Source organism: Telmatherina bonti, assembly GCF_933228915.1.
Source record: "Telmatherina bonti genome assembly, chromosome: 23".
NCBI lineage: Eukaryota > Metazoa > Chordata > Actinopteri > Atheriniformes > Telmatherinidae > Telmatherina > Telmatherina bonti.
The window spans coordinates 21,678,934-21,812,247 of NC_136632.1; the positions used below are offsets into that span (position 1 = coordinate 21,678,934).

General features: G+C 39.1%; 5 protein-coding genes across 6 annotated transcripts; 3 read left to right on the forward strand and 2 right to left on the reverse strand.

Annotated features, from left to right (window-relative positions):
* Nucleotides 1–8,535: 8,535 nt before the first annotated feature.
* On the forward strand, nucleotides 8,536–18,149 carry usp44 (ubiquitin specific peptidase 44). The gene is made up of 6 exons (XM_079263580.1): nucleotides 8,536–8,600; nucleotides 11,492–13,210; nucleotides 14,115–14,313; nucleotides 17,273–17,381; nucleotides 17,520–17,770; nucleotides 17,874–18,149. Exons 2-6 carry the CDS (start codon nucleotides 11,651–11,653, stop codon nucleotides 17,996–17,998), a joined length of 2,244 nt encoding a protein of 747 aa, XP_079119706.1. The 5' UTR covers nucleotides 8,536–8,600; nucleotides 11,492–11,650; the 3' UTR covers nucleotides 17,999–18,149.
* A 4,246-nt stretch (nucleotides 18,150–22,395) lies between these two features.
* On the reverse strand, nucleotides 22,396–36,982 carry metap2a (methionyl aminopeptidase 2a). Its single transcript, XM_079263298.1, has 11 exons — nucleotides 36,817–36,982; nucleotides 31,287–31,376; nucleotides 31,121–31,183; nucleotides 30,884–30,986; nucleotides 30,107–30,268; nucleotides 26,390–26,571; nucleotides 26,032–26,126; nucleotides 25,850–25,946; nucleotides 24,819–24,922; nucleotides 24,350–24,465; nucleotides 22,396–23,434 (listed from the first exon to the last, which is right to left on the reverse strand). The coding sequence occupies exons 1-11, from the start codon at nucleotides 36,971–36,973 to the stop codon at nucleotides 23,182–23,184; spliced, it is 1,422 nt and encodes a 473-aa protein (XP_079119424.1). The 5' UTR covers nucleotides 36,974–36,982; the 3' UTR covers nucleotides 22,396–23,181.
* Nucleotides 36,983–38,360: 1,378 nt separating this feature from the next.
* On the reverse strand, nucleotides 38,361–57,886 carry vezt (vezatin, adherens junctions transmembrane protein). Of its 2 annotated transcripts, none has more exons than XM_079263385.1 (12): nucleotides 57,762–57,886; nucleotides 56,252–56,389; nucleotides 51,023–51,112; nucleotides 50,734–50,918; nucleotides 49,763–50,047; nucleotides 48,991–49,137; nucleotides 48,299–48,446; nucleotides 47,616–47,974; nucleotides 47,293–47,486; nucleotides 45,066–45,172; nucleotides 44,693–44,900; nucleotides 38,361–40,448 (listed from the first exon to the last, which is right to left on the reverse strand). In XM_079263385.1, exons 1-12 carry the CDS (start codon nucleotides 57,795–57,797, stop codon nucleotides 39,931–39,933), a joined length of 2,415 nt encoding a protein of 804 aa, XP_079119511.1. In that variant the 5' UTR covers nucleotides 57,798–57,886; the 3' UTR covers nucleotides 38,361–39,930. The 2 variants fall into 2 exon arrangements, with proteins under 2 accessions (XP_079119511.1, XP_079119510.1); XM_079263384.1 differs by having other exon boundaries at nucleotides 48,991–49,149.
* Nucleotides 57,887–59,346: 1,460 nt separating this feature from the next.
* fgd6 (FYVE, RhoGEF and PH domain containing 6) lies at nucleotides 59,347–87,635 on the forward strand. Its single transcript, XM_079262903.1, has 21 exons — nucleotides 59,347–59,439; nucleotides 61,226–63,230; nucleotides 67,604–67,715; nucleotides 69,556–69,623; nucleotides 69,702–69,732; nucleotides 73,714–73,865; nucleotides 74,855–75,011; nucleotides 76,205–76,292; nucleotides 78,273–78,323; nucleotides 78,414–78,472; nucleotides 78,556–78,627; nucleotides 78,818–78,886; nucleotides 80,365–80,448; nucleotides 80,615–80,694; nucleotides 80,802–80,904; nucleotides 80,982–81,125; nucleotides 81,204–81,306; nucleotides 83,605–83,699; nucleotides 83,791–83,919; nucleotides 84,004–84,152; nucleotides 87,112–87,635. The coding sequence occupies exons 1-21, from the start codon at nucleotides 59,430–59,432 to the stop codon at nucleotides 87,152–87,154; spliced, it is 3,804 nt and encodes a 1,267-aa protein (XP_079119029.1). The 5' UTR covers nucleotides 59,347–59,429; the 3' UTR covers nucleotides 87,155–87,635.
* A 2,217-nt stretch (nucleotides 87,636–89,852) lies between these two features.
* Nucleotides 89,853–91,742, forward strand: ndufa12 (NADH:ubiquinone oxidoreductase subunit A12). The gene is made up of 4 exons (XM_079262927.1): nucleotides 89,853–89,976; nucleotides 90,467–90,552; nucleotides 90,745–90,832; nucleotides 91,472–91,742. Exons 1-4 carry the CDS (start codon nucleotides 89,888–89,890, stop codon nucleotides 91,647–91,649), a joined length of 441 nt encoding a protein of 146 aa, XP_079119053.1. The 5' UTR covers nucleotides 89,853–89,887; the 3' UTR covers nucleotides 91,650–91,742.
* Nucleotides 91,743–133,314: the final 41,572 nt, after the last annotated feature.

The following is a 133,314-nucleotide window of genomic DNA, read 5'->3' on the forward strand; positions in this document are numbered from 1 at the left end:
CCAGGAGTGACCAACAGAGACGCAGCTACAGGGAACACCCAGGCCGGAGCAGGCCGGGGTCCACACCACAGCCATATGGCTGCAGTGCAGAACCCCTACCAACACCCCCCGCCACAACGGCTCCGCTGGTCAAACAGGTGCAGCCCCCGACACGGAGGATCCCCATGAGGAATCCCACATGATTTGGAGCTGTAGGAGGAAAATCCATGAAGTCTCAGGGGTTGAAAAAAGATAAGTTTCAGACAATAAGGAGAGATTTGAACCAGAAATCTCTTGCTGCAAGAGAACAGTGCTAACCACCACGTCACCATGCTACTCGTTTTGTGTTCAAATGGAAGAAACTAAACGAAGCCGCTGTTAATGCTCAACATATCTGCCTGAGAAAAGTGGCATCAGCATGAACAAAACTGTTTACACCTGTGCTTGAGATGCACCAGTCTCACAGCTTTCATCCCAAACAACACCCCTTTCCAAGTGACACCATACAGCAGGAATAGCTGCGGTATGGTAAATGCTAACATTTTATACTGCTATATGGTGCAGTTGGTTTTTTGTTTTTTTTAGTATTTTTAATTAACTTTTCAGTGGTATTTTAAATTTATTAACATTTGCCATTATATTATGATTTGGATTTTTATAGGTTGTGCAGAAAATCTCTCTAGACTGTTTTTCAATCACAACTTTTATAAAAATTACCAAAGAACCAGTTCTTGTCCTGTCACTGTTTACAAGCATGAAGAATGTTCACCATATAAATAGTTTACTAGTGAGGTCTCAAAAGCTACAAAATGTAACTTAGAAACAATGAAAAGGCATCACTTATATCAGGTGATGTTCGTTTTATGAGTCCATCATCTGGAGAACAGTGGTATGCATGGAAGGGCTGCAAGAAGACAAGCTGGAGGAAACATACTGATCTTCAAACAGAAAATGTCCTTATTTGCCAAAGATTATGTGGGCATACCATGGTGGACCAATGAGACCAAAAAAATAAAAACAAAAACAAGAAGTTAATTATCCAAACTTTAAAACATGGTGGTTGTAGTGCCATAGCTGGTTACCATGTCTGAGTCTGGACAACTTCTCATTACTTTTGGAACAATGAATTACAAATTACAGAAACTAATTGCACTCAAAAATGACAGGATACCTGTCAGTCAGAATCTCAAAAGAAAGGAGCTCCAGTTGTTCAACCAAACAATGATTAACAAAGAATAAAGTGAACATTTTGCTATTGCCGACACAAAATTTTAAGCATCTGAAGTTGAAGGACTGGGAGCTTACATGAAGAAACTTGACAACATCCCAGAGCTGAAGTCGTTTTAGAGGCAAATGGACTAAAATGCCTCCAAGCTGACACCACAAATGTTTAATTGCAGACTTGCTGCACAAAAGGTTCATTTTATCCACAAACATGCACTTAAATATAGATCAATAAATCAGTAGTGGAGCTAAATATTTCTGCTTCATTTACTTTAAGGGCTTGTGTTAAAACAACATTTCAGAAAAAACTAAATCGTAAAGTGCTCCACAAGCTGTCATACACTATCAAGTCTGTATGATCAAATTCGCTTTAATATTGTGACAGTCCTTTTCAAGTTCAAACGTACAACCAGCTTGTGAAATTGGCATTTGTCAAAGAACACAAGAAGGAGAAAATATGTTAAGAATGGATTTCCTCTCAGCTCTATAGTCAAAGGAAATGTGTGCTGGATAAGGGAGTCATGTGCTCAGTATTATCCCATCAGTTGTGATTCTGGCATCAGAAACCAGACCGAAAACTAAATCAGTGAGTCAGTTCAAATAAAAATATTCCGCATTTCCTTCACAAACCATCCAACCTCTCTGGTTTTACTTCATTGCACGTGAAAACACTGAGATGCATGCAGACACGGATCAGGAATGCTTCTCCTCATGATGAGCAAGCCAGAACAAGGAGGATGATGTTGACATAGCAGAGTGATCAAGACGCTACTGCTGATTATTTTACAGCCACGCAAACAAGAACCTGATGTCATCAAGTCATTATGGACCAACCCACAGATCAACGTGACAACACACAGACAGTTCGAAAGCAAAAACAGACACTCATGACAAGCTGGAACTCTATGAAAAAAAAAAACCTGATTATACATCAGAAGCTGTCAAGCAGCCAGTGCTAACACCCGACCTTACCAGGCAGAGCAGGCAGGAGGAAAATCTTAGGAGCAGCAATTACAGGAGGCGTGTTTGTTTACAGGCTGCAAAGCATTTCCTCCGGCTTCACCTGCACCTGTGTTTTCACCCACCACAAATCCAACAGCGTATCCAGCTGCGTTAACACCACCATGAAACCACCGGAATGGCTGCCTTTCACTGAAATTATCAACCAGGGAAAACTGTGAAAACATGTTGTAAAGCTGCAGGTTTTTTTTTATAATATGCATGTGTGTGTGTGTCCATTTCTATCTTTATGAGCTCCAGGTGTCAGAAAGAAATGCATACCATAAGGATTCTCTGTCTTTTACTGCAGATCATTGTTGAAACAGCAGATTCTGCTGTTAATAAATGTCTTGATTACTGTGGAAGTATATTAGTTATTTTTTTATCCTTTGCTTCCATTGTACAAGACGGGTCTTGAGCAATACATCTTCGGGCTTTGTGTAGGTCTTCTAAAGTATTTTCTTTGACTGATTTACAATTCAAGTCCAACCATTTTCAGAGGCAAAAAATTGTTTAGCCACTTTATACTGTTTTATTAATAATTCATGTACCACAACAAGGCACACAGCCCTAGGGATGAGCCAGTTATCTGTCTATGATGAAAAGTAAAGAACCATTTTAAAATGGTGTCTTTTTGTAGCCCTGAGGAAACTATAATCTTTAGCAGCATATTGTTCTGAAAATCTTAATTGTGCATTTGCAGATGTGCACATTGTGCATATGTTTTTGCACTAATTCAGCCCCATTGAATAATAGATTCTTGTTGTTTATTTCAAGCCAGATGGTAACCTCCCCACATCATAAAACAGTATAATACTTGACCTTAGTCCGCCTGTAATAGGCTCAAAACAAAACTTAAATAAAAATAAATGCTGCTGCATTTCTGGATTGTGTGTACTTTTTTTTCAGAGTAAAATCCTTGTAGATGCAACAATAAACTGTGCTAAGAACAGGTTTTTACTGTCCCTGAAATCAGTTTTCACTACAGAATGAGTGCCATTATGATTTTTCCTAAATATTTTCCAGCAAGTTATGACTTCCATAAATAGTTTGCCATTGAAATATTAATTTGCATGAAATTATTAGTTTTTTTTAAAGGGGTGCTATTATGGTATTTGGAGTTTTCTGAGCTTTCTACAGTGTTGCAGTGTTGAATCCTCATCAGACATGTGAACGGCACTGTTTTTTTATCACCTAAACGCATGTTTGAGTTTGAGTTTGAGTTCCAGCACTCTCTCCATTCGGTTTCCATGGCGACGAAAAACGCGTCGTTTTAGAGAGTTTTTTCTACTTGGAAATCCTTGTGACGTCCCGGGGGATAAGGTTCGGTGATTGGTTACCTTCTACTGGTTAACAAGGGCATGTACAAATACATCAGGCGGGTGGAAAACGTGGGATAAAGTTATTTCCAACGATGGCTGGTGAGTTTACCAAAGAGAGACATCCTGCTGCATTCGTTGCTGTGGGTTGCTGTTTTCCACTTCGTTTTCAGGCTCTGATTCAGGTTCCAACATGTAGGGCTGTATGCTATGTGTTGACATTGTATTTTGTTTTTTTATTGAGTTCATATTAGCCTAATCCTTCTGTTTATGAGATGTTAGAATGACGGCGAAAGCAGGTGCGGTGCGCACTCCCGATGTAGTGCGGTGGCGGGAGGCGGGGCTTAATGCGGAAGAGTCTCAATCCACTCGTTTTGCCCGCAGGCTGATCTGACAGCCTACGGAGAGGGTCGGTCTGAAGTAAATAAAGCGATTTGTGACAATAACTCGATCAATCCCAGCCCTTCTGGTCTCAGAAATAAAAATAAATTAGCCTGAAATGCACATTTAAAATATGTATATATTAATATATTAATATATTAATAAGGGTGCTTTACTGGTTTGCACCATTGCCTCTCCAGGTACTACGACTCCCTCCCACAGTCCAAAAACATAATATTAGCTGAATTGGTATTTAGTTAGTATTTTTAGTTAGTGTAAATAGTTATTTATCTCCCTAAGTTGAATCTGTAATGACATGGGAACCTATCCAGGTTGTACGCAGCTTCTCACCATGAGCAGCTGGTATAGCCAGCAGTCCCACACAACCCTGCAGGTAAATAGGGAGGTAAAGATCACAAGGTGAAGAATAATGACTAACATAAAAGTACAGTTAAAGAGGGAATTTACAAAAAAAAAAGGTTTTAAGTCTTCTACAAATGTGAAGAACTAACACAGAAAATGTGTAAGGTTTAGATGCACAATTTTCTCAGTCTTTTGTTGTATTTATACTTTTCAGAAACTGAAGATCTTGACATTCATTAAACATGTTGCTCATTCATTATCAGACAGGTATTGAATTAAAATTCTCCTTTCAGCATTTGAAATGTTAAATCTTTGTATAACTGTGTTTAAAATATATATTTTCTCAATCCTGCATTGTGTTTTCTTTTACAGCTTACACTTGGTTCCCTATAAAATTAAATGAAAAATATTCCATCTGTTTATTTTAAAATTTAATAACACATCTGATCAAGATTAAAATTTAAGACCAACAACATCAGCCTTCCTTTTGCAAATCACTTTATGGCTGGAAACAATCAACAAGACTCTCCTGGAGTACTTTGTCAGCCACATCTACTAGAAACAGACAATTACCAGGCAGTAAATAACATTATACGAGTCATAAAATGACAAATCTAAGTCCAATATTTAGTATCTATCAGCCCCTGGGAAAAAATCTGGCGATTCAGCTCAACAGCTTCATCTGTCCACACCAGCTAGTCACTGATGTTGTCTTTCTGTTTGGCACTGAAGATGTGGTGTACAGTACGTTTTATCAGCCTGTTTGCTGAAAACAAGAGTTCATGAGAACACTGGGATACTCAACCATACTGTAAATATTGCCAAAAGCCAAAACCGAGAGCTTAAAGAAGCAGCAAAGATGGATGAAGTTCAAGTTCAAGCCATAACGGTCAGGGATAATCGGTGACATTTTAGTTACTTCATCATTTTATTTAATGAAGCGAAGGTACTGATTAGGTGACAGAACAAGCAAACTTCAGTGGTTAAATAACAGTGAGAGGTGTGTTTATGAGAAAGGCAGATGAAAAAAGGACAGGGAGGGAGGAAGGGAGAGTTTGCATGTGCGGACATGAAGAGGAGTAAAGGCCCGGGGACATTCAGAGAGAAAAACATTAGAGATGATTCACAGGCATCGCATGGCAAATCAACACATACCTTTTTCTCTAAGTCACTCACAAACGCTCCTTAATCTCTCACAAAAACCTCTGGCCCAATGACACACGCACACACACACACACACTGGTACAGCAACACGCACTCGGCCGGTTCAGAGGGGGTTTAACAAGGCTTGTATGGATCAGCTCCCCACTAATCAGTACATGAGAGGGATTCTTCACATACAATCAGGGAGCATGTGTTGAGATTAAAAGTTTTCCCTTCAGCCACAATTTCCTGAATGGAACTCTATGACTGCCTTTGAGCTCTGGCCTGATGAAAAATGACGAATATTTATAGAGGAATTTAGAAAGTGTTGCATTAACCTGACTTCACATCCCTCCTCTCCTTTATGTACACTTGCAAAACGTTTGCTTTTGTATGTTTCCTGCAGAGATCACAAATGAGACTTAAATCTGTGATACAAACAGCAGAAAGTTGGTTTCTTAAGGAAAAAAATTTGGCAAAATACTGATATGATCTACATAGTGACTGTACCACCATGCAACCCTCATTAACCAGCATGAAGTGCTGCACCTGCATCCTATACCAGCATTTAGGAAAGACCCTCACAGAGAAAAGGTGCACAATAAACACAACTTGATCCATAAAAGTGGCAGAGAAAAGGCTTAAATTAGGATGATTAAGTTACCTGAGACTGAGAGTTGCAGACACTGGCAGGAAAAGGTCAAATGCAATTAATCTGAAGGAATAGCAAACATAGTACGCTCTCTGGTTTTATTTATGCATACAGAGCTGTGCAGAAGTCTGCAGACACACCTCAATTCTTCATAGTTTGCTTCAAAGAAAGCAGATTTTCTTGCAGTGGTTTAAAGTCAAACAATTAGTTTGGACATTGGATGTTTTTCCCTTTTTTTTCCATTTTAATTTGATTTATTTCATGTTAAGCCATTTAACACAGATTTCTGAGTCATGCATAAAAAAGGTTCCTGACTCAAAGGATGAACCAGAGTTGTGTTTACACAGAAGGGACAAGAACCAAGCATTTTTCACAGCATGTCACAAGGACGCATCATATATTCCTATTTTGTTGTATAGATGAAAAAACACAGACAGGACAGTTTAACAGGTGTTGAAAAACCTACATGTACAAGGTGATTCCCGAAGATCTATTTGCTGAAAACTTGGCATATCTCAGCATGATGTGTAGAATGTCATTAGAAAGGTAAAATGAAAGATGTTATTTATTGAATGTCTGACATTATTTTCCTTTTTTCTGCATATAAAACGTGTTTTAAATTTTAGAGGAAACTGGATAAGTGAAGAACATAAGAAAAACACTGCCTGCAGTAGTTTAAAAGTATCTGAAAGTGATGTCCTTGAGAGGAAAAAAAAAAAAGTGAAACAACACCTGTGGAATGTTGAGATGCTTCTGGACCTTCAGCTGATCCATTTGTTGTTGGTCTTCATGAAGGGTGGTTGGTAAGAAGCCCTTCTTAAGGAAGAGAAAAGGGATAAATGGTGGAGAAATGCTGCAGGACACAAAGAACTGCACTGACAGTTAGTGGAGAGAGGTCTCACTCGGTGATAAGTCATCCCCAGAGCTTGGGCCTCAGCGTTTTAAACCACTGTGAGATCATCTTGAAAGAGAACATAATAAAAAGCAGCCAATATCCAAATACGACCTTTAAATTACTATTCCCAAAAACTGCATAAAGAAATAACAAGAAAGGTATTCCAATGTTAAATTCCGGCTCAATTAAAAGTTTTACTATCTCTGTATTTGCCTGATATATTACACTTAAATTTATGTATGCATGTTTCAATAAAAAGCATTCATTTCCTATTTTTCTGGAAATTAATTAATAAATAAAGCATCTCAAGAATTCCACACAGTCTTGTTATATTTGTGTTAAAATGCTACATAAGGAAAGCTTGAAAAAAAACAAAATGTTGTTTTAGATTTCTCAGTAAAAGAACATTTGAAATGTATGGTTTGTGAGCCAAATGTTAATAGAAGAACACAAAGGAAAAAATCTTCTGAAGAGACTATAAGATTGTGTCAAAGTGAAACAAGTTCACACAGATAAAATTCAGCATTATCAGACTTTGCTTTCATCCTCACGGTCCTGCGAATGAATAACAAGTGATATGCAATAAATGGTATAATTTGCAGATATATTAAAAATGTTGATAAGATACACACATATCTCATTTCATCCCATTTTATAAAACAACATATAATCTAACACTGCAGTATTGGCTCACATTTGTTTTGTGAAAAGAATGCTAAAATTTATCAGTGCTGCAACATTTTTATGCTTCATAATAAAAGATCATTTTTGTTTTTTCTTTAGAAAATTACATTGTCATCACATACAAACAACCTGGAGCATCTGGGAACTGTGACAGGGACAAAAGTGCAATCTTCCCATTAGAAATATAATACAGTAGAAGTAAAAAACTTAAATAGTAAGTAAAAACTTACACTTAAGTAAGTGTACTTTTCCTTAAAAGACCAATGACAGGATAATTAAAAGTTATTACAGTTTGCAGTGGTCATTGTGGTAATTATAAGGGATGAAGGATGGTGCAACTCTTCCCTCTAGTGGCCAAAAGCGACCCTGTCTCAGATTTAGTCTTCAGTGCAGTGCAGTGATTTTATCTTCCCGTCATTATTATTTTCAGTTCGTTACTATGTAAGCAAGAAGAATAGTTCAGATTACTTGAACTACTCGTATATAGTGTTCTCTCTCTCCTTTCTTATTTTCTTTGTAAAATTACACACCAAAACTGTTAATATCTTGTTGTATTTTCAGATTTTGCAACTTATGCCTTAGTTCCTTTGTTCATTAATTATAAATTATATCCAGTCGAATAAACCATGTCTAACGCAGTGATGAAGTACTAAAGAATTAAAAGTAGATTATTCTAAAAATAAGTCATTTTAATATCTATTTAACTGTTAGTGGTACTTTTCTCCGAAAACGACATAAAATACGCAGAGAGAAGTGGAAACGGTACAATATTAAATTATTATGATTCTTTATATTTGCTAAATTTTTAAACGAAAGATAAACACACTAAACATTATGGTAAACAATAACAACAACGTCACGTATCGTGAGGACGCGCTCAAGCCAACACCACGCGACAAGGACTGACAAGATGGCGATCATTTTAGAAACAGAGGAGTTACTGCCTTGAAGGAGAGGCTCGGTATGCTGCTTTCTTTAACAATTAATTTTCCATCGCACGTTTATTAAAGTATAATGGAATAGACATGTATTCTCGCTGAAACACACCCCGGATGTTGGTGCCTGAAGCTTGAAGCCGTCCTCCAGGCTAATGCATGAACTTGTTGGGATTATCGGCGTTAGCATCGTGTACTAATGCTAGTTAGCCTTCCAGGCTAATGTTAGCAGCAAGGACGGCTCATTAATCTCTTGAATAAACACTTTAAAACAGTAGAAATGGCATAAAATGCAAAGGCTTTTAGGTGCTCTACTTGTAGTTTAATTTGTTTTTAACGATTGCCCCGTGAAATGTACAGGAAGTTTTGTTTGATTTGTTGTTTTGTTTCTTAATAATTCAGTATTTGGTAATCCTCATAGCTATTTGTAACAGGTTAGCTTGCTGCTAGCTCACATTTAGCCGTGAAGAGAAAATCCTTTCGAGTTTTTCTTTGGACAAAAACAGCGTATACTGTTCAGCTGTTGTGTCGTGATGTCTGTTGGCTCACTTTCCGTACTTGTTGTGGCTCATTTACTCAAAGTTAAGGCAAGGATGAGTAGTTTCCAGCCACTTTGAACCATGCAGCCACAAGGACAAACCAGGCAAAGCGCTTTGCCTGGTTTGACTTGTCTGACACACAAAACTCGGGATAAACTCTCAAGAATAATAACTCTATTTAATATAATTATTTTCTAAATGATTTCAGTCTTGTTGTCGATTAAGTTAGTTATTCATGAATAGTGTTGTTTAATTCTTAAGGTTTTGATGTGTAAATGTGCCACGTTTTTATGAATGTCCCAACATGACAGCATTGAAGGTTTCCTGCAGAGTGATTTAAAGATTAAACCATGTAAGAGCTTAACACCTCCACATGATCAGTCCTGGATGCTTGACAGACACGGTATCCTCTTCATATCACAGCTGCTGCAAGATCTGATTATTACTAGTGAATAAACACGCCCACTCCTTTACTAGAACTGATAAACTTGAAACTTAGTTAGATTTGTTGATAAACCGGTGATGAAAAAAGTGAACAGTAGAGTAATAAAATAGTTAGAAACTTTAGTTTTATCCCTTCATAGATATATAGAACCTATTAATGGTGTGGTTTCTCAGATGATTATACATGACATCAATAATAATAATAATTGCTCATCAATGCAAAATACATCAATACCAGACAAATCCATGGTTTAAGATAAAATGCAATATTAGCATTAAAAGCGAAGTTTAGCCATGCATTATCCATTTTCTGTATGTCTTGTCTTTACTTAAATCTGATTTTAAAAATCAGAAATTTATACTAAATGTTAAATTTATTTGCATGATTTGCTTAAAGGTGGAGTATGTAAGATTTTCAATATTTTCTAAATAAATTAACTAAAAAAATAACTACAATCATAATTAGATATTTTTAAAAGATGTAGGTTCCAGTCTGTCCACATTTGATGTTTTATTAAATTACAAGTTTAATTAATGACAAAGACCCTTCTTAAATGTTTGCCTACCAGTAAAAGAAAAAGTGATTTTTGTCATTTGTCATTAATTAAACTTGTGATTTAATAAACGCATCAAATATGGACAGACTGGAACCTACATGTTCAAAAAAACTATCTAAATATAATTGTAGTTATTTTCTTTGTTAATTTATTTTGAAAATATTGAAAATCTTACATACTCTACCTTTAAACAGTTTAACATGGCTATCTCACATTACCTGAAAAAAAGCTAATTTTTGTCAGAGTTCAACGACTACAAATGCCGGTTTAATTTGTTGCTTTGTTGTACTTTAAAGCTCATTATTTAGTCCATTTTGTAAAATCTTAACCATCACCAATGATCATAAACAAAAGTAGTAAAGTAGTAAATTTCTTAGGAAATTACGTGGAGTAAATAAATTAGCAGAAAATGGACATTTTTAAGTATGTCTGCATAGCTGTATTGACAGGGGTATTTTCTAGCAGTATTTTCCCTTGAGTTTGGTAAAGGCAGTCCTGTACCCGGACAGCGAGTGTACACTTTGGAGGTTCAGAGTCCCCTTTTGTTGGTAATCTTGCTACTTTGAATTTAATAGCTGTGGTTTAACAAGCAACTCAAGGATCCCCTCTTTCATATTTTTTTTCTCCGAAGGACACTGGCCCTTTGAGGTGTGAAAGTAAAGCATTAGAGAATGTGTCCAGACTGGTTGTTGGATTTAGAGAAGAGTTTCTTGATTTGATCTAAATTACAAGCTGTTTGACAGTAGTCAAATAGGTTATCCTGCACATTTTCAAAGTCTCTGAACTTTTATTTGTTGTGGTTAAAATTTGTACATAATGTTTGAGAGTTTTTATGAGGAAGCTAAAATGATGCTTTTTGAAGTTATCAATCCCAAGACCATTTCTTAAAGCTTTACTGTTTAGGAAAAGGGGTTTGTTGGGTTGAAGTTTACGCATCTAGGTTTCATAAACACGCTGACTTTAACAGCAGATGACTTTAACAGGAAATATGCCTCGTAGAATCATGTTTATTAACTAGTTATTTACTTACAAACCATGTTGCTGTATGTTAATGTTTAAGTTTTCCAGCCAGCTGTCAGTTCGCCTTAGTTAACCATGTCTAGCTGTAGCCTCGTAAAACAGTCAGTGCAGGTCAGCAGCTTTGAGTTAAGAGTTTTTTGGCCTGGTTTGATGCATTTGCAGCATAAAAAGCTCACTGGCATGAAGCAAAAATGCATTGGATCTGCTTTTTTTCATTTTAAACTACACATTTTACTTGTTAAGTAATAAATATGCCACTTTTGAAGAACAGATGGTAATGTTTCTTATCCTGCTTTTTTTGTTTATTTGCTTTCGTCTCATCTTCTCCCATCCGATTTGTTTTGTTTTCCTTTCCAGAAAACACCACCATGCCCTGGTAGGGTCCCATTTCTCGCCTCACCATGGTGATATGAAGCCAGCGTTTAACCTTGACAGACACACTCGGCCTTACACGCACACGCGGTCAGCTGTTGACTGACACAAACAGCCAGCCAACTCGGCCGGCAGGTGTGTGTAATGGACAGGTGTAAGCATGTGGGGCGGCTGCGGCTGGCCCCAGATCATTCCATCCTCAATCCCCAGAAGTGGCACTGTGTTGACTGCAACACCACAGAGTCTGTATGGGCCTGTCTGGGCTGTGCACATGTGGCATGTGGCCGCTACATCGAGGAACATGCCCTGCAGCACTTCCAGCAGCAGCGCCACCCACTGGCTATGGAAGTTAATGAACTTTATGTTTTTTGTTACTTGTGTGATGACTATGTTCTGAATGATAACACCACCGGAGACCTCAAGCTGCTTCGGAGCACACTCAGTGCTATTCAAAGTCAGAACTATGAGGTTACCACCCGCAGTGGGCGCACCCTCCGCTCTTCTAGCGCCTCATCGGATAACCTCATTCCATGCGGCGCCAGCGAGTTGCAGCTTCGGGATGAGGACAGAATGTTTACTGCCTTGTGGCACCGCCGCAGGGCACTTATGGGACGTATCTTCCGCCTTTGGTTTGGCCTGACTGAATGTGGAAAGAAGAGAGAGGAAGAAGAGAGAAAGAGGGAAGTGGAAGAGGAACAGAAAAGGGAGGCCAGGGAACGGAGACGTGCTCTAAAGAGGCAGCTACAGGAGGAGCTGGAGAATGCTCCTCTCAGGAAGAGTTGTCGGTTGCGTCGGAAAAGCCAGAAAGTTGCGGATACGGCAATCACCACACCAACCTCTAAACAGGCACGCAGAAAGACCAAAACTTGTGCGCCTCCTCCTCGAACCCGCAGGCCACGGACTCGTAGCTGTGTCAGTGCAACCTCGAAAAAAGCCAAACAAACAAAAAAAGCCCAACCAGCTTCCAAACCCCGGACCCGTTCCTTTACTTCCAAATCGAGGCCCAAAACACCCTCAGCAACTCCCCGCACTACCCAGATCCCCGCACGTCGCAAGCAGATTACCAAACAAGGTGGCTCACCCTTCAAACGACGTCCCACAGTCACTCCAGGAGTGACGGGTTTACGTAATTTAGGAAACACCTGTTATATGAACTCCATCCTGCAGGTGCTGAGTCACCTGCATGTTTTCAGAGAGTGCTTTCTGCGTCTGGACCTGACCCAAGCACTGGAACTACTGGCATCTGCCGTCCACGGCCAGCTGGCAGGAAAGGTCTCCTCACAATCCCCCCTGTCTCAAAGGAAGGGACTACAGACCAACTCAGGCTCTGGTGCAGGGCTGAGCGGTGGAGCTTCACGTACCCGCAGCATGGAGCTGATACAACCCAAAGAGCCCAGCTCCAAGCACATATCTCTCTGCCACGAGCTACACACCTTGTTCCAAGTTATGTGGTCTGGCAAATGGGCGCTGGTATCGCCTTTTGCTATGCTCCACTCGGTGTGGCAGCTGATCCCTGCCTTCAGAGGATACGCCCAGCAGGACGCTCAGGAGTTCCTGTGTGAGCTGTTGGATAAGGTGCAGCATGAGCTGGAGAGCACCGGCAAGCACACAACCACTGCAGGGGTCCCACAGACACAGAAACGACTCATCAAGCAGGTGCTCAGCGTGGTCAACACCATCTTTCACGGTCAGCTCCTCAGTCAGGTACGAGACAAACTCACCTTTAATTACCTTCGCCCAACAAACCTTGAATAAATCTCTGTTCATAATCTGACTCATCAACATGTGCTTTACAGCAAGCATTAATTCCAACAAGACACTTATTCATTAAATAGTCCTGAAAGATTTATTACTAAACATTAGGGGTGGGAAAATCGAATCGAAAATCTGGATTTTTTTTTTTTTTTGCTTCACAATTTTAAAATCGATTTATTTATTTTTTTCTTCAAATAAAAATGATCCATTACAAATTTTTTGTCATTTTTATTATTTTTATTGATATTTTTACTTGTCTTCTTGGGCATTATAGCAGTAGAATGATGATCTGGCTACTGTGTTTTTATCCCAATTGAAATCAAGAAAAATGACGGGCAAAAAAAAGCTTTATACATTTTTTTTGTTTTTAATCTACAAAATTTAGCATTATCAAAGAATTATGAGAATCGCAATTTAAATCGAATCGGCACCCAAAAAATAGCAATCGAATCGGGCAAAAGCATATCGTCACAACCCTACTAAACATACATCTTTAAAATGAGATCAGACGTGTTACTGCTTCACTTTATTTTATAAATGGTAAGCAGGTTTAAGCAGCCAGTGAGGAGAGCGAGAATGAGGACAAGAGATTAATTCTTACTTGTGGAGGCATAGCACACACTGCAGCACCTGCTCTTGTTGAATAGAAGGCTGTCTGCAGTGATTCTGGCAGTCTTCAGCTCTGCAACCATTCACTTCAGCAATGATTCAGATGGCTTTTGCTCCTTTTGATAAATAAATTTATGTCAATCCAAAGTGAAGTTTGTATTTGTTCACTGTACTTCAAGCTTATTATGAGTATTCCCAAAGTATAGCTTTCCTTTCACTGGGACTTTCTCATCCTCACACACAGGTGACATGCCTGGCATGCGACCATCGTTCCAACACTGTGGAGCCTTTCTGGGATTTGTCTCTGGAGTTTCCTGAGCGATATCACAGTAACAGCAGGGAGTCAGCTGCTCAGGCTTCGTGCCACTTGACCGAGATGCTGGCGAAGTTCACAGAGACTGAAGCGCTGGAGGGAAACATCTATGCCTGTGACCAGTGTAACTGTGAGTGAAGCGGTTAAACAATTTTGTTTTATTTCAGAAACAACTACTATAGATGTGGTGCTTATTTTAAGACTCATTTTACATGGGATTAACTTGATTTTTTTTCTCTTTACACATTTAAGCTACTTTGCTTTGCTATTATGTGTTATGCTGTGCAGCTGCAACATCAATGCATATAAATGAAAGATTTAACTAATATAGAATTACTTAACAGATATTTATACAGAAAAGTATTTGTCATAAACTAACTTTTTATGCTTGATGCAGTTACATTAATTAATTAGTTAAATTAAAAAATAGAAAAAAGAAAAATAGCTAAAATAAGATTAAGTAGAACTTTATAAAACTCTCAACAGCGGTTTTGCAATAATTATTTATGTACTTTTCCTGCAGCTCTTTTGTATTTAGCAACTAGTTACAAATCTAGCAACGATTTCTGCAGTTATTGGAGATTTTAGGAGACGCATGTGAAAACATTGTGTATCGTCTTCCCTTTTGGGCTCAGTTTAGTTTCATAGAGATGATTTAGTTGTAAATTAATATTACAAATAATTGAAGCGTTTGTATTTGTAAATTTAACTTAATCAGAAAAATCTGCCTGTGAACGTGTTGAGAGGAAGTGGCATGATAACTCCCGGTAACCGCCAGGTTAAGGTGACGGAAGGCGGTTTTCAGAAAGAGTTGCAGCATCTGCTGATCCAGATTCAGACTGGTAAAACTGGTTTATCTCATGAGTCTGTACATCTTATCTATTCATATTGAAGAGCCTGCAGTGGTGCGGGGTCACCAAAAGGCAGCCTCTGGCAGGCAAAAGTGGAGCCTACGGGGAAGTTTCTCCCTCAGCTCTTAATGTCCATCATCCACCCTTCATGCTAACAACCCCAGTCTCAGCCCCACCCCTTTGTCCATTTTTGTATTTTCTGGGAGTGACGGCACACACGATCCCAAGATGCCGACAGTGGAAACCGTCCAATTAGCTTCGATTCAGGGTTTCAGAAACCTATGTGTGACGTCACGGGGGCTCTATCCATCTTTTATACAGTCTATGAGGGTGACAGAAAGCTTTTTGCTCTATGTTTGGGTTGTTTGATTTGTCATCACCTAATAAGATAGAGGTATAAGGGGACAAAAATCTGCATCGACAACTTCAGAGTCTTGCATGTCATTTTGCACTTTGCATTGGTAAACAGATGTTTGCAAAATAACTTTTGTTTTTCTTTACAAATACACATTTTTTATGACCATGCAGATCCTTTCTACGTATTCACGAACATGAATATAAGGCTATTTTTCCCCTCGGTTGACTAAACTTGATTTACATACAGTTGTGCTCATATTTCATTAAAGAAGGGAAAAAAAACAGCTGCCTGTAAAACAAGCTGAAATTGACTAAACTAATAATAAATAAAAATTTTATGAAAATCATTACATTATTTTCTAATTCTGGTTCAATAGAAATATTTTTATTTAAAAAGCAAACAAATAAGATAATTTATTGCATATCACTCATAAAGTAATATTTTGTTGAACAATCCTTTAATGTTTCCGCTACAGTGAGGTGTTTTCTGTTCCTCTCAGTCAGACTTCTGCACCTGTTGACAGGTATTTTGTCCCACTGTTCAACAGAAAAGTGCTCTAATTTGTCCAGGACCAATTTGTTGTTTTTTTTTTTTCTTTCTTAAACTTAAATGTAAAAACAGTGTCTTATATTAATAAACTATATTTTTTGCAAATTTTTAGTTATTCCTTTTTTAAGTCTCCAGTTATTTGAGTGACTGTTGTAAATTCAGCCTTTTCTTTAATGAAACGGTATGAATACATATGAGCACAACTGTATACAAACTCTGAAAATATTTGCAAACATTTATTTACAGCTGCAAAATCATTGACCTTATTTTGAGCCCATATGCCGAAGGTTCCTTCATCCAAAAGCACTCACAAAAGGCTCGATCTTCGTGCAGCTGCAGTCAGAGCAGGAAATGTTAATCTGATCCGTGTCCAGACTGAGTATGAATCATGTGCTGCTGGCTGACCCTGCCTTGACTTACAGTCAGATGTTAAACTAAACTTTAAAAAAAACACGATACAGAGACACAGAATAAGTTGACAGCTTTTTCTATTTCAACTGTCTTTGTTTGGATGAGACCCATGTCTCACAGCTCCTCTAGTTCCCGTTGAGTCTGCTGGGTAAAGTGAAGGAAGCTTACGCCAAGTTAGCTGCAGCTTTAGCCAGGAGTTATCACTTCACCTCCGCCAAAGTCAGGAGGCTAAATCAGGAAACGTCAACAGCTTAGTGTTGGAGTTTTTACCATTAAAAGTAATTAGAGACCAGAGCAGCATGATTACTAAACGTTGACAGAAATATTACTTCAGGAGCAAAGTGAGACAGAACGATGGGAAAATAATTGTTTTTTTGGAGCCTTACACTCCTGCGTGTGCAATCTTTAGTTCACATGGTGTAGCTAGACCAGGATCAATCCTGGTGTCTCCCTCACCCACTTTCTCATCTGCCTGTTAAGAAATAAAGAACTATAGAGTCTACAGAATTGTAAATATAAAGTTAAGTAATTACTAAAGTAAATAGTTTCATGACTATAATTTTGTCACAACTTATTGACAAATTGATTCCCCTACAAAAAACAAACCCAACAACAAAAAGCATAGACAGAATGATGCTTCTTTGAAGTAAAATATATATATATATATATATATATATATATATATATATATATATATTCAGGGTGTGTTTTTTCAGTTTTCACCTCTGCATCATTACAATTATAGGCTGATTATGCAAATTACATGGTGACATGTTTTACTTACAGAAAAGTCAATAATTACTTTTGCTAGTGAGGAGTTGACAACAGTGTTTACCTGCATGACTACTGCAGTAAATAACTTCCTTTTTTTTTTTTTTTTTTTTGTATATTTTAATTCTCCTCTGACCTCATGTTTGCAGCTGCCAGACGTCGGACCTCCTCCAAACCCCTCATTCTGACCGAAGCACAGAAACAGCTGATGGTCCACAAACTGCCTCAGGTCCTCAGGCTCCACCTTAAACGCTTCAGGTGAGGCGACATTTCAACCGAAGTCTGTAAAGATGATGAAAGACAGGCTAATAGTAGAAAGGACGGACAGTTTTATTTGAGTGTAACGAAGTTTAGTTGTCTGACTTTACATTTTTTTGGCTTGTGATTGGTTGTCAGGTGGTCTGGGCGAAACCACCGGGAGAAAATCGGAGTCCATGTCTGCTTCGATCAACTTCTCAACATGGAGCCGTACTGCTGCAGAGAGCCCTCACCCAAAGGCGTTCCTTGTTCCAGTCCCAGCAGCCCTAGCTCTCCAGGCTCGCCACGCCCCAAGCACTTCCTGTACGAACTCTCCGCTGTGGTGATGCATCATGGGAAGGGTTTCGGCTCTGGCCACTACACAGCTTACTGCTATAACACAGAAGGAGGTAAATCAATACTTTTAAATTCTGTTTGCATTGCAAGTAAAATTAATGAAAGCAACTTTGTTTCTTAAACGTTAAATTTCTCTTTTTCCTTCATCTACTTCAGGCTTCTGGGTTCACTGTAATGACTCTAAGCTGAATGTGTGTTCAGTAGATGAGGTCTGCCGAGCTCAGGCCTACATCCTCTTTTACACACAGCGAGTAACTCAGGACAAAGACCGGCCGCTATAGGATCACACACCCTGAACCTCCACCTCTGCTGCATCCTGACCACTCAGTGAGAGAACATCAGCACAGTCCCCATCTTATCGCTCTTTATCTCTTCCCATCCTTGTTTTTTGGCATTTTTTTAACCTGGGAAAATGGGACTTTTTAGTATATTTTTTCTAAGTAAGGTAAAAGGAAAAAAAGTGGAAAGACTCCTTTGTAAAATCTGCTTCTGCTTTGTGAACTTCTTGTATATGATGTTTATATGTAGGTATTTTAAAAGCAAAGAATTGTGAAGTGATTTATGTACATTTGTATTTTATTATTAAAAGAGTATCAGCCAAGATGTGTCTCAGTAGCAGCCAGCAGACCAGCCAGGCACAACTACATGCATGTGGTCCTGTACAGGTGTGCCCACCTGCATCTGCTGGCTAGTTGATTGTAAATGCTGTTTGTTCGTTGAAATCAGCTGAAATGTCTCTCAGTCACTTTAGATAGTTGACACAGAACTGGATGTAGGGTTGTAATGTGACTTTCAGTCAGTAGGTATGGCCTCCCTGTGCTCCGGACAGCTAAAAGTTGATCAATTTTATTGCCGTGGCCAAACTTTGGCCCTTTTCCTGCCAGAAATGCACTAATTTCTACAGAATAGGTTGTGATTATTCTTGTATTTTCTGTTGTTTAGAAAACTAAACAAACAAGACAAGAAGTTTTATTTTTTCACTCTGAAGCAGATATCAAGCCAAAGGAGACAAGTTTGGAAACACCTCAGCATTTCCAAAAACTGTTAAAAAATTGCTGAGTTGTTCTTATGTTTTCTTATCCAAAGGGATCATTTCCAGCTCAATTCTGCCATCTTTCTTTTCCAGAATGTAACTGTCTTCAGAGTGTGAACCAACCCCAACCTAACAATAACAAAAATCCCAGAAAAAGTGCCCTTTTCTTGACAGAGCCAATCTATTTTTATAGTACATATCAATTCATTAGAAGTGGAACGTGCAAAATACAATTCACACAAACCAGCATTTACATTATGAATGTATTTTTCTTTTTAAATCCTCAGAGGTTTTCTTTTTTCTTTTTCTTCAGACAAGGCCACAGAGTTTGGAAAAAAAAAAGTTTTATACAACCACTTGTTCTGATTGTTCAACACCACCAGCAGTTATTACTGTTTTTACTGTTCATTTTTCTTTTGATTTGTCCAGTAGAGGAGAATCAAAGCACACTTCATCATGTTTTTCCTTCATTGTCAGAGGTTATTTGTTAGTATTTTTGTTTCCATGGATGTGAGTAAATGTGTATGTGTGTTTGTGTAAATTTTATGGAAGTTATACTATGCAAATTGTTACCTCAATTTTTTTTTCTAGGAAAATTACCTCAATAAATGAGAATATTTTTTCATTTTTCTACGAAAGATGTCAGTGTATTTTATGTTTGACTGGACATAATTATATCTTGTAACACAAAAATCTGACCTATCATAATTACCCCTGTAAATGAATGTTACACAATATGTGATCAGACACAATTTGGCTTAAGACGCTCACATAGCCAGAATCACAAGTCACTGATAGAAATCAGAGTATTTTACTTATTACTGTATCTACTTTCATTATGAGGAAGTCAGACTTTAATATCCCTACTGAGGTACTAATAAATGTGTTTTTGTTATTTTTAATATAAGTGTTGGAAGACCTCGCTCGTTCCCATAAATGTTCACGGTCGCGCCCTGCGGTCAGAGATTGTCATGGGTCACAGATTTTGTTGCAACACCTGTTAATTATGGGCTAACAGTAGCAAACAGCCTAGCTAAAAGGACGAAAAAACAGCAACTACTAAGTAGTTGGAAAGCTATCAATTTCAGAGATTAGCGAGATTTATTTATTTTCATTAGAGTGAACAAGGACCTTGCTTACTAATAAAATTGTGTTTACTTACGTTTACAGCAAGACATATTAAGCTAACAGGTGTGATTTCCAAAACGAGAAACTTTCTGAATAAATGGTAGAAAATATATTTTGCTTCATCTTTTCTAAAAGATAAAAAAGTAACTAATCTAAAAAAATCTGTTTATATGTATTCACTAGCTTGACTGTACTTGAAGAAAGAAACAATGACTTTATTAACTATGACCACTTCTAGGCACCATCTTCTTAATTAGCTCCACCTGTTTAGCTGCTCGCTAACAGAGACAGCTAATATGTAAATCTGGCTGATTGTTTTTAGGCATGTAGTCATGATTCAAGATGGCTTACTGAAGTTGAAATTAAGGGATAAAAAAAGATTTAAGCCGGACCTGTTTGGGGAAACTAGTTGGGGATGACAGAAAGGCAACTATCACATTAAAAGTGCTCAGGACCCTGGGCCCACAGTGCTCCAGGGACCCCAATCCACAACAAAACATTGTGAAAATTGTGAATGATACACAGTGAAATGACATTTTTAACATCTCTCAGCCAGTGGTACCAGTAGCAATACACTAGACACTGTGGTGTGACTATCTGGCTTTTATATACATTTTGTTTCATGTCCAAACTGCTGGTGTATGCCCTACATGGGCCCCCAATGGATGTGGGCCCCTGGGTCTGTGCCCATAATGCCCATTGGATAATCTGGCCTTGAATAACATAAATAAACACTTATAACAAACAAACAGGGGATCAAACTCCAGTCCTCAAGGGCCAGTCTTCAGTAAGTATTTGTTGTTTCCCTGCTCAAACACACTTGATTCAAATCAAATGGATCCATCAGCTTCTTGTCAACCTATTCATTCATTTCAGTCAGGTGTGTTTGAGCATGTAGACAACAAAAACCTTGAGGACTAGAGTTTTAAGTTGATCTGATGCTACTCAAGTCACAATTCCCACAGACTCACCAAAATTTGACAAGAAAGAAAATCATTTCCTGGTGTAATGGTGTGGGTTAGTACAAATTAAAGATGGTTGAAATGCCACAGCTTACTTGAATGTAATTTCTGACCATGTTAAAAAAAAAGATCAAATCATCTCCAGCTGCTTTCTTGAACGTGGCAATGAGTTAACAGTAACTAATTCAATGGCTCCCAGTCACCAGATCTCAATCCAACAGAGAACCTTTGAGGTTATTAGGAGATGATCATCTTGGATGTGCAGCAACTGTGTGATGCTATCAAGTTATTATGGAACAAAATCTGAAATCTGGACTTAACAAAATGAGAAAATATTAAATGAGAAGTGCATTAGTGTTTAAGTAACAGCAGTAGACCAGTAAAATTCCAGTATAATAACCTATAATTAATGAAAACCTCAGATTTTCCTCTTTGGTTTAGAGCAAAAAGTAAACTAATATCATAATGTGTACAATTAATGAACAATCCTTTTAGAAATGAAATTATGGACAATGATATTTCTTGAGAAAAGAGCAGTTTCAAAATTTTGTGCAATTATAATTTAGTTTATGTACAAATAGTTACTGTCACATGTATTACAATGTACAAAATACAATAAAAAATATATTGAAAAAGCATTTAAACCCAGGTATCTGGAACTGTAACATATTTTAGAATAACTAGAATTTTCTTTTGTGGCATGTACCTACCAATTTCCACATTAGTGTAATAATCCTGACGCCCAAACTGAACCAACTAAAAATAAAAAAAAAAGAGGTATTAATGAAGTATTAAAGAAAAGATAAAAGTTCATGTTTTGTGTCATTTTCACATTGACCAGCTACTTGTACTTTACAATAACCAGTGCAAATTCTCTATGGAATAATAAAGTACAGTTGTGCTCATATGTATTCATTATCTTTCATTAAAGAAAAGGATGAATTTACAACAGTCACTCAAATAACTGGAGACTGAAAAAAGGAACAATAACTAAAATTGCAAAAATATAATTTTGTAAAATAAAAGTTTTTTCATTTAATTGAGTTGAAGAAAGGAAAAAAACAAACAAATCTGTCCTGGACAAATTAGAGCACTTTTCTGTTGAACAGTGGGACAAAATACCTGTCAACAGGTGCAGAAGTCTGACTGAGAGGAACAGAAAACACCTGACTGGAGCGGAAACATTAACGGATTGTTCAACTAAATATTACTTTATGAGTGATGTAATATGTAATAAATTGTCTTGTTTGCTTATTAAATAAAATGTTTTCGATTGAACCAGAATTAGAAAATTGTGTAATGATTTTCATAAAATTTTTATTATTACTTTAGTCAATTTAAGTTTAATTTACAGACAGCTGCTTTTTTCCTTCTTTAACGAAAGCGTATGAATAAATATGAGCACAACTGTATATTTAATTTAATTTATATTCCCTCTGCTGGCCTGGTTTGATCTTCCGGGGTGCTGGTTTTGGCTCCCAGACCATACGTCTGACACTCGGGATATAGTGTCAAGATACTTTCTTCAATTATAGATATCAGAAGAGACAGCACGCAGTGAGCAAAAATTATTTTAATTATCTGTTTTTCTTACAAAAACATTTTCAGGGAGAATTCAAAATGAAGCGTTTCAACTGGGAACATACAGTGGCAGCAGCCATTTCAGAGATATTATACAAATATCAAAGAAACGAAAAACTGGAGTGCAGAGTTCCCTCCTGTAGCGACAGAAGCCAGACAGAGCTGCAGGTGCATGGTGTCTGTATGAAGATTGCGCTTATTACTACAACGCCCCGAGCTTTGAATGTTAGGAATTGTCTGTATGCAGAGATTGCTGGCCATGCATCGACTTGGCCACTTCTTAGAGCACTCAGTAAGCTTTGGTAAGGAAACTTAAGTACTGAGGCTCAGAGTGGAGCCAGAAAAAACAAAATGAAGAAAAAAAAAGATGTTTCCAACGCTCACCTAATGTTTGAACACTGGGGGTTACAATGAACTCAGTGGCAGCTTTAATACACACACTGCTTAACTGTTAACAATACCCAAATTTGCTAAATGAGGTCCACGGGATACTGAAGAAAACTACAATGTTTCCTCCAACAGAGAAGTGGTGGCTTGCGGCTTGGTTGATTTCTTTAGAAGGTCACTCTTCCCTCCTCGACAGCTGCAACGATGGCTAGATTTTAGATAAAGAAGGTAACGTTTGGCATCCACCGCGGCTGCTCTGAGTCAACCACGCCCTGTATTAGAAGCTGTTTTCTTCTCTTGCTTTTCTCTAACAGGGTCTGGAGGTGCTGTGAGGTGGTGAGAGGAAATTTGGTTGAAAGGTGGGGTAGGGTTGTCAGTAGTCATCTCCCCGGCTCACCACCTCCTTGCAGGTGGGCCTGAGCAGGATGGTGTGCTCGAACTGAGCGGTGTAGCAGCCCTTGGTGTCACAGAGTGGAGGGTAGGGGTCCACGATTCCCAGGTCGCAAAGGTTCTTCAGCGCCATCAGGTACTTGCTCTCGCCCAGGCGGTCCAGCCAGCGTCGGCAGAACGCCAGCGTGCCGAAGTTCTCGTTGATGACATTTAGCAGGTGCTTTGCTCGGGGCAGCCTGGAGAAAAGTTCCGTTTAAATATTTACACTTAACACAGCTCATGTCAGATGATGGAGAAAAAATCTTTTTATCATTTCTCTTAAAAAAAAAAACAAAAAAAAGATGGAGATGATCCATGTTTGGTTTTGGCATTGTTATAATCTAAACCTAACGGTACAGTGTCATGCAAAAGTTTGGCCACCCCTTGTCAAAATTGCTCTTAGGTAACAATAAGAAATAAAATAAAATAAAATAAAATAAAATAAAATTCTGTAGGGATTCGAAAAGGTAACAATTAGAAATGAAATGAAATTCTGTAAGGATTCGGAAAAGGTAACAATTAAATCAAATTAAATTCTGAAGGGATTCGGAAAAGGTAACAATTAGAAATTCAATTCAATTCAATTCAATTCAGTTAAATCAAATTAAATTAAATTCTGTAGGGATTCGGAAAAAGTAACAATTAGAAATTCAATTCAATTCAATTCAATTCAGTTAAATTAAATTAAATTAAATTCTGTAGGGATTCAGAAAACACTTTTATCCAAAGAAACATGAGTGATTAATTAACCATAGAGATGACCCTAACATGCATGTTTTGTGGGTGGAAGGAAGTCGGAGTACCCGAAGAGAGCCCTGATAAATCCCAAAAAGAGTGCTACTAGGTACTAAACATGACTCGGGCATTTTTCTTTTCTGTCTTATCAAAAATAAATAAAAACTTGATTCAGTTTAACATACAAAGGTAATGTCTTATCTTCAACTTCATGCCTTCTGGAGGACATTTCATCTTCTACTTGTTGAACTGTTATAACAGCAACTAAGATTTTGGGTAAGGGTGCCCAGACCTTTGCCTGCCTCTGTAATTTGCACCGACAAGCCACAATGTGGCCCTGCGGGTGACCTTCATGCTGTGTTCAGTCTGACACTCACCTGATGGGAACATGGCCAACATCAAAGTTTTTCATGTAGTGAGAGCACTCCATGTCGTCGTGGACGACGCCTTTACCCGTGCTGCCAAATGTCTCGATGGCATAAACCTCTCCTTCCTGGAAGGAGAGAGAAGAGAAAGGTGAGTATTTATTCTTTTTAAAGAGTCGTAATAAATACACGCCATCTACAGGTGAGATGATGTTACTGCTCTTCTTGCGATTGGGTGCTTTTCATGGCAGGGGTGCTTTTTTCAGCACACCACCATCTCTTTTCCTACGTCACTTTCTGACTTGTGGTTTTAGTTTTTCAGTAGCAAAATTCCTACAGAAACTACTCCATAAACCCTAAATAGTGTATTTCTAAGTGTGTTTTTATTCAACATCAGTTCCAACAATATTTTTCTACATACTGATTTAAGGGGAGCTCTAACCTCCAACCTGCTCTTTAAGGGAAATCTCTCTGGACTCACCTCCATTCTTGTTGCTTCCCCTCCTTTTACAATGGGCACCGTCTTTCCAGCATGTATCCTGTACTGACCGATTGAATGACCGTTCAGGTTTCGAATTGGTTTCACTGGAACAAACAACAAAATGTGTCATTTAAGTGGAAAGTTTTTAAATGCACGCATCCCCAACACACTGGTGGGAGAGCCTTTACTTTTCAGGCTCGTCTGCGGTGGAAGGAGCTCCCTGATGCGGTGCAAACAGACTCCTTCTCTGCTTTTAAGACTAAACTGAAAACATTTTACTGAACTTACATTCAACTCTGCTCTTTTTTTTTGTTTTCTGATAGTTTTTAGGATATTTTTTATGAATATATATTAGGGGTGGGAAAATTGAATCAAAAATCGGAAATGAGGATTTTTTTTCTTGACAAATTTAAAATGGATTTTTTTTTCTTCAAATAAATAAAATGATTGCTCTATAAAAATTTTTCTCATTTTTATTGTTTTTATTGATCTTTTTACTTATCTTCTTGGGCATTATAGCAGCAGAATGATGGTCTGGCTACTGCATTGTTTTTTCCTCATTGAAGTTAAGAAAAATAATGAGCAAAAAAAAAAAGTTTTATACATTTTTTTTTGTTTTTAATCTACAAAAATCAGCAATATCAGAGAATTGTGAAAATCACAATTTAAATCGATTTGGCGCCCAAAAAAATTGAATTGAGACAAAAGTATATTGTCACACCCCTAATATATATGTATAAAAACATCACATACCCAAGTTAAAAACATTATAGTTCTGTAAGGCCCTTTAAGTTGCACCTCTGCTTGAAAAGACTTCCAGAAATTAGGTTGAAATTCAAGTTACTGGTATTTATGAGCCGCTATTAGATAAACTATAAATTAGCATAGCATTAAGTAAAATTGCTGTTTTCATTAGCTCTGGCTTCCAGCAATCACTAAACCTGAGATAAGTCAATGATTGTGTAAAATGTGTTTAAAATCATGACTCTGCAGTTTACGTATCCACCTCCGGTCGTGGTTTCACAACGTACCTTGGTATGTTTTGCCATCAAGCTCGACCTCGTAGGACTCCATCACCTCCTGAATTGCCTCTCCAACGTCACAGAGGCGCACATCGATGCCAGCATTCTGCGACAAACCAACAGGAAGAGTGTCAGCTTCTACAACAGCACAAACCAAACAGGTGAGGTGTGTTTGTGTGTTACAGTCTTACTTTTATTCCGGTATTGGTGGCATCTCGAACGGCCTCCAGCAGCTTGTCATACTTTGGGTTAAATGTGACAGTGAAGGCACAGTCAATGATTCGCCCTGCAGACAAGACACCATGACCAGAGAGTCCTTTAGGATCTGTTTGTGATCTATTATAAAACTTCTGTTCAGTGGAAACTCCAGAAAAATGGCCTCATGCTGTGCAGTAATGCGTTGGATCAGCTCATGCTCAGCGCTCTTCATTTAATTACAGTGTGCTGACAGGAGCAGCTGCTCTATCAATCGCAGAATGGGATTTGAACCCTCTGCTTTTTCACAGGAGCACAAAATGCAGCCAGAACAGGAATAAATTTGCGCGGTACCATTGATGTGTGTGCCGAAGTCGATCTTGCAGACATCGTCGTACTGCAGGACGGTGGTGTCTCCGGCATTGGGAGTGTAGTGGGCAGCACAATGGTTCAGGGAGCAGCCAGTGGGGAAGGCCAGGCCGGCGTTCAGCCCATTTTCCTTTATCAGCTTACGAGAACAATCCTCCAAACGTTCACTTGGGGAGTGAGCAGAGAAACAAAATGAGGACAGCAGCGGTTACAGGTCACACACATCATCTGCAGATCCATCTCTTGGCTTTCAGGAGATAAAATATGCTGCCATTAAAACAAACAGTCACAGACATACATACGCTGATATAGTTACACTTTTTCACACAGTTCTTGTGATTTACAAAAACAACTTGGCTAATTTTTGGCACCACTGTTTGCCAAACAAATCTTGTGTTTTTTATTCCACCAGCCATAGAGGAGCATTACTGTTCTTTTCAGACCGACATTCAGCTTTCTATTCACTTGTTTATCTGACTGCTCCTGGGAGGACATTACCATTAAAATAAGCCACCAGATTGGTTGAAAGTACATTTTGGAGCTGGATTGTAAACCTCCTGGGTGGGATATAAATGTCTGGAAACTTCCATAGATCTCTTAAGAGGTTAGCTTTTGATCACAATTTACCCCATAGAGTTACACACCAGTGATTCTGGGAAACTGGTGACAATATCAGCGATAGCGCTTGTGGGCATCGGATATCTGCTGGAGTTTTAAGGGTTAATAGTAACTAAGAAAATGTCTGTAAGATCAGCAACATGAATCAACAAAACAACACGTCAGTATTTACTGAGAATAGAGATAATGTTTCCGACCATTTTCTGCTGCTTTCATCTCTCACATCACGATGATAAGAGCCTTTTATTAATTTTATTTGGAATTTATATTAAAATCAGTAAAAGTCTACAAAGAGCATCATCAACTATTCTCGACAAAAAAATTATCACAGAAAACTTTCTGAAGCATTTTCCGCATGTGGTGACCTGAGGGCCACAGAGAATGTTATTTGTAAAGGTTTCATTTGGCTTTTAACTCATGTTCTGTTATTTTATTTCATTAGATACTTATTTATCTACTGAGTCATTTAATTTTTTTCATATGTTCTGATATTAGTTTATATAATTTTTTGTTTTTATTCTATATTTCCAGTGTTCATTAGTAGGGCCACCTGCACTGGGGGCTGCTGTTGGTTTTGACCAGGATGTCTCCGTCTTAAGGGGGTTTGGGGTCTGTGCAGTCTGTGGCATTGAGTCACTGCTGTGGGTCCCTTGCTGACCTGTAGCAAGGTCACGGCCTGGGTGGAAGTGTTCTGGTGTTTTTAAATGTTTAAAGGACATTGTGACATGACAGTAAAGTACTTTTCATATATTACAAAGTAAAATTTGTTTGATTGATACTTATATACAGATGCTCCCTCGTACACATAACACTGCATGAGCACATTTGTCAGCTCATTCTCCTAAAAATATCCAGTGTTCAAGTATAAAACAGTTTAAATAACTTTCTTTAAATTAAAAAGATTAAAAAAAACTAAACTATTAAAATAAGATTTTCAGGAAATCCTGAAGCATCTTGCTGTCGTTTTATAGGTTCATAAGATTTATCTGAAAATCCAAATGCAACTTTGTAAAGATTTTACACAAGTATTATTGACAATAGGGGTGGGAAAATCAAATCGAAAAATCAGGATTTTTTGTTAAAAAAAACAAAACAAAAAAAATTTAAACCCCCCCACATAAATCAAATTAATCCACTATTAATGTTTACTTGTCTTCTTGGGCATTATAGGAGCAGAATGATGATCTGGCTACTGTGTCGTTTTTTCCTCATTGAAATCAAGAAAAATGATGAGCAAAAAAAAAAAGTTTTATACATTTATTTTGTTTCTAATCTACAAAAATGTGCAATATCAAAGAATTGTGAGAATCGCAGTTTAAATCGAATCGCCACCCAAAAAAATCGGAATCGAATCGGGACAAAACCTTGTCATCACAGCCCTACTTGACAACCATACATGAGTGGTGGAACATGGATTTAATCATATAATTTGACTTAGTCATTTATCAAAAGAAAACTTTTTCCCTTTCAGACGCTCTACCAGCCCTCTTTTTGGGTTTCTGGGGTTCAGACTGGCCTCAACCCTCATTCTGCCTCTTTCCCACAGAGACACAGAAAAACATGACAACTAGCGAGAAGAAACTTCTTCTATCAGTAATTATTACCTCCAGCAGAGAAGGTTGTGTTTTTGTCCTTGTTTATCTGATCTTAGCAACTTGACACAAAAACTACCAGGTGAATTTTTGTGATTAGTTTTTCTGAGAATGGGTCTTGGTCTCACTCAGATTCCATTAAATTTTGGGAGAGGAACGGTTGACACAGGAATTAGTTGATTGGTAGAGCCGTGCAGTCTCCCAGTGCTTTTCTAGTTCGGAACTGGTTCAACATCCAACTTGGAGCAAGTTACGACATGTTGCTAAATTCACTTAAAGGAACACAACTATTCTGCCTGAAGACCTCAAACAGCGGCATGCTGCAGAACGGTAGAAATGTTGCTCTCTACGAAATGCTTAAGAAACTACGGTGAAGAGTAAAACCTGTGTTTGGAGAATTTTAAGTTTAGTTTAGTTTTTTTTGTTTAGATTTTTATTTTAAACAAATGAAAAAAAATAAGAAAGGAAAAATATACGTACATACCTATACATACATATGTACATACATACACATTTATACATACATATACATACTAATTAAGAAAATAATCATCACAAATAATATTAATAACAATAATAATTCCTCATCAATTTGATAATTAAATAAATTCGTGAGATAAAAGAAGTTTGAAAAGGGAGTGGGAAGAATTGTTTTCTTCGTGTGTGTCCTGTTAAATAGGACAGGAACAAAGTGAAAAGCAGTCATGTTGCAACACAAGGGGAACTTTTAGAATAAAAGAATAGAATAAAACTGTCATTGTACAACAAAATTAAAAAGTGCGATCCTTCAGAGTGTTCAAAGAGAACAGATAAAACGGTGTGCATTCACTCTGACTGTCACAAAACCACACGATAAAAGAATAAACATCAACCATGCCTGATTCAGGGTTTTCACCACTGTCGGGTAGAAACTGTTCTTTAGTCTGTCGGTCCGAGCTCTTCTGCATCTGCACCGTGGCAGCAGTTCGAGCAGGCGGTGGCCATGATGGGAGGGGTCCCTGATCATGTTCTGAGCCTTTTAGAAGGCTCAAAAGCCCGAGCAAATGACCCAAGCTTTTCTGTATAAGTTGGCACATTTATTTGATTTTCTTTCTTGAGTTTGTTTGAAAACAGGACCTGCGATGGACCGGCGAGCTGTCCAACGCCTGCTGGGATAGTCTCCAGCTTCCCTGTGAGCCTTCATTGGATTAAGCTGATGGGAAAATGAATAAATGAATGTTGGAAAATAAATCTGAGAAAATAACTCCCTGGTTGTTGGGGAACAGTTGTATTTTCATTGTTCTTTGCAATGGCAGGACCTGCCTGCGTTTAGACGCAATTTTGACTGAGGTAAAACCCTGAGAAGATTAAAATAAAACTTATTTCTACTCATTTATTTTATCTGTTGCATGTTTTTAAGGAACAAAGCGATGATGAAACTGTTCCACTTCATGTAAACTTCTAGTCTCCTCAAACACCACAGACAGACATGTGAATCGGGCTGCATCCTCACCAGATTTCAATCATGGTCATGCCGGGTTTCAGGAAGCTGCGGACGTGCTGGCGGACCTGTCTGTGGGCCTCAGCCGCCTGCCTGAAGTCATTCCACATCTCCTCATTCGCTTTATCAAGCACCCGCTTCTCCTCAGGGGTCATACGCCACACTGCACTGCGACTGTTGAACAGAAACCCCAACATAACTTCATTAGGGTGTCACGGCATGAAACCAATGCTTAATAGTTCATGATAGAAACAAACATGTTGACACTGCAGAATGCAACACAACAACAAAGCCTCTCTAAACCCTCAGTCAGTCAGCTAAATTCTTCCCTCAGAAAGGTTTGCAATCATTTCCTGTTCAGAGTAGGACGGTATTACAAATTACGAACATTTGATGAGAATTCATAAACCAACAACCATCTGATATGATCTTGACAAAATGCTTGTCATACATATGGTCAGGACAGATCTGATCCAATATCTGCTCAGATATTAATTTGATTTATGTACCGGAGATCTGACTGAATTCCAAGATCCACTTCACAGATCCACAGAGGAATCTTTCATGTTGCAACATTTTTTCTTCTCCATTTACGCCATAATAATACAGTTATAATGTGACTTGGTGGACACTGTCCCACCTTAAGCATCAGTCTAAGCTCCTCCTATAGCTTGTGTAATAATCATTTCACTAAGGAAGGAGCAAGAACAAGATGCAAGAAGACAAAACACCTTAAAAACCTACACAGCGCATGCAAAATAGTAGTGAAGGTGTGTTTGCTGTGCTTACCCATCCTGGGGGGTGGGATATTCACACTCCTGTCCGATGGGGAAAACTCCATTTGTGTATAACTCACAGATGGGCACAGACGGGGGATCAGTTTGACTTTTAGCTAAAAGATAAAACATGACCAAAAAGAAAAATAACCCATCAAGCTCATTATTAATACGTCTGTAATTGTCCTGGAATGAGGTGGAAATCTGCTCTACATGATTCTGCATTTCCTTCAAAACAAAATCCGCTTACGTCCTTTCTTCTTCTTTTTCTTCTTCTTCTTTTTTCCTGCTGCGTTTTCTCCGTCATCTCCGTCTGTGTGAGTAAAGACAAGGTTGTCACCCTAGCCATCAAGTCAAATATTCATATGTGTTTGATACACGCAGTCGCGTCCAACTGTTGTAGATACTGTAATTACCTTCCTCGCCATCCTCCTCTTTGTCCTCGATGGCCTGCTTCTCCAGCTGTTTGGTCACCTCGGCCACTCCATCCACCTCGGCCTCAACAGCTTAAACAGAAATCAGATTTTTTTTAAACCATCATTTTTATGTCCAATCAAAAATAAACAGGCAGTCACAAACTGTGATTATTTACTGAAAATGGTCTAAGAAAAAAAAAAAAAATCTTGCAAAAAAATTTCTTTCACAATCATAGAAAAACAAACTTTGCCTTTAAGTGCAATAAAAACCCATTAGAAGACATTAAAAGGTACTGTAAACAACTGTCAGGCACCACTGGACAGTTTTATAAGCTGCTCAGAGGAAAACTAAATAATGACAGAATTATTTTAATATACTGAATGTCTAAAACATGTGGTTACAATAGAAATAAAAAGGATACATAAAATTGTAGAATGTTTGCTGCAGCTTTAGTTTAAGCAGGTTTGAATTAATTTAGAGGTCATCCTATAATAAGTAAATTATTAACGAAATTCCAAGTATTGTAAAGTGCCTTGACTCTTTCTTGAAATGTAAATAATAATTTTCTCAAAACATGGGTTTTTTTTCCTCTTAATTTTATTGTCCATAATTGCACCTTTTGTGTACAAACATCACACAATAAAATCCAGTCACACACATTAACCACAATAATAAACAGAAACGTCAAATAAAAAAAAAAAAACTGGGGAAATAAAACCACTAAAAACCTCTGAAATGAAAAATAACAGGAACAAGGCACCAGATGATTCTTTAAGAATATAAAATACTTTAGATAAAAACACTAAAAGACAAAACTGGGAATAAATAGAAAAACATGGAAATAAATAGAAAAGAGCCAACTTGTATAACAGAAATACGAATACTTTAATGTAGGGCATGGGGAGGTCTGATTTTCTCCAAATATTATTAATAAATTTACAAGTTGATTCCAGGTACTGAGCAAAGATATTACGCTTTTGCTTGTTTTCTTCATGATTATGTTACGCAACAATAAAAGGGTAAAATAAACAAATACATGAAATAAAAAAAAAACCCAAAACATATACATATATATATATATATATATATATATATATATGGTTTTTTTTTTATTTCATGTATTTGTTTATTTTACCCTTTTATTGTTAATTTATTTTCTTATGCTGATATTATTCACTTCAGCTGTTTGTTGTTTTTAAAGTGCTTTAGAAATAAAAGTGGGATGGTATGGTAACACTTTATAATCCTTCAACGCCTGAATTTATTTGCAATTATGGAAAAAAAATGAAACAAAGACTGAAAGACTTAACCCTCTTCGCCTCCAGAGTTAGTATCGCCTGTATAAATGTTTGATGGTTGAATCACCAAGCATGAATGTGGATTAAACGAATGAACAATTGTGTCATTGTCAAGTACTGCTGCCGATATAAATACATTATAGATGAAAAAATAAAATAATTCAATCACATAAAAAGAAAGAAAATTACGCTTTGACACAACTCTGCAACAATGATTATCAAGGGTTTAAGTTGAGGTCCTTTTCAGCCATTAAAATACGGTGAAAGACTTTACATTGCAACAGCTGATGAAGATGTGACATGATTGATTTATAAAAACAAACATAAATAACTCTGTCAGTAATTTAAATTCTAAGGTTAAAGGAAAAGGGAAACAGAACCAGACACAGTCAGCAGCTGATTTTTAAACGTTTAAGTAGAAAACTGCATCTATGGCCCAGTTCAGACCTGGTGTCAACACACTTCCTTGGTGATCTGACCAGACTGGACTGATTACAGCACTCAGGACTCATGGCTGAGTTTTTAATAAAAAGTCCTTTAAGGGCCTGAAATAAACTTTGCTCAAAAAGGAAGTAAATATTTGTTTGGTGGAGTATTTCTTTGCTGTAACAAAGCTTCTTGGCAACAATCTTTAATGGTTGAAAAGTCTGTTTATTCCCCTTTAAAATGATCTTAAAGTAATGAGGAAAATGGTTTTTGGAGATGAGCAGCAGAGTATGTAGGCTGTACCCATAAAACACTTCCAATTCTTCTTTACCCTTGCCAAACATCGCATTTTTCTTTTGACTCTTATTTGAGCATCTAGTAACCGAGCTGCTCACAAGCAGGTGCCTGATTAGCAGCGACCATGATCATGGACTTTGCTTTAACCGCCAGTAGATGTCTGAGCCAAGCATGCTCCAGGGATCTGGATGACTTAAAGTTTTAACAGACCGCACACAACCAATCTGTGGACTCACAGAGAGGCCTGCCCAGTTCTTCTTCACAGGCAGGTTCATTTATGCTGGTGTCAGCAACATGCGCACTGGAACCTGGACATGTGGAGAAACATTATGTTCAGCACTGAGTCCAGATTTGGCCAACAGCAGGTGTACTGTAGGGTCAAGATGTGGAAAGGCGTGTAGAATGCGATGCTGTTTGTTCCACCTATAGGTTAACAGCTCTTGGTGGAGGCAGTGCGATGATCTGGAAAAGCAAGGCTTGTCATCGTTGGAGGTAAATTTAGATGCAGAAGATATATTGAAATGAAGTTCTGCAACCATGGTTCATCACAAATGTCCACAGTCTGGGACTGAACTCCACCTCCTCCAAGATTTCAGCTTAAAATATGGCTGCAACCAGCACCACCTGTAGTCCATTGTTGTCTTGATAACATTTCTAATATGTTTTGTTTTAACCAAATCTCTGGTGTAAATAGCACAGAGTGAGTTGTTGTTATCAATAATTAAGTTGTTACAGGGGGTTGTTGGAGAAATCAGTATCAATATGAGTGGATTACTAATAGTCTTTACCAAAATTGGATGTGTTCCCATTATGTATACATTTAAAACTCATTTCTAGTTTTTAAACAGCATAATTGTGAATTCTCACAAAGTGGCTATGTAGGAGGCATCCGGCCACGTCACACAGAGAGGGATGCACTTCAATGCCAAGTGTAGACAGATGTATTTAAATCAGTTTATTGATGATCAGATGTTTGCAGAAACATGTAAGTTTCAGGTCTGAAAAAAAACCAACCCTTAATTTAAAGGGGTCCTATTATGGTATTTGGAGTTTTCTGAGCTTTCTACAGTGTTACAGTGTTGAATCCTCATCAGACATGTGAACAACACTGTTTATCACCTAAACGCATGTTTGAGTTTGAGTTCCAGCACTCTCTCTGTTCGGTTTCCATGGCGACAAAAAAACACGTCGTTTTAGAGAGTTTTTTCTACTTGGAAATCCTTGTGACGTCCCGGGGATAAGGTTTGGTGATTGGTTACCTTCTACTGGTTAACAAGGGCATGTACAAATACATCAGGCGGGTGGAAAACGTGGGATAAAGTTATTTCCAACGATGGCTGGTGAGTTTACCAAAGAGAGACATCCTGAGACATTCATATTAGCCTAATCCTTCTGTTTATGAGATGTTACAATGACGGCGAAAGCAGTTGCAGCTGACCAATCAGTGGCAACTTATATCTGGTGGGAGGCGGGGCTTAATGCGGAAGAGTCTCAATCCACTCGTTTTACCCTCAAACTGATCTGAGCCTACGGAGAGGATCGGTCTGAAGTAAATAAAGCGATTTGTGACAATAACTCGAACAATCCCAGCCCTTCTGGGCTCAGAAATAAAAATAAATTAGCCTGAAATGCACATAATAGTTCCACTTTAATGTTTGCCTCAGTACAACACAGCAGAACAAATCTGAATGAAGTTGCACCGTCATCTTGATGTCATCAACATGATTTGTTGGCAAAGGAAAACCCAAGGCACACTGTTTGGGATCTGCTGACATGAGGTAGTCTTATAATTACTGCTCATACATAAGGAAAGTCTGGAAAAGGCTGCACCGAGGAGCTGCTTCTGAAAACACCAGTCCAAACATAAACTTCAAAATATCTCCATTGCATCTAAAGCTGGGGTGTCCGGTTCCAGTCTCCAAGGGTCACAATTCTGCAGGTTTTCAATGTTTCTGTGCTCCAAAACACCTGACCCAAATTAATGAGTCACTGTGCAGAATTTCATAGACTGTTGGATCCATTTAATTTGAGTCAGGTGTGTTGGAGTAAGGAAACATTTAAAAAAAACATGCCCGACAGTGGACCCCCCCAAGGACCAACTTTGGCATTAAAAACAATTATGAGGAGGACATCTGAAGTGTTTTCAGAATAGTGCAGCACATCACCACCCTCAGCAATAAATATCTGATCATGATTGTGTAGTTTTGTCAAAAAGGTTTGTGATCTTTGAGTCAATAACCTTAATTAATCTTTTAATTGAAATCAGGGAAATATTTCTAAATTTGAACTTTTTTTAATGGCAGCTGGTTCAATCAAAGGAGGGGTGCTTGATTATTAAAGAAATCATTCTTTGACTGTTCTTCCTTACATAATTATTCTGGCAAGAGGAGACTTACGAAACAGGGAAACTTGGCTGCGTCTTTGCGCAGTCGGAAAATGAAACCAACCGTGAAAAGAAACGTACTAAATGGTCGCGTTTACCCTGCAAATAAGACTTAAAATAAATGTACAGTAGTCGCGTTTCATGTCTTATATCCTGGATTAAGTTATGGCCAAAACCCGGTGAGCTTCATGAGGCCCAACATGGCAAAGCTCTGAATCCGCATGGCTAAAAGGAGCAGCGGCATAAAAAGCTGTTCAACGAAGCGTCTCCGGTTGGACTGTCAAAATAAAATCCTCCGTGGCGTAATGGCAATGCAACAAAAACAAAACAAAACCTAATCCGACTAATACAACACTGCACATTAAATCAGACTATAATATCACGTATTTCTCATATCAAGTAAAACCCAAGTGTGATGTATTTTCTTTCTCTAAACGAGGGTTTCACTGTCCGATATTTAAAACGAAATAACATTATAAAAATGATAAATAAAAGCAGGGTTTGATTGCCAGAAAATAAGTACACTTGAAGTTAATATCAATAATAATAATAATAATAATAATAATAATAACAGTGATTATAATGATGATGATGATGATCATGACTGATGAAAAAATGGTTATTTTGAAGGCACTATGTAAGCATGAATATTGTTTAAATGTCTGGCATATTTAAAATGCCATTCATGCTTGCATAGTGCCTTCAAAATAAGCATTTTTTCCATCAGTCATGATCATCATTATAATCACTATTGTTATTAATATTAACTTCAAGTATACCTATTTTCTGGCACTCAAACCCTGCTTTTATTTCTCATTGTTTTTCATATAATTGTTTATTGTTTAAATATCTGGCATATTTAAAATGCCAAACAATTATAATAAAAATAATGAGAAATAAAAGCAGGGTTTGACTGCCAGAAAATAAGTATACTTGAAGTTAATAATAATAATAATAATAATTATAATAATAATAATAATAGTTATTATAATGATGATCATCACTGATAAAAAAAAAAACAAAACAAAACTTATTTTGAAGGCACAATGCAAACATTTCCGGTTTAAAGATGCTAACTTTAGCAACATTAGCTGTTAGCATTAAAGTGATTAAAGACAACCAAACCTGTCGATGCAGACTTGTTCTTCTTCTTCTTTTTCTTCTTCTTCTTTGCAGTCTCCTCCACAGGGTCGGCTGCTTCCCTATCCCCGGCTTCCCCGTTCAGCTCTCGGTCCTTTACTGCTTTCTGCTCCACCGCCTGCTCCGCCACAACGTCCGCCATGATCGCAGGCGCTGCTGGAAAAGGAAGTGCGGTGGATTGTGGGAGTTGCTGTGTGTAAGGTTCCCTTCATGGATCCTCGGTATTACTGTAACTACTGTTTTTTGTTATAGTCATTAATGCCATTTGCGTGTTTTATATCATAACATCCACCATTCAATGTAAATCAATGTTTGGACATACATAATATTTATCTTTAAAACATATTGCACTCGCTTTCATAACACCCACGACTTTGTTTTTAGAGACGTGGTTAACAATCTGAGCTTTGTAGTGACATTGAACGTCACACATAGAAAACATGCTGAATCAGCTGAAGACAAACAGAGCCTAAATGGGAAACACCTGCAGTCAGCTATTAATAAATAAATATACTGAACAAGGAAAATTTACATTTTAAGTGATATGAGCTCGAGTCTAATCAAATGTATAAATGCACTTTAGAGCGAATCGGTATTGGTTTCTCAACGTTTCAAACTAAAATAATACTAAAAGACAGTAAAAAAGACTTTGCGTACAATAAAAAATATTGTGGACAGTTTTGTCTTCCACTGCACGCCTCAAAATTTTAATGATAAAAATAAATAACAATGACCAGATGCAATGTCATATAATAACCACTAGGTGGCAAAACTTAATTACAGAATCCAAACAGTGAAGTTGAGCAGTTCTTTGTGAACTGAACTTTGCACGATTGGTTTATTTGTACTTTTATATTATATGTTTATTGTTTGACTATAACAGTTTCCTTTGTGTATGTGATAAATGACAGGCTGTGCTTAAATAATTCTGCTTAAAGCAGAAGTCCTGAATAACTATCAACAGAAAGTTATTAGCCAGAAGGAGAAAAAGTATAAAGGTCCCTATAGAAAGTGTGTTACTATGTATTAGGGGGTAACATCGTTAACATTGATTTACAAATGTGTTAACATTTTTATAAGTTCAAGCCGACATCTAGCTTGGTCCAGTGGTTTGGGGGGGTTGTACAGAGATAAGAGTTCATGGAAAATTTCCTTTTGAAGTGGAAACATTTAATTTTCACATCTGAAAGATAAATTAAAGTTTAGGAACTTTATTTATTTAACTGATTTATTATTTCTCAACGTGTTCACTCTGCGTCTTTTCTGTAAAATCTAAATCTGAGATGTCACTATTAATTCCAACATTTGTCTGTGTGTGAGCCTCTAAAGGCAGGAAAGACTTAACAAGGGTGCAGCAGCTGTTGTGGGTTAGACAAAAGCAAAATTCATCAAAACATATCAAATAACCGAACAAACCTGTTTCTTTACCCCCTCATGAAATATGAGTGTGAGGACAGACTTCATTGAACGCTTCCAGAATGGTATTTTATTTCACGCTGGAAAATGCAGGAGGGGTCAAGACAAGGCAAACATGGTGACAAGAAAGACCAGGAAGTGGAGGAGGAGGGGGGGGGGGGCAACCACCAGGACTGTCAGATACCTCATCTGAAACTTGTACACTGCCCACACATTTTTTTTTTTAAAATCCCCTACCTATACACTATTTTAATTTTGAACTTCATCACAGTACCTTACATTCAAGTCAATCTGAACCTTTCCGCTGAGCGACCCCCATGTAAACACAGACATTGACAAAATGAGATTGTGTCACACTTTATGATTTGTTCTTACAACAGTGGATTCCAGATGTATCTGGAAATAGGATTGTGACTGTACGTATGGCTTTGCATCACCCTTATTGTGTCCCATCAGACGGGACAGAGACGGACTGAACGGGGGCCAGACAAAAATAGAACGCTGATAGTAAAAAAAAAAAAAAAATTCAACTTCCTTTTCCTGCAGAGCTTCCACTCACACGTATCTGTAAGAAATCAGATGAGTTCTGCTTTGCTGCTCAGACAGATATGAGTGAATTTCACTGCAAATGTTTGTGTATTTTTTATACAGCTGGAAAATGTGCAAAACGCATTTAATTTACAGGAAGTTCTAATTACAGGAATTCTAATTACATGGACGTAATCAGGTTTGTTTTTTACTTTCTTTCATTTAACTCCAAATCTTTCTGCAGTTTTAGTCTTTTACAAGCTGATTCCTTTCTGACTCTTCGTCTGAGAAAAGAAAACACATTCACAGTTTATTCTTTAACCTTTTAGCGCTCAGTTTCTCAAACTTATTGCATCACTTTATGGTTAAAAACTTTGTTCAAAATCCTGTTGTTTGCAATGTAATTCCTGTCTCCTGCCCCCTGGTGGGTAACCTTTACAGTATACCTCACATAGTAATAATATATGCAAATTATCTATTTATTTATACATTTTGTTCAAGGGCCAAAAAAAAAGTTTAGTTTTAAAAAAGTTGAATTTTCTTATTATTTTTTTGGATCAAGCGTTAAAAACATGGAAAAGGTTTCCAGAGGATGTAGTGGGCATTTCAGCCGTCCCTTGTGACGACCTGTGGGAACACTTAAGTCATTTTAGACAATACCTGCGGCCTTGTGGTGATTTAAGAGCCTGTTTTGGAGGCTCATATAATTCATGTAGTAGGTACACGAACCTCAGAACAATAAAGACAAACAATCTTGTGGTGAAATCAATTTTCGGTCTGAACACAGAGAATTTGCCAGTAACTCAGACTGGAGGGAATTGTGTGTGTTTTTTCCTTGTAAACAATCATCCAACATGTATGTCATGATGATAATAATCATGTGTTTCTTCCAAATCTTCTCAAAAACTATAATTGTTTGACAATATGAAGTTATCATTGGGTAAACTGAGGACTATCTGCTCGTTTTAGTGGTTCTGGTACCTGAGTTTAACAGCAAGAGAGTGGTAAGAATAGTGTTTGATGTACAGTAACGGTAACATGGACGGAGAGGTAATAAGAGTGTGTTTAAAATACCTCCATATAATATGCAGTTAGGTGTAACACAGACCCATCGCTAACAGAAGACCAGTCTCTGCTCTGTGAAAGCAGCAGGTTTTATGTCTCAGAAATTCTTCTGTCACAATCCTCCTCCTCCTCGTCTTCATCTTCATCATCTCCAAACGTCTGCTCTTCCATGTTGATGAGCGAGTGTGAACGGGCGGCGACCTGTGCGGCGAGGGCGGAGCTGAAACTGAGCGTCTCTGAGCCGTGCATCTCTGTCAGTCTGTCCATCACAGAGATGGCGGGGACTTTAGGCTTCAGGAAGCAGTCCAGGCCATTCTGGTCGTCCCCCTCCTCCCCGTCATACTGGTGCAGCTCTGACGCTCCTCCCCCTCCTCTACTGCAGACTGAGGTTCCTCCTGACTCCTCTTTCTCAGAGCCGCAGCTAAACTCCGTCATAGGGTCTGCAAAGAGGTCAGGCCTCACCCTCCCGTCTTTTTCCTCCCCTTCCTTTCCTGCAGAGTGCTCCGATAGGTGGTTTTCCTCTTCGCTGCCAGTTTCTGCTGCAGCCACAGAAGTTGGCTCCGTGGCAGAACCAGAACCATCAGCAAGAACTGAAGGCGACACAGCAGCTGAAAACAAAAAGAAAGGAACAGGATATCTTTTTAAAGAAACATGTCTTGTTGTAACATTAAGTTTAACCTTGTTTCAGAAACATTTTATTTTTCTATATGAAATACAGGGGCTGCATGGTGGCGCAGTGGTTAGCACTGTGGCCTCACAGCAAGGTCACTGGTTTGATCCTTGGCTGGGTGGGGGGTTCAGTCAGTGGCCTTTCTGTGTGGAGTTTGCATGTTCTCCCCATGTATGCGTGGGTTCTCTCTGGGTATTCCGGCTTCCTCCCACCGTCCAAAGACATGCATGTTAGGTTAATTGGTTACTCTAAATTGCCCCTAGGAATGAGTGTGAGTGTGAGTGGTTGTTCGTCTCTCTGTGTGGCCCTGCGATGGACTGGCGAGATGTCCAGGGTGTACCCTGCCTGTCACCCAAAGCCAGCTGGGATAGGCTCCAGCTTCCCCGCGACCCGGAATTGGATTAAGCGGTTCAGAAAATGAATGAATGAATATATGAAATACAAAAAAGAAAATAACCAAAAATACAAGACTGTTTTGCCAGTGGAAACAAGAATCTGTTTAAGCTCTTTATCATTAACATCACTGCTTTCCAGTAATGGAAATAGTGTGATTTGCTGGTGCTTAATCAGATTAATGCTAATAAGTAATAACAATGGAGTGATTTTCAGATTTCTTTTACACCTTGTCCAAAAGAAAGAAAATCCTAAATCATCACCTAACTGAACCTCATCTGATGTTTCTCATTTCTTCAACAACCCTGATGGCGGACGCAGCATGTGATCATGAAAAAGATGTGTACCCGTTTCATCAGGGTAAAATTACTGGAGTGAAGCAAAGGAAGCATCCATTGTTAAAAACTGGAAGGATAGCGGGGAAACCTCTTTGAGGAAGAAATGTGGTTAATAAATAATCTTGAATGACAGTGATCCCTTAAACCTTTGGTGAAATTAAATTGTAAAATAAAATAAAATAAAAAAAACCAAACAAACCAGTAAACAACAGGGTTATGTTTAACTGGGAATGTAAGTCTTTTCCCAGGAATTCAAGGGATTGTGACTGAACAGCTGTGTAGCCATAAGAAAACCACTAATCAGTGAAAGAAAAAGGTTTCAGTTTGCTAAGAAGCATGAATATCAGACTCTGGAGCAATGCAAGAAGGTCATGTGGTCTGACAAGTCCAGATTAACCCTGTTCAGGGTAAGACGAGAGGAGGAAGGAGTGATGTATCCATTATGCCTGGGGCCTCCATCAAGCTGACAGGGTACATATGAAATGCTGCGTAACATCTGCCTCTTGAATGTTAATGACTGAAGACATAACAACTCTGTTTGACATTACTGAAAACAAAAAGAAAAACACTACTTTGTTTGCTATTTCCCCACCTAAAATCTGTTTATTATGTATGTGTGTATTACTGCCCCCTGCCCGCTGGTGAGCTACATCTTCTTGCACAAAGGTACACTGTCCATCATAGGCAGATAATGAACCTTGTGTTTGTGGTGTGTCGTTCTTCCAGACGCTGGCGGCTGGACAAAGAACAGCACAAAGGTTTTTATTGCTTCTGGTTCTTTGCCTTGGTTTGGCAAATAAGTGTTTTTTTTAACCAGTGAGCTGGATTCCCAGATTTGTGAGACACAAATCAAAGAGAATCTATCAAAGCTTTTTATTTGTTATTAAAGCATAACAGCTTGGTCCAATCATCGCTTCATGTAAGAATCTACAGGCAGTGACGGCAGATCCTCTTCACCAACTAAAGGCTTTCTTTAATTTGTGCCTCCTTGATTCCTCTTTCTGCCATCCTCCTGCATGTGACATGGAAATTATTCACCGCCAAATATTTTAAAAGCCTCAATTTCCTTAAATGAACCAGGAGGAGGAAGAAGAGGACACACTAGTTTATCTTTTGTGGTATTATTTTTGAGTTTCCACGTTTAAAGTGGCTCTATGATGCACATTTTAGTCTAATTTATTTTAGTATGCAAGTCCAAAAGGGCAAGAAATAATCCAGCATTTTTCACAAACCCCTTCATTCATTTTGTATTGATCCTCTCAGATCAGCTTTCTCTGTTCTGCCTGAAACAAGCCAATAGAGAAAGCTCCGCCCTATGTCCTGCAGGCTGCATCCGATTGGTCAACTGCTAGGAGCAGTTATACTGAGCAGTGAAGGTGGGCGTGGCTTTCTTCTCGTGAACGTGCACAACCTAGAGAAGATTACCAATCACTGAGTCCCTCCCCCGGGACGTCACTAAAATTTCAAAGTAGAAAAACTCTTAAACCAATTCTTTTTGTCACCATGGAAACCGAATGTAGAGTGCTGAAAACGGAAACATGTGTTGAGGTGAAAAAAAATATTGCAACGCTCATATGTCTGATGAGTATTCAACACTATAACACTGTAGGAAGCTCAGAAAACGAGAAATAACATTTCAATAACTGTAAGGTGAATTTAAATTAAATGCATGTGCTGTCTCTAGAGCCAGTTTCAGCTGAAGATTGGACCGCCAGGGCCCCCACCTCTTGCTGCCACCCAGCTCACATTGCACCCGACCCCTACGGCTCCTCCCACAGATGGTGAGCCCACGGGAAGTGGGGCCCATGTAACCCTTTCGGGCTGAGCCCGACCGGGTCCCACGGGCAAACACCCGACCACCAGATGCTCGCTCTCGTGCCCAAACCCCCAGGTCTGGCTCCAGAGCGGGACCCCGGTGACCAGCGTTCAGGCAAGGGAACATTTATGCCCATGATCGTCATCATCAGAGGGGTCTTTGAGCTGAACTTAGTCTGGTCCCTCCCCGAGACATCTGTTTGCCATGGGTGACCCTACCAGGGGCAGAAAGCCCCCGGCAACATAGCTGCTAGGATCTTCAGGACACACAAACCCCTCCACAAAGATAAGGTGGCGGCTTGTATACAGGTGGCTTAAATGAGTTTCCTCCACAGGGTGGCCGGGCTCTCCCTTAGAGATAGGGTGAGGAGCTCAGTCATCCAGGAGGGGCTCAGAGTAGAGCCGCTGCTCCTCCGTATCGAGAGGAACCAGTTGAGGTGGCTCGGGCATCTGGTCAGGATGCCTCCTGGACCTCTTTGGTGAGGTGTTCCAGACACGTCCCTTTGGGAGGAGACCCTGGGGAAGACCCAGGACACGCTGGAGGGATTATATCTCCCGGCTGGCGTGGGAACGCCTTGGGATCCCCCCCGCAGAGTTGGCAAATGTGACTGGGGCGAGGGAAGTCTGGGCTTTTCTGCTTAGGCTCCTGCCCTCGCGACCCGACCCTGGATAAGCGACGGAAGATGGATGGATGGAATTTGCTGTCACAAACTATCCAGTTCCAGGTGAGTTACAGCTAAAATATTATATAATGCAGCTTTTAACTTATCAAACTGTGATGGGTTGAAATGAGAATTTAAAGCAAGGATGTATCATTTTGTTTAATGCCCGTCATAACCTCCTCTCTCCGTGTGCCTGTTCTCCCCCCTCTCTGGTAGATATTTCAGGACGAAGATGAAAAAAGGAAAAGCATGGGTGCTAAATGGGAAAGAGGGTGGTTGTGCAGCAGAGCCTTACAGCTGTGCCTCATTAATCTTACCGGTGGATATTCTCTTATGATGGACAGATAATCCATCCAATCACATCCTGAGAATTCCTTTAAATCCACCACACACACACGCGCACACACACACACGCACACGCACACGCACACGCACACACACACACACACACACACTTTCTTTTGCAGACAGTTTTGGCTGAGACTGATGGCTCTTTGAAATGAACCTTCTGCCACGTCAAATTAACGTCGTCCTTTTCTGCCACTGGCATAATTGAGTCTGAGAAAGGCTTAAAAACATCCAGCCCCCAAAACACAAAATCCTCCCTGCTCTTTGAAATGAACACCGGAAAGGCAGCTGAGAAGGAGCTTTGACCATTGGTTGAATTCTGCACATAAACAAGCAGCTGGCTAATGGCTGCTTTTCATCAATAACCCATGTTTGCTGTTTCTGTAAAAATTTGTCAGTGAGATGGGATGTAGGCTGTAAAAAAACTTGGACCAGTTTGGCTAAATCCGTCTGGCTGCGGGGTCTCACATCGTTGCACTGTTAACATCTCTTTGCATGAATTTACCACAACAAATGTACAGAGAAATTTAGTGGACTGTCATCCTGAGTTGAAGCAGAAACACGGAGCCTGACATTTCAGCAGAAATCTGCCTCATTCCTCGAATATCTGCAACACCCGCCCAGACCTTGGTCATTGAACAGCAGCTGTTTCCTCTTCATCCTCTCCCCCTCGGACGCGCGGAAGCCCAGAACAGCTTTCAGCTCTGACAGGACGCGGCGAGACTCCTCCCTCTCCCTCCGCTGGTGTTCCCGCTCCTCCGGAGACAACATGTCCGACCATGACCCTCTGCCTTCCCCGTCAGAGTCTGAGTCGGACACGTAGGCCTCCCATTCCTGCTCGAATGAAACAGAGAGACATGCTAATAAAACTGAATCACTGCAATTCCTGTCATTTTTTTTCAGAACGTATTTCATGGCAGCCGATTCTGATTAAGTAGCTTCTGATTTGAGCCACATGGCATGCAGGTCATCGGCTGAAAGATGGACATGTGATCTTACCAGCTCCTCTGGCACAGGGTCTCTGTCCAGGATCAAGGGGTAGGATGGAGGAGGAGCAGGAACTTCAGGCGGAGGTGGCGTGCACTGCTCCTGGCCCTCAGCATTTCCTATAAAGATTATGTACTGTGAGTTCACTGTGAGAAAGCCAGGGAAAAATCTCAAGTTTTAAAATTGTATTATTAATTTTGCATGAGTCATAAGACTTATTTTTTCGTATTTTGGCCTCTAGTGGCCTTCATCTGAGAGTGGTTTGACAGGAAACGGGGTCAGAGAAACCTTGGAATGATATGAAGGGGGCCCAGGCCAGGATTTGATGAGTTTAGGAGCGGCAGCTCAACCAGTTGAGCTAAAACCAGTGCTTTAAGTGGGCCGGCATGCTTCCGTTACACAGTACTGGCATTTTCAAATTCTATCCCATTGCATACCATGACTATTTTTTACAGCGTATAGTGCATACCGAGACTTTTACCGGCTTTCTTCAGCAATCAGTATACCCTCCTACGACTTCACCACATATCACAGCTTATATGTGTTGATTTTAATAAAAAGTCGCCTCAAAAGAAATGTATTGTTAAGGCCGGTTTAGACACACAACGCTTGCTGTAGCCCACAACGTCACGCCGCACGTCACGTTGTTCACTCGCTTCTGTGTTTACACTGAAGTGGACGTGCTTTGAATGAGAGGAAAAGTGGAGAAAAAAAAAGACTTAACAGTCATTTACTACACCAGACAATGAAGGTCAGATGCTGCAAACTAAGTGTATGTCTGGTCAGTATTTTGAGTTTCTGAAGATTATTTCTAGATTAAAGATAAGATAATATTGCTAAGAGGCATGGACCAGGCTTAATGCTGTGAAAAAACATTTCATAGAGGAAAAGTGTAATAGTAATACACTGTTAAATTAGTCTGGTAATAAGCTAATTAAGTCTAAAAGTAGAACTTTTTTTGCTTTTAACCCTGTCATGCATAGTGACCCTGTAGTGGGCACCTATTAACAAGCTTTTTTCTTGCATATTGATGAATAAGGACGGTATTTTTGTAACTAAACCACTTCAGTTGATGTTAGTGAGTCATCCAATCCATTTCCACTCACTGAAGAATAAATAAATATATGATATAATTAAACCTAATGTAAATTACACAACTTTGCCTTCGTGATAAATAAGAAAAGAAAATTATACAGCTATATTTCATAGAAGATTTACATGATATAATTATGATTATATGTTATTTTATAACTATTTTGTAAAGTACATTCAAATAAATCATAAAAAATTCTAAATATCACTAATTAACAAAAAAAAAGTATCATTGCATTTTTGCAGAGGTGAAATACTGCATTTAAAAAAAATGTTTCATTGTTTTTTTTTTTTTATTAATTCATGCATAAAAGGGTGAATGAATTTTAAGTTTATGTATTTACTTTTCATTATTACTTTTTAATGTCCATGCAATGAGGCTTGAAATTCATAAAAGTGTCTCCATGGCACTTTGAATTTAGCAAATGTAGATTTGATTTAGAACTTGCTGTGTTTGTTTTTTGTAATTTCTGTGCAATAAAACTATTAATATATGGATCAATACATAAAAGTACCACCCATGTTTTGTCCCTTATTTGCATGACAAACTGACAGCAAGTCATTAAGGGAGTAGCACCACTTATTTTGTTCCACTTAAAGCACTGGCTAAAACCACCACTATATTTTATTTCAATACAGAGTTCAGGTGTTAGAATATTATAGAAACCTCCCTCTCAGAGCAGGAGCATGGAGACGATGAGAGACAGGGAGCATGTTACTGAAGAAGAGTTGTTGGCTCGATTCATTTGAAATGGTTTGGATTCAAATGAGCATTTCAGACACAGATTAATGTTTTTTTTATAAAAAGGTTCAGATTAAAGGCCCAAAGGAAAAAAAAAAACAAGAAATGACCTCAACAACTTGGTAAATACTGACAGCGTTGCTCAGGTTGGTCCATGTCTTCTCGTCCACTAAGGTGGAACTACTTCCTCCATGCCTGGAAATATTCTTAGGTCATGTTAAAGGAAGGAAGAGATCTGAGCTAAAAATACGTCCTCAGTCATATGAAACAATCGCACTACTTAAGGAGGCCTTTTCTGTTTCACATCTTACAGCATGTGAGCCTTTGGAGGGGATAAACAGCGCATTCAAAAGTATGTAAACATGAGGAAGAATTACATGTATGTTTGGGTTGAACATTGCTCACCTGGACAGGTGTTGACCCGTCTCAGCATGCGCTCCACTTGGCTGATGGTGTCCTCCCAGCAGCCGGTACTGGCTTGCATGTGCGGCTGCAGCTGGTGCAGCCGGTCGCTGAGGTCCTGGTAGCCCTCGAGTGTCAGCTCCGTCAGTTCTTTGGATACCATCAGCTTCTCGAGATCATCCTCCAGGATGATCATCCTGATTTAATCAATGATAAATTTTAATTATGGAGAGTAATGCTTTAGTTTTTAAAAAAAAAAAAAATCTTGTTCTCCTCTTAAAAGAGGTGTGAAATGAGGTCAAGAGGGTGTTTGTGTGTCTCCTTACTCGCTGAGCAGCGCCTTGAGGTGCAGCTGAAGGCTTCGGATGGAGGTGTGCAGGGTGTTGAGCTCTCGGCATTTCTCCCTGGCTCGTCCCATCCTGTCGGAGCCCGTCGTCCTCGGCTGAATCTCAAAGTGCCGGTGGAAATCGTAGCTTCGCTGAACTTCGCTGAGACAGGTGGCGATAGCCTGATGGAGGGGCTCAGTCACAGCGCCGACGGACTGGTGCAGTGGAGGAGGAGGAGGAGATGAGGCCTCTCTTTGGGGTCCGGCCTCCTCCGGCTCCTCTATTCGGTGGGGCGAGAGGAGAAGAGCTAGCCGACGGAAACACTCGGAGCTCTGCCCGACCCACAACTGGAACAGCATCTGCAGAAGAAAAAAAGACAGCAACTCAACAAAAGCATTTTTTTTAAGTTAAATCTTCTATTTCTTTCTTCTTTTTTGTCTTTGGAGGTCTTTTGCCTTTAAGCTGTAATCAAAGCATAAAGTTTCCTGTACATGAATGAGCTTTTGCTCCATTTAAATCCTGAGAAAATAAACACGAATATCAGCAGAGACAATTTAAAAGCAGAGTAATAGCCAGGTTGATCGTATTGAGCATTTCCTTTTCTTTCCTGCACATTCTACATCTCTGGACTTTGCCTTTTCATTTCATTCCCTGCACTTCCAAGTTTAAGCCTCAGGCCACACCTTCAGGGCAGGAAGGCTGTAGTCATCCGTCAGCTCCTGAGCCTGCTCGTCGCCCAGGTGCTCGATCCCCAGGCCAAGCCCCAGCTCCTTCAGAGGCACTGCGCAAACGTAGTTGGTCACATTGTCGATTTCAGAGTTCAGAGGGAACGTTAGGAGGCGTTAAAGATGCAAAGCTCTTAAGTGATGAGAACAAATGCATGGAAGATGTGTCACATGTTTTATATAGAAGACTCTAGAGGGATTTTTATACATTTTCCTGATGGTTCAAGAGTCCATGCACAAATCTCTCATAGGTGGGCGTTACAACCAGGAAGTTGAGCATTGCTGCTTTAAATGTTCAACTCTGAACTGTCAACAAAGAATCAGACTTTTCTTGCGCCTCAATTAATGTTCAAGCGCTTCGGACATGCATGTGCTCACATGGACCAAACGTGATTAAATATGATATGAGAACACAAGCAAGCAAACAAACAAACAACAGCACAACAACGAATAAAGACTGAACAAACAGATGAAGAAAACTAGAAACTGATCTGCAAATACATAATATGTGTATATTCCTCTATAAGGGGTGAATATACATCTTCAAAAAACATAAAATATTTTTTAATTGAATGATTGACCTAATTGATAATTAATAACTAATTAATAATGAATAATTACTAATTGAATATTATTCAATGAAAGGATATGCCTTGAGCATGTGACAGGTGGCCCTGCGAGAGGCTCTGAAGGCTGAACGGAGCGCCCGGTACAACGCCTTCCTCAGTCCGATCAGCTGCTGCCCTCGTGGCACCACCCCTGGAGCCGCCCTGCTAAAGGAGCTCGCCGCACTCACCCTGTCGAGCAAACTTGACAAGTGAAATGTGATACAACTGTGGAGACGTCCCGAAGAGGCAGGGGGGCACACACAACACCGAACGCCACATCAACAAAGACAACACAAAAGACAACACATCTAGATGTGAATGCCACACTGACGCATCAACATGAACAGGAAGATGTGAAAGGACAGAAGGTAAATAGGAACCCGGCGATTAGCTTAGATTAGCTCAAAGATTGAAAACAGTGAAAACAGCCAGCCCTGATCAGTCCAAAAGGAACAACAAAATCCCACCCATGGGTGTAGTTTCATTCATGCAAGAACCTAAGGATGGAAATGTTGGTGGATTGTGTTACATGGGGACAAAACCAGGCCAAGAGTTTTCCAGCCTTTATGCAAAGCAAGCTAACTAGCTGCTAACTGAGGCTTGTATATGAGCTGCATTATTACACCTTTTCTTTTATAGTACCGAATTATTCATGGATATAATGATGGAAAGACTGTTTTTTTTTTATGGAAGTGCTAAAGACACACAAACATCAGCCCAAAATAAACCCAACCAGGTGAAGAAAGAAGTGACTAATATAAATTATGTGGGGTGAGGTGGAGTGTAGTTTGGTGTAAAAGGAGCAAACACTTACAGGGTGAACCCTCTGGAGATGACCTCAGTCTCCTGCACCAGGCGCAAAGCTTTACGTGACAGTCCAGTCAGAGTCTTGCTGTTTTGGACCAGAGTCTGAAGCTGCATGGCCCTTTTGTGGACGGCTCTCTGCATACGGCCCCGTCTCCACAGAGTGATCCCCCTCAATCCCCCCCAGCCAAGCAGGGCCAGCCCCCACGGAGCAGCAGCGAGTGTCCCGAGGCCTTCAGATGAGGAGAAAATTCCCAGCAGCACTGCAGCCAGAACCACCAGCCCTGCACCATCCCTGAGAGAGGAGGAAATGATAATTAACTTCTCAGAAGTGGAAAAATATTTTAGGATTAGGGGGAATAACTGTCACATGACTTTATCAATCTATTAGACATGGGAAGTACAGAAGCAGCTCGTTGTTTGAAAGAAACTAAAGTTTCCTGTTTCTTTTTTTTTTTTAAAGTATTTTGCTTGCATGTGACCCTGTGTTAAGGATTCTAATTTGAGCCACACTGTTTACCCTCACACAGCTGTGTCAGGGTTGTAGAAAGTAACTGCAGTCACAGGAAAACTGCCAATTTGTCACTGTGGTCAGTCACAAACCGGGAATTTGTGTCACAACTTCAGACGTTCTTTGGTTTAGACATCAGACAGCATAATGTAAACATAAAACCCTGACCCTAACTCTGAACTCAGCAAAGCAGCTCTGTGCTGCAGTTATTTGTGCCATGCATAGCATGAAAATTAGATCCAGGATGAAAGTCTTAAAGCGTTCAACTTCAGGTAATTAAGTTTGGACTGATCATTTACAGTCATGCGGTCTTAAAGTGGACAGAGAAAACCTAAAAGCAGACACCGAAGAGCTCTAAAAATTAAATAAGATCAAAATCTGCACATTTAATCATCACTTTAAATTTTTCCTACAAGTGTTTTAATTCATCTTTCCACTCATTCTGCATCCATGTGTTTATAGCAACGTACCATAAGGAGGGCCTGGCGATGAGGCTCGGCCTGGGCAGGGTGTTTGTTTGGCTGGGGGAGCCAGAGGGTGATGAACCGAAGGTGAGCAGACTTGGGTCCAACAGCTCGATGAGCTCCACGTCCTCCTGCAGCAGGACGTCCTGGTCCAGGATGCATCTCACCGAGTACTGGCCAAACATGCCGTCCTGTGAGAAGGCGGGGGAAAATGCAGCAAAATGAGGTTAAAAAGAAATAAAACATAGCAAAAACAAGTGGTTTTCTGTGCCAGTTTTCCCTGTAGGCTACTTACCAGCTGCTGCTCCAGCTTATGAGATGCAGCTGCCTGGTGAAAATGGCTCCATGTCCACAAGGTCTCAGCCAACCTCCATAAGCGTCCTCCCTGACAAATTAAATGAAAATATTCTTAAATCAATCACATCGATGTTTGGTGTGATTCCCTGAGCTATAAGTCCAACAAGTGAACAGACTCACTCGCGCTCAAAAGGAGTATCCCAGGAAACAAAGCCTTTCAGGCAACAACAATGTGTGTAATGCCTGATTGTGAAACGCTCACAGACTTGTTAAGGTCTGTGGCGCAAATACCACAAATCACTCCTTCATTTAGCTGAATTCATGCTCAGATTTTATAATCAAACATTTACATTTTCTGAATAAATAAGACTCATTTGAATCCTTTAAAAAGCAGCCAAGCATCTCAAGGTGATGGATTTTTTTTTTATTACCAGAGAACATGTCAGTACATCAACAAGCTTCTGTTTTATTTCTTGCTTCCTAAGAGTCTGCAGTGGCAGCTTCAGGGCCTCCCAATGTAAACAGCCAGAGAGATATGATCGCCACCAAGATCTACATTTTATTCCCGTTTGGATGCATAACAGCTCAGGCTTTGCAAAAATATTGCAAAGTTTTACTGAAAGAGGAAAAAAGAAGGGGGGAAAAAGCTTACAGTGTAATGGCTGATTGTGAGCAGGATTTATGTGACTTTAATCTGCTTATAGTGTTTAGAGGCATCAGAAAAATACTTGTTGAAAACAGAGCTCGTGTTGAAAGACGCTGCGTGTTAAAGCTGAAGCTATTAATACAGGTAAAAACAAATAAATGTATTAAAAACAAGGACAAAAGACTACATTTGAAGTGTGTGTACAACAGATCCACTAATCCAGACTAAGCAGCCAGCAAGATGACCTCTTTTCTAGTTGGGGTACAGCACACATGCCATTAGCCTACAGGCTGCAGTCGTATTGATTTCTGATTGGAGACTGAGCCTCGGGATGGGGAACTCACACAACAATGCGTGTGTTTGCCACTGAAGTAGGCCACAACTCCATTCAGTCTCCTTTGTAGTATCAGAAGGGATAATCCTAGCAGATATCAAGCGGAAACAATGACCGATAGTACTCAGGCTTATCGATACTCATCAGTATTCTGCTGTAAGAAGGGAATACTGCAGCTTCCAGACTGATGTGGCCTCAAAAACACACATGACAGTAAACTGAAGTACTCTGGAAGATGTGGTACTAAATCTACTGTCTCTAGATTCTGAAATGTGAGTTTTCAGTGGTTAATTTTTGCTTTTATATAATAAATAAATAATAAATAATTAAATAATAAAGTGAATATTTTAGTTTTTGGTGTATATTTAACCCACTGGTCCCAGATGTCATTTCACAAATAAATATGTATTTTACTCAACCCAAGTATTTACACGTTTTACACCATTGAACAGCTAAGAGTCTGAACATTTAACGATGTATACCATTTCAAGCTACAATAATAACTACAGAGTCTGTGAGAACTTATTTTGGACCAGATGCAAATGCAGTTTATCTGTTAAAGCCACGCTATACTTACTGTAACAAAAACTCTCCTGTTATATCAGCAAGGATCCAGCAAAACAATTTGTCCACAAGTTTTTGTCCATGAAAACACTTTTAATATGTAAATTGCAAGACTTTAAGAGGTTAATAGAAATAAGCACTAAAAAAAGCCACCCAAATGTTCTGATAAATGTTATTAAATGAGTTTTGTTTTTAAAAACCAACTGGGAACATAAGAAACGATAACTTGTGACTGAAGTTGTCTTTAATGGCAACCAGAGTATAGTGATAGTTTAGTCTACTTGTACAATGCAACGTCTTCTATTAATCTAATCATTAATAAAAACTTATTTGCACAATAATTTACTGAAGTTACTGAGAGGAACCCACATTTCTCAGTTAACCTTGTAAAATCCAGATTTGGGGGACTCTGACAACAAATGGACGTCGCCCGAACCATCCGTTATAAAACCGCTCTGATCTTGTTTTGCTTGACATTTATCAGAGATAATATCATACTGTAATTACATGTAAATGTTTGTTATTTTTTGGCAATCCTGTACATTCCCGTGTATGTACTATGTTTCAGCTTCATTTATTCTTTGGTTTTCTGGATTGAAATGAATTTATAACTTCATTAAAAGTAAATTTTGACATATTTAACTATTTTTTTCATGTATTTGTGCAACTCAAAAAAACAAGAAAAGCATCAGTGGGGTGTTTAATGTTATTTAATTTGTTTAATTATTTATTAATTTTATTATTATTATTAGTCATTTAATCCTTCTTCTGTTTAGAAAATGTGATATTCTGATGTTATATCCACGACCCAGTTGTTGTTTGCCTTTCAGCTTGTCCCTTATTGAAGGGGTCACCACAGCAAAACGTCGTCCGGGACATGTTTTTACTCCAGATGCCCTTCCTGATGCAACCTTCTGCATTTATCTGGGCTGGGGACCAGTCCACAGGGGCTGCAGTAGTGCAGAGAGCAGGACTCGAACCACTGACCATTAAGCCACATGACAAGCAGCTGTACCACTCTAACCCCCTGTCCACGACCCACAGGACTAAACCCAAAGACAAACACTCAAATGTGCCACAGTATGACACCCCCAGAAACCCCGTCTCCCCTGGAGGTTTGTCCATGGCCCAACATAGGACCCCTGAAAGTATCCTGTGGTGTTTGGCACTGGGACGGGTAAACAGATCTTTTCTATAGGTCCTGTGGGTTTTGGGTTAGGGGCCTCTGTGAAATAAGCTCGTTCCGGTGCATCAATCTGGTCGCTATCTGAGGGATTAGGAACCAGACTGATGCACCGGAGCAGTTTGGAGCAGCACAATTCAGAGCTTCAAGCCGAACCAGCAGAACATTTATAACTAAACAACGTGTTTCACTTTTCCTGTCAGTGGTTTTAATGTAGTGGCTCACACCGTACCCACTGGGAGGAGGCGATATGTGATAAACTCAGCTGTGAAAGCAAGTCTGCGTCAGACTAATTTGCTTTAACAGTTTAACAGCAACATGAACAACTTAAACAAGCAAATGTGATTAGTTCATATATAGAGGTTATATAATATGTTAATTTAGGTGAATGTGATACAATAAACAGAGAAATGATTCATGACATCTCACCTTATCTTAGGTCTCTTTACTGTTTTAGACTTTGCAGACAAGATGCCACAAGATGCAACAAGGTAGGGGAGAACTTGGCAGGGAAATTAAAACCAGCATTAACACTTGTTGCAAACATTAAGAAAAAAAGGCCTCCAAGTACGCCTTGATCTTAAAAATCTGCCTTTTTCTGGAAACAACAGCGAGGGCTTACTCTGAGTAAGGCGTTTTTGTGCCTCAGCCACGTCGTTTCAGGAAATGTCTCACGGAGGGACGACCTGAAAGCTTTGCTGCCTGAACTGCATCCTTCTTAACTCCTTATAAACAACAACAGACCAGGGAGGAAGCATGACACACACGGAAAGTTCCTGCAAACACAACAGGTCACCACTGCAAAGAAGAGGCTGAACGAGGGGAAGCTGAGTCATGTGACACCGAGCTTCTCAGGACGCATTCCTTGTCTGACTAAATCACAGGTTGTTGTAACCTACAGTCACTAGCAACAACTTTTAATGCTTATATTGCACTTAAAAACAAGCATACACATGACAGTATTAGGAGATTATGTGAGGATGCTCACAGAAACAGACAGTAATTATTGCATTATCTCTAAAATCAGAGCCAAAGCGAAGTAGAGAGGTAATGGAGAAGAAGAGCTTTCATTCTAAAAAGTCATATTATAGAAAATAATAATGAAGTACCTGTATCTGCATGCAGGAAGCAGCTCTTTCCATGTTTGTGTTTACTGTGTATGATCAAAGTAACACGCACAAACAGCTCACACAGAAGTCTGAGGGTGACCGTGTGCCAATATGTGTCAGCAGTCGGATTGATTACTTTTGGCTGATTACACAAGCCTGGACCACCATCACACCTCCCTTTGTTAGGGATGCTAAGGAGGAGTTCAAGTTAACTGCACTCATACTGCATATATACTCATTTTCATGGATCAGTTTTATAGAATCAGTTCTATATGTACTTGTCTGCAGATTGTTTTCTTAATGAATCACTGGTCCATAAAATGTCAGAAAACAGGTAAACAGATGAAATCAAAGCAATAAATAGCAATGAAGAAGTTGCAGCTTTGGAAAATGTTACATTTAAATCAATAAATAAGAAAAAAGGTCCAGGTACAGCTTCCATTCACTGAAAGATAAGCATTTACTGGTTTTATTTGTCTTTAATGGGAATAAATGTAACATTTTTCTGGATTATCGAATGTTTGGTGGAGAAAATAATCAAGGTGAATGTCAATTTCTTGATTATTTTCTGTAATCTTACATCTAAATTAACAGATTTATTGATTAAAAGAAAGTGTTATGGAGAACCACCGTGATTTTATTGTATAGACGTAACTTTTCATAAGTAATTTTAACTTTAAACATTAGTACTTTATCAATTATATGGCTGCTTTGTGATCAACTTTAAGTAACAATTTAAAACCTCTACGATGGCCTGGCGTGGTTCAGGGTGTACCCTTCCTCTCGCCTGCTGATTGCTGGGATAGACTCCAGTTTCCCGCGACCCTGAGTTGGACTAAGTGGTTTGGAAAATGAACGAATGAATGAATTTAAAACCTGAAGGTTAAAGGTTTGACTCTTTGCTACACATCCCCCTTTTTCCCCTGTGAACCCTTTCCTGACAAGCTTCTGTATCATAAAAGCCACTATTAGTGACCAAAAAATCCTTTAAAAAAAAAAGTTTGGGAAAAACAAATACATGAACAGAAATGATAACAGTGAATAATTAATTAGTATGCATCCAGAAAATAGCAGATACCTGGTACATTTTTGCTCAGAAGTGTTTCCTTTAATGGGACAAACCATCTGGTTGAGGATTGGGTGAATCCTGATTACTGCATGTATGAAATATTTGGAGTTTTAGACACTGATTTGTGAACTATGCTATTTTTGTCACATGCTTAAATGTGTTTCTTTTTTTTGTGTTAATTCTTTTGTTTCACTTGTGATCAGATGGTATAAACTTCTGATTCACAGCACAAAACTAAATGTTTCACTTAAACCTGGAAGTTCTTTTTAATCTGATAAGACAATAATGTTCGGTATTTGCTTGAAGGATGATGGAAACTCACTGAGGTTTTCTGAGGATCTTCGCCAGCAGAGGCGAGGTCTCCCTCTTGCCCGGCATATTCCTCTTCCTGTGATGCTGTTGGACATGCCTCGAAGTCTGTGTGTCCTAGGTCGTGCAGGTACTGGAAAAGAGGAGAGTTCTGCAGGAAAGGAAAACAGAGATCATGAAACATACTGAGCTGCTGTGGTGGAATTACAGAAAAGAAGTAGGAGGGTGAAAAATATAGCATCAGATGAATGAAGATAGGTCATCAGTCCTGGTTGTGGTTGAGATGACAATCCTCCTGTTTTTGTCCTGAGTGAAACCAAAGATGATCCAACTCTGATAACATTAGGACAAGAAGAGATAAACCCTTATTTGTTCCACACTGGGAAATTCCAGATTCCAAAGCAAAGCAAAGCTGATCTGCTGGGATGGTCAACTTTCCTTCAGGATTCACTGAATGAAGTTGAGACTTGACTCCAATTATCTCCAGCCCATATCTTTGAAAGCTAACTTTCTTTTTTAATGGAGAATGCTGTGGATCTTTAAAGGATGACATAGTTAACTGTAGTTTGACACTCTTCAGCACCTGTTTTTGTATTAAATTTTCCTTTCCTGTTTCAAAACAAGACATTCATAAATGAGTTATGTTATTATACATTTATTCTTAGAAAGGAATAAACACTGGCAGTGCTGAACAAGGAAAGCATAGATCCAAATCCGTCATGCAGTAAGAACAGGGATCCCCAACCCTGGTCCTCGAGGACCGGTGTCCTGCAGGTTTTCCAAGTGTCCCCGCTGCACCACACCTGATTCAAATCAATGTATTTAGCAGACATGTACATGTGCTTGTCAATGTCTGAGTCAGGTGGAAAACCTGCAGGACCAGGGTTGGGGATCCCTGAGTTAGAAGATAGATTTTTTTTTTTTTTTTCCAGAAAATGACTAACCCATATCTTCTCCAGCTGCTGGGAAAATATCACTGAGCATCTCTTGTGTGTTTTGGTCCTGCACAACAGCATCTCATATTTCTATCATAATAAACTTCATCCCCACTTTGCTCCATGAACAAAACATGCATCACTTACGTGCATTTTCATGTTGTCAGCATCCAGATGTAACAACGTTTCTGGGTGAGTGTGTCATTTTTCAGAACCGACGCATTGGACGTGATCATCTCCACCCCACCTCTAAGTATCAGTCCAGTGATGATGAAATGCCAACAACAGTGCGCACACTAGCACAGCTCAGCCCCTCTCATGACCAACAAAGCTCCTTGGCAGAAACACACTACGCAAACAGCCAAATATGTGGATTTACCTCCCTTTTCCCTTTGTGCTGTTTTCTTTTAAAGAAACAAAGCACTGCAACAGGCAATTGGCTGTTTTTAGAGACGCTAGCACGCCTCCTAGCTTTCACTAAGCTAGCTTTTGTTAATGAATGTAGCGCCTATATTTATCGCAGAACTCAAGCGGTATGACAAAGCATCTGTAGTAAGTTTTAATACCAAAAAGAGCGCTAAGACTTACCTCAAATACCACATCTTCATCAAACTCCTCAGTCATTGCTGTCCGCCATCGATACGCAGCTCATTTAGCATTCTGAAGTTGGAGGTGACAGTAGTCAGGAACATGGGTTAAGTTGATAGTTAGCTGGAAGCTAAACTTCGGATTAAACTGCAATTCCCACAATGCCTTTCGCGCCACCACTTTTTCGCGGATAGACGAAACGTCATCGCGGCTTGCTTAGAGCGCCCCAGGTGGTCATGAGACGCAATAGTGTGTGAAAGCCGTGCGAGTGTATGGAGCATAAAGTTAACAAAAGTAATAGCAAATTTACCAGAAAGTACTTTCAAAATAAAACGTTCAACATTTTCTAAATTTTTGTTTGATGATAATTGTCATGAAAATATTCATTTAGATATTATTCCAATTAAGAATATAGATTGATACTCGCATATGAATGAAAAAAAAAAAAAAGAAAAATACTTTATTAATCCCCAAAGGGAATTTCAACATTGTAGTAGGTAATAATTAACTAGAGGAGGTCTTGTTCTGGAGGCTGATGGCTTCTGGCAGGAATGATCTTCTGTATCTTTCAGTCTTACATCGGACCTGAAGAAGCCTCTCACTGAACACACTTTGTTGTTTCATCACTGTGTTGTGAAGAGAGTGTGAAGAATCCTCCATCATCTTCATCAGCTTGTGGCTCCAAGCACAGAACCTGCTTTCTTTTATGTACTTTTTACCACATTCCAATGAAACAAAGACTTTTTTTTTAAAAATAAACAACAGTGTACATGTACGTGTACAGTGTACGTATACATTTACCAGGTGTTGAGGTCAATTACAACAAGGCAGTCTGATAGGAATGAGAGCCTAAACACACGCAGACACACAAAAGAAATCTATTAGAAGTCTCTGTCTAGTAACATGAACAAGTCCATCAAGGGAAAAAAGTCTTTGGGGATTTGTTGTTTTCATATTTTGAAGAAATTTTGTGAAAGTTCTGAGGTCATTTTTCCATCCATTGATGTGGGGCTTAGTTCTAGCATATTTATATTGATGTATAAAATGTAGGGCCAACAGGATCAGGTTGTTTACAAGAAATTCCAAGTTCTTCTCTTTTGAGATTACACAAAAAATTACACACACATTTGCAATAAAAAAGAAAAGTGCTCTGTTGTTTCGATTTCTTTTTCACAGAATCCGCATAATTTTCCATGTAGGTTGTCGTTAGACGGGTAGATTTAATTTAGGATCTTGAATGATACTCCTTTGGTTTTTGGTAATAACTGGATGAGGCAAATATCTTTTCTTAATTTTTCTGGATGTTTCTGTGTCATAATCCTTCCGAATATACTTTCTTGATGAAACAAAGATAGCTTAATGACAATAGAGTTGCTTGTGATTGAATAACCGGAAGTTCCTTGTTAGTTGTATCCCACTTTGTCATAAACTGCTGGGGGAAAAAAGCACCGTGGCTGAAAACTTCGAAAAATGGGGAAAGTAACTGGTGGACAGATTTTATCCATGTATCTGTTGGAGATATAATGAACGAGAGCGATGGATTTACTTGTTTTCCACTTGAAATGATTTTTACTTTGACAATGGTGTCGAAAGAGGGGAAAAGGCGGATTTTATCGCATTTCCATTGAAAGTAAATTTACTCATGGAGAAAGGAACCAGTCGGGAGTCATGAGCACAGGTTTGTATCGTGTAGGAGCTCATTTATCCGAGCAAAATCCTGCTGTGCAAGATCCTGTCGTGGATAGTTAACTTTAACACAAATACTTGTATTAGTTTATGCATTGTAAATTGGAGGACATAGTATTTCCAACGTGGAAACAGCCGATAGCATCCCTCTATTTTTACCCAGCCACAGTTAATTACAGTTTTTCTTAATAACAGCCTTCAAAAGATATGAAAGTGAGCTGTTTTAACCTCAGTTTCACTGCTCTGTGAAAACGTAATCATAGTTTTCAGTGAAAATGTCCGTTGTGCTTGTTTATAACTGTGTTGCAGCTGGAGGGGGTTAAATCCTTTGTCTTGAAACATCTGTCCTGCTGTTAACGCAACAAGACGGACTCTCTATCAAACCACCATGTTTATAAAATACATAAATAAATACAACAGTTAACATTTGCTAGGATTAACATGGAGAATTTATTTCACCAAATGCGATTTAATTTTTATGTTTAGTTGTAAATACATGGGGTGAATTTCTAGAAAGATCCCATTTCCTTTAGGGGATACTTTTAAGGTTATTCGCTCATTTCTAGGATTGTTAATCTGTAAAGACGTGTTTTATGAATTGAATGGGGATGTTGACATATGCCAGCAAATTCTGTAAAACAGAAATGAAGAGTATCCTGCTGGCGTTGGAGGCTGTCCCAGCGCCGTCCACGTTAGTTTGGGTGAAAGTTTTAGTTTTCCAACTGAGGCATTTTGACGAATTGAACCGTGACTCTTTGCGAGCAGAACAAAACACTAATTACTGACTTATTACTGAGTTGCATGTGTTTTTAACCAGGAAACTGTTGTATTTGTCTGTTTGGTTTTTTTTTTTTTTTTTAACGGGGCTCGCGCAGGCAGAGCGGCACGCGCAGAGGGAGTTTTTAGTTGTTGGCCTTTTCGGAAACATCCGCTCGATGACTCCACTTCTCGTGGTGTCGGCCAGCCAACACTTTGAGCCAGGAGAGCGGAAAATATGGCCTACAATCTGTATCACTGTATTTTATTAGTGGGAGGCCGTTTTTTCCCCCCTGTTTTTATTTATTTAACAGGGAAATTTCCCATTGGGACTCAGAATTTGTCCTCAATTCCTCCTCTAATTCCATGTTTATGGAAAATAAAACCGTACATTTCAGATTTACTTGTTAGAAGTATCATAAACATTATTTGAATCAATAGAAACTCAGGAGTACACACTGTCAGGGCTTATCAACAGATAACCTAAATTGTTTACAAAGAGACAAATTGGAGCATGAGGAGGAAATTCATGGGAAAAAAAAAACTTATCACTTATCTGTACAGCTTTAGAAAAAACAAAAAGCAATGGACCAGGCATACCAAACATGCCAGGCTCTCTCCAGAGCAGGAATGAGCGCATGCTTAAATGATGATATGATTTGAAATATCCCATTTCGCCTCGCATTTGCTGTAAAAGGTGAGACATAACACTACCAAGCACTCAGTCATCTAATAAATACTGTATAATTAAAACCAGCCAGCCATTTTGCAAGAGAGGGAGTTTAATTCAGATGTCTAAATTCATTTCACACATTACTCAAACCCTCCGTTCTGCCCTGCTGACCCTCAGATTGGCCCTTTGACTCGAACCTAAACTCCCGCTTGCAGCTGTCTGTGCTTATATTTGAGGAGGCGGGGGATGAAGCATGGCTTTATTTGTTGAGCTGCTACATGATTCATTTAATGGGAGTTAACTACTTACTTCTCTGTAATTCTTCTGTCTCCTTTTTATTTATGTGCAGGTGTGAAGAAGCCTCCATTGGCTCCTAAACCTAAACTCCCTGCCATAACTAAACCTTCTCCCCCACCCATTGCCCCCAAACCTGGCCCTCTCTCCCAGTCCTCACTGATCTCCCAACCGTCTCCTGCTACTCTCAAGAGGGCAAAACCGGCTGTTGCCCCCAAGCCATGCATCCCCAGATCCACAGCTTTCTCTCCCACTGCTTCACCCCCACCACCCAAACCAGCTGAATCCCTCAATCAGCCTCAGGAACTACAGGAGACTTTAAATGATAACCTTCTTCTTCTCAACTCCAAGAATGGGATTTTATCTGAGACGAGGAGACGTAAATCGGATTACATCATTCCCACCTGCTCATGTGGGCATGGGGGCTGTTCCCAGTGCCATCATCTGGAAAATGGGAACACAACCGAAGCAGGGGGAGAATTTCACAAAGAGCCTTTGCAGAACGGGGTTTCCACAGAAGGATTTGTTGGGATGGGGCCTCAGGAGAGTAAGGAAAACCAGGAGGAGGGTGCAGCTGTTGATAACGGTGAAGGTGGACTTGTTACCAAGAGGCCCAGGGATAAACCTCAGAGACAGAGACACAAAGAGGTGCAGCGGACTGAGGAGCAGGAGAAAGCTTCGGAAATCACTGCCGGTGAGCCCGACTCAGAGGATGTGCAGGCAGAATCCCAAAGAGTAGAAGTAACAGACTCTAAGTCAGCCTGCGATGTTGCAGGCAGCATCAACGTCTTGTCGAGTGTCACTCCTCACGAGTCTTCTGCAGAACACCCTCAGGTAGAAAGACAAACATCTCCTATCCGGTCTCACCCTGATCTACATGTCCCTGCTGCTCCCAGTAAGCCTCTACCAGTCCCTCACCCACGTAGGCTCAAAAAGCCAGGCTTGGTGAGGCAGGACGGGGTGGAGGGAGTTGCCCAGGACCAGGTGGTGGAGCAACAAAAGCAAAGGTGTGACACGCAGGAAGCTGAGGGAAAACTGACTCTAGCTGGTTTTTCTCTTAGTTCAGAGAGCGAGGAGCTCAAACTGGACACTCAGGGTGATGAAGCGCCCCTGAAAGACTCAGCTTTGGGAGATGATGAGACTGGTGCGCCTGTACCGCCTCCCCGTCAGACTTCCCTCTCGCCTCGGTTAAACAGAACAGTTCATACGTCTCTGAATAAAAACACCTCCCACTCTTTAGATCTGCTCACTCAGCCGGAGACGGTGAGTCCAGAGGTGGAGGAGGATGAGGAAGACGGGTATGGTGACTTTGAGCGGTACCCGATCGCCCACAGCCTCCCCAAACAGATCAAACTCGGCTGTCAACCCCTCCTGGCCAACACCAGGAAGGCCTTCTCCGCTGAAGAGCAGCAGTCGCCGAGGGCGCCGCCGAGAAAGCCTCAGCGACACAGCCTGCCTGCGCCTCCTCCACCTTCCATCTGCCCTCCTGCGCCGCCACACGCCAACACCCCCATGAGGGAGCTGCCTGCGCCTCCTCAGGAGAAAACCGCCTGGCGATTCACGCGACCCTGCGTGACATTTTTCAGCCGACAGATGCCCACCAGGAGCAGCATGCCGCCCAAAAGCCGAGCCCCGACACTGGGGGGCAAGCAGAGGGCGCAGTCCTTCTCTGCCGCTGACCTGGCAACCCGGGCCAACTCGCAGAAGAGGGGCCTCTCTTTCCGCAAGCTGCTGGAGCTCCGGCTGTCGGTGAAGATGCTGCCAAAGCTGCTGGCCAAGGGGGGGCAGTCGCTGGACTGTACCAGTGTGGAGTCAAACAGGGGGGAGAAAAGCCTGGAGAGGCCCAACAGCTGCATCGGAGAGGTTGATATCTGCGGAGAGGGAGTGGAGGAATCGGTGGAGTACGAGAACGTGCCGCTGTATGAGGAGATCCCGGAGTATATGAACCTACCGTTTCATAGTGCCAGACTGGGGTGGCCACATGACCCGGACGCAGCAGATTCAGACATCTACGAGGTTCAGGATCCCTATCACACAGCCCAGGACCATGAGTATGAGAGGTAGGCTCTCTTTTAAGCATATTTAGTTTGTTTTTGATAAAGATTAAGATTAAGATTTAAAACTATTAAAAGAAAGGAATGTAATGGGTATCTAATGTAAATTTTGGAACAAGTGGATGTTGTATGTGAATATTGTTAAATGGATGATCATGAAATTAAGGGGCAGATATCATAAGATTGCTCTTCTTTCTGCTCCTTTTCATTCAAGCTATATTTAATTGGCAGTCTTATTTTGTCTTTATTTTGATGTTGTTTTGAATTAAATAAATAAAAATTAAATGAAATTAGAGCAGAGACATAGCAGGGATTTGAAATAATAATGAGCTAGGATCTTCATCGGCAGTATAAACATGTGCAGGTTTATGTATATAGGTATATATGGTGGTCTAAGAGAACCTGGTGTGTGCTTTTAGGACATACATGTTTCTTTCTAAATTTTTCTGATATTTTATCTGTCTATTTTCAGAGACATTGACTCAAAATGAGCCTTTTGGCTAAAATCCAGGGTGTTTTTCTCTCTTTTACTTGAAAGAAAACACATTTTCATCTCTTTGTCTTCTCATTTTTGGAAAACTTTAAGTAAAAAGCCACTGTCCAAACACAAAATGTTAACTGTAGTCACAGAGGATGGAGAAAGCAGCTCCATGTGGCATCTAAGTCAGTTAAATGGCAGTAACATGACTGGGTGCAAAAGGAGCTTCAACACTGGTAGAGCTTCCCAGGTGGACAATTTGGCAAAGATTTCCTTATTTAAAACAAGTTGCATCTAAAAATTACAGAAAAACTGTTTATCAACCTAAAATGTCAGACATTGAAGATCCCACCATCTACATTATATAATATAATGGAATGGTTCAAAGAATCGGAAGGAATCTCTGTACGCATTTGTTTTCAGCATTAAAAGCTTAAAGTGGTGCTATTATGGTATTTGGAGTTTTCTGAGCTTTCTACACTGTTACAGTGTTGAATCCTCATCAGACATGTGAACGGCACTGTTTTTTATCACCTAAACCCATGTTTGAGTTTGAGTTTGAGTTCCAGCACTCTCTCCGTTCGGTTTCCATGGCGACGAAAAACGCGTCGTTTTAGAGAGTTTTTTCTACTTGGAAATCCTTGTGACGTCCCGGGGGATAAGGTTCGGTGATTGGTTACCTTCTACTGGTTAACAAGGGCATGTACAAATACATCAGGCGGGTGGAAAACGTGGGATAAAGTTATTTCCAACGATGGCTGGTGAGTTTACCAAAGAGAGACATCCTGCTGCATTCGTTGCTGTGGGTTGCTGTTTTCCACTTTGTTTTTTTGGTCTGATTCAGGTTCCAACATGTAGGGCTGTATGCTATGTGTTGACATTGTATTTTGTTTTTTTATTGAGTTCATATTAGCCTAATCCTTCTGTTTATGAGATGTTACAATGACGGCGAAAGCAGGTGCGGTGCGCGCTCCCGATGTAGTGCGGTGGCGGGAGGCGGGGCTTAATGCGGAAGAGTCTCAATCCACTCGTTTTGCCCGCAGGCTGATCTGACAGCCTACAGAGAGGGTCGGTCTGAAGTAAATAAAGCCATTTGTGACAATAACTCGATCAATCCCAGCCCTTCTGGGCTCAGAAATAAAAATAAATTAGCCTGAAATGCACATAATAGTTCCACTTTAATATTTTTATTTAATAAATCATTTTAATTATTAAAGGATTGATTCAAAGGCTAGTCTTGAAATCTTACTATATCGGAAGTAAAAAAAAACCATGAATTAGAATGGCATTATAAACCACTTCGAAGAAGGCCGTACTCTAAACCCACAAAATATGAAGTCTGCACTAACATGTATAGGATTTAGGAAGCAGGTGTTGATAATAAACATAGTTTTGATTTTTGTTTTTTTTTATTAATCTACCAACTCATTAGCATTTATTCTCGTTTACCAGACAGTAAAGTAACTGAGAAATAAAACCAGACAATATATTTGCTTAAATAATAAACCAAAAGAAAGCTTTTTATACCGTCAGCAATGCTTCTGTATGTGTAGAAGTCGCTTCAGGCTGACATTCAGACCCGCTGTTCATCACTTAGCTCCTCCTGCTGCTGCGCTGTAATTACAGGTGACCCACAGCTGCAGTGTGGGATCGGTTCTGGTGACAGCTTGCGCAGGTGATACGAGCGGCGTCTCTGCTTTCATGCTTATGAAAGTTTGTTTTTCAGCCAGTCAGATTTGAATAGAGCATTGATGTGCTGCAGGTCGGCCTGTTTTCCTGTGGGTTATTTTCAGTGGCCGTAGCAGGAAATGTCTGAGAATCGCAGAAATGCCGCACTGCTCTCCAGAACAGGGAAAATAAACCTCCAGCAACCACCATCCTCCTCCTCTTCAACCCGGCCGCCCTCGCACGGCGCTTAGCCTCTTCTTAACCTCATCGTCTGTCGTGAGAGTTGTTTTTATCCCAAGTAAATGACCAAATAAAGCTTTAGACTTTGTGGATAGCTTCACTTGAAAGATGCAAAAGCTTTAAATGCAGCATTTTAGAAATAAAATAAGAGTTAACAAAGACAAGGAGTGTCATATATTGAGGGATAACTGGCAGCAAATGAATAAATAGTGAAAAAACCTCCAGCAATGGAGAGGTTTCTAACTTTGCTTCAAGTTACAGCAGGTCTGGAAATGTAAATTTATTATATGGTGTTTGTAGCTGGAGATGTTTTTTTCACATATTCTGGCTTGTAAAGGTAAATAATTGCCAGTTTCTTTAAAGAAGACTGTAGCACATAATACTTTAAATGAATAAAATATCTATGAAAACAGACTTTTTTGTTCCTGTTAAGCTAAAGATGACAGCATTGATACATTCAGTACTTATTAATGCTGATTAATCTCAATTTAAACATGGAAAATTAGGGATATTTAGATGATTATTGACTTTTTTTTTTTGGCTTTAAAGTTAATTTCCATTCTCGCATTCACTTTGTTCTGGGTTGAGAAGATGCTACATCTGCCCTTATTAGAAGTTTCTGAAACCCCTTCAGGTTTTTCTTTCCATCAAAACATGGACCAGCCCTAGAAAGTAGTTACCGCCCAGTAAAGCACTGGCCTTTTTTTCATTTCACTCCATCTCAAATTCATTCAAATTTGTGAAATCCTGCTACTTTTGTTCAGACCAGGACCCGACAGGTGATGAAGTCAGAGGTTGAAGCTGAGTTTAAAACATTTAAGATGTGCTGTGCTTCCTAATTCTGTCTGGTATGCAGAGCAGGGTGTTTGTGCACTGAAGAGGAGAAAGGCAGCGAGTGAATCTGTTGTGTTTCCCAGGCATTTGAGCCTGTTAAGTTTATGTAAGTAGCCCCGGGGCTGTAAACAAGTGGCGCTCTGTGCCTGATCCAGTACACCGGAGTGTTCGACTACAAGACACAGCAAGAGGGGCGAAGTAGCGAAAAAAAAAATAAGAAACTAGTTTGCTTGTTTGGGTTTTTGTTTTTTTAGGTAAAAGAGACATTAAAAAAAAAGCAAGAAGGGGAACAAGTGGGCTGCTGCTGATGAGAGTGACAGGAAATGTTCCTCCGTCTTCATTTAGGATTCATTCTGATGGCCACGCTTGTGATGATACACGTTAGACGAGATGAAATCACAGCACTTTTAATCCCTCATTTTCTGACGCGTCATCTTGAAATCAGACAGCTTTACGCTGCAGAAAAGACTGGGAGAGCCAGATGAAAACATTAGCGACACAAACACATGTTGCTGCTTGTTCTGAGCTGGCAGACGACGTGTTTGTGGGAAGATCCAAGCCTGCAAGTTGCTCCACTGCCAGCAGCAAGGCTGATAAACACACTTGCTGGAAGAAAAGCCGGATAAGGCAACTAAAACATCGCTGTGAATTAAAAGCTCATTATTTTGACTCATTTAACAACTTATGATTGCTTCTGTGGCTTTGTAGACTTTTCTCCGTTAGCAATAATAAAACGAAAAGCGCAGTTTTCCACCTCCATCTGTAACACCTCCTTTGCTGTTTAGCTTTACTCTGTTTCTTTTGTTTGTGGACGTGAAGGTTTTGCATATTTGCTCAGTGAATCTGTCCTGAAGCAGCCTTTTCCAGGGAAATCAGAATTCTACTCAGCAGTCCTGTCTGTGGTTTTCCTGACTTCCCAACATGCTCTCCAAGAGCAATCACCAGCATATTCCGCTTCACAAGAGCAATGAGTGAGTTTCGCTCTCATGTGGACTCACACAGTAAAGTTTGTCTTGTGATAAAGTCCTCCGCATGGCACAAGTCTAGGTTAATCTTTATTTGTCCAGGGAGTGTTTTTGCGAGCGCACGTGCTCCTCTGCAGCTTTTTTTTCCGCACACATCAGCGTTCCTTGTCTTCTCTGTGTGTTTCTGCAAACAGCGGCTGGCTGAAGCAGGATGTCCACTCCGAGGAAGAGGAGATGCACAGTTCAGATGAAGAGGAGAACAGCTCCACCTCCAGCAAGGAGCACCTGGACGAGGCAGACAGACAGGTAATGTAATTAAAACCCATCTGTAACGTGAGGGGAGTGCAGTCAGTGGTTCACTGACGCATTGGAAAGTCATAAAGTAATGAGTTGAAGCCGAGTTGCCGATCCTGCTGATTGTGACACTAATAAAACGTAATGACATTTTCACATCACTTCACCAGCATGAATCAGTGTTTACTCATTACACTAAAACATGGAAGAAAAACATCAATGTTCTCGCGTTTTTCTGTAAAAGAACCAATTAAAAACCATTATCTTTTGTTTTGATCCGGGCTACTGAGTCCAGCAGGTTTTCATGTATTCCTGCCTCGACACACCTGAATAATAAGCTTTCAAGTTCTGCACAGGGACTCATAAGTAGCAGGATTGCAGCCTTCAAAGGGGCTGAATTGAGAAGCCCTGATTTAGAAGAACTGACATTAAATATCAGCTTTACACTGATTTAACAGGTACGGTCAAACTGAGTGATAAGCTTCTGATATGTGAGACGTTTGCATTCAGTCCCAGCTGCTGAAAAACTAGGCTGCTGTGTAAAATGTTCATATTGTTGAAGCATTTTGTGGGACGCAGATAAAGTTCAAAGGCGCTTTTAATCTGTGGATCTATTTAGCATTTGCGAGTGAATGGAAAGTATCTGCATCTTTGTTTGTAACTCGTTCAGTTTGCTGCCAACAAAACAAGAGAAGAAATCTTATTTTGAGGGGGAAAAAAAGCTCTGAGAGTTCCAGGAAATCCATCTGCCTCATTAAAATCACACATTTTTAATATTTTGTTGGACAAATGTTAGCTTGGATTGCAGCTTAGCAATGTTTTATAAACTCCTGCAAAGTCATTTATTTCTGTTCAGACCTGCATTGTTTTTAACAAGCCTACAGGGTGAAGTTTTCTCCATCAGATCCACATGATTCTCTGCGACTGCAGGCTTCTGTGACGGCCGACACGTGTTGTAAACATAATATACCGGGAACTTTGCTCACCAGGATCCCCAATTAACAAGCATAGTTGCTCATTAGTTGATATTGGAGATGCTATTTCATGTTGGAGATGATATTTTGCTCAATATTTGACTCATTTCTGTTGCTTTCAATGTGGATAGTAATTATTTTTCCATCCAGTTAGACTTTAAACCAGCAACCGATTGAAGATATTTAGTTTTAGGGTGAGAGAATGATTGTTAAATATGTGGTAAACATGCTTTTAGTCACTGAAAAATGTGGAAATGTGACAGAATTATTGATCTAACTGTAGCTTTAGCAGAAAACGCGAGCATTTACAGGTCACAGTGGACCGTTCCTATCAGCGTTCACACATGCAGCCAAGTGTGTCAGTCGCCTCTGACAGCCTTTTAGAAGTGGGTGTGTGCTACAAAGGGGGGGGGGTCTGCAAACAGAAAGGCTGCGGGTTCAGGAATAGCTCCCTCAGTGATTGTAAGAGCTTTTTTTTTGTTTTTTTATTCCTTCGTCCTGTGTGACCTCCTCCATGATGCTGTCAACACCTGTGTCTGATGCCTCTCAAAGCTCAGCAGTATCACTAATGGAGGCTCCGATAGGGCCCGAGGGGGGGTTTCAGTCAAGCAGAGGCCAAGGCCACTGTCCAAATTAAGTCAGAGTGACCACCCCCATTGCCATTCAGCACCAGAAAGAGACTGGAAGAGGAGACAGATGCAGAGAGGAGGAAGCTTTGCTCCCCTTCAGGCCTGAGCTGCTTGCTTGAGAGAAAGCTAATGGTTTTAAACTCTGCCATCATGGTGATTTGCAGCGACGCTGTGAGTGAACACAGAGCTGTGTTGTTTTGCGACTCCTTTGTGGCGATGACCTGACTGTTTGTGTTTCTGCTCCTGCAGCAGGAGGATGACACGAAGAGGAAGAAGGTGGTGCACATCGCCCAGGAAATCATGAGCTCGGAGAAAGTGTGAGTGCTTCCCGCCAGTAAGAACACCAGTAGAAACTACAGCTGATGTTTTATCGCCTTTTTTTCTTTTTTTATCAGGTTTGTGGACGTCCTGAAACTTCTCCACATAGTAAGTGTCTATTATATTCAAGAATTTATAAATGTGCATTTACATAATTACACAACTGAGCAGGCAGAGAAAACGGAGCGCCTACCGCTGCATTATGCAGGTTTCACTATGTTTTGTTAGCCGCACGGACGCTGGAACTGTTTTGAGAGGTGATCAAAGCTTTCTCTCTGGCTCTCGGCTGGTGTTGTCTTTGCTCTACTGCTTTCATAGAGGTGAATAATGCAGTTTTTCCACAGCTGAGGTTTTTAAAGTGGCTCTGATTTAAGTGGGTTTTGGGTGTGTAGCGGTGCCAGCAGGCAGGTAAATGCATAGCCACATGAAACAGAAACAAATTGTGTTTATTTGTTTAAATATGAGGGGAAAAAAAGGCTTTGAATGCTAATATTTGTTTTGGATGTTGTGTCATGATCTGTGCAGTGACTCTTAGGAAGATATTTGACCACATTGTGACTCAGGAACGGCTTTAAAGCTCTTGTGTTTTAATTCTGCTAGAATCTTAGACCTTAATGTCATGATATTATAGTGTGGAAGTCCAAAATATCTCATAAATGTTCAACTGGACTTAGATTGGACCACTTAGTCCAACTCAGAGTTGCAGGGAAGCTGGAGCCTATCACAGCAATTAGCTGGCGAGGGACTCGTCCACCCCAGACAGGTCGCCAGCTCATCACAAATGGGCTAAATCAATGGTGTCCAAGTCCAGTCCTTGAGATCTGCTATCCTGCAACTTTTAGAGGCATACTTTCTCTAACACACCTGAAACAAATGACTCAAACCCTTGATCTGCCATTTGGTGACGAGGCATTCGTGTGATTCAGGTGTTTTAGAGAAGAGCTGCTTCTAAAAGTTGCAGGATATAGGCTCTTAAGGACTGGACTTTGGCACCTCTGGTCTTAGTTGTGCTGGCTGCAAAGACAAAAGCATATTTATCCTCTAATTTTGGCACTTCTGAAAGAATTCAGTAACTTTTGGACCCTAAAAAGCCCTCCAAACCAGTGTTTTTCAACGGCACACTGGTGTGCCTTGAGAGATAGTCAGGTGTGCCATGGGAAATTATGTTATTCAAGATATTTTGACAAGAACAACTTCATTTTGGTAATAGTTTATTTTTTCAACATTTTTGGTGTGTGGTTTGTAGTGTGAAATAAAATGAAAGTAATGTACTTTGGCTCAGAAAGGGTTGAAAAACCCTGCTTTAAGACATGACAAGATCCTCTTGTGTCTTATATAAAGTTATTGAAGTATATCTAAATATCTATTCCATAGTTATTTAGCAGACACTTTTATCCAATGCAACATAGACACCCCGATAGGCACATCAGGGGGCAACTTGGGGTTCAGCGTCTTGCCCAAGAGACACATCGGCATAGTCGTATAGTCAAGCGAAGTCTGTGATCGATCTCCCAAGTTTCCAGTTGAAAGACAAGTTCCTTCCTTCCTTCCTTCCTACAAGTTTCTTCCTCCTGAACTACAGCCGGCCCAAATATCTAAACCGCTTTGTACAATTAAAGGTCAGGGGGAAGCAGGAACCTGTTCCAGCAATCATCAGGTGAGAGGCGGGACACACCCTGGACAGGTCGCCAATCCATCACAGGATCAACAACCATTCACGATCACAGTCATTCATGGAGCGATCCATTAACCTAACATGCACGTTAGACCTCTTCAAATTTGACCTTTTCATCAAACATATGCAAACTGATATTTTTCCCATTCTCCAAGGTCTAAATTAACTAAATATACCAGTTATTTTGATCTTGGCTATTCCTGCCTCAAGAGCCATATAGTTTTATTGTTGACGTTGTTCAAAAACAACGCAAAATTCGGGATATTATGTTCCTGTTTTTATTGAACCTCCCCAGAGGTTGATGCTATAGCATTGAAAGTTGTACCAAACGAAAGCTAATAAAATGTTCTTGCATATGGATGGTAACACATTAACACCTGTGTAAATTTGAACTCATTTTAATGCACAAGCACTGTCAAACGTTCATATGTTTTATGCTATAGATGACATCATATGACACATAACTTTATCTCAAAATTGTTACTTTTAATGCACATACATCCCATCTTATCACTAATTATGTTTTATCTCTTTATTTCAGATTGTCAGTTAAGAATCCAGCAAAAATTTACCTCTGAAGTATGACATTAAGAATAACTTATTAATCTTCTGATGGGAAGATATAATGTGTTTTTTTCATCTATTTTGCCGCTACGTGACGAAGCCTTTGACTGAACACTGTTGCTTCGTCACTAAGTGGTGTGGAGGGTGTAAAGAACTTTCCATTATGTTCTGCAGCTTTTCAGCCTTCTTCTCTGGACTATCAGATCAGTTCTAGACCCGGCACAGAGACAGACCAGAACCTCCTCCTGTTAGCTTTCTGCTAACGCTGTTGTGTTGATCTGGTCATACTTTTACAAAAGAGCCTTTAAACATAGTAGAGTCCTGGATATCTTCATGTGTCCAAGTCAAAACTGCATTCTCTATATTCCTTCTGTCTCCTTGTTAGTGTTTTTATTTTGCTCGCTGATGTCACACTTCTCATCAGTGTGACTGGATAGAAATGTTTAAATTTCCTCCTTTTTTTTCTCTGCCTCATTCATGCCCTGCATCCTATCAGGAAACCATAACAAGCTAACTGTCCCAAATACCCAAATACTGGAATTTATTTCCTCATGGAAAATGACATAAACAGGCACTCTGCTATCAGCAACCCGGTTGATTAAATTCCACTTAAATAGTTGGCACAGAAATATTAATCCAGTGCCACAAGTTGGAGCTGAAACCATGTGACTAGATGATGTCACGGAGGTGAAGGGCTTCTTAAGTGAACAGCATGCAAAAAATGTTGCTCATAAACTTCGATTTATTACCTCACTGTGTTTATAAATATCTTTTCTTGAAATAATCTGAGTAAGTTAGAGACAAAAACAATTTACGTGAATTTCCTTTCAGCAGGTTTTTAGTCCATAAGCAAGTTTTACATGCTTGTGGTTTAACAGTGAAGTCTTTGTTCACGTCTACTCCCAAGGACACAGCGAGTAGCAGGTGTGTCCTGAGGGGAGTCCCAGGTGAGGAGGTTCATTCAGTCTACAGAGAGGGTCCAGGGCCCACCTGTCTGGCGGCTTCAGACGTGCGTTTGGTGAAGCCGCGGCGTGATTTGTAGAAAACTGTCCTGTTGCTGACAGAAAGAAGGTGAGCCGTGGAGCTCTGTGGAAGAAAAGAGGTCAGATCGCATTCTTCTCTCTGCGGACGGCCTGGCCGCACAGCAGCTGCTTCCTCAGGCCGTGTGGACGACCTCCAGACACACACATGCCTCCGATAATCCTCTGTGTATATAAGTGTGTGTAGTATGTTTTGCATGTGTGCAAGGTTGATGTTTTAGTTGTTACGTCTGCACTTCATGCTTGTGGCAAATCGTTCCAACCAGCGTGTTTACGTTTTTTTTTTAGTCCATTTTTGGTTTATTTGTAGCCAAAGTTGGCTTGTGTTTTGTGACTTCGAAGATTGTGGTTTGTCAGCTTATCCGCAGGACTGTAGGAACTTTAAATTTTCCCATTTGTGAGGCTCTTGGTTCATGGAGTTTGATTTTGTTTACTGTTACATGAAATTACAGAGCTTTTTACTGTAGCTGTAGATGTCCTGTGCTTTCGAGAGAAAGAGTGAAAGCACAAGCTAACCCGGAAATTGGGATCTTGCACAGCTTCCCTACTTCCTTCCAGGTGCATGTGTGTGTTGGCACAGTGGACAAAGTGGAAGTGCTGTCTCAGCTGTATCATGGAATACATGAGGAGGTGTCAGGAAGGGGCGGAGGAGGTGGAGGAGGAGGAGGAGGGTGTTTATGAGGTGATAACCAGGTGTTCCCGTCCAGCTGCGACGCGGTTTGTCGTCTTGTGCCACCCTGTCCAGCTCTGTTTGTGTGTTTTTTGTGTAAGCGCAACATCAGAATAAACCCCCCCCCAATTTCTCCTCAGGACTTTCGGGATGCTGTTGCCAAGGCAACCCGTCAGAACGGCAAGCCAGTGGTGGATGAGCGGATCCTCAGTCAGATATTGTACTACCTGCCTCAGCTGTACCAACTAAACAAAGACCTGCTGAGAGAGCTGGAGGAGAGGGTCGCACACTGGTACACACACACACATGGACCTATTTACTATCATTCTTACATTAATTATTTAATTTGAATAACTTTAAATCCAGATTGAGAGCATCTGAGACAGCCTCATTAATCTGTAACTGTTTTTTTTTTTATTTGTAAGTAATTGTGACATTGCTGTAATTCATACTTTCTGCTGCCTCTTGAAAAAGAAGTTTTTAATCTCAATGGGACTTTCCTGGTGAAATAAAAGGAAATAAATAAAAAAAAATATTCTTACATGAAGAATCTATTTTATCTTGAGCAGAAGTACTTTTACTTCATTTAATGAAGCTGCTAAGTCAGGTTGTTCCACCGTTTAGATGCTTTAACTGGAAGATTTCACACAGAAATTGCTTGGATCCATTTCCTTCTTCGTGAATCTTCACGTACAATCGATAACAGAAAACCCCCCAAAAAAACCTGAAAACACATTTTATTCTGGTCAACTTTATAAATTTCATTAGGTTAAGTCTGGATGTCCCAGTAAATAAACGAGTTTGCTGAGAAAAAAAGGACTATAAACTTAAAACAAAACAAATTTAACACCAAAGAAACGTTATTTTATCAGCATCTTCACCTTTAGAGCAGTGCAGTAAATAAGACTTTGAAGCATTTCCACCTTCTTTAATTTAGGATTTTTTTGGCTTCAGCAGCTGTTTACATGTTTATGTTGCTCAAGTTTGTCTGCAATTGTGAAACGTTTCATATTTTGTGAAATGGAGTCAGATTAAATTGCTGTAGAATATAATGTAATAATAATATGTTGAAGTCTTTCATAATACTGCTTTTTACTCCTCTTATGCTGCTTGAAATGAATCCAAAGAAAGTAAAATTTTGTCTCTTGACTTAAATTTTTTTTAATAATGAAATTAGAAGCCTTGTTTTTTATGTCAAGTCTCATTTTAACCTGTTCAAACCTGAATGTGACACGTAGCTGGAGGTCATTAAGGTGATTGTTTTTACCCATCTGGTTACAGGAGCGACCACCAGAGACTGTCGGACATATTCGTCCAGAAGGGTCCTTACCTGAAGATGTACTCCACCTACATCCGCCAGTTTGACAACAACGTGGCTCTGCTGGACGAGCAGTGCAGGAAAAATCCTGCCTTTGCTGCTGTTGTCAGAGAGTTTGAGGTAGAGGGCTTTTATTATTTAAGGGTGTAAATCGCAAATTCTGCCATTAGATTATTGATCTGATTCAGTCGCTGGAGATGGATTAAAAAAAACATCACATTCTGACCCAACACAGTCACTTCTGTTCAGTTCAGCTTTATTTATATAACAACACTGTCATCTCAGGGACCTATACAGACATATTAATTCAATGGATATCTAATCACAAAAAAACAGTCAAAATATCATTAATAACTTCATTTTTATTTATTCCTGAATTTAATCAGACATTTAATAGAAAAATAGTTGTTGTTTTTTTAACTAAATCTACTGAAAAGTGCCAGATTCTGCATATTTGGGTGTTTGTCATCACTTCTGTTCAGTTCTGTTCAGTTCAGCTTTATTTATATAACAACACTGTCATCTCAAGGACCTATACAGAAATATTTATTCAAGCCATATCTAATCACAAAAAACAGTCAAAATATCAATAACTTTATTCCTGAATTTAATCAGACATTTAAATTAAAATTAGTTGTTTTTTTTCCACAAAATCTACTGTAAAGTGCCAGATTCTGCATATTTGGGTGTTTATCATCACTTCTGTTCAGTTCTGTTCATTCATTCATTCATTCATTCATTTTCCGAACCGCTTATTCCAATTCAGGGTCGCGGGGAAGCTGGAGCCTATCCCAGCCGGCTTTGGGCAACAGGCAGGGTACACCCTGGACAGCTCGCCAGTCCATCGCAGGGCCAGTTCTGTTCAGTTCAGCTTTATTTATATAACAACACTGTCATCTCAGGGGACTTAGACAGACATATTAATTCAAACCATATTTAATATTCAAGCAATTTAGTCAGACATTTAAATGAAAAATAGTTGTTGGTTTTTTTTTTTAACAAAATCTACTGAAAAGTGCCACGTTCTGCATATTTGGGTGTTTATAGTTTTTACACATATTTGTAGCTCAGTGCTGACTGTATTGTTGCTACTATGTAACTACATGAAACTTGCCTTAAAGGGTAATGTCCTGAATCTTTGAGATCTCTCCTGTAACTTCACGTTTCAGGCACCGTCTCACCCCCATACTAACTCCAGACAGTTAAATGTCCTGTACTCTCGCTGTCTCCAGCCATCAGACATACAAATGTCTGTGTGTACCTCCAGCTGAGTGTGTAAACAACTCGTGTTTTTATGTTTTGTTTTGTCTCAGATGAGTCCGCGCTGTGCCAGCCTTGCTCTGAAACACTACCTGCTGAAACCCGTGCAGAGGATTCCTCAGTATCAGCTGCTACTCACCGGTACAAACACCCCCACAGACCCACATCCACGTCCTCAGCATGCCGCGGGTCCAGGGTTTATTAAATTATAGCGCTGCTTTATTGGCAGCACGAGAATGAAACTTGGACTGAAGTCAAGTTTTACTGTTCTGGCTGGTTTTTCTGGGCCTCTTGTAGCCTGGTGCCACCCAGTGGACACACTTAATGAGAGAAACTTTCCACATCCTCAGAGTTTACTTAAAGATTAAATAAATTTATTTATTTAATAAATGAATTTATAGGTTTTACACTACTACTGAAACATGGACACATTAATGTAAGTATCAATACGCAAACAATGATGGATCACCACAGATATTATAGCAACAAAACAATATAGAGGATGAATCTGACAAGGCTTATCTCTCCCTGCTTGGTCAGGTAATGATCAAGCATTGGTATTGTAATGGTTAACTGCAGGTGATGAAGACAGACCCAATCCGGTATGTGGTATGTCTAAAAATATTAGCATCCGATAGTATGAACATGTTGCAACACCACATGAGGAGTTCTCACCCTGAACATAAAGAAAAGCCTGTTGATTTCTGTCAATAAACTACTGAGCTGTGGTGAGCCATTGCTTTACTAACGAATCTCGGTAAGGTTTCATGGAAAGTAGTGCAGTTTCCTGGTCTGAAAGCATCACCCAGGAGCACAGGAGTTGATTCCCTCCACCGCTGATGTGTTTTTAAGGACAATTAATAAAGTCACCCACTGGTTCCCATTATATTTTCCCTGAGGAGCCACGTCATGCAACTACTGAAAAGCTGTGGACACCCCCGCCCACCCAATGTTGAAACCATGCTTGATTTTATGCTTTCATTAGCTTCTCAGCATGAATTACAGTCTGCATTCTAGCTGCCTCCTTTCCTCTAAAAAAGCAAAGTTATTATCAACAGTAGTTTTACTTGTTTTTTCTCAAAGTCAGGACAACTCATGTGAATCATTTAAGTAATTCTACAAAGTAAAAGCCACGAGGACCCTTGTGGTTGGGGGTCCGAGAACCCCATGTCTCTGCCATCCATCCATCCATTCTCCACCCGGGTCGGACTTCTAGTCTTCTAAACACTTCTAAACTCTTCAGGGACACATTTACCTCCATTTCTCTGCCACTCAGTGCTTTTTTTTAACAAAACATTTCTTCCTATGTTTCATTGCCAGTGGTGGGATGGGTGGGGTTGGGGAGGCCGTGTAGAAAAAGTTTGGGAGCTTTAAGTGAGAAAAATACCATTTTGTTTTGTCTTCTCTTGTTTGGAAAAAGTGTTTTTTGTACATACATCCTCTGAATAGATTTAAGATGTATATAAATGTAGCAAAAACTGACAAAAAAGAACAAGGATGATCTTTTATGTTTAATTTTAAATGTTAGTATAGATGCTGAATATTAAGCAAACTTTTAGGGTCAAATTTCAGTGAAAAAGCAGCTTTATTCTAGTTAATAATTCATCTTTTAATCCGATATTTGAGGTGCACATTGCCAACATTTTCTTGCTCTAAATAGTACCACTTTCACATTGGACAAGCAAAGGAAAAAATATCGATTTGTCTCCTGCAGGTTAGAGTTTCATAACCTTTTATCTCTAAATGAAATGAACAAAATGATCTATTGCTTAGAGCTCTTCAGATATTTACTGACAGGCATGTCGCCGGTCAGGAGCTTCAACCTGTGGATGAAAAGAGAAAGTGATGGCTAAAATATACCAGTTTGTACGGCAGCGAGCAGCTCATGTTCAGTCCTGCATTGCTTGTTAACAGATCTGATAGTTTAATGCCAGACAATGTCTACAGTTTTGCTGATAGCAGAAATAATTTTGATGCCTTTAAAACTGGAAATTCCAACTATTTCTCTTGTTGTACTCGGAGAGGAATTAATTTCCTTTCATTTTAGCCAGCTGACCTTTGTTAAAAGCTTTTCTGTTGATGTGAAAATGGGAAGTTTAAGCATTTTTTGCTCTCTTACAGATTATCTGAAGAACCTCCCAGAGGACTCTGAGGACTATAAAGACACACAAGGTAAGATCAGGTGTAGTGTTTATTGTCTGTGTCTGTAATTCTGCTGAAAAATGCCAAACACTGATGTTTTTATATGTGCAATTCATGCAGCTGCCCTCAGCATAGTGAAGGAAGTGGCCAACCATGCTAATGACATCATGAAACAAGGGGTAAGACCTGGTTCAGAGATGAAGTGATGGATCCTGCTGTTTGCTTCCCTTCATCCTTTTTTATTTATTTATTTATTTTTCAGGATAACTTTCAGAAACTGATGCAGATTCAGTACAGTCTGAATGGCCAGCATGAGATCGTTCAGCCGGGCAGGGTAAGAGAGCATGACAGCCGTGTAGATTAAAGCACAGTGTGACTGCTGATATCTCCCATGTGACAAACAACATGTGAGAGTCATTACAGCGTAATAAAGCAGAGTTACTGCTCAGAATCTGGACTCTACAGCTCTACTTTCTGTCTTTAAACGCAGCCCAGTAAAAGCAAACCTGCCTGTTTGTCTGCAGGTGTTTCTGAAGGAGGGAACGCTGATGAAGCTGTCCAGGAAGGTCATGCAGCCACGCATGTTTTTTCTGGTGAGGATCAGTTTGCAAAACGCTGTTTTCTGTTTTTCTATCAATGTATAGCAGCAGTTTTCGCTGTCAAATAGCTCAACTTAATGAATGAATTTAGACTCGTCAGGGATTAATTTATTCAAAACAATAATACAATACAACGGCTTTATTTATAACGCAATTTAAAAACAACAGTGTTGACCAAAGTGCCACATTGTAGGGGGTTAAAAACAAAAAAACAGATTAAATAGCAAAGACGAGGACAATTTAAAAAAAAAAAAATACAGACATCTAAAAACAGTCATAAAAAATAAAAGCAATCAAATGAAAACAATCAAAATAAAATCATATCTAAAAAGTCAACTTATTGTGCAGAAAAAGCCAGCTGAAACAAATGGGTCTTCAGTAAAGATTTAAAAGCAGATACAGTGGACGCCCGGCTAACGTGTAAAGGAAGCTCATTCCACAGTTTAGGTGCTGCAAAGACCTGCTCCCCTCTGAGCTTACGTTTCCTCCTCGTTGGTCAGCTGACCTGAGAGACCGAGAGGGCGTGGAAGGTTGGAGGAGCTCAGAGATGTACCATTCAGACGTTTAAAAACAAATAAAAACAGCTTAAAATGGATCCTATGCAGAACTATCACTCGCTACATGGTTAGATGGACTTTAGCAGCCGTTTCTGCCTGCAGCCAACTATGCTATCAGCTTGGAAAGTTTTAAGTTTATTTTTTCAACATAATAAAACAAAGCAGAATCAAAATACAACAAAAAAATGATTAAATGAAGATAAATAGATGATTTAGACTTAATAAAGAAGCGACAAAAACATAGAAAAGAAAAGAAAAGGAAAACTAAAGATAACAGATTTTAGGTCCGACAAAAGCAGTAGGCGAAGCCACTACTAATGCTTTTATGTTTCTATGTAATATGGATGTAACCTCGTAGCGAATGAATATTCAATATATTTGACAAGAGTATGTATATTTAAGACTAATACATTAATAATAATCTGTTTAAACGTTCAAAATCGTCCTCCAACATAAAAGAAAGGTCCTGTATCATTTCATTACATTATTTCACAAACATTTTTTAAGTTTCCCATTATGCACGATTTCAGTTTATTACTCAGATTATTCCATAAATCAGCTCCACGACATTGATAACCTTTACAAGTTTTTCTTGTCACAAACATTTGAGCGCAGCCGGGCCGGATGGGTTTTCTGCTCTCTTCTGATTGGGTCACGTGCTGCAAGGCTTTTTGCCCCAACCTGAGATCCTGAAAAGCTTTTCAGTGTTTTGCTCGTTGCCTCAGCTGATCTCTCAGCCCTGGCCACAAACCCTTTTTTTTTTTTTTTTAAGTTTTATATGAAAATAGATGACAGATTAATTCATTTTGCTTAATTGATTGACAGATGAGGGAAACATGAAATGAAATTTACCACATTACTACAGTTTATTTTCTCTTTATTGAGCAATTTGTCTCTTTCTGTTTGTTTCTCTAGTTTAATGATGCACTCATGTACACCACTCCAGTCCAGTCTGGCCAGTATAAACTCAACAGCGTTCTCTCTCTGGCTGGAATGAAGGTTAGACACACAAACACAGATCTCTGTTGGAGCTTCACTCTTTCTACTCTGCGTTTATCTTTTCGTGCCTGCTTTCATTCATGGTTGTTTGCAGGATGGATTTAATCTCCTTCGTTTTCTGCTGACACACTGAGGTGAATATTTCTGAGTCTGGTGTGTTTTGCAGGTGAGCAAGCCGAGCCAGGAGGCCTATCAGAACGAGCTAAACATAGAAAGTGTGGAACGCTCCTTCATCCTGTCTGCCAGGTCTGCACTCTTTGTGTTGTTTTTCCTGCTTTTTGCTGCAAATATTCACAAACTAAGATGCATTTGTTGGTCATGGCTGTGAGTAATGATGCGCTCTGTGTTTGCAGCTCAGCTACAGAGAGAGACGAGTGGTTGGAGGCCATCGCCAAGGCCATCGACGACTACACAAAGAAGAAAATAACGTTCATATCAAGTCGAAGTCAGGAAGAGGTAAAACTGGAGCTCCGCGTGGCCGCACTGTGTGTTCAGTTTACCCAGGATAACTGTAGATCTCTCTCTCCTGTCAGGCGGAGGGTGTTGTCGACAGCGGGGCTCCTTTAGGTTCAAAGGCTCCCATCTGGATCCCAGACCTGAGAGCCACCATGTGCATGATCTGTACCTGCGAGTTCACCCTCACGTGGAGGAGGCATCACTGTCGCGCCTGTGGAAAGGTCTGCACCACCATCAACACGTCTCACTCCTTCTTATCTCCTTCGCCTCTTTATCAGAGTTACATATGTGTGTGACAGGTGGTGTGTCAGGCATGCTCTGCCAATAAGTACTACCTGGAGTACTTGAAGAACCAGCCGGCTCGTGTGTGTGATCACTGCTTTGCCAAACTGCAAGAGAACAGTGAGTAATGGGTTGTTTCTGATTAGTCAACAGAATTAGACCTCAATAATAGTTATTTTCATCCTTTTAACGTCCATTAATGTGTAAAACCCATTTAAAACACATTAGTAAAGCACTCTGTAGCTCAAGATGACCTTTTTCTTCATTACCATGAGCAAAATAAAGATCCAATTTGTTGAGATTCAAATCCTTCAGACCCCCTCCTGCAGCCAGAAATACTCTGTAGATCAGTGTTCAATTTTTCAATTCAATTCAACTTTATTTATATAGCATCAAATCACAGCAATTCCATCTCAAGACGCTTTACAGACAGAGAAGAAAACATAATGAAAGCCAATTCATAATAGCCTACATAAGGAAACCAACAGATTGAGTTGAGTCCAACTCAATCTCCCATCCTGAGCAAGCACACTGGCAACAGTGGGAAGGAAAAAACTCCCTTTTAACAGGAAGGAAACCTCCGGCAGAACCCGGCTCAGGACAGGCAGCCATCTGCCTCTGCTGTGTGGGGGGAAGAGGACAGAAAGACAACAGACAACAGGAACTGCTACTCCCTGCCAGGGAGACCTGCTGAGACAGGAGACATACATGTTAATGATGCAACACTGTTATTGGGGGGGGGATAAAAGAGAGAGATAAAGAGAAAAAGAAAGAAGCTCAGTGTATCAGGAAATGTCCCTCAGCAGTCTAAACCTATAGCAGCATAACTAAGGGATGCTAACCATCCCTAGCTATAGGACTTATCAAAAAGATAAGTCTTCAGCCTAGTCTTAAATGTGGGGAGGGTGTCTGCTTCCCTAACACTAACTGGGAGCTTATTCCATAAGAGAGGGGCCTGATAACCAAAGGCTCTGCCTCCTGCTCGGCTCTTTGAGACTCTAGGAACCACAAGTAAGCCTGCAGTCTGCGAACGAAGTACTCTGCTTGGTATATAAGGAACAATGAGGTCTTTGATATATAGTGGTGCCTGGTTGTGGAGGGCTTTATATGTAAGGAGAAGGATTTTAAATTCTATTCTAGAGTCAACAGGCAGCCAATGAAGAGAGGCTAAAACTGGAGAAATATGATCTCTCATGCTGGTTCTGATCAGGACTCTGGCTGCAGAATTCTGGATCAGCTGAAGGCTTTTCAGGGCATATTTAGGACAGCCCAGTAATAGAGAGTTACAGTAATCTAGTCTCGAAGTAACAAAAGCGTGAACCAGTTTTTCTGCATCACTCTGAGACAGAATGTCCCTAATTTTGTGTTGTAGGTGAGGGGCTAGTAGGATCCAAAGAGCGGACACTTTCTGAGTACAGAGAGAGGTTTATTGATTTTCCACAGATTCCTGTGAATTCTTCCAACGGAGCTTTCAGAGACTGGCAGACTGGCGGGCATCAGGAGAAAGGCAGGCAGGCAGGGGAGCAAGCGAACGAACAGGCAGGCAGGCTTTCTCTAGCAGGAGGAAGACAGGACAGGTTACAATCAGGGTCAAGCATAAGCAACGTGAGCTGAGGCCGAGAGCTGTTTTACCGCAGGGCAATCAACAATCTGGCGCTGGATAGCAGGCAGAGCTGGTCTTAAATAGGTGGTTCGTTGATTGCTGAAATGTGGATCAGCTGTGCCTCCAGTTGTCAGCTGACCGCGCCCACCAGGAAACAGGAATCACCACATTTTGGCTATATTACGTAAATGAAAGAAGGCTGTTTTAGTAACCTGCTTAATATGTGGGCCAAAGGACAGGTCAGGGTCAAATATTACTCCAAGGTTTCTCACTGTAGCACTGGAAGCTAAAGTAATGCCATCCAGGTTCATTACAAAACCGGAAAATTTAGCTCTTGAGTTTTTCAAGGATGTGAGGTGTTTCTCACAATAACTCAATAAATGGTCCTGCTGTCTGCTTCACTGGAAACATCTTATTTATTTTATTGGTAATAGATAAACCATGGGAAAAAAAGAAATGCCATGGCTTAATTTGATAATATTATCAGTAATAGTAATCAGTAATTTATATTGGAAAATTCTTTAGATGACCACTAGAGGGAGCACCAGTACCAGCAGTGATTAAAAAAACCACTGTGTGAGAGCGACGGCTCTGCAAAAATCCTCTGCATTTGTGTTGCATTCCTGTTTTTTAAGACGTGCATTAACTGGAGGAGCTAATAGGAAAAGTACTTGAAGATCTACTAAAACATGTGGTATATTTATATGATTTGTGGACAATATTAGCCAGAAATGGCTCATATTTATCCTTTATCATCATTTATCTTATCGTCTTGTATATTTCTGTATCTGCATGACATTGCTGTTATGTTTTAGGTGACCGCTGCGCCTCCACATCAGTGTCTCCTATCAAATCTGGAGCGTTCTCCTTCACGAGGAAGCAGAAGAAGATTCCTGCAGCGCTGAAAGAGGTGGGCAACATGGGCTAAATGGGCTTTTTTGCTTTTAATCCTCATTGAACAAACTATATAACGATTTCTATCTCTTGTGCTGTTTTTCTAGGTTTCTGCCAACACAGAGAACTCCTCCATGAGCGGCTACTTAAACAGGTCAAAAGGCAACAAGAAGCAGTGGAAGAGGCTGTGGTTCGTCATTAAGAACAAAGTCCTGTACACCTACGCTGCCAGTGAGGTACTCATACTCATCTTGATGATGCTTTTCTGAACTCTGTGCTGGTTTTCTCTTTGCGAGCTGAACGGTCGTCTCTCCATGCAGGATGTTGCAGCGTTGGAGAGCCAACCTTTGCTGGGTTTCTTCCTGCGGGAGGAGAAGAACGGGCCGGCTCAGAAGCTGCAGTTCAAGCTGTATCACAAAAATACACTGTTTTACATCTTCAAAGCCGACGATATCCCCACAGCGCAGAGGTATCAGACTGCAGTGTGATTCCTAAGATTTAAGCCCAGTTCTATCAGCATTATTTAGCGTTACCATGGAGGTAATCATGTGGTAGAGCAGAGTAGAGCAGAGTAGAGCTTTATTGTCCACCCAGGTGGAAAATTGTCTTTGGGTTACCAACACAGACAACTTGTATGTGCAAAATACATGACTGCATAGAAGCAACAAATGCATTAATAGGAAAAATACTTAAAACACCTCACAATGAAATCAAATCAAATCAAAATGTATTTTTATAGCACCTTTCATACATGAAGTATCACAAAGTGCTTTCATTATATTAAAACAAGAAGTAAAACAATTAGACACGTAAGCGTTCACACACACATACTGAACACACCCCCAATCCCATGTTGCATTGCAAAACTCTAAAATAATCTTCTGCCTCTTTAATATAATAATAATTATAATAACCATTATAATATTAGTCATAATAATAATTATAATAATTATAATGATAATAAGAATAAGAATAATGAGTATTAATAATAATGATGGTAATGATAATAATGATAATAAAAGAATAAACATCTGGCTGTGAGGAAAAAATATCTTGGGGATCCTTTCACACCAGGGGCCAGCTCACCCATAACCAAACAGCACGTTACCACTGGAACGGCCACGACTCAGGGTTGGCCCAGATCTGCACCACAGCCAAATGGCTGCAATTCAATTCAATTCAATTCAATTCAATTCAATTCAACTTTATTTATATAGCGTCAAATCACGGCAATGCCATCTCAAGACGCTTTACAGACAGAGAAGAAAACATAATGAAGGCCAATTCATAATAGCCTATATAAGGAAACCAACAGATTGAGTTGAGTCCAACTCAATCTCCCATCCTGAGCAAGCACACTGGCAACAGTGGGAAGGAAAAAACTCCCTTTTAACAGGAAGGAAACCTCCGGTAGAACCCGGCTCAGGACAGGCAGCCATCTGCCTCTGCTGTGTGGGGGGAAGAGGACAGAAAGACAACAGACAACAGGAACTGCTACTCCTGGCCAGGGAGACCTGCTGAGACAGGAGACATACATGTTAATGATGCAACACTGTTATTGGGGGGGGGGATAAAAGAGAGAGATAAAGAAAGCGAAAAAGAAGCTCAGTGTATCAGGAAATGTCCCTCAGCAGTCTAAACCTATAGCAGCATAACTAAGGGATGCTAACCATCCCTAGCTATAGGACTTATCAAAAAGATAAGTCTTCAGCCTAGTCTTAAAGGTGGGGAGGGTGTCTGCTTCCCTAACACTAACTGGGAGCTTATTCCATAAGAGAGGGGCCTGATAACCAAAGGCTCTGCCTCCTGCTCGGCTCTTTGAGACTCTAGGAACCACAAGTAAGCCTGCAGTCTGCGAACGAAGTACTCTGCTTGGTATATAAGGAACAATGAGGTCTTTGATATATAGTGGTGCCTGGTTGTGGAGGGCTTTATATGTAAGGAGAAGGATTTTAAATTCTATTCTAGATTCAACAGGCAGCCAATGAAGAGAGGCTAAAACTGGAGAAATATGATCTCTCCTGCTGGTTCTGGTCAGGACTCTGGCTGCAGAATTCTGGATCAGCTGAAGGGTTTTCAGGGCGTATTTAGGACAGCCCAGTAATAGAGAGTTACAGTAATCTAGTCTCGAAGTAACAAAAGCGTGAACCAGTTTTTCTGCAATGCAAGGGCCACCCTGTAAATGGCTGTCCCCATGGCAACGACCCGACAAAATGAGTTGGCATAACCCCCAGCGTGAAGGATCCCCTTGAGGAAAACACTGGAATGTCAAAGCTTAGAAGATCAAACAAGACTACGACCTACAAAAACAGCTAAGGATTAAAAAAAAAAAAACACCTCTCAAGTAAACATTAAAAGTTAATAAGTAAAAGTACAGCAGTTAAAATCCGCCTTTGTTGATTCGTCACCGTGTTTAGGTAAGCATACTGATGGCATTTGGAATAAAAGATGTTACATGGACCTTTAGCCTGAGAAACTAAATTGTCTTAGTGAGTTCAGGAGGTCAAACTGACAGGACGTCAACAGGTGATCATCCTGTTTAACTAGAGCTTAACGGACCAAACCAAGCAGCGGCATGATAAGTTAAAATGTTCTGTTTATGTGGAACATAAACAAGATCTGAAATCTCACTCATGCCAGTTTTGGTTGTGTTTACCCACGGTGTGGGTAAAGATTGTGCACTGAGCCCACAATGCACTTTGTTTTGTAGTCCACTTTCTGTATTCGTTCTGCTTGAAATGGGCTGAGACCTGCATTTATCGAGTCTGCTTCTTTGATCCGAATCAGAATTTGTTTTCGCAAACGAAGTTTGTTTGCCCCCAAACGAAGCGGACTTTCTGAGGAAACAAACTAGGATTTGAAACAAAAAGGCGGATGTGCACGTGCCCTTAAAGGTTCAGATGCAGAAACGGTTTGTTTTCAGTAGAGCTCAGTAGAGCTACTTTTGGAATATCTGAAACTAAGGACGAAGGCTGAATTTGGAGTAAAACACTTTAAAAACAATGTCGTTTTTCCTTTGATACCCATGTGAAATTGTTAAGAAAAAAGTATAAAATGGGACCTTAAATGTGGGCAAAAAAAGGAGGCAACACTAGAGGAGTCTTTTTTTTTTTTTACTGAGGCCAAATCACCTGGATATGTAATAATTTAAATTACTTTTATTTGCAATTAATTAATTTGTATAAAAGAGAAGTGCAAAGGTGAAAATGCTACATTGTGTAAAGCGGTCGACCCCAATCTAAACCACAGAAGACGGCTGTGAACAGAGTTGACAGCTTGTTTCTGCTGCCTGAACAAATATTAATGCACCAAACAATTAAGCAAAAGAAAAACTGTAAAAAATTTGGTCCAGTTTCACCAAACTGAAAGATTTTAACTTTAATTTTTGCATTAACATTTAACCTTTTGTTTTATACTTTTCTCTCTAGGTGGATCGAAGCCTTCCAGGAGGCGATGATTCTCGAACAGTAGACACATAATGTCCCAGAATCCGCTGATCAGACGACTTAACGACCCCCGACTGATCGATGGTCAGGGTTCACCATCTCAGGAAGGACTCCGGGCGGAGGAACTACGACACAAACATAAAAACGGGAACCAGAACACTTTGCCCTCAGAGAACTGGAGTAATTATGTTTAGACATATTTCAAAGCAGCAGCAGCTTCAGCAGCGCTCTGAGGTCAGATAAGAGCGTATCACCGCTGTGGGTCAAAGGTCAAGTCCAGAAGCATGTGTGTGGAAGTGCGACTGAACAGTTGTGTTGGACACTGAAGCCTGTCAGAAATATTTGGAAGTATAAAGTCAGATTTTTTTTCTTGTGTGTGTGTGTGTGTGTGTGTGTGTGTGTGTTTAGGGTGAAGGAGTCACTTCTGTGTGATTATAAATATTCAAAATTATTCACCTTAATTCAGATTTCATTTTGGCTGCACAGAAGTTTTAAAATCTACAAGTTTGAAGCAAAACATTCGTTGGGATTTCATCAGAATCATTTAAATAGCGATGTTTACGTAAAAAGGTGAAAATTCACTGTGATGCTTTAACACAGAAACAGGAAGTTGATATTCTGCTTTTTAGGTTCATCTCTCTGGTTAAGAGATTTTAAATGTAGATTTTTAAACTTTAAATGGCAAAACATGTTTCATAGTCATGGTTTTACAAAAGACAACATCCTGGAGACAACTGGAAATGTCATGTATTATGTAGATATTCTAAATACAAAATTGTATTTTTGCCTTTTTTAGCCAGAATACAAATGGTTAAAGGGGGATATTGTGTGTATATGAACATAAGAGCAGCATTTACCTGTTTTTTTTTTAAAAAAAAAGGCAAGAGCTAATATTTATAAAATAGGAAGTTATATTTTTAAAAAGTCCAGGCTGCCACTTATTTTGAGAGTCAGGGTTTGTTAGGAAAAATAATTCAATCAGAATCTTTGACTTTATGGGATTTTTTTTAATGGAGCAAACAGTGAACAAAGGCATTAATTCTATTCCTTAAAAAAAAAAAAAAAAAAGAAAAATGTTTAGAATTGAACTTTTGTTTTTGGGAGACATGGTGCCTTTTTTTAAAATAAATGTTTTGAAATAAACTGCAGTAAAGTAGGTGCTTTGTTAGAAATGTTATCATCCATTCTGCAAGTATGCTCACTTTTATGCCAGGGTACTCAAGAGGTTTTGCTTCCAAAAGCAGCAATTTAAAAGTTTACTTCATAAATTGCAATGTTGCAACACTTGTCAATAGCAAAGGTTTTCATGTAGAAACATAAACTCTGTTGTTATTTGTTTAGAATAAAACAACTGAATCTCATTAGAGCTTTTTGGCTCCTGTAACTCCAGATTTTTGGCATTTGTGAGAGAAATAATCTGCTGCAGCCTGATATGAAGATGAGTTTGAAACATTTCTCCATTGTTGTACTTTTAACATTTGTAAACACTCTTTCAGAGATAGAGTCTCTTATACACATGTTAAAACTGTCAGGCAACAGTTTTTAATAAAATATATATGAATTTATGGCTCGTCCTTGGATTTAGTCTTTGTTTTGTGACAGAAAAGGATGAAAAGGTACTGAGCTGTGTGGAGAGGTTGACACAGTTTAATTACAGAGTGCAGACAGATGTATGTGGGAGGCAGAAGTTGTCTGTTGTTTGCGTTTCTCTGCATCCATTATTCATTTCTATGAACTTTTGATCAAAGTGTTGGCGTGATATGGGGAGAATTTGAAGATTTTCATTAAATTTATTTTGGATTCATATTCTGTTGATCATTTTTCTCAAAATGTGATACAAGACCATATCAGATCTATCACTTTTAAGTGTGTGGCAAGTTTCTTAAAGCGACTGACTGAATAATATGAAACTTGCTGGCTCATTAGCCACTGCCACTGTGATTTGAAATTCCTCACATATTTCTTTCCACCTTTTTTTTTAATTTCATTGAGAATTTTGCAGGGTATGTAAACCACATCCCAAATCCTCATCTTTTTGAACAAAAGTGAGAAAAGAAGAAAGAAGTAGCATTACAGTAAGGTAGAGACCAGATGGAACATGTTATATTCTTTACATTAAAAGTGAACATGTCATGACTGGTTTACATATTGGCGTAAGAATAATACAAAGATACAAACCCAGGGAGAATGAATCTCCAGTAGCATTTCTTAATGCAGAATTGACAAGAATTTGATAATATTTCTGTTAAAAATCATAATATCCTGAAATTATCTTGAGACTACAGTTTTTATGCAACATATAATGCATTTATTCATCAGGCAGTATCCACAAATAAAGCACTTATCTCTGAGCTTTTGCTAATTGAAATTGCAATTTGCCAAAATGGTAAACTGTCGAGTGGTCTGATAAATCAAATTATAACTCAAAATGTTCAAATGCTTTAGGTTGTAAGGCTCACAGTTTCCTTTAGGATTAATTTACACAATAATTCATGAATCATCAATGTTGTATAATATTCATCAAAATGTATTTTGACATTGAGATAAAATCTAAGCAGCTGAAATTCTTTTATAACATAAAAACTCCTTAGTTACAATAGATATACGGTTTATTTCTATAATAAAAGAAAATACGACACAATAAAGAGCGAAAAAAATTATCTACAAAAATGTAAGGACTATAATGAATTTCTTGTGGTTCTTGACGGACCCATTTAAAGTGCGGCACAGTCCGTCTTAGTAATACTTCCGTCAAAAGATGGCGGAGTATGTTAACATCGTCCGAAGGGCTTTGGGGCAAATAGGAGGTCATGGTGGTGTTCGGGGTTTTTTTCTTCAATTGTTCAGGTAGGTTTAGTAAAATATATAATAATATATTAATCTGTGTTTACTGGCTGGGGGTTACAGAGGAATATCTGAAAATGATAAAAAAAAATACGTCTGTAAATAAGCAACTCAGGTTAGTCTGTAGGTGAAGCTAACATCAGTTAGCATGTTGACAGCTAAAACCATTAAGGATTGGGAATAAACAGCTAAAATTAGTGAAATTTTAAGTAATTTTTAATTTGTCAGATAATTTTACAGTGTTTAAGACACTTCTTTGCTTGAGTGTACAAGGAATTATATGAAAAACAAAAAAAAAAAACAAAAAAAACCCCCAAACAAACAAACAAAAAAAAAACGTCCTAAAACAAAGATGAGATTTGAAGATCTATTAAAATAGTCTCGTAGTTTAACTAAGTTTACTATCAATAACTAGTCATTTGAGCTTTTTTCCTCACTCATATATTTGTGTTTCGGGAACAAGCTAACATCTTTATTCTCATTTTATGTGCAGAGTGAATGATGTGAAAACAGGCACTTTGATCGGTGTAGATAAATATGGAAACAAATACTATGAGGACAAGAAGAACTACTTCTTTGGTGAGTTGACTGTGTCTGTGTATATGTTTATTTGCAATCCCCTTGAAGTTCATAATCAGTTAAGCATTTTGTTTTAAGTAAATAATAATATAATTAAATAATATAATTAAATATAGTTACTGTTGTGTGCAGAAAAACTGAAGTTTATAAATTGATTTCCTGTGTTTTGGTGACCTATTAATGTTTGTTCAGGTCGTCACCGTTGGGTGATCTACACCACAGAGATGAATGGAAAAAGGACGTTGTGGGAGGTGGACGGCAGCATGGTGCCATCTGAATGGTGTGATTCAGTTTGTTAAATGGACACAAATGTGTTAAATCTGAAAATGTGTATTAAACTTTCAAATTTAGATTGACTTGGGAACTTTTTTCTGTTATATTTAAATCATAGTTAATTGTTTTCTGAAAGTCCTAACAGTATTTTTTTTTTAGTGTAAAGATGTTAATGTAAACAACATCTGATAAGCAAATGCTCTTTTTCTGTTTGTCGTGGAATTTATCTGATGAAAAGTAAATCCAGAAATCAACCGTGGTCTTTCCGTTTTATTGACAATGCCCAGTTGTCTCGAGAACTCTGCCCCTGCTCAGGGTGTTACAGCAATCTTTAGGCATACAGAAATAACCTTTGCCTGGCAGCACTAGTCAAAACAACTGCCAGCTTGAAGATAACAATCGAAGCTGAAACAGGCCTTGAACAGAACATTCAGTTTTATGCATGAACCTACAAAAGCAAGCTTTCTGAACTGCTCTGAACTATGCAGAATATATATTTTGTACTACATAAAAGCTTTATAAAGGAGCAACATATTAAAACTATGCTATGTGCATAATTTCCACCACACTGTTAGATCTGTCGTAATCCAGGAAAGTTGATAAAAAATTACAATAAAGTACTTCTGTCTTCCTTTTGATTCTTTAGGCACCGTTGGCTGCACTGTATGACGGATGATCCTCCCACTACCCATCCTCCAGAGCCTAAAAAGTTTCTTGCTGAGATCCACCAGTTCAATGTCAGCGGCTCCCCACAGCAGTATGTGCCCTATCCCACTACTCGCAAGAAGATCCACGAATGGGTTCCGCCTAAAGCTGGTTCCTAGTGACCCTCTTTAATTTTCCATGCTGTAAATTATGGTTTCTCTGTCTGTACCCAACATGCACAAAAAATAAAATCTCTATACAGATATTTATAATGGAAGGATCAATTCATGTGATATTTTACGTGTGTCTGGTTGGATTTTGTTCATGTGTCCAGCAGATATTCAGCATTGGTAACTTGTTCTTCCTCTGAAGCCATTTTGTACCAACACTTTTGAGAATGCAGTGATGTAATTTATCATTTGCACATGAAGCTGATCTCATCAGCACTCTGGTTAGTTGTGTGTTTCCCTGCACACCTGACTGAATTGAAAGGCCCAGTAGCAGAGTTTGTCCGATCTTTTTAATTGGAATCACTTGAGCTACCTCAGGGAAACATGTAACGCAGGGGTCTTCAATCCTGGTCCTCAAGGGCCAGTGTCCTGCAAGTTTTCCAAGGTTCCCTGTTGGGAAAACACCTGACAGAATCAGATAAGCTCTGCACATGTCTGCTGAATGCACTTTGATTTGAATAAGATGTGTTGCAGTGGGGACACATGGAAAGCCTGCAGGACATCAGTCCTCAAGGACCAGGATTGAAGATTCTATCATCACTTTAGGATTGTGGGCCTTTAAGACCAGGGTTGGAAATCACTGGTATGTGAGAAAACAACATTACGTTCAGTCAGAGGTTTCTTCATGTAAGCAACAAGACAGGATGCTGCCAGGAATCTCTCTGGAGAAAAAAAAAAGTCAACTGTCCATTCTTATTTATATAGAGCCCCATATATATATATATATATATATATATATATATATATATATATATTACATACTTATATACTGTAAAACAGATTGGGGGAAAGACTATTAAACCATCTACGCTGAGATTTGGTCATCATGTCCCCTACTCTGCTGGTCTGCAACAACTGCTGAAAGTTTATACAGGATATGGGGAGCAGTATTACATCATGTTTAACACTGAGAAGAGTGCTGTAATGGTAGTGCAAACTAAAGAGCTGCAGAAGTCAGTCTTTCCTGTGTTTTACCTGTCAGGGGAGAAGCTGACTAGTGGAAAGGGTCAAATACCTGGGTCACATGATGAGGACTGATCTCTGATAATGATGACATGCAGAGGCAGTATTGTAAACTATATGCACAAGCAAATATGCTGGCGTGAAAATTTGGAATATGCACAGAAATAGTAAAAATTGCCTTGTATAAAGCCTACTGTACATCACTATATGCTGCCTATTTGTGGTGCAGATACAAACAATACAACAACAATACTTTCAGAATTCTGTTCAAAGTCCCTCGTTGGACCAACGCCAGTGTGATGTTTGTGCAGAACAACGTGCCCATGTCACAAACTTTGATAAGAAACTGTGTATAAACTTAAAATAAGACGCATGGACACCAAAAATGAAATTATTTCTGTCCTTGCAAGAGTAGCATTATGTATGGCTCTGAGCTCTGGAGGCACTGGAGATCGTGGTTATATGGACTATCTTTAAGGATAAGTATCTGTATTTGTTCTGTTTGTCTTTTTATGGACTTTGAGTCTGTAATAAAGAATAAATAAAGAATTTACATATATACATATATATATATATATACATATATATATATATATACATATATATATATATATATATATATATATATATATATATATATATATATATATATATATATATATATATATACATATACATACAATTATTACTATTAATTTTTAAAAAAAATCTCTCTCTCTCTCTCTCTCTCTCTCTCTCTCTCTCTCTCTCTCTCTCTCTCTCTCTCTCTATATATATATATATATATATATATATATATATATATATATATATATATACATACATATACATATATATAGATATATATGAAAAAATCCTCCTGACTACCAGGAAAAAAATGTGTAACTACAAATGTCCACTACGGAGGACATTGCTTAAACTTTTAAATATTGTGGTAAAATATAGTTATATTTATCTAAGAAACGATTTAATGTGTTTATAAGATATTCAATGAAAATATAACAACAAAATTTCAAGTAAACATCAGCACAAAGAAAAGTATTATGCACTTTTGCTCTTCCCATAAAACATGCTTGTTGCAATGGAGGCCATTTTTCTTGAGGGGAGAAAGTTCACAACACCCCCCCCCCCCCCCCCCCCCTCCCCCCCCCAATGAGGTACCATTTAAAAGCACTAAATGTCCTCTTTAAAGACCAAAAGGTGTTAGTTCAGCAGCATTCAGGGAGATGAAAATATTTAGGTTTACAATAGTCATCCACAGAGGACAAATTGAACTACTGGTAGTCAGGAGAAAATACAATCATTACTATTAATTTTTTTTTTTTTTAATTGCAATAAATTATAAGCAAAGCAGCTGAGAATTTTCTAAACTACTTTAGGTTTGTACCAACTTGATGCAACTGAGAAGTCGTTTGCTAGAGGCGTCTTGAACATTGAATTCGTGAAAAAAAAAAAAAAATTATTAATGACGTTTGGAAGTGAAATTTAAAAGACAATTCTGCTTTTCTTTGTTCTTTTATTCAGAAAGTTTCCACTGCTGGAGACTGCGCTCGGTTTTCCTCCGCTTTACAGTAACTATGGTAACAGCGAGCTGCGTGACACTTTACATCAGCAGTGAAGTTTGTGGCGTCATCAAGTCAATACCAAGAACTGACTTATGTAAGGTATGAATAGCTATATATTTTCATATCAACACTGCTGTACATTTTAAAAAATTTAATTCACCCTTTGCCTGATTTAAGAAAAAAACTTTTAACGCCATTTATTCTTTACGAAGTTAGCTAGCAGTAACGTCCTTTGTTAGCCTAGTTTTAATCTTATATAAGTCAAACACTTAAACATCTGGAGTACAGTCACGTATATGATTGATAATAATAATAATAATAATAATAATAATAATAATCCATCAATCTACCAAGTTAGCTTTACTTTGTGGAGGCTTTTTTTTTTTTTTTTTACATTAAGTAAGAGAAGTTTCAAGGTAAACAAGAAAGAAAATCGACAACCTCAGATTAACCACAACATATTACTTGTATCATTTATCTTGGCAAAATGAGTCAAAATGTATAACCAATGCATTAAAAACTAAGAAAAATAAGGACTTCCACAGGAATAAGAAGTTACATTGCAGCCAATTGTTTCTATTTAAATCCAATTTATTAATTCCTCTGCAGCAGCTGTGAGACCCTGCTATGAAAGCAACATTGCAAAGAAAAAAAGATGCCCTCAAAAGCAATTGTTGCTGCTTCCAAGCCAAATAGAGTCCATTGCTCAGCATTAATGAAGGTTCTTAGGGAAAACATTTAAGACTGGATTATCCTTTCACTTGTGGAAACCCTGGTAAGATGAACTTGCCAAATTCAGCCCAAGGTCAGACTGGGTAAGGCCCAAAAAACAAAAGGGTTACAGTTCAGACCACCTAGCCTTAGTTAGCTTGACAGTTCAGTTAGAAAAGAGACTGAACAAGTATTGTTAATAAAACACCGGTTGCTATATTATTCCACCATCCAACAACTCAAGCCTGTTTTAAACTTTGTCGTGCAACATGACAGTGTTCCTGTACACAGCAGCAAATATATGACAGAAAAAAGGAGTTGCAATGCTCTGCTCTAAGTCCTGACTGATGTAAAAAAAACAAAAAAAAAAACAATCTAATTTCAGTCAGGTAGGTGTCCATAGAGGGGAGCTGAGTCCCAATGATCCTCTATTGTTTTTTTTATACATATAATCCTCAGGAGGACTGTCTTCTCCTTGGCTGTGGTGTTTCCATACCACTGTGGAGTACCCCCCTCTCCACCACAGCTTCTTTCATTTTTAAGGGTTGCAGAGGGAGGGAAGGGGCTTTCTCACAGAAGTCCAGAATTCACCCTTGGTCTTACTGGTGTTTAACACGAGACTAATATTCATCGCAATCCTGTAGGATCCCAGCGCTGATAGTCACTGGTAATGATCCCCTGATCCTCAATGGGACCACCTGCAGTCTTCCAGTTAGAAAATAAAGCACCGAGCCACCAGCGTTCAGCAACAGTCTGTCCAGACATTTGGGTAAAATTCATGCATGTATGTTGGTTATGATTTCTTGTGTACCAATATAATAATGAAACATTTGAAAAGCAGAGCTACAACAGCTTGAGTGTTTAACTCATTTCTAACCTTGGAAGCACTGGAAGTAATCAGGGCTGTTTCACATAATACCATTTCAGAACTATAAATTACAAGACAGGTCTCTCTTTAAAGACTGATTAAGCTCAGTGATGAGTATTAGACTAATCTTACAGCACTGTCTCTTTTGCATGTGTGTGTTAATCACTGCAGGATTATGCTGAGCTGTGGGAAAGTTGCAGCATGCTGCATTTCACCGCGAGGCTGTGGAGATCCTGCCATGCCGACTGAACACTGTGAAACTCCAGCTCTCAACTAGGACAACAGGATATCAGGTTAATATGCTTGTTTTTTTATTCTCATTAATTAAATTTATGGGTGGATGTTGGAAGATTTTTAATCTGTAAATATTACTCATATTAGAGGTAAAATCACTGCATCTGATATTATTCTGAGCTCATATGAATCAATTAAGTTTGGATGTGAAACTTTTTAGGTTAGATTAACCATAAATTGTATTTTTTTGCTATGTTTTAAACATAGAAGACTTGTAGTAGAGACACGATCAACAGTGTAAATTGTGAGGTTTTATCTTCTTTTTTGGGCAACATTAATGTGACATGACATGAAAAACAAATATGTTAATACGTAATCTTCCTCCATACTGTAATATGTTATCTAATTGTACTTTTAACACCTAACATTATCCAAACATGACCAAAAGTGCTGGGGAATATTCCGATGGTTTAAAATGCCACTGGATAAATCTCAAACTGGTAATTTCTTGCTCATAATAGAGCCATAAATATCTGTCATTATGCTGGAATATGTAGATTTTAGAGATATAGGATGTCCACATGCTAACACATGATAATGACATGCTGACTCATGAAGATCTAAGTTGTTCTGTTTTTGGATCAGAGTAAAGAAAAATGATTGTAAACATTTTATTAGCTCTTTTGTTATGTTTTACACAGTGGATCAATGCAACGCATTCATTTTCTGGGTTTGTGTTAGGAACAAGACTAGGTTGCAAAGGAGATCATTTTTCTCCTTTTATTAAGTGTTTTTTGAATAACTTTTTGTGCATGTTAAATGTCTGCAGCAGGTTTCCTTAAAGAAATTGGACATTTTCTTTATCTTATTTCCAGTTTGCACATCCTTGCCTCATCTTCTGGCATTTTATCAAGTCCTTGCAGAGACCCAAGCAGACAAGCTAATAAGAAAAACATGTAAATATCATGCTTTTGAGTGGTCATTTTAAACCAGCTTAAATTAAATAGAATGTATGCTGAAGCTGCATTATCCAACTGTTTGGTTGCAGCATGTTGTTATATTGCTTTAAGATGAGCAGTAAATGTGTTCAGTATGAAGTGCATACCAAAACGCATCTTCAAGAGAAAGATATGCTGTTGTTTATTACTGAGACAGAAGCTAAAATGCAGTGTTTCAGAAAGTAGGGGGCAAGAGACACTGCATAAATATACACTATGAGAAAAGGCATGCTTTTTACTACAACATTAATGCATCTAAACCCTGAAAATGAGCATAATTTGGGGTCTTTAGGTCTGCTGATGTAGATTCTCAGCCATCCAGGTTATGTTTTTCCTAAGAGCTTGCACTGAAGACTTCAACTGAACTTCTACAAAAAGATGCACATTTCTGTACTTGTAGTATTTTGTGCAGCTGGGATTTTGGTCCTGTCCTGTTGTATTTGCTCATAACCAAAGAACAGCTATTTTAAAACATGGTGTTTGATCTGTCAAGTTGTCACGTTTAGGAAGGTTTCATGAACTGTGATGATATGCCAGTTAAACCGAATGACCGATCTCACATTATAAACCTTGTTCTCACATGTTTTTTAGGCATCTGGAGCTGTTAAATGAGGAGATTCTCTGTTTTAGCCCTTCTTCCTCGAGGGTCCACTTTGGAGGATGAAGAAGTAGAAGAATACATCCGTCACAATGTAAGCCTTGTTTCCTTTTTGTAAAGTGGTTTAAGCACCAAAAGGGGGTGCTGTTCCTTTTGATTTGCATCTGAGGCCTGTCACCTCTGTTTAATCAGTGAAAGATCAGCTGGAAATGCTTTTGGCATCCTGTTGTGTCAGCACAGCAGTGAACAACAATCCTCTCTCATCTTTATTAAGACAGCATACCAGACTTTGACGTGAGGATGGAGGCAGCATCTTATCTAAATCCTTGAATTCAATTAGGAACAAGAGCTGGAAGCGTTTTGACACCTGACAATGAGCCTGAGTGCCATTTCACTCGCTCTTCGTGCTAAATTTGACATTTCAGTTGAATGAGTGGTTCATTAATTGCTCTTCAGTTACGTCTACATCTCACTTTAGCTGGTGGCTGTTGTCTGATTCATCCTCTGCAAATGAAGCAGATAATCTCTGCCTCGGCCTTTGTGTTTGCTGATGCAGCACTGTGCTGAGGGGACAGCTGGTAGCGATGCCAACTGGGCATCAGAAACACCCTAAAGAGAGTCATCTTAGTCTCAAGACCAGTCTTTTCTTGTATATTTCTGTTTTTCATCCCTCAACTGTTAAATCTCTTAAAAGTATTCCTTTTTGTCAATACTCCTCTTCCTCTTTCACCTCTCTCTCTCTCTTTCCTTGTATCATTATTCATGCCTGCTTTCCCCTCATGCGAGACTCTTACTCCTCAAGGACATAAGAGATCCTTGTATTTCCAGATTTTTCCAAATGCTGGCTCTGTTAATGGGTCAGAGTCACTGCCTTAGGTCTTGTTTTTTTTATTTTAAAGCTTTTCCTCTGAGCATTTTGCCTTGAAAATGTCCCAGTTCTGTCTTCTCCCCGTGTGTTTTTCTGCTCATAAGAGAGAAAAACCTCAGAGCTTGACTGTAAAAAAGTAAAGCTGAAACTACTCTTTAGATTTTCCTCTCATTTGCGGTGCTTTAATGTCTCTGCTTCAGCTCCCAGTGAGTGCTGTCGGTGCTAATACCTCCTCCCTTCAGTATTCTACATAATCTTTTACTGCATATACAAATTTTTCTTTAGTATGCTCCAAAATGTTCTTCTCTCTTCTAAAATCTACAAAATTGGACGACATATACTAGAATTTTGCACATTTCAACATGTAAAAATGTGTTTCTGTTTAATTCCCTTCTAAAATATCGTCTATAGTAGCACTGCCTGATCTTTTTATATTTAGACAGTTACCTTTAACATTATGGGAAATACTAGTTACTTCCTGAAGTCCCAGCAGGTTGTTGGATGATGTAAATCATCAATGCAATTGTTTTATATTTCAGTTTTTGTTCAAATGAAACAAATGAAGAGAAGGGAGAAGATAATAGTTCTTTTCTTTCTCTCTGATTTGAAGAAAGTATTGTGTAAAAACGTTCTCGTCTTTCGAGCGTGATCTACATGTATTCACCTGATATTCTTTTTGTTTCAACGGTTCCCTTCAGGGCTCACAGCAGCGAATCATTTGCCTCCATCTAACCTGTCCTCTGCATCCTCTTCTCTTACACCAAATAACTTTATGTCCTCTTTCTCTGACTCAGATCAATGGGTAATTAGCAGACTTGCACAGAGCCTGACATCAAGCTCTGCAAGTCTGAGTCATGTGCTTTGCAGCAGGGAAATTTGTAAAACCTACCGACACCAGGCCTCAAAGACCAGGATTGTGAATACCTGCTCTAGGCTTCCTTCCTCAGCATCCTTCTACTGATATATTCATTATCACTCCTCTGTACTTAACCATCTCTGCCTCGTCACAATTACTTTGTCTGTTCTATTTATCTGTCCGTCTGATTGATGGGATCAGGAACGATCTTATTGATCCTTGTCACTCAAAGATAACCTAAACATTTTCATCTCTGCCACCTCTAGATCTGTCATCTGTTTTTTCCTCAGGGCCATTGTCTTCCCCAATTTTCTGTTACATTTCCTTCACCCCTATACTCCTTTATCACATCAAACCCTTTTCTCCATCTTAAAATATACAGTCCCAATAGATCAGAGATCCCCAACCGTCTTAATGTTTCCCTGCTGTAGCACACCAGACTGAAATGAATGAGTCATTAACATGTTTGTGCAGAGCTTGGCATCAGTCTGAGATCCATTTAATTTCAATTGGGTATGTTGCTGGAACAACATCTAAAAAACATCTAAAATATTATTTTAAGGTGTAGAATTAACCCCTCTTCAAGATCAGAGGTGGTTTTATGGCTACAAAAGTTGAGCATTCTTTTTTAATCTTCTTGAAATACATCTTGATCAAAGAAAGATGTAGAGAATTCAAAGAATTTAAGAAGAGACAGCCACACTACAGTACCTCTTTTGCCATTTTGCCATTTCATCCAATCAAATATGAAGCTCTTTCGGGAGATATGTGCTACGGTTTTTTTTTTACATTTAATCTTTCTCAGTTATTCAGGTTTTTGTCAAATGTTTAATTCCGTCTTGTGATAAAAGAGAAATTAAGCTCAGCGATTGGTTCATTTTGTGCATAATGAGCTGCAGACTGCTTCACCAAGGTACACCGCGACACCAGTGCATAGTGGTGTGCAAGGGACAGGTTCTCATCCAGCATCAAATGTATAGCTTCTTCATTATATATCCTCTGTTGCCGTAAAGGTCTTTAGAGTTCTTTAGATAACCCCAGTAATAATTTGTCTCCAGCTGTGTGTAATAGACTGTAAGGTTGACTCCTAATGGAAGTAAAAGTTGACTAAGAAGGTGTAAAATACAATATCATGCTTGTTCACAGTTAAATACAGAAAATAAAGTGCTTCAACTTGAAAAACAAGGTTTTCTGAAGCAGTTTTAAATGGTTTTGCACAATGATAGTTTCCACAACCAAACCCAATATTTTACTAACTTTAAATTTAGTTACATCTGAAACCCATTGTCAAGCCAAACTTTTTTAGCTGGTTTGCACCAGTTCTGAGTGTCTGGTACATTGCAGTCCTCACTCCATTTTCTTTTCTGAAAAACTTTGGTACACTACTCCTCCTACACCTTTTGTGCCACTTCATCACTTCAAATACCAAACTCTTCAGCTCATTTGGGAGATCTGTGCTAGTTATTCAGATATTTGTCAAATATTCAGTTCAGTCTGGGACAAAACAAATATTCAGCTCCGCCATTGGTCAGTTTTGTACATAATGACCTGCTAAGTGCTTCAACAGGAGTTAGAGATCTGCACCAGTTTCCTGTGTCCATTACATTGCGGTCCTAATAATACTGAAAACTTACCTATTACTGAAAACCTATTTTGTATCCCTCAGGCAGTGTCTCACAACAGCCATGTACATGCACAGATGCTCCTACATGTAACTGCATGAAAGCTGTTAAGTTATACATAAATTCGGGTGAAACTGTACTTTTTATTGAAGCAGCTGTCATTCACACTGTCAAATTACTTGATTTCACACATTGTTCCCAGAAGTTTGGTGCAACTAGCAACGCCTGTTTGTCACTAAATCAGCATATTGAGTGTCAGCTAACACTTTTTGCAATTTATTTAAAAAAGAATGGGGGGCCTTGTTATAGATAGTCAGCTCTGTGCCTCTATTTTGCCATTTTAAACAAGCAGTTTAGGACAGTTTTCGATCATAACATATGTTTATTTTCATTTGAACTATAGACAACATGTTTATTGCACTACAACAAATAAACTACAGACAAAATTTGCATATTAAACTACTAATGTATTGTAGCCTGTTAGGTATTGGTGGGTGGGGCTTCTAAGCATACCTTGCTGATTCGCTTGCTGTTGCACCAGTTTCCAGTGTCTGGTACACTGCAGCACTATTGATAGCGCCTAATAGGAAAAGTGCTCTCTTGCATCACCACTAGATGGCATTCTAAGACCAGAAATGAATCCACTTTGTGCTTTTCAGATGATAGGCTATCCTCAGTTTAGAATGAATTCCGTTCCTACTACTGCGGCGGTCATATTTTTATCCTTAAATTTTCCATATTGCTCCCTTGATCACTAAATAACTATCTAAATACCCGTATTATACTTTATATTCATAGAAAAATAGTATAGGCAATTAAAATATACATTTCAATTAAAATAAAATAAATACACATACTGAGGCGTCGTCTCATCCTCTGTATCACTTGTTATATAAGAGCTTATATGGAACCTCGTAACTTTGAAACTTGTGGTATTTTTTTATTTATATTAATTTATTGCAATTCAGGATTGATTTTAAGGTTCTTTTAGTGGTTTATAAATGTCTTAATGGTCTTGGGCCTTCTTATTTATCTGATCTGTTTTTAAGGTATGAACCCTCGCGGACCCTGAGGTCCTCAGGTACCGGCCTTTTAGTTCTTCCTAAAGTTCGTACCAAAACATATGGCGAGGCCACATTTCAGTATTACGGGCCTCGCCTATGGAACAGCCTGCCTGAGGGACTCAGGGCTGCAGAGACTGTTGATGTTTTTAAAAAAAAGCTCAAGACCTACCTTTTTAGTTTAGCTTATAACTAAGTTTTAACATTCTTATATTAACCCATATTTATCTTTCTTTTTAGTTAATTTTATTTATTTATTTATATATTTTATATATTGATTTACATAGTATAGATTTTATTATTTTATTTTAATGGATTTTATTTTTGTTTAGTTATCACTCCAGCTCTCTCCTCATCGGGGTCCTCTTCGCCGAGGGCTGCCCCTGCTCTGACTGCATGGGTGTTGCTGTGGGGGCTGTCCCTGTCTGGTGGGTCGGGATCCAGCGCTGCAGCTTTACGGTTGTGGCGTGGGTCCTGTCTGCCCGGACCCGGGTGGCCCCCATGGTGATGGCCTGGGTGGTCTTGGTTGGGGGTAGCCCTTTGTGTAGAGGCTCCCTGAGAATACCGTTTCCTTATCTGGTGCACATCTGGTGCAAATGCACCTGGCCATTCATTCATCTTCTTTTAACTGTTACAGGGCAAATAGGGCATGGGTGAGGGTGGTTGTGGGTGGGTGAAAGGGGATGTGTATGTGTGTTAGTGTTTTATCTATTTTGATGTAAATTGTTTTATAATGTAAAGCACTTTGTATTGTTTTTAAGCACGAAAAGTGCTATACAAATAAAGTTTGATTTGATTTGATTTGATTGAGTGTCGTAAAGTCGAAACAACGCAAGTCAAGAACCGCGAATCCCGAGGACTGCCTGTATGGTGCTTTTAACTTGACCAACAGGGCTGTCTTTGTTGTAAACTTCCATAGTTAGTGACAAATGGTTGAACAAAATAATTCTTTGATTAGCTGAAGTTTAATCATCATTTCTGCAAAGAATTTTTTCACCATCTTTAGTGCTTGACCGCATTATAGTCAAACGTTTTGTATTTTTCTACAATATCTCCACATGCACTATTGCATTCAGGCTGTAACTCTGTGGCAGTGTCTCACAACCGCCACGTACACATGGAGATATTCCTACATGTAACTCTGAGCTGTGGTGGTTTGAGACAAGCAAGTTTCACATGAATGTCTCCGTTGTCTTTTCTGCAACACTTTGGCATGCTACTCCTTTCTACTCATGAAAAGTGCTCCATTAATCACCACTAGATGGCAATCTAAGAACAAAAATGAAAAGAAACTTCGTACTTTTCAGTCTATTGTGCTGTTCAGTTGGCCAACAAGTCAATGGCAAAACATTTTTATTGCTACTGCCAGGGTGCTGCTGAGTCTTGTGGTGTTGTAGTGGTTTAACAAAAGGGCAGTGCCTCAGAAGGTCACATGTTCAAATCCTGGTGTTGCACCATGTCAAACAGGGTTTCTTCTTCATTTAATTGTTACACTTATGCTCAGAAAACATTTCTTTCAAGCTTCTCCATCTTTTTAAATATCTTTAGTTCTTAACAGCGTTATAGTGAAGCACTTAATATTTTTCTAAAATATCTTCAAATACAGGCTGGGATAGGCTCCAGCTTCCCCGCGACCCTGAATTGGAATAAGCGGTTCGGAAAATGAATGAATGAATCTTCAAATACACAAATATAGAAGGCAAAGATACAACCAAGATGGTAGTCTAGTGGTTATGAGAATAGGCTTTCCTTCCTTCAAATCCAACCAGTGTGATTTTACCAAATATGTCTGCACAACACAACATCCTCTTTTTCATCTTGAAGAAATGATTCCTCTCTCTGCAGTATTTATCCCTTTACAAAACATTTTTCTGTGAATTTCTTTTCCACTTTATCAGACTGGAAAGAATACTTGAAGTATAAACTTCAATGGTGATGTTGTGTGCCCTCATTCAATGGTCGTGGGATGGAAATGGATTGCATTATGTCACAAAACATCAAGAGTGGAATGAAGTATGACTGTTTATTAGTGATGTTGTGTGCCTTCATTTAATTTCTATGTAACTGCCTACGTGCAGCGGTGCACGACTGCATCTTGTTATTCGGCTATGCACAGCTGCATTCTGTAAAACAACTGTTTGCTTTATGAAAGGTCATGACAATGTTGAGAGGACTCAATAACAGCTGAGTCTTGCGCAGCCACTGTGTGTGTGTATTGTGGGGAAGTTTTGGCCGCCTTCTCTACCTGCTCTCACGCAGTGTTGTTTGTGCATGGGTATAAAGTGGAGAAGTCCCGGACTTCTGGTAGAGTCTGCTGCGGGTTTCACTGATCAGGACGCCCAGCTGGTATTTTTGGCACTCTCTACCGGGGTTGTGGGCTCTCCAACCTATCGCGTAAAACGGTAAGAGCTGGAACTGAAACTATCTAAGTGCTATACCAATGATGTGTTTGCTTTCTCTTTGCTGTTCAGATTAATAAACGCGATTTAATTGTTGAACACTGAGAGTTTGTTGTGGTCATTATTCACCGACTTCCACGATCCTGTCTGAATAAATAAAAGTGTTTCATTACAATACTACACATCTGCTAGCTGCTGGAATGTGCTGCCGCTATTTTCAGTGACATCTTCAGGTTTTTTTCATTATGCATCAGTAATTACACATGATCACAGTCACACTTACTGTTATGTAATAACAGCATATTTTATAGTATTGGCTCTTCAGTTACTTCTTGGCTTCAGCACTGGAAATCTACCAACTGGACTTAAAAATAAAGAGCAATATTTGTACAAATACTTTTGGCTAGTTGCAAAAAAGCAATAACAGGAAACTGCCTTAATGAAATTAGCCTCCTCATTGAGGATTGGACAGAAATTGTACACTAAATGGAAAGATTAACATTTTCTTTAATGTACCTAAAAGCTATATGTGAAAAATATTGTTCAAAATGGTATTCCGTTCTTTGTCTGTCAAAAGATCACCCTTTATCCCTTCTCCCCATATAATAATATAATCTTTTAACCAGGTAACAAGAAGTTTGGATGCTAAACTGATTATGGACCAATAGGTCAAGAAATAATGTGAAAAGACAGAACAATTCAAGTATTTCTAGTTTCATTTTCTAAAATATTTCACTAGATTTAAAATCAGATTTCAGTTTCTGAGGTGTAATAAGTTGTAACCTTGTAGATTTTTAACCCTTTGACAAGGGATGCACCAACACCGATTGTGGGTGCGGCTGACCCATTAGCTTTGGACCTCAGGGTTCTTTCGTACTCAACACACGCTCTTCAGGAAGCAAAAGTCCAGAAACCAGTTCTTCCTTTGGTCGTTTTAATGATAAAAAACAAAACCAAAAATTACACAAAGAAACTTGAATCCAGACCTTTCTACAAACAAAATTAAAAGCAGTGTAGGTCAAAAGACAGTGTTGCTCCAAGATCCAGTGGCTTCTGATCTTCTTTTCTTTTTGTTTATTATAGACCGAGTCTAACAGCCAATCAAAATTTAGCAACCTGCACGTCACCAGTCATTTTCCTGCAACACAGAACTTCAACATTTAAACATAAAATATCACAAAGCTATGATAACTGAAGATTAAATAACAATAAAGAAAAATGGCTACAACACCGATATCAGTATCGTTATCCGCTCAATATCAAGCGCGTGTACCCGTACTTGGTATTAATAAAAGGGTAACCAATACCACACTATAGCTAGTGCAGATGCGTTTAATGACATGCTTCGAACATGTTTTAAAAGACATAAATGCCTTGAATGTTAAAATGTGACACTAAAAGCTAGAACTTTGATTCAAAACCACACTTTTATAGTTGTATTTAGGTAAAATGTGCCAAATCAAAATAAAACTTGTTGAAGTTGTTAGATCTGTAATGGTATTATATTTGTATTGGTGAGGTAACTTCAGAAAGGATGGGTCATTTATTACAGCCAAAAGAAATCTTACACAGTTATAACAGCAATAATAATATAGTCACAATAATGTTCACATAAACAGATTTGGTATCGGCAAATGTTGATATCTGCAGATATTCAAATTTCAGATTTTTGTCTTAGATCGGAACTCCCAAAAAGTGGATCGGTGCATCCATACCTTTAACCATATGTTTTATTATATTCATGTATATTCATTCATTAAACCTATTCATGAATCACAAGTAGAGTGGGAAGGAAGACGAGTGTTGAACGATTTCTCATACGAAAGTCTGTAAATTAGCCAGAAGGTCCTGCCGATAAAGTCTTGGTTCAGGGATCAATACCTTCCACCAGCCACTCCTTTGTAAGCATTATATAAATAAACACTAGGGAGGAGGGAAATGTGGAGAAACTGGGCACAAAAGTAAAATTATTTAAAAATATTATAGATTTTCTGAGATTTAAAGAAAAATGGCATTTTTCTTTGAAAGTAACATAGAAATTGTTCTTCGTGACAGAAAATGTGTAAACAACCAAGTGTTTATCCCTCAGTGGAATCTTGAACAATCATAAAAAGATAAAGTAACCCTGAAAATAACAGTTGTTTGTTATTATCTCTTTAGTTGGCTGGATGACAGGAAGCCTTCTCAACCCTTCTCTCTGATTCCTACTCATAAAGTATGCCTCTGAGTGTGCGGGGGTGCAGAGTCCAGCTCGGTCACGTAAACACACACATACATGCTGTTATCTGGCGCTGCAGATTAGCGATGCTGTCAGAGTCTCTGTCCTGCAGAGAGCGTTCACCCCTCCGGGACTGAATCCCGCGCTAACTCATAATTTCATTTCCTTAAATCTCCCACCCCCACACCCTTCCTCTTGGTCTGTCGCCAGTTCTCCATCCTCTCCCTGCTCCCCTCCTGATTGGCAGGTTGTTATCCCCGTGTGCAAAGTAGAGAGTTGCTGGTGGAGAGTGGCAGATAGGAATCAGAAAAAAATCCTGCCCTGACTCCTTCATGCCTTTTAAGGTGGGTTTTACCCTGAAGAGCACAAGTACTTGAGAGCAATAAATCTTGGGAACACACCTCAGCATGCAGCACAAGCTGTGCAGTGCATGTGATGTGAGCGTGTTGAAGGCTTGATTCTGATTGCTGCTGCGACAGGAAGAGGATTTCCCAATAAGAAGGTTGCACACAAGACTAGATAGACAGGCACACACTCCTCCTCCCTTAAAGGGAAGTCCTAAAACTTCAAAGAAGCTGACAGAGCTCCCTGTTGTGCAGAGGTCTTCTTAGGCTGCCTGCATGGACTTTAATGCACTTTGACCTCAGGCTGTGAGGAGGAAGAAGCATGAGGAAGAATTACAGCGCTATCCCACTCATCTGTGTGACAGAGGTAGCTTTTGCATCTGTTATGACTCTTAAATGTATCTGCTTGTTGTTGAATTTGGTGTCTGGTTTGTTGTTTTATCGCTGCTGCATGAAAGAAAAGCTGAAAAAGTGAAGTGAAATTAGATCTACAGTATCATGTAATCAGCATTCTCGCCCGTGTTAACTTGGCATTAGCTGCATAAGAAGCTCCTTATGTGAGCTACAAAGTATTTATCATTTAGAAATACTTGTTACCGAACAGGAATTTGATTTTGGGACTTGTTTGTTTGAATGGCTTCTGGTTCAAACAGCACATCTTGTTGAATTGCATCCATCATGTCACTCGTTTCATGAAATGTTTGCAGCAAGTGGAAATCAAGGAAGTACATTTTCAACTGTTTTAAAAGCAGAGCCGGACAAGTTTCATCATGTGTACTTTTTATTTTTTTATCCTGTGCACGTGTCATTGGCCTTTGGAACTTGAATAACATTTGAGGAATGCTGCTGGAAAGCCACAGATCATGCACACCTTTCCAAATTACAGTGAGCTGGTTTCTGTTTTCTATTTCTTTCTTTTCTGTGCTTGGCTTCTGAATCTCATTCAAGACGTCATGTTTGTTTTCCTCTGTTCTGTTTCTGACCACAATCTCAGCTTTCCTTTCACAAATGTCTGGTTATTATGGCTAGAAGAAAAGCCTCTCAGTATCTAGACAGTCGCCTGTGCTCTGGGCTTCCCTCATTGTGTTTACAGTGTGCATTTTGTGTGGGCTCGCACTATGTCTCTTAGTGTGTTTATATATGTTCAGGAGAATAGTGTTATGTAACCCTTGTCCCACAATGAGGCTCTTCCTGTCATGCCAGGAGCCATCATCAGTACACAAACAAGGAAATAGTTGAGGGAAGAACCAGCAGGGAGCCTGATTTTTATCACTTTTCTCTGTTTTTCATCTTTCTTGAGGTCTCAGCATTGTAAAAAGTTAAGGATTAAATCTGTGCTGATCAGAGTTTGAACAGCTTATGTACTCTCGATATGTTGTCAAACCTTCTGTAGGGAGTATTTCTGCACAGCTACAGATCTGTTGACATCCTCCAACTGTTTACTGTGGTCACTTCCATCTATTTACCATGGTAACCATCAGTGTCTCACACACTCAGCATTCAATACCCTGGTCTAAGCTCTGTTTTTACCTCCCCTCCTGTTCTCTAATAAAACTGTATATTTTTATCCCATTATAGTAGATATCAACAAGGTATCAAATGTGTCAACAATTAAGTCTTATTGATTTTGTGTGTGTTCTTGAACTAAATAACATGAATACATGAAGGATAATTAATACAATGTAAGAACTGTTTGCAGGCTTTCAGCTCTGCAGACGTAGTTAAAAATGTTTGTTGTTTGGCGTTTGTGCTGCATTTTTTATCCATTCATGCAAATTACTCTTTGCTAATTTAAAAGGACTATGTATATTTTTTTTAATTTTGTTGTTAAATATTTTGTTTCGTGCCTTCAAACTTTTATTGATTTGATTCTAACCTTCCCCTCAGTGATCTTTTCAGCACTGAAGCATTAAGTTTGTCCTTTGGGTTTCTGGCATAATTTTGTCTCTCCTAAGAAAAGGTCAGGAATTCAACATATAACCTTTTAAAGTTGAGGGGAAAAGACTGTATAATTAAAAAAAACATTTCTATTAGCATCTAATTGCTGTGCTAAAGGAATTTTCATGTTTTTTTTTTTATTGTCTCAGAATAAATTTCATAATTATTTTAGCAACAGGGCCTTTAGAAGCAGCACTGCTGAACTTCAGCACCTCCTAACATTGGCTAAGTCAACGTCCATCTTGGATCCTGTCTCTTCTCTGAGCATTGTTCAGCCAGGAAAATCAATCCATTGTTGACTCTTGTCTGACTTTCTCTTTTTTCTTCTCTTCCTACAATAATGTGCTCCTGGGTTTATTTGCTGAATCAGCCATGCATGTCCAAAAGTGGGGAATATCCATTCTTTGGTGTGTGACGAGGTGTCATAAAACAAAATACAGGAACGCAGATGTAACACAATGCCATAGGCAAAAACTCTTGGTGGTTTCTCAGCCTCTGAACACTTCAGGGCAACAATGGCTGCAGCAATGTGCATAATCAATGTCAGTGTGGCATCAAAACAAACAAGAAACACAGACTTTTAAGATCAGGTCTTGTGCAATGTTGCTTCAGTATTTATGTTAAACTGTAACCAACTGCAATAAAAGGCTCATACGAGACAGCTGTTGGGGTGGTGATGATGCTGTTGTCCTGGAAATTTCTTATGAGACATTTTGAGAAATGATATTTGAGTTTCATTCTTGTAACAAAAGTATTAATGTGAAATGACTTTACAAAATAAGGAACAACTATAAAAAAGCAAAGCAAATTCAGCAAATTTATTCTGGTTTTTCCCAGCTAACAGCTGATGAGGAACAAATATTTCCACTCCACAAGGCAGAATTTTGCCAAAAATATAGTTGTAAATTGTTGTAAAACAACAGATAGACTTTTTTTTTTTTTTATAGCTCCGGCTTGACCTCTAATTCAAGTAGAATCTTTGTGGTGCATTTGTCCATTACACAAATTTTAATGGTAAGGAGCATTTGCACTGGCAGTGTTTGTTCCACATCAAACCCTTGTCAGCTTCTGTGATATTAGCATTTATTTGGAGTAGTCTTTAACATTTCATTCACCTGCCTTTTAAATTGCCCTTAAGAGACAAATAAGATAACTTTGAGCTTTGGTGCAGACCAAATCGCATGAAAAATGGGGGCCTGAGTTAATTTGCAAGTGAACTCTGAGTGGTTTGTTTACAGCGTGAGCACTAACAGACCATCCAGTGAACCAAAGAGGGGGTGTGACATGGAGCATGTTGCATTTTTGGCATTTTCTTTGGAAAGCCATATTAGGTTTAAACACCTAAAAATACAAATATGAACGCCAAGGCTTGCCGAATTTGGTGTTGAAATATATTTTTACATGAACAAGTCAGCTGAAGGGAAGGGGCTTTCCAGATTTGGTTCTGCTGTGTTTATAAGCTAGCTTTTCTTCCTCTACCTTCTTTTCTTTTCTTCTTGGTTTGTTTATTTTGCAGAAGACCACCCCAGACAAGCAATTACTGTGACTGAGTGACATTATCAAGGTGATTTGGTGCGCTTGAGTTAAGCAAAGTATGAAAGCAAACCAACCCAGAGGAACATTTCTTGGTTTCATGTGTCCATAAGGATATCCCTGGACTTTACTCGTGTTAGCATCTCTTAAGGTGAAGGGTTAGGTTTGGAGATTGGAATTTGTACTTTTTTAGCTCCAAACAATCCTTCTCCCTTTTTCTATAAATGTATAAATGTTTCCTTTTTGCACCATTTAATTGAAATTTGATACCAAAGCAGCACAAATGAGAACTAAATATGTCAAATACTCATAAATTTGGAGAAGTGCTAAAGCCAGTGCGAGACAAGAAACAAAGGCTGGGTAAATTGATCCAAATATTCATAGTATCGATACCAAGGTCAGTCTTGATTGTTACCAGCCAGATGATATCAGTGTTTTTCTTGCAGAAAGCTTTGTGGTTAAAAAGCCACCCAGTTGTACGCTTTGTTTTTGTTAAGCTAATTTCCACTGTTACCTTTATTTTTCTCAAGCAATTGCATGTGATAAAAGGGACAAACAGAAATATTTTATTTTATTGTTTACAAAAATAATAAATAGCCACCACTCTGGATCTGCCAGTACTTCTGTTTACGTAGATGGTCACGCAAGAGGAACATTTACACCTGAGCAAGCGTTTAAATGGATGAAACATTAATTAGTCACCAGGATAATGTCATGATGTGTGTTTTGTATCTTTAGCTTTGGTTTCTTGTTTTGTATCTTTAGTTCTGGTCTTCCCTGTTTGGTTCCCTTGTTTCTTGTTTAGCCTATGTTCCTGTTCATTAGATTCACCTGGTCTCGTTTTGTTCCTGTGTATTTATACCCCTTGGTTTATGTTCCCAGTGCTGGTCCATTGCTTGCGTTTGTCTCTGGCGCCTATGTGTGCTTCGCTTTGTTTCAGGGCAGTGGTCTTGTATTAAGACTTCTTGATATTCTGCATCCCTGGCTCAGATTCCTGTATTTAGGTCTTCACCTCTGCCACCCTTGTGACAGATAAATGGTTTATCTCCAAGAAATCACACACAAAAATAGCTTTTAAAATAATTTCTCACATGTAGTTTCTTTGTTGGACGAGACACTGTGCAAGTAGACATATGTAAAATGGAAACACCAAATGTTTTACATTTTGCTTTAAATACTTTGCTGACCCTCAGAGCTTTCACATGGCCCCCTGAAACCAGATTAAACCCTTAATTTAAAGCGACCACATTGACTGAATTAATGCCACTCTATTTAGTTTTTAACAGAATGTCATCTAAATAATTTAAAAGATTTTGTAATATCCCAGACATGATGGTTTAATTTGAAAGCTCATGTTAATGAACAAAAAGGTCAATATGGTGCACCAATAATGAGACACAGCTTAACAAAAATATCCCTAATGTTCAGCATTAAATGAGCTGTTTCATGGTTGGTCCCTGTATCATTATGTTCCTCTTCATGCTGCTTTTAGTCCAGTTATTGGTCATATATTCATGCCAGACTGACTATTTTCTATTTTTGCTTCCACATATTTAATAGATTGTACTTAGCATATCAGCCACGTTGAGAGTAAACATGTGAATAGACTCTTCCCAGTTGTTCTCCTAAATGCTGCACGCATAAGTTTCTGTCTCTGGTTGTGATACATTTTTGCTTTGTTGCATGAGTTCATGGCAGAACTGGTTGCTCCAGAAGCCAATCCAGACAATCAGGCCGCTGCCTCAATGAACAAAAAAAAAAAAAAAAGGCATTGCCCTGAAGTTCAGCAAGTGAGTTTTAAATGTCAGCGATGGTAGGAGTAAAGATATGAATCAAAGTTTGTGTATTCTTCTGTCTGGTGTGCTTTTAACAACAGCTGCGGCAGATTTCCTCAGCCATAGACGTCTCATGCGACATCATGAGTAAAATCGGCAATCAGCATTACTGTCGAGCACTACCTACAGTCTCAGGGAGGCAAGATCCCACCATCAGATGTTCTATACAGATCGTAAAAGGAAACAGTATTGAATGTTTGCAGAAGAGCCAAAAAGTTTTTCTTTGGACATGCTCATTCCATTTTATCAAGCATAATAAAATACACTGATGAAGTCACTCTGTTAAAATGAAGTCTTACTCGCCCGTGTTGCCAACTTGGTGATTAACTGCCTTTGGATTTCTTTGAAACTCTATCAGATTGGAAAGAAAGCTGCTGGAATGCTGGAATGTGCTGCTGGAATGTGCTGCCACTAATTTCAGTCTTCTTCCTCGTCAGCTTTTTTGCATTATACATCAGTAATAACACATTCACACTTGCTGTTATGTAATAACAGCAAATTATCTAGTGGTGTACAAGATTATATTTCAGAACAAATATATTTTCCTTTGGCACTCAGTAAAAACCTGCAACAGAGACCTGAGCTGGAAGTTAAATCTGAAAGGGGTGCTGTTCTTCCAGGAAAGTGTAGATCGATCTAATTTACACGAGAACATGTGGTTGATGAGTCGCGGGGGACTTTAGCATTACTATCACAACATGACCTCATCATAGCTTCTTTCAAACTGTTTGTATATTTTACAGTGTAGCATATTTCTTCCTGCAATCAGCTGCGTCTGCAGGGATCTCCAAATCCCGTCCTTGAGGCCAGGTTTGCTGCAGGAACTGGATGTGTCTTTGCAGCAACACACAGGATTTAATTGAGTGGCTCATTAACATATTTGTGCAGAACTTGACAACAAGCTGTGGAGATAACTTTAATTAGAATCAGGTGTGTTTCAGGAGGGAAACATTCAACTCCTTCAGGACACCTGCTCTTTTTTAAGTTTTATTTTTCAATAATATGTCTACTGACTTCAGTATTTTCTCTTATTTGGGTTTTATTGTTGTTGGGTTTTTTTTTTTACCTGTTTTACTGTGTATTTACTGTTGTCCCCATAGTATTTTATTTAAAACCAAATATATTTTTTATTGTTATCATTAGTATGCATACTTTTAATTTTATTTAATTTTTTGGTCAACGAAGGTTGTGTTAAATGTGCTATATAAATAAAATTTGAATTGAACTGAATTAATTGAACCAAGGACCGGCTCTGTAGCTGGTCTACACGTATGCACCATGTATTTACAATGTAACTTAAGAAATGGGAAAGTAAAGTAATAAGTAGTAACGTTTCTTTCAAATACAATGAGTAAAGCAATCTTATCACAATTTACAGAAGTAACGAGCGATGAGTAACTAGTTACTTCTTTTGCGTAACAACCCCAATACTGGGTTTAACCAACATAATCCATTGTATATTAGGAAGTGATGAGTGAACAATTCAGTGCATTTTAGTGTATCAAGTTCCATATTTTTGGGTTGGATTAAAAAGATTGAGATCTCAACTGAAGGGATGCAAAAAGTGGGATGATTTGGATCAGATGTTATCCTGTGGAAATGCAGAATTACATACCCACCCACACTGTGCCAAGCTAGACCTGATGATGGAAACGTGGCTTTTCTCTTTCTTTTCCTTTGATATGTTACTCGTTGGGTTTCTTCTACTAAATCAGCCAAGGTGTGCATCCAGATTGGCCAGTTCCTGGCTTGTGATGGATTGCCATAATACAAGCTGTCATGTGATGCTCCAGGCTGGAAGACAAAGTGCGGCTACTGACCCTGGGGTTGCTACAGGGCAATAAAAGCTCCAAGATTATGCATAATAAATGTCAGCGTTGCACTGAAAGTATTTGAGCAGCATGTTTTGTGCAAACTTGACTGATTAATGTGACTGAAAAGCTGAGAATGACACAGTGAAAATAGTTCAAACAAATGCACACATGACAAAATAATAAAACCAATTTAGAAAAAAGGACTTTTTTGAGCAGCAATTATTTAAAAGTGAACATTTTACATGACAAAAGAAAAGAGAAATGACACTAACTAAAAGGAAAAACATTTTAAAAGGTTCATTTAAAGAATCATATAAGAATAGGACTGGTGTATTTGATAACTGTGCTCCTTCACTACGAGACATCGGGTGATGCCTTCATCAAACGCAGGTAACATCTGAGCCACGTCACAGATTAAACCAAAACTGCGCGCTTTTAACTCTCTCACTGATGACTTTCACTGATCCACAAATTAATTTTTTCAAGATAAATACTCACACAAATTTCTTGTTATGTTTTCCACATCGCTGTTCAATGTATTACCATAGCAACAAGATATGACAGCAGCCTCATACTGGTAACCAGTAGGCTGCAGCTGTGTGACGCCATAAAAGCATTCACATGCAGCTGTGTGAAGACTGTTTCATTTTACCTTGACACAAAGTACATTTGAGTCCTGTGTTATTTATGCAACAAAGTTGAATCATTTGTTTTTCTGTCTAATAAAATCAACACTTATTGCGGTTTGTTTCATAAACCTGCATGACTTGCTGGACCAAAATGGTTCTGTCAGTGATCCATAACAAGCTCTTTAACCATTTCCTTATGTTGTGACACCATACTGGGTTACAAGTGCAACTGGCATACCACTAGCATACCGCTTTCCACGTGTGTGAAAATTATGCAAAATATGGAAGGATTTATTCATAAGTGACCTATCCTGTTAAATCAGAAAGTATGAGTGCATTGTGTGTGAGGATGTGAGTGTATTTCTAAGCAGATTGTGTATTTACTCATCTTCATTAACATATAACCTTGTCTCAGCCTGCAGCCTCAAGCCACCTGCTCCAAACAGGCTTTGTGATGCAAACTAAGGTAGATTTTACTCTAGTTTGTCATTTATTTCCCCAGTTTTACTTTCTTTAGTGTGTTTTGATTCAATTTTGAGGTTTGTTGTGTCACATCAGCATATTCCCACTTATTATACAGTCCCTATTGTCCGTAGACCTTATAATGTTAACACAAAGACATCTCTAGTTTTGTTTTCCCCTGAAAAGTTAGGTTTTCTTCACAAAAACAAACTATAACGATTACAAATGAGCTGTTTACAGCTGCTAATCTATACTAAGCTAATTGGCTAACATAGCATGATGCTAACCAATGAAATGTCAGAGTTCAAAAAGCAGATAAAGCAGAAAATTCCTTACAAAGCAACATTTAAACTGAGCCTCAGTTTTATTTAGTGAAGTCTGGGATGTTTTGGACTGGATCTTTTGTGTACTGGCTGGACAGATACCATAAGACTCCGTGCTTGCACCGTGCTAGCATCTAGACATCTGAAAACATGCATTTTTTTTCCTGATCATCGTGTGATCTTGTGACAAGTCAACAGCAAACCAGTATCAACACTGAAAACTTAATATTATAAAGAGTCTCCTGTCTTACTGTCAAAATAAAATTAATTGGAACATGTCTAAAAATGAGGAATTACATGGACATTTTTTAGATTAATTATGTCTTGCTCATCAAAAGGATCAATTAGCTGTGACTGTTCTGCTGATTAATTATAATGTAGGCATCTCACCATTACCTTTTCATCATCAAGTGAATGTTAACATTTTATCTGTTGGGTAATTTGACATTTTGAATGATGATGCCGGTCTGTTGAACTGCTTCTTTTATCTCTTTCTGGCCTCTCACTTTAATTTTACACCTCTGTCTTTCAGTCCTTTCTCGCTACGCCTACACATCACAGTGGTTGTCGTTTATACTTGAAATAAAAAAAATTCTCCAGAGAGACCTGAAACCTCTCAGAGTGAAGACAAAGGGGCTTAAATGTCACAGCTGACGGTGCAGGGTGGGCTGTGATGTGGGTGTGCAGAGGGACGATACATGAAAGGGCGTCTGGTGTCCCACCGAACCTTTCAAAGCATGACCTCTCAGATATTTATTTCAAACAACCTTTTCTTGCATGATCACTCAGAGAGGTCTCTTGCTCTCCTATAAAAGCATTCACATGTTCTTATTTTGCCTGCAGAGTTTGCAGTAGCTATATTAGAGGTGCTGCGAAAAGCTAAACTAAAGCAGTTTGGTGTCAACAAATATGACAAAAAGGTCACATCTCTTATTTTTAAAGTAGGACTGATGTTTCTTTCAGAAACAAATTGAATGAAGACAGTTTTCATTCACCATATGATACTGATTGAAAATCAGCTATTGAGAGTGAGACTTTAAAAAAAAATTTTTTTGTGAAAGATACAAACTAATATTGAAGTTACTGATTATTAAGTATTTTGTCGCTTGATGATTATGCTAATTGGGGTGGAGATCAGCCCAGCACCTGGATTCTTCCACCACAAAGTCACATTGTTGTTGTCGTCTATGAGGTTTAGGATTGGCTTGCTGAAATATGCAATGCTTTCCTTGACAAAGCCAAATATGAACAAATAACTTTTCATCACCGATGGAGCTTTTCTAGATGTGCAAGTTGTTAGTTCCATATGAAATGAAATGAAATGAAATGAAATGAAAATTAAATAAAATGAAAAATACTTTATTAATCCCTAAAGGGAAATTCAATATTTTAGTATATAATAATAATTAATTTGACGAGGTCTTGTTCTGGAGGCTGATGGCTGCTGGCAGGAATGATCTTCTGTATCTTTCAGTCTTACATCGGACCTGAAGAAGCCTCTCACTGAACACACTTTGTTGTTTCATCACTGTGTTGTGGAGAGGGTGTGAAGAATCCTCCATCATCTTGATCAGCTTGTGCAGCATTCTTCTTTGGACAATCAGCTCCAGCGGCTCCAGAGTTACACACAGAACCAGCTTTCTTGATCAGTTTGTTGATTCTCTTCAAGTCTCTGGTTCTGATGCTACTACCCCAGCAGATGCTGCAAAGCTGACTGCACTCTCCACAACAGACTTATAGAAGATATGCAACATCTTGGTGCAGACGTTAAATGATCTCAGCTTCCTTAAAGGGGTCCTATTATGGTATTTCGAGTTTTCTGAGCTTTCTACAGTGCGATGGACTGTGAGCTGGGTCCAGGGTGTACCCTGCCTGTCGCCCAAAGCCAGCTGGAATAGGCTCCAGCTTCCCCGCGACCCTGAATTGGATTAAGCGGTTCAGAAAATGAATGAATGTATGAATGAGCTTTCTACAGTGTTGCAGTGTTGAATCCTCATCAGACATGTGAACGGCACTGTTTTTTATCACCTAAATGCGTGTTTGAGTTTGAGTTTGGGTTCCAGCACTCTCTCCATTCGGTTTCCATGGCGACGAAAAACGCGCCGTTTTAGAGAGTTTTGTCTACTTGGAAATCCTTGTGACGTGACGATAAGGTTCGGTGATTGGTTAGCTTCTACTGGTTAACAAGGGCATGTACAAATACATCAGGCGGGTGGGAAACGTCAGATAAAGTTATTTCCAACGATGGCTGGTGAGTTTACCAAAGAGAGACATCCTGCTGCATTCGTTGCTGTGGGTTGCTGTTTTCCACTTCGTTTTCAGGGTCTGATTCAGGTTCCAACATGTAGGGCTGTATGCTATGTGTTGACATTGTAGTTTTTTTAATTTTTTTTTTTTATTGAGTTTTAATTTGCCTAATCCTTCTGTTTATGAGATGTTACAATGACGGCGAAAGCATCTGCGGTGCGCGCTGCCGATGTAGTGCAGTGGCAAGAGGCGGGGCTTAATGCGGAAGAGTCTCAATCTACTCGTTTTGCCCACAGGCTGATCTGACAGCCTATGGAGAGGGTCGGTCTGAAGTAAATAAAGCGATTTGTGACAATAACTCGATCAATCCCTGCCCTTCTGGTCTCAGAAATAAAAATAAATTAGCCTGAAATGCACAGAATAGTTCCACTTTAAGAAGTAGAGTCTGCTCTGACCTTTCTTATACATGTTTTCAGTGTTGCATTTCCAGTCTAGTTTGTTGTCCAGCTTAACTCCAAGATACTTGTATTCCTCCACCACCTCCACTTCCTCTCCAAGGATGGAAACAGTGTTTTGTATATTCTTGTTCCTCCTGAAGTCGACAATCATCTCTTTTGTTTTGCTGGTTTTAAATATGAGATGATTGTCACAGCACCATTTAACAAACTGACTGACCAGTTCTCTGTACTCTGCTTCTTGTCCATCCCTGATACACCCCACAACTGCAGAGTCATCAGAGTATTTCTGCAGATGACAGGACTCAGAGTTGTACTGGAAGTCTGAGGTGTACAGAGTGAAGAGGAATGGTGAGAGTACAGATTCTTGTGGTGCACCAGTGCTGCTGACCTCCATCTCAGACATACAACCTTTCAGTCTCACAAACTGGGGTCTATTTGTGAGGTAGTCATAGATCCAGGTGGTTGTGGAGGTATCCACCTGGAATTTATGGAGCTTCTCACATAACAAAGCAGACTGAATGGTATTAAAAGCACTTGAGAAATCAAAGAACATGACCCTCAGAGTGCTGCCTGAATGGCCCAGATGAGAGTGTGCTCTCTGGAGCAGGTATATGATGGCATCTTCAACCCCAAGTCCATTACGATATGCAAACTGCAATGGGTCCTGAAAGGTGTTTACTTGCTTGTTGAGGTGAGCCAGTAAGAGTCTCTCCAGGACTTTCATGATGTGAGATGTCAGGGCAACTGGTCTGTAGTCACTTGATTCAGCTGGTTGTGTTTTTTTAGGCACTGGAACCCAGCACTGGGTCTCTATTTAGTCTCAGACTGGTGTTGAAAAGGTGCTGGAGAATCGGACATAGTTGTTCTGAGCAGGTCTTGAGAACTCTGGGACTGACACTATCTGGACCTGCAGCCTTGTTCTGGTTCAGTTTCTCAAGTTGTTTCATAACCTGATTGCAGGAGACAAACAAGGTGGAGGTCTCAGGATGTCCTGATGTGGAGGAAGATGAAGCTGTGTTCTGGTCCATGACTGAGCTGCAGGGTGACAGATTGGAGGTGTGACAGGAAAGCCCCCCCCCTAATAGCCCACACTATCAGATATGCAGGTTGAATACTGAATAACAGTTGAATGGTCCCTCTAATCTTTAGTTTCGATAAGAAGCTATGGAAAACATCACTTTTACATAAAGATTTTCTCATTTTAAATATTCTGTCCATAGACCAGTTTTCCACTTTGTCCATTCTAAAAAAGATTTGCCCCAAAGGGGATGGCAGCATGTTTTTTTCTGGATCGTGTTCACATATGGCCTCTTCTTTGCATGATGGAGCTTTAACCCACAGTTTGATGGCACACTGAATTGGGTTCACAGACAGGGATCGCCAGAAGTGTTTCTTAGCTCATGCAATAGTTTCAATGACAGAGACTTGCTTGCTTTTTGATGCAGCACTGCCTGAAGGCCAGAAGATCACAATATCCAGGGCTGATATTTAGCTCTGTGCCTTGCAAATAGCAATGATGATTGCATGTATGGAGGATGATGAAAGGTTGAATCTTCACAAATTTACGTAAAGGAAGATTATTTTATAGCTGCTCCACAAATTGTGATCGTGGTTTATAACAGATTGCAGAATTTTTTATCTTTTTTACTTGTGAGGGACTCTGCCTCTCTGTGGTGCTCTTTTTTATACCAAGTCACATTACTAACATCTTTACTAATTAAATGATTAATTGTATGTTTCTGTTAAGAAGGACCTCACAGAGAGAGAGTGGAGTTAGAAAAACTTTTATTCGGGATCAGATAGCACGCAATAATTTACTAAACAAGGTTTAGTTTATATTCTACTTTAAATGTTGGTTTATAACATTTGGATATTTTAATCTTCTGTTTGCATTCACACTTTGCACAGCATCTCAACCTTTTTAGAAACTGTTGCAACATCTTCATGAAATGTTTGTTTTAATTTACTAAATATTGAAAATAAATCCAATTATGGATTGTGTTGTCAAATGAAGTGGTTTAGAAGTTGTTATTTTAGTTCAAATATTAATCATACAATACCTAATTAAAGCTAAGGTTAATTTGTCTTTTAATTAATTTATTTTATGCTTCTGTCAAAGTACACTGCAAGAACTTTAAATAAGATCAACTATCTTAGATCAAAGTCGAATACTTTTTCTGGCAAGTTAAAAATGACTTTTCCAAGGTAATAACTTCTTGTTTTTAGCAAGACAAGAAAAGAGCTCTTACATATTGTATTTGTATAAATAAAAACTACTATTAAGGTATTTGTAGATTGGATGAGGTTAGATTTTTTCATTTCTTTGTAAAGTCTTGACAAACCAAATTTTCCTGTTACATTGGCAGATCTCTTTTCCTTATTAAAGCAACATATTCTCAGTTTTTGTAGTTGGTTTTAAAAGCTGACGTTTTCATCGCTGGCAATCAGGATGTACCCTGCTTCTTGTCTGCTAACTGCTGGGATAGACTCAGTCATCCCTGCTGCCCTGAACTGAAACAAGCTGGTATAGAAAATGACTGAATACATGGTTATTGTAGGATTGGAAAACAGTGTGGAAACTGAGACAAAAAATATATTTCCCTGTTTTACTCAGAAGTTTATTTAGATGCTAAAAAATCAATCAATTGTGTGATCTCTTGAATATAGGTCTTGAATATATTTCATTTCAAATGCCTTGAATATTTTAGTACAACTTTGCAACATGATTACTGATGTTAAATGTCTTGAAAAAATGTAACCCTGCTTGATAATGAATGGCATTTGCCAATTACAGAAGCAGCTGGCAGCTGGTTGGGCTTGAATGCAGCTTGATTATGGAGCAGCGGGTACTCCCAGAATGGAATAAGACCTATTCTTCTTAACAAAAGAGGCCTAAGGCTGTCTGAGAATAAGCTGCAGCTTGTTTACGACCTCCATGTTATTAGCGGTTTCTGCTTTATCTGTTTACCAAATACATCAAGTATTTCCCACTCTAATTAAAACAAATGAATCAACATACATAACTTTAATCTTTAGAAGGAATGCACAAACCTATTTACATCCTGAAATAAGGAAGTGCAAGGAAGCAGCAATACAAGCCTCTTTCTCTTCTTTCATTAATCTTTAGTTTTAGTCAAATTAAAGTTCAACATTTAGAGATTTTTAATTATTTCCTCACAGAATAGTTCAGTGGATGAATTTGGAGGGATTTACAGAAAGTGGTTGTTGGTTCAGATTTCTCTTTTAGATGATGTAGAATGTAAACAATCTCTTGGTTTGTCCTAAATTTATCTGAGAAAATAGAGGCATTAACCTCTGTGTTCTCATTAGCAGTGGAATCCATCCTTTCGTAATAAATATCTTTGTGTTTATTTGTTTGACTACAGTTCTCACACATGTTTTTCCAGTTGGCTTGAACATAAAATCCTTTCAGTTTCACCCTCAGGCTACCAAACACCCCCTTCTCTGTTTGGCCTCTTTAAAAGCCCATCTGTTTCTTTAGTTGTAAATGTATGCACAACTAAATTCTTGTCCTTAACAACAGCATCCCAGCTACTTATAAACTAGTGTATATGCCAACACCACAATGTGTGAAGCTGTGACTGTGTGAATAACCTCAACAAAACTGCATCCCTCTATTACAGAGCTTTAGTCAGCTCAAATTTATATCCAGAGCCTCCTAAAACCTGTCAGTTTCTTTTCTACCCTAGCGTGGCCATTCAAGTGACCCATTGATTTAGTTCCCTTGCTTGAGTGGAACAAAAGACACAGCTGGATAGCAGGGAACCTTAGCCCACCCTTAAGAAAAGCTATTATAGTTGCTGAAAAGAGCAAAAAGCTTGAAAAGGAGGAGTGAAGCTTCTGGTTGTTTTGAGAGTTGCTTGAAGGCTGCAGAGAACATTCATGTTTTAGAAAGCGGGCTCAAAACTTACATTTTTAACCCATAAAGACTCAACATATGAAAAAATATTAAGAAAGTCAACTTATTTTAATATGAACTTTTTATTTTATCCCTTTTTCAAAATGTAAAATGAAAAAGTATCATATTTTTTAAAGGGATATTTAGGCCTATTTGTACCATGTGATATGACAAAATTTTTGTAGCGTAATCTTCTGCTTTCTGGTGTCTATCAGGGGCGAAAGACAAAAACCACATTGTGTTCCACAGGATTTTAAACAAAGTTTGCACCAAGAATTAATGCCCAATATCTCTACAAACTGTATGTATCATATATTAATTTTTATGGGTTAATTTGGCTTTTACTTAGTGTTTGTTGTCTTAGTAAATCTTATTTTATTTTAATCTGGCTTCTTTTAGGGACATTTTAGTTTAATATGAGATCAATTCAGCTTTATTTGTATAGCGCCACTTCACAACAATGTTGTCACAGGACACTTTACATACACGAATCAACATACACATCATTTCAAGCCAGTTCATACATATCCTATAATAGAAACCAACTGATTGCATCGAGTCATGACTTCGATCCAATCCCCCATCCTGAGCTGCATGCGGCGACAGTGGGAAGGAAAAAACTCCCCTTTAACAGGAAGAAAACCTCCGGCAGAACCCGGCTCAGGGAGGGCAGCCATCTGCCTCGACTGGTTGGGGTGGAGAGGACAGGAAAGACAGATCAACATGTACAACTGCACTTATTCAGGAAGACCTGCGGAAAACGGAGAAATAAGGTAGAGATGGAAATATTAGCATATATTTATACATTAATATATTAGAGAAATAGTGCGAGGTACTTCTCAGGGCATCAGGTAACATCGCCATTGCTACATAAGTAATGGTTGGCTAGACTACCCATAACTTTAAGAGCAATGAGCATAACTTGGACAGTTGGATCCCGTACATACAGACTCCAACTCAGGAGATGCTCATATCCTGACTATAATAATCATGGAAATGGAAGGTTTTCAGCTCGATCTTAAAGGCGTGGAGGGAGTCTGCCTCCCGAACCCGCGGTGGGAGCTGGTTCCAGAAGAGAGGAGCCTGATAGCTAAAGGCCCTTCCTCCCATAGTACTCTTTGAGATTCTGGGAACCACCAGTAAACCTGCAGTCTGAGAGCGAAGTTCTCTATTTGGAATATATGGAACTTTGAGATCTTTTATGTACAATGGAGCTTGGTCATGGAGAGCTTTATATGTGAGGAGAAGAATTTTAAATTTTATCCTGGATTTAACAGGGAACCAGTGTAGAGAGGCTAAAACTGGTGAAATATGATCTCTCCTGCTACTCCTCATCAGAACCCTCGCTGCAGCATTTTGGATCAGCTGGAGACTTTTCTGGGCATATTTGGGACAACCCATAAATAAGGAATTGCAGTAATCCAGTCTGGAAGTAATAAAGGCATGGACTAATTTTTCTGCATCTTTCTGAGACAAGATGCCCCTAATTTTTGCAATATTACGCAGGTGGAAGAAGGTGATTCTAGAAACCTGTTTTAAATGTGAGCTAAAAGACAAATATTGGTCAAGAATGTCTCCAAGATTTCTCACAGTGGTACTGGAGGCCAGATTAATGCCATCCAGATTAATTACATAACTAGATAATTTTGTCCTAAGTTTTTCAGGCCTGAAGATAACGACCCCTGTCTTGTCTGAGTTTAAAAAGGAGACAATTCAGAGTCATCCAGGTCTTGATGTCTGTAAGATATCTTTTATAATCTAAGAAACTGATTGGTTTCATCTTGCTTCATGGAAAGGTAGATCTGAGTGTCATCCGCATAGCAATGAGTTACATTTTATAATAGTTATTACTTCTTATCTTCCTTCTTTCTAAAAAAGTCATTTTAATCTTGACTGTTCTACTTTTTTCATGTACTTTAGCAATCTTGCATATCTTCCGGTGTTCCTCAGTGAAAGCCCCCTGCACCGGCAGTGGTCTTGTGACTAGTGCCCGAGTTGGTGTACCTGTCGCTGTGGTCTGGTCGACTCCTGGTGCAGACGGATCCTGTGATCGTATTTCCTTACCGTGGTCCTCTGTGCTCAGAAACATATTACTGCAGGTGTAAGTGTGACGATTAAGATGGGGTAATGGACATTGGTGTTGGCTTTGTGTGCCTGATAGTTTAAGTGTAGTGCATTACTTTATTTTTATTTACCCAAATAAGTAATATTGTTACTGGGATGCATTACCCCCAGCGCTGATGGAACCACTACGTAACTTTGCAGTTCAAGACGTCTGTATCGAATACTTCAACCATCCCTCAAAAACCATTTTATTTATTAAACAATTAAACATTTCCATTTAATATTTCACATGCTGCAAGAATGTTTGAAATATGTCCATAACCTTCTTGTCAATATGTTTATAACAAAAAAAAGTATGTTGTCATGACAACATGAGTTACATCCTCCTTTGCAACTATTGTAGGATGTGACGTTCCTGACACATCCAAAAAAAAAAAAAATTACACCCATTTATTATTTTACAAAACTTCAGTCACACAAACAAGATGTAGCATTTTCAAAAAAAAAAAAAAAAAACTATAGTGACGGTCACCATGGTTACAAAACAAAAATATTAATGGGAAAAAAAAAACACAATGTTATTGGTCAAAGAACAGCTCCTCCATGTCCTGCTGCAGATGTTGAGCTTGCTCACCGAGCAGCAGGACTTCAAAAGGGCCAAAACAATTAATTTTGCAGTCAAATTATATATGATAAACATATAAAACAATCCAAATCAGCCAAATGCCTCATAACAAGATAAATGTTTCTCATGGCAAACATTACTCCTATATGGCTCTAACATACCATACACCCCAATACAAACACTCATATACACACTGTTGTATCATGGGTGTCTACATTTTAATTTGGTCATTTTTTTATGAAATTTCATGATGACATGAAACTGTTCCCAAGACTTGAACAACCGTTATGAAATTAAATTAAATTAAAATACTTTATTAATCCCCAAAGGGAAATATATACCATGCCATGAATGGTGCCTTTAGTTGCATTTATGGAGCCACACATCATTTTCTGAAGTTGCCTCAGCTGAAGAATTTTATTTCATTGGACAGATAATTTAAAAACTGGACATTTTGAGTTAGATCAGCTTTAAAAACGAACAAATTAAAAACTATTTTCTTACCTAACTTGGAAAAGGAACATTAAAATGACGAATATGTAGTTTTACAGTGTAAAAGCTCCGATCTGTTTCTTTGCGTATTTTAATCTGACCTCATGTCCATCATATCCCATTTCTCTGATGTCCTTCACAACTTTACTAACTCACTGTTTGCTTGCTTACTTTCCTGCATTTCGCATTCCTTTGACAGGTCCCATCATAAAAAGATAATCAATGTTATTGCCTTACTTTTCATGATGCGGCTGATCAATGGGTACTTGGAAAGGATATAGTGATGGATAACTGCTAAGCCACAGACTCTCCAGTCAGATTGGCTTGACATGGCAGCTGACCCTGAAGTGTTTGACAATCCCATGTCAGATTGATTATTTCTGCTGGGTGACATACATGGACACCCAGAGTAAAGCCCAGCATTAGCCTCCAACACAAGCTCTGTCTCCTCTCTGTGTTCCAGCCTGTTTGTGTTAAAGTACAGGTCATTACTGGGCCTGATGAGTTTTATCAGTAAGAGGTATTGAAACAAGCATTACTGACACATTTGTCCCTTCTGGCATTAAGATCCAAGGGGGGGTTATTCAAACATTCATTTCACTGAGTGTCAGAGATGAACCACATCAGATTGCAGCAAAGTTATAAAAGAAAGGAAATAAAGGAAGATTGTGGGACAGATAAAAATGCTAGACAGGAAGGGAAACTTGCATTAGAGAGGGAGAGATAATGAAAGAAAATTAAATTGCTGGCACTGACTTATGATAAGGAGAGTGGGAGGTTGGCAGCTTTAATAAAACGATAGTGTGATTTCAGGACAAATGAACAAGGGAAGACGGAGAGCCGGTGCAGTGATTTATGGGTGTTTTTTTCATATGGGACTTCTGAGAACTCCAAAAATACAACATAACTACTCCAAATGCTTAGCACAGTGTGTCTTCAAGCCCAACCCTGCTGAGATGACGATGATTTTGTCTTCATCATGCATGACAGCATGGATGACAGAGGAGTTGTGATAAGACATTCACACAGCGGTCGGCAGCAGCGTCCCTCACCATGTTGACATATAATATCTAATAACAGCAGTCTCCTAATACTAAATTATAATCCAATTAGAGCCTGTGTGTGACAGCAAGATATTAGATGGGGGTTATATCTGTAATTTATTCAAGAGCTTAATTAAATTCTGCCGATGATTTTGCTGTAGCTTTAAAAGATATATGCTCTCCTTTTGCCCAAACTTGCACAAAGATGACTTGTTTATGCAGTGGAGAAAAACCTCAAGGTAGAGGAAATATGTCTTTCTCTTGGTTTAATTTCACCTTCATTGCATCACTTGATTTGGCAGTTGGTTAAAATGAGTGTCTGGAAGTCTTATAAGGAACAAAGCACAGAGACATGTCTGAGCAGACAGTCTACCCTGGAGAATTTCCCTTCCTGTGTGAATCAGAAACACAGAAATAATATAGCTGGAGTGGGACGTGGCTGTGTTTCAGGGAGTTCTGAGTTTTTCTCAGTTTTTGTCTGCGACTTTGTTCTCCGACACAAGGGGCACAGTGAGTTATGAAAACAAGGAATAAGAAAAAGCAGTGATGCTAATTTTACTGGCAGAGAGGCAAAAAGCAAGTTAGATATTCAGAAAGCAAATGGCACAAAGTGGGAAACATTTATTTATTCATTTTCATACCGCTTAGTCCAATCAAGGGTCATGGAGGAGGTGGAGTCTATCTAGGCAGTGATTGGGCAAGAGGCAGGTACACCCTGGACAGGTCGCCAGTCCATCACAGGGGCTAAATGTGAGCCAAACAAGCTCTGGATAAAGCTGAATGGATATGTGAAATTAAAAATAAATAAACTGAACCAAATCAGATAACAGTAGTAGTAACTGTAAAGATTGTGAAGGTATTTCTTTCTGCTGCAGTGAAGATCTACAGGTCGATAAGTAGCTAAATGAGATGTGCATCGTGACTTAAACGCATCTTCTGTGTTTGCTTGTTCATTCTTTGGGATTTTTGAAGATCCAAAACCGCATTTTCATTGGTTGTCATCCAGATTTGTTTGCTCTGATTGGTTCAGATCTCTGCAGGGAGTTACGACTGGTTTTAAGCTGCTAACTATCCTGTGATTCAGTGTGTTCATCAGAGCTTTTTGATGTTCAGAACAAATCAAATCAAACTTTATTTGTAAAGCACTTTTTACAGAGAAAATCTGCAGCTCAAAGAATACAAAGCAATGATGAAGAGCAGTTTAATTTAGGATTTAATGGACTCGGCTTGTCTCTACTTGAGTGAAATGTTAGATGCTAAGTTGTGAATAAGATGTCGCTAGTCTGCTATTTGTCACGGGTAAAAGTTTGCTCTTGTCTCAGGACATTCATGTTGAGCAGTTTGGTGTTTGACAGCAAACCTGTTCAGGATGAAGCACATATAGATGATGGATACATGGCTATGAGATATGAGTTGAAAGGTCAGCTGACCAAACACTTTTATATAACATAAAGGGATTTTTATTCATCCTAGGTATTTGTCTCATTTAAACTATATATCTAACAAGAAACCAATCTGAGTTTGTACAGTGAAAACCAAAACTCCTTAACTTATACATTAAAACTACATCTGAACTTTTGGTACCAGAACAGTCTGTAAGTGTAAAAGCTTCTTGTGGATTTATACAACCAGGTAACAAACTCAGCAAAAAGCCCCGTCCTATTGCATAGACTGAGTCTTCATCAAAATAGCTATTTTCAGGATGTTTCTTAAAATGAAGGGATTATTGGGGATCAGTATAGCAGGTAACAAGCAGAAAAATGCCAGTCATCTGGGGACTCAGACTACTTTAACCTCAGCAGCTCATAACTCCAACGTGGCTGCAGACAGTTTGTGTAACTGATGTCATAGGAGCCAATTTGTTTAACTGCGTTCTCATTGGTCCTGTTAGAGGGTACCGTATTGTTACCTGGGCAGGTGAGGCATATAGGGGGAACACGTCACTGGTTGGATAGATGTTTGGCCCGGAAGGGCAAAAGGTTTTTGACTGCAGGGCGCAATTAGACGTGTATATGCCTCAAAATTGTTGCAAAAGGAATAAAGATTGATGAATCTGACATCAAGCGATCTGAGTGCAAGTCAATCACGGCGAAGCGGCGCTTCAAACCACTCTCGGGCCAAGCTATCTCAGTAGCTTTGTTTAGACTTAGCTCCTTCAGATCTGTTGCTAGCTTAGTTTTCTGAATACAACTATTAACATAGGTGGCACATCTTCAACAAGATCCTTTGCAATAAATCAGTGATCTGGCCGCTGTTTTAAAGCAACGCTTGGGGGGAGGCTGCGGTTGTTGCTAGTTTAATCCCACACATGTGTCCTTGTGTCAGTGCAGAAAAAAGGTGTTGAATACTGAATGCAGAGTGCAAATATACAATGAATATAATGAACCTGAAATGGTGTAAATGGGTGCATGAGAAATACCAGGAAACAAGATTAAAAAGGCACACTGTCTGTGTGGGCTGTGTGCATAATCTTTGTCTCAAAAGTAAGCAGAGAAATGTGAGATTACTACAGAGATGTCAGAATAAAGACATTTTACTGTATGAGAGTAAGTTCACCTGGAAAGCGAGCAAATGTAATTTGTTCTCTTCTGTAGATTAAAGATTCAAAGGGTCAAAGCGTTAATTATCATGCGCACAGAAATAAAACAGGTTTCCCTGTACAATGAAATTCTTACTTTGCCACCCACAATGAATTCCACAAAGTATAAAGAAAAGATTAATTTAAGTAGAACAGCATTACAAAACAGTCACGTCTGACGAAGAGATGTGCAAAAGTAGATGCTAAAAAAGTGAACCTGAACCATTTTTTAAAAGATGTTTAAATAGAGGTAAATATCTCTAAGCCGATGCTTATCATTGACAGCTCTGTTAATGGTCAGAGATGGCTCCTAAATTCATCTTAGAAATACCTTGAGGAGCCAGAAAGAAGTGAGCGGCAAGATGGTATATCATAGGAAGAGTGAATAATAAAACACCCTTTCCTCTTCATGGAAATGATCATGATTCATTTCACACAAAGGTAGAGTTATAGGAAAAATACATGAGCAGTTTTCTGAGCTGGCATAAAACTTTTGACCACAGAACAGCAAAACTTAGGCATGATTTATGACTATAGCTGCTGTAGCTCGCTGACTTTTTGTCCCACAGTGGCGAGACATCCTCGTAATCAGCAAAGTTTTTGCTTTCGCCTTGTTTGTGTGGTTTGCTTGAAGAGGAGAAATTTGCAGAAGATCTAAAGCAGACAGCGCTGTTGTCATGTTTTTATTACATTCCTCTACAACTGTATGAGTTTGGAACTGTGTTTCACCTGGATGCCAGTATTTGGAAAAGGCTTTTAGCTGAGTTTTTGGTAAGTTATATGTAATGATTGGTGCTTTCTAGTGCCTCCTCTGTACTGCACAGATCTCTAGTCAAAAAGAGGTTAATCAAGCTGCCGCTTGTTAATCTGCGCTTGTACTGAGGTAGGAGCATATTTGCATTGAAATTTCTTGATGTGGACTAATAGTTTTGATTGGTAGACAACTTAACAACTCCTTTTTGCCCTTTTTTTCTGGAATGGGAAAAAAAAGTCATGTTTCCAGGACTGCACGCGGGTTAATGGCGACACTAAAATGCAAAACTCACAACTGAACTTCTCCTTTGTCCCTTTAAATATGTTAAACTCTAAAGACTTTATCAAAGACACTTAGGTCATTTGTTTTGTGATAAGAGAATTTAAAGAAGCAACTCTACTCAGTTGCTTTCATTTGTGACAAATGACTGAATAGAGTTTATTCCAGTTCATTTATTAAAGTAGTTCAACCTGACAGTCAAACCTACTCAAATCATTTCGTTCCAGTTGTGCACAGACCACAGAGATTCATGGGAAATGCACATTCAGCAGGAACTGAACATCATTTGTCCAGCATGTGTTTTGTTTACATTTGGACAATTTTTGGAACTTTTTTCTGTTTTAATATTAATTTCGGGACAATGAGAGGGAACATCAATTCAGGAAGTAACACCACCTAACACGAGTCTGTCAGCTGAAATAAAGCTGATTGACATTTATTGTTAAGAATTTATTCAGTAGTTCATGCTAAGTAATACATAATGAAATACACCCATTTCAACATTCACAAAGGATTCATATAATGGATTTTTGGCATAAAGAGCAGCAGATTCAGATGAAAAATACCATCAATCTGAAGTTTCTGCACATTCACAAATTGTTTCTTAAGGAGACTTTAGTTACTTTGGGATGATCTGGTTCTGGTTTGACCAGACAAAACCGTGGTTTTCCACTGGACCTAAGGTGGTCTACATAGGTGCTCTATATATTATAAATGAAATAGCTCTTTCCTGCTTTTCCTCTGCAGTACCAAATCAAAGCCAACTTACATATGCTGTAGCTGTATGTATTTGGGATTGACAGAAATTACTTGAGGTGTTTACAAGTGTTTATAGTTTCAGGGAAACTGGAAAAGATATCACCCTGCTGCGACAGAATTAGACTCTGTCCAATTATAAGCAAGAATTGGAGGTTGTCCACAGCTGTTTCACACAAGCCAAATGTTGTTGTTGTTGTTTTTTTTCACGCTTTTTTGTTATTTTGTACTTCAGGCCACAATTTTAATCTAATAGTGGTATGATGCTGAAAAATTTAAGTTGTGTGTAAGAATTACTCCCGTCTAGTGGTCGAGAGTCGTCCTCTCTGATGCCTCGCTGTTTAAGCACATTATTAACGCTACCGAAGCAGCAGATAATTACATATGTGAAAATGTCAACATGTTGCATGAGTTAGAGTGTCTTACAAGGTGATGACGTACAGGATGATGTATAATTCTGTTTCTTTTTTATGCTGAAAAGTTACAAGCATGCCCTCCATATGTTTGATACCAAGCTACTGCTAATAGGTAATGTCATGGTGTGAAATTGTGTGACTAGTCTCCATCTGGTAAATATAGACTCTAGTTTTCTCCCAGTCACTATTCCTTTATCTTTTCTTGGCAGCTTTTCCCTCCTTCTCACAGTGCAGAGAGTATGGATGCTTCTCCATTTCAGTGGATAATGACAAGTTGAATAATCCACTGTCATCTTTGGATGTGACTGACTTTGTTAAAATATGCATTTATGAAGGTGATACTTGATTCTTGCTCATTAAAAGCCAAATTAGTCACACATTGTATATTTAAGGGAATGGGATGCAGATTTTATCAGCGATATTTTCATGCAAGAAAAACATAACAAGCTTGTTTTACTCTCAGTATTTCATTTTTTAAAATGTCAACAGTGACATCCTTGGTTACCACTGAATGCAGCAGTAATACTTTTGCTGGTATTTCTGCGAGCCCTCGACGTCTGTAATCTAAACATCCAGCTTTCCTCCAATGTTCCAGAACATCCTGATCCCTGCGGAGTAAATACTGTGGACCAGTATCAATGTTCCGGACGTCTGTGGTGTCGCAGAGGTCAAACTAGATGCCGCGGCTGAGATGGACACAGGAAGTGGAAAGGGAAGTCCATAAACAAAGCAAACATCTCTGAGAGGGAAAGAGAACAATAGCATCTTGTGATTAACAGTATAAATTTTGTGGATTCACGCAAATCCTCTATTTCTTATGCGCATGTGAGTTTTGCATCATATTGTGTCTATTTAATCAGGAATGTGTTCACGACACCTGAAAATACCTTAACTTAGCATCCAGATTTGTGCAATAACTTGATTTGAAACTATAATGTTTACATAGTCTTGTGGTGATACTGAGATGAAAAAAAAAACAACTCTGTGCGAGATCCTTTTTTTTATTTAGCGTACTTGCAGCAAATAAAAGCAGATAAAGTAGTCTTACAATACTCCCCTGTTGCTGTTTTCCACTTACACCGCCTCAGTGTCATGCAGAGCGGCAGCATCCATTAGCAACGTGCTCCTAATGGTGCTTACAGGACAAAGTTGCTTTTGAGAGCCAACATCTATTGATCAATTTGAAAGTACAACAAGATCTCCAATTTGGACGTGATTAAAAGCCACACTTAACGCTCCATCTGCTGTTTCTCTTTAACACTCACAAGGATGGATTTTATTTACCCAGGAGAACTGGGCTGGAAGTGTATTAGGTTATAAAGATTGATCGCAGCTGAGAGAATTGTTTCACAGCTATGCAGCGAGCATCCTAAAGATTTGCACGCATGCTCTCACAGAAATAACATGCTGGACTCAGCTGGGATCACATTTAAATTTCAGGATCAGATCTCTCACCCTGCAGGCAAGCTGAACACCTAGTGCTGCTGTCTGCCCTGAAGGCCCCAGAGCAAGTTACCTGTCAATACACACTTGTCACAATGATTAAAATGCAGCTGACTCACTCTGTTCTTGGGCTTTTGCATAAAACAAGAAGGTGTAATAGCAGATAATTCCAGCAGAGGAAATATACTGGGAGGCAGAGTCAGCCAGAGGTTTTGCATATGACAGCCAGAGGTTTCATATGACAGGGCCACAAACCATGCTAATAGGTGTCTTTATCAGCAGGTCCAGTGTAGAGCTGCCTTGCCTTTAAATCATGCATGACTCTAACCCCGGACCACTGTGGAGTTATTCATCCATCCTTTTTGTTTCAGATAAAAGGTTCTGTCACGTCTCTCTGTATCAGCTAACTGATTATGCAGCTGTTTATCTGCAAAGTATAAACACAGACTTTAAAGAAGGAGGCTTTATATCTATTTTCATTCATTAATTTTCTGTACCACTGGGAGATGTCTTGAGAGATGTCCATGTTAAGGATGTAATTTTTTAATGTGAGCACTGGGGTCTTAATGCACTTAGTAGTCCAACAGCTCAGCTGTAAGTTCTTCTACAGAGACATTAATGTTCACAGTTGTTTGACTCTTTCTGATGAACATTGATTTCACTGTATATATGTAATAAAATCCAGTTGTATAAACCAGCAG

Bases quoted from the DNA above. Each gene is read 5' to 3' on its own strand.
- ndufa12 (XM_079262927.1), top strand. From the start codon at position 89,888: ATGGCGGAGTATGTTAACATCGTCCGAAGGGCTTTGGGGCAAATAGGA. The intron at 89,977-90,466 runs GTAGGTTTAGTA...TTTTATGTGCAG, and splicing joins TTTTTTCTTCAATTGTTCAG to AGTGAATGATGTGAAAACAG. The intron at 90,553-90,744 runs GTGAGTTGACTG...ATGTTTGTTCAG, and splicing joins CAAGAAGAACTACTTCTTTG to GTCGTCACCGTTGGGTGATC.
- metap2a (XM_079263298.1), bottom strand. From the start codon at position 36,973: ATGGCGGACGTTGTGGCGGAGCAGGCGGTGGAGCAGAAAGCAGTAAAG. The intron at 30,269-30,883 runs GTAAGCACAGCA...TCTGTTCAACAG, and splicing joins TATCCCACCCCCCAGGATGG to TCGCAGTGCAGTGTGGCGTA. The intron at 26,127-26,389 runs GTACCGCGCAAA...TCTTGTCTGCAG, and splicing joins CTTCGGCACACACATCAATG to GGCGAATCATTGACTGTGCC.
- usp44 (XM_079263580.1), top strand. From the start codon at position 11,651: ATGGACAGGTGTAAGCATGTGGGGCGGCTGCGGCTGGCCCCAGATCAT. The intron at 13,211-14,114 runs GTACGAGACAAA...CCTCACACACAG, and splicing joins ACGGTCAGCTCCTCAGTCAG to GTGACATGCCTGGCATGCGA. The intron at 17,771-17,873 runs GTAAATCAATAC...CATCTACTTCAG, and splicing joins CTGCTATAACACAGAAGGAG to GCTTCTGGGTTCACTGTAAT.
- vezt (XM_079263384.1), bottom strand. From the start codon at position 57,797: ATGACTGAGGAGTTTGATGAAGATGTGGTATTTGAG. The intron at 49,150-49,762 runs GTAAGTGTTTGC...TCACTTGTCAAG, and splicing joins ATCTCCAGAGGGTTCACCCT to TTTGCTCGACAGGGTGAGTG. The intron at 40,449-44,692 runs GTCTGGGCGGGT...TTTTGTTTTCAG, and splicing joins GCTGCTGTTCAATGACCAAG to CTGCTGTGTCGCCTTCAGTT.
- fgd6 (XM_079262903.1), top strand. The intron at 69,624-69,701 runs GTGAGTGCTTCC...TTTTTTTATCAG, and splicing joins ATCATGAGCTCGGAGAAAGT to GTTTGTGGACGTCCTGAAAC. The intron at 80,695-80,801 runs GTCTGCACTCTT...CTGTGTTTGCAG, and splicing joins TCCTTCATCCTGTCTGCCAG to CTCAGCTACAGAGAGAGACG.